The sequence below is a fragment of the Balaenoptera physalus genome (assembly GCF_965194825.1).
Source record: "Balaenoptera physalus genome assembly, chromosome: 9".
Lineage (NCBI taxonomy): Eukaryota > Metazoa > Chordata > Mammalia > Artiodactyla > Balaenopteridae > Balaenoptera > Balaenoptera physalus.
Window position 1 is genome coordinate 107792814 of NC_138888.1, and position 121325 is coordinate 107914138.

Below are 121325 nucleotides of genomic sequence, written 5' to 3' on the forward strand. Positions count from 1 at the left end.
GGTAATCTGTGCATTAAATGTCCTGGATGCCCACTTTATTCATCTTTTGGTGGGGCCTCTTCTATATTCCTTCTCTCTTTGCTTCCCCCATTCCTGGAATCCTGAACAAGTTTACAGCCTATAAGGAAACGTTCTTGTCTCTCTGTTAACAGTACATCTGCCCAATAAATATTCCCAGTACTCCTGCTCCTGCCAAACAGGTTTTCTCACATTTCAAACCTGAAGCTGAGGCCCTCCTTACTAAAATTAATCCAAATATTTGTATCATTATTGATTTGTTTTATGGGTTTGATTTTATTAACCTCTATTTAGCACCTTCTATATGCTAGGCACTCTGCAAGATGCTGGGTATTAAGAAATGAGACAGGGAGCTCGGGAAGATGGCGGAAGAGTAAGACGCGGAGATCACCTTCCTTCCCACAGATACAGTAGAAATACATCTACACGTGGAACTGCTCCTACAGAACACCCACTGAACGCTGCCAGAAAACGTCCGACCTCCAAAAAGGCAAGAAACTCCCCCCGTACTTGGGTAGGGCAAAAGAAAAAAGAAATAACAGAGACAAAAGAATAGGGACAGCACCTGCACTAGTGGGAGGGAGCCGTGAAGGAGGAAAGATTTCCACGCACTAGGAAGCCCCTTCGCGGGCGGAGACTGCGGGTGGCAGAGGGGGGAAGCTTCGGAGCCACGGAGGAGAGCGCAGCCACAGGGGTGCGGAGGGCAAAGCGGAGAGGTTCCCGCACGGAGGCTCGGCGCCGAGCAGCACTCTCCAGCCCGAGAGGCTTGTCTGCTCACCTGCCGGGGCGGGCGGGGCTGGGAGCTGAGGCTCGGGCTTCGGTCGGATCGCAGGGAGAGGACTGGGGTTGGCGGCGTGAACACAGCCTGAAGGCGTTAGTGCACCACAGCTAGCCAAGAGGGAGTCCGGGAAAAAGTCTGCAGCTGCCGAAGAGGCAAGAGACTTTTTCTTCCCTCTTTGTTTCCTGGGGCGCGAGGAGAGGGGATTCAGAGCGCTGCCTAAACGAACTTCAGAGACGGGCGCGTGCCGCAGCTACCAGCGCGGATCCCACAGAAACAGGGGCGCAGAGGGAAAAACGGAGAGATTCCCGCACAGAGGATCGGCGCCGAGCAGCACTCTCCAGCCCGAGAGGCTTGTCTGCTCCCCCGTCGGGGCGGGCGGGGCTGGGAGCTGAGGCTCGGCTTCGGTCGGATCACAGGGAGAGGAGTGAGGCTGGCGGCGTGAACACAGCCTGAAGGGATTAGCGCACAACAGCTGGCTGGGAGGGAGACCGGGAAAAAGTCTGCAGCTGCCGAAGAGGCAAGGGACTTTTTCTTGCCTCTTTGTTTCGCGGCGCGCAAGGAGAGGGGATTCAGAGCGCCGCCTAAACGAACTCCAGAGAAGGGCGCAAGCCGCGGCGATCACCGCAGACCCCACAGCAACAGGGGCGCAGAGGAAAAAAACGGAGAGACTCCCGCACAGAGGCTCGGCGCGGAGCAGCACTCACCAGCCCGAGAGGCTTGTCTGCTCGGCGGGCGGGGCTGGGAGCTGAGGCTCGGGTTTCGGTTTCGGTTGGATCGCAGGGAGAGGACTGGGGCTGGCGGCGTGAACACAGCCTGAAGGGGTTAGCGCACCACAGCTGGCTGGTAGGGAGTCCGGGAAAAAATCTGCAGCTGCCGAAGAGGCAAGAGACTTTTTCTTGCCTCTTTGTTTCGCGGCGCGCAAGGAGAGGGGATTCAGAGTGCCGCCTAAACGAACTCCAGAGAAAGGCGTGAGCCGCGGCGATCAGCACGGACCCCAGAGACGGGCGTGAGACGCTGGGGCTGCTGCTGCCGCCTCCAAAAAGCCTGTGTGTGAGCACAAGTCACTCTCCACATCGCCCCTCCCGGGAGCCTGTGCAGCCCGCCACTGCCAGGGTCCCGTGATCCGGGGACAAGTTCCCCGGGAGAACGCACTGCCCGCCTCAGGCTGGTGCAACATCACGCCGGCCTCGGCCGCCGCAGGCTCACCCCGCCTCCTCTGTACACCTCCCTCCCCGCGGCCTGAGGGAGCCAGAGCCCCCGAAGCAGCTGCTCCTTTAACCCCGTCCTGTCTGTGCGGGGAATAGACGCCCTCAGGCGACCTACACGCAGAGGCGGGTCCAAATCCAAAGCTGAACCCCAGGAACTGTGCGAACAGGGAAGATAAGGGGAAATCTCTCCCAGCAACCTTAGAAGCAGCGGATTAAAACTCCACAAACAACTTGATGTGCCTGCATCTGGTGAATACCTGAATAGACAACGAATCATCCCAAATTCAGGAGGTGGACTTTGGGAGCAGGATATATTAATTTTTCCCCTTTTCCTTTATTTGTGAGTGTATATGTATATGCTTCTGGGTGCGATTTTGTCTGTATAGCTTTGCTTTACAATAGCTTTATTTTACTTCACTATATTATAGCCTCTTTCTTTCTTTCTTTCTTTCTATTTTTTCTCCCTTTTACTCTGAGCCGTGTGGACGAAAGGCTCTTGGTGCTCCAGCCAGGCATCAGGGCCGTGCCTCTGAGGTGGGAGAGCCAACTTCAGGACACTGGTCCACAAGAGACCTCCCAGCTTCACGTAATACCAAACGGCAAAAATCTCTCAGAGATCTCCATCTCAACATCAAGACCCAGCTTCACTCAACGACCAACAAGCTACAGTGCTGGACACCATATGCCAAACAACTAGCAAGACAGGAACACAGCCCCATCCATTAGCAGAGAGGCTGCCTAAAATCATAATAAGGCCACAGACACCCCAAAATACACCACCAGACGTGGACGTGCCCACCAGAAAGACAAGAGCCAACCTCATCCACCAGAGCTCAGGCACTAGTTCCCTCCACCAGGAAGCCTACACAACCCACTGAACCAACCTTAGCCACTGGGGACAGATACCAAAAACAACAGGAACTACGAACCTGCAGCCTGTGAAAAGGAGACCCCAAACACAGTAAGATAAGCAAAATGAGACGACAGAAAAACACACAGCAGATGAAGGAGCAGGGTCAGAACATACCAGACTTAACAAATGAAGAGGAAATAGGTAGTCTACCTGAAAAAGAATTCAGAATAATGATAGTAAGGATGATCCAAAATCTTGGAAATAGAATAGACAAAATGCAAGAAACATTTAACAAGGACGTAGAAGAACTAAAGAGGAACCAAGCAATGATGAAAACCACAATAAATGAAATTAAAAATACTCTAGATGGGATCAATAGCAGAATAACTGAGGCAGAAGAAAGGATAAGTGACCTGGAAGATAAAATGGTGGAAATAACTACTGCAGAGCAGGATAAAGAAAAAAGAATGAAAAGAACTGAGGACAGTCTCAGAGACCTCTGGGACAACATTAAACGCGCCAACATTCGAATTATAGGGGTCCCAGAAGAAGAAGAGAAAAAGAAAGGGACTGAGAAGATATTTGAAGAGATTATAGTTGAAAACTTCCCTAATATGGGAAAGGAAATAGTTAATCAAGTCCTGGAAGCACAGAGAGTCCCATACAGGATAAACCCAAGGAGAAACACACCAAGACACATATTAATCAAACTGTCAAAAATTAAATATAAGGAAAACATATTAAAGGCAGCAAGGGAAAAAAAACAAATAACACACAAGGGAATCCCCATAAGGTTAACATCTGATCTTTCAGCAGAAACTCTGCAAGCCAGAAGGGAGTGGCAGGATATACTTAAAGTGATGAAGGAGAAAAACCTGCAACCAAGATTACACTACCCAGCAAGGATCTCATTCAGATTCGATGGAGAAATTAAAACCTTTACAGACAAGCAAAAGCTGAGAGAGTTCAGCACCAACAAACCAGCTTTACAACAAATGCTAAAGGAACTTCTCTAGGCAAGAAACACAAGAGAAGGAAAACACCTACAATAACAAACCCAAAACATTTAAGAAAATGGGAATAGGAACATACATATCGATAATTACCTTGAATGTAAATGGATTAAATGCTCCCACCAAAAGACACAGGCTGGCTGAATGGATACAAAAACAAGACCCATATATATGCTGTCTACAAGAGACCCACTTCAGACCTAGAGACACATATAGACTGAAAGTGAGGGGATGGAAAAAGATATTCCATGCAAAAGGAAATCAAAAGAAAGCTGGAGTAGCAATTCTCATATCAGACAAAATAGACTTTAAAATAAAGACTATTACAAGAGACAAAGAAGGACACTATATAATGATCAAGGGATCGATCCAAGAGGAAGGTATAACAATTGTAAATATTTATGCACCCAACATAGGAGCACCTCAATACATAAGGCAAATACTAACAGCCATAAAAGGGGAAATCGACAGCAACACAATCATAGTAGGGGACTTTAACACCCCACTCTCACCAATGGACAGATCATCCAAAATGAAAATAAATAAGGAAACACAAGCTTTAAATGATACATTAAACAAGATAGACTTAATTGATATTTATAGGACATTCCATCCAAAAACAACAGAATACACATTTTTCTCAAGTGCTCATGGAACATTCTCCAGGATAGATCATATCTTGGGTCACAAATCAAGCCTTGGTAAATTTAAGAAAATTGAAATCGTATCAAGTATCTTTTCCGACCACAACGCTATGAGACTAGATATCAATTACAGGAAAAGACCTGTAAAAAATACAAACACATGGAGGCTACACAATACATTACTTAATAACGAAGTGATCACTGAAGAAATCAAAGGGGAAATCAAAAAATACCTAGAAACAAATGACAATGGAGATACGACGACCCAAAACCTATGGGACGCAGCAAAAGCAGTGCTAAGAGGGAAGTTTATAGCAATACAAGCCTACCTCAAGAAACAGGAAACATCTCGAATAAACAACCTAACCTTGCACCTAAAGCAATTAGAGAAAGAAGAACAAAAAAACCCCAAAGCCAGCAGAAGGAAAGAAATTATAAAGATCAGGTCAGAAATAAATGAAAAAGAAATGAAGGAAACAATAGCAAAAATCAATGAAACTAAAAGCTGGTTCTTTGAGAAGATAAACAAAATTGATAAACCATTAGCCAGACTCATCAAGAGAAAAAGGGAGAAGACTCAGATCAATAGAATTAGAAATGAAAAAGGAGAAGTAACCACTGACACTGCAGAAATACAAAAGATCATGAGAGATTACTACAAGCAACTCTATGCCAATAAAATGGACAACCTGGAAGAAATGGACAGATTCTTAGAAAGGCACAAACTGCCGAGACTGAACCAGGAAGAAATAGAAAATATGAACAGACCAATCACAAGCACTGAAATTGAAACTGTGATTAAAAACCTTCCAACAAACAAAAGCCCAGGACCAGATGGCTTCACAGGTGAATTCTATCAAACATTTAGAGAAGAGCTAACACCTATCCTTCTCAAACTCTTCCAAAATATTGCAGAGGGAGGAACACTCCCAAACTCATTCTACGAGGCCACCATCACCCTGATACCAAAACCAGACAAAGATGTCACAAAGAAAGAAAACTACAGGCCAATATCACTGATGAACATAGATGCAAAAATCCTCAACAAAATACTAGCAAACAGAATCCAAGAGCACATTAAAAGGATCATACACCATGATCAAGTGGGGTTTATCCCAGGAATGCAAGGATTCTTCAATATACGCAAATCAATCAATGTGATACATCATATTAACAAACTGAAGGAAAAAAACCATATGATCATCTCAATAGATGCAGAGAAAGCTTTCGACAAAATTCAACACCCATTTATGATAAAAGCCCTGCAGAAAGTAGGCATAGAGGGAACTTTCCTCAACATAATAAAGGCCATATATGACAAACCCACAGCCAACATTGTCCTCAATGGTGAAAAACTGAAACCATTTCCACTAAGATCAGGAACAAGACAAGGTTGCCCACTCTCACCACTATTATTCAACATAGTTTTGGAAGTGTTAGCCACAGCAATCAGAGAAGACAAAGAAATAAAAGGAATCCAAATCGGAAAAGAAGAAGTAAAGCTGTCACTATTTGCAGATGACATGATACTATACATAGAGAATCCTAAAGATGCTACCAGAAAACTCCTAGAGCTAATCAATGAATTTGGTAAAGTAGCAGGATACAAAATTAATGCACAGAAATCTCTTGCATTTCTATACACTAATGACGAAAAATCTGAAAGTGAAATTAAGAAAACACTCCCATTTACCATTGCAACAAAAAGAATAAAATATCTAGGAATAAACCTACCTAAGGAGACAAAAGACCTGTATGCAGAAAATTATAAGACACTGATGAAAGAAATTAAAGATGATACAAATAGATGGAGAGATATACCATGTTCCTGGATTGGAAGAATCAACATTGTGAAAATGACTCTACTACCCAAAGCAATCTACAGATTCAATGCAATCCCTATCAAACTACCACTGGCATTTTTCACAGAACTAGAACAAAAAATTTCACAATTTGTATGGAAACACAAAAGACCCCGAATAGCCAAAGCAATCTTGAGAACGAAAAATGGAGCTGGGGGAATCAGGCTCCCTGACTTCAGACTATATTACAAAGCTTCAGTAATCAAGACAGTTTGGTACTGGCACAAAAACAGAAATATAGATCAATGGAACAGGATAGAAAGCCCAGAGATAAACCCACACACATATGGGCACCTTATTTTTGATAAAGGAGGCAAGCATATACAGTGGAGAAAAGACAGCCTCTTCAATAAGTGGTGCTGGGAAAATTGGACAGGTACATGTAAAAGTATGAAAATAGAACACTCCCTGACACCATGCACAAAAATAAACTCAAAATGGATTAAAGACCTAAGTGTAAGGGCATACACTATCAAACTCTTAGAGGAAAACATAGGCAGAACACTCTATGACATACATCACAGCAAGATGCTTTTTGACCCAGCTCCCAGAGAAATGGAAATAAGAACACAAATAAACAAATGGGACCTAATGAAACTTAAAAGCTTTTGCACAGCAAAGGAAACCATAAACAAGACCAAAAGACAACCATCAGAATGGGAGAAAATATTTGCAAATGAAGCAACTGACAAAGGATTAATCTCCAAGATTTACAAGCAGCTCATGCAGCTCAATAACAAAAAAACGAACAACCCAATCCAAAAATGGGCCGAAGACCTAAATAGACATTTCTCCAAAGAAGATATACAGATGGCCTACAGACACATGAAAGAATGCTCAACATCATTAATCATTAGAGAAATGCAAATCAAAACTACAATGAGATATCATCTCACACCGGTCAGAATGGCCATCATCAAAAAAATCTAGAAACAATAAATGCTGGAGAGGGTGTGGAGGAAAGGGAACACTCTTGCACTGTTGGTGGGAATGTAAATTGATACAGCCACTATGGAGAACAGTATGGAGGTTCCTTAAAAAACTACAAATAGAACTACCATACGACCCAGCAATCCCACTACTGGGCATATACCCTGAGAAAACCATAGGTCAAAAAGAGTCATGTACCAAAATGTTCATTGCAGCTCTATTTACAATAGCCAGGACATGGAAGCAATCTAAATGTCCATCGACAGATGAATGGATAAAGAAGATGTGGCACATATATACAATGGAATATTACTCAGCCATAAAAAGAAATGAAATGGAGGTATTTGTAATGAGGTGGATGGAGTTAGAGTCTGTCATACAGAATGAAGTAAGTCAGAAAGAGAAAAACAAATACAGTATGCTAACACATATATACGGAATCTAAGGGGAAAAAAAAAAAAAAAAAAAGGCCATGAAGAACCTAGTGGCAAGACGGGAATAAAGACACAGACCTACTAGAGAATGGACTTGAGGATATGGGGAGGGGGTGGGGTGAGATGTGACAGGGTAAGAGAGTGTCATGGACATATATACACTACCAAATGTAAAATAGATAACTAGTGGGAAGCAGCCGCATAGCACAGGGAGATCAGCTCGGTGCTTTGTGACCATCTAGAGGGATGGGATGGGGAGGGTGGGAGGGAGGGAGATGCAAGAGGGAAGAGAAATGGGAACATATTGTATATGTATAACTGATTCACTTTGTTATAAAGCAGAAGCTAACACACCATTGTAAGGCAATTATACTTCAATAAAGATGTTAAAAAAAAAAAAAAAAAAGAAATGAGACAAAAGTTATTTTTGGAGTAAATATGAAATCCACATCAAAATTATAGAGAATTAAGTCTATGTGGCAAATAAGAAAATCCTAAAAATAATTAGGTAATCTAATCATAACTTTTGTGTTGTAGGAAGAAACCAGCATTGTTGTTTCAGAAATTTTTAAATGTCAATATTGATTTTTTAAAAGAAGGCATACACGGAAGAGGAGACCAGGCTTCCCTGGATGTCCATCATGCCCAGGGTCATCTTCTGAGAAAAAATCACATGTACATAGTCTCATTAAAAAAAAAAAAAAAAAAATAGCTGGAAGTGTTTCTATGCTCATCAGACCATGATGCTTTTTATCACGTGACTCCTGCTCTTACGGGTCAGTTGACTTAGTTGAAGTCACGTGACTCCTTGAACCAAGATAGAGAGCTAAAGCCCTGGCTATTAGCCCATGCAGTAGCCTGCTACTGAACTCTGCCCAGTAAGGGTGGTCAATATTGGGTGATGACTAGCTTGCCAAGTAGATCTCTCTTTGCAATTTACGGAAGAAAATTTTAAAAAGAGAGCAGAAGCCAAGAGACCCATTGAGGCTTCAGAGAAACCTTATGACAGACATCCTGAGGTGGAGAGAGGACAAGTGAAGAGACTAGTGTTGGGGGACATAGAAGTGATAGAAGAAGAGATTAAGATCAGCAAGTCACAGTCGGGATGGAGTCCTCTTCATAGAAAGCAACAGAAATTTACTACTGCACAGATTTCTGCAGGTATTGTTGTTGGGCATACCAGCTGCTGTTAAGTCCTCCAAAGATATTATGTTTCTTGAATGAGCTATAGTTCCAGCTGCCTGGCTGAGTAGTTGCTAAGATACAATCTCTTGGTCCTTACTTCCTTTGTATATCTTTAAACCTACACCAACTAAGGTCCTTTGAAAATGTTATGGTTTTTTAAAACCCAAATAAGATTGATCACTAAAGGCATCTATGTATTGCAAATAAATTATATAATAGCAAATACGTTTCTTAGCATGTTTTTTAAAAATGAGATTTAAGATTACTCTAAATGAACCTTATCTGTGTAAAATATTTGCTTTTAGCAATATTTGAGATCTGACAATATTTAGCAATGTTACTTGTAAATAGCAATGCTATTTACTGAGGCTATCAAGTAACTTCAGATTACCTCTAATCCAAAGAGAAAGTAAAAGTAGAGCATGTCCTCCACCTGTCATTGTTAACAATTCAAACAATTGAAAGTGAATGGAGTGAACAAAGAAGTTTAAAGAATATTATCTGAACACATTCAATTCTGATTTTCAATAAAACAAATTAAATTTGTCTGTAATAATATAGTGAATTTGGCAGCAAACCATGTACCTTAAGAAGATAAGAGTTAGTCCACATTTATGGAATCTTTTTCTTCCTCTTTTCAACTATTCTAAATCTAGTTTTTCATTTTAGATTTTTCTGCTTCTTTTTTTAAAAGAACCCACCTGCAGCAAACACACTTAGGAACTCAATACATAAGCAGAGTGTCAGAGGCTTATTCACAAAGAAGAGGACCAAATCCCTCAGCTGTAGAATTATTCTTTATCTTTATGTAGTTTCTGAGAGACTTAGGGTCTTTTCCCTTCCTTTTCCCACTGTCTTCATTCTTAACATTCAAAGAAAGTATCTTTCCTTCAGGCTAGATTAATTACAAGCTAGAAAAATTTATTTCCCTCTTTTCTGGGGGGATGGAGCAGTTAGAAAAAGGAGTTAAACTTTGAAGCCTGCGCTTATCATTAATGTAATGCACTTTATTTCCAGAGAACACTGACCAGATTATTTTTTTTATGCCAAAAATAATTTTAAAATAATTGTTTTTATGATCTTTGACAATGTAGTTTTGTATGTACCAGCTTTGGGTATTCTTGTACTGGAAAAACAGTACTGACATGATATTTTCTATTAGTAAAGGTAGATTCACAAAGTATTGTTGTTTGTTCATGGGCTCACATACTTACTATTGAAGTGCAACCATGTAGCAGCTCCACAACACATAGTAGCAACCAAGAGTTCTGTATACAAACAAGATTTGGGGGAACCACAAAGAATCAAGGTTCAAAACATAAGCCATGCTTTCATTAAATTTAAATCACACAGTTCATTCAAATTTTCCTATTCCTTTCTCTTCCCTCATTATATCAGCTTGTGTTGATTTTGCAATGTGGTCAAGGGTAAAAAGCAGAAGAAGATAATGGGTTGTTTTGTCAGAATAAGGCTGGTATGTTCTAAACTGAGTGTATGTTACATTTGCTTGTTTAAAAATGACTACAGAGAATCTCAAGAAAATAAGAAATGAATCAGAGTCCATATCCTTCCTCTCTGTCTGATGGTTAAGGTAAGGTAATGTAATGATAATGTAAGGTAAGGTAAGATTCTTTTCTTTTCATTTTTTAAACATTGAAGAGTAGAGAGGAACCAAGATGGCAGAGTAGAAGGTAGTGCTCTCACTCCCTCTTGCGAGAACACCAGAATCACAACTAGCTGCTGGACAATCATCGACAGGAAGACACTGGAACTCACCAAAAAAGATACCCCACATCCAAAGACAAAGGAGAAGCCACAATGAGATGGTAGGAGGGGGGCAATCAGAGTAAAAGTAAATCCCATAACTGGTGGGTGGGTGACTCACAGACTGGTGAACACTTATACCACAGAAGTCCACCCACTGGAGTGAAGGTTCTGAGCCCCATGTCAGGCGTCCCAACCTGGGGGTCCGGCAACAGGAGGAGGAATTCATAGAGAATCAGACTTTGAAGCCTAGTGGGAATTGATTGCAAGACTTTGACAGGACTGGGGGAAACAGAGACCTCACTCTTGGAGGGCGCACACAAAATAGTGTGCACATCGGGACCCAGGGGAAGGAGCAGTGACCCTGGGGGAGACCGAACCAGACCTACCTGCTAGTGTTGGAAGGTCTCCTGCAGAGGCGGGTGTTGGCTCTGTTTCACCATGGGTACAAGGACACTGGCAGCAGAAGTTCTGGGAAGTACTCCTTGGTTTGAGCCTTCCCAGAGTCTGTCATTAGTCCCACCAAAGAGCCCAGGTAGGCTCCAGTGTTGGGTTGCCTCAGGCAAAACAACCAACAGGGAGGGAACCCAGCCCCACCCATCAACAGTCAAGTGCATTAAAGTTGAACTGAGCTCTGACCACCACAGCAACAGTCAGTTCTACCCACCACCAGAGCCTCCCATCGAGCCTCTTAGATAGCCTCAACCACCAGAGGGAAGACAGCAGAAGCAAGAAAAACTACAATCCTGCAGCCTGTGGAACAAAAACCACATTCACAGAAAGATAGACAAGATGAAAAGGCAGAGGGCTATATACCAGATGAAGGAACAAAATAAAACCCCAGAGAAACAACTAAATGAAGTGGAGATAGGCAACCTTCCAGTAAAAGAATTCAGAGTAATGATAGTGAAGATGATCCAGGACCTTGGAATAAGAATGGAGGCAAAGATCGAAAAGATGTAAGAAATGTTTAACAAAGACCTAGAAGAATTAAAGAACAAACAAACAGAGATGACCAATACAATAACTGAAATGAAAACTACACTAGAAGGAATCAATAGCAGAATAACTGAGGCAGAAGAACGGATAAGTGACCTGGAAGACAGAATGGTGGAATTCACTGCTGCGGAACAGACTAAAGAAAAAAAGAATGAAAAGAAATGAAGACAGCCTAAGAGACCTCTGGGACAACATTAAACACAACAACATTCGCATTATAGGGGTCCCAGAAGAAGAGAGAGAGAAAGAACCAGAGAAAATATTTGAAGAGATTATAGTCGAAAACTTCCCTAACATGGGAAAGGAAATAGCCACTCAAGTCCAGGAAGCGCAGAAAGTCCCATACAGGATAAACCCAAGGAGAAACATGCTGAGACACATAGTAATCAAATTGGCAAAGATTAAAGACAAAGAAAAATTATTGAAAGCAGCAAGGGAAAAATGACAAATAACATACAAGGGAACTCCCATAAGGGTAACAGCTGATTTCTCAGCAGAAACTCTGCAAGCCAGAAGGGAGAGGAATGATATACTTAAAGTGAGGAAAGGGAAGAACCTACAACCAAGATTACTCTACCCAGCAAGGATCTCATTTAGATTTGATGGAGAAATCAAAAGCTTTACAGACAAGCAAAAGCTAAGAGAATTCAGCACCACCAAACCAGCTCTACAACAAATGCTAAAGGAACTTCTCTAAGTGGGAAACACAAGAGAAGAAAAGGGGCTACAAAAACAAACCCAAAATAATTAAGAAAATGGTCATAGGAACATACATATAGAAAATTACCTTAAAAGTGAATGGATTAAATGCTCCAACCAAAAGACACAGGCTTGCTGAATGGATACAAAAACAAGACCCATATATATGCTGTCTACAAGAGACCCACTTCAGACCTAGGGACACATACAGACTGAGAGTGAGGGGATGGAAAAAGACATTCCATGCAAAAGGAAATCAAAAGAAAGCTGGAGTAGCTATACTCATGTCAGATAAAATAGACTTTAAAATAAAGAATGTTACAAGAGACAAGGAAGGACAGTACATAATGATCAAGGGATGAATTCAAGAAGAAGATATAACAATTATAAATATTTATGCACCCAACATAGGAGCACCTCAATACATAAGGCAACTGCTAACAGCTATAAAAGAGGAAATTGACAGTAACACAATAATAGTGGGGGACTTTAACACCTCATTACACCAAAGGACAGATCATCCAAAATGAAAATAAATAAGGAAACGGAAGCTTTAAATGACACAATAGACCAGATAGATTTAATTGATATTTATAGGACATTCCATCCAAAAACAGCAGATTACACATTCTTCTCAAGTGCGCACAGAACATTCTCCAGGAGAGATCACATCTCGGGTCACAAATCAAGCCTCAATAAATTTAAGAAAATCGAAATCATATCAAGCATCTTTTCTGACCACAACGTTATGAGATTAGAAATGAATTACAGGGGAAAAAACGTGAAAAGCACAAACACATGGAGGCTAAACAATACGTTACTAAATAATGAAGAGATCACTGAAGAAATCAAAGAGGAAATCAAAAAATACCTAGACACAAATGAGAATGAAAACACGATCATCCAAAACCTACGGCATGCAGCAAAAGCAGTTCTAAGAGGGAAGTTTATAGCTATACAAGCCTACCTAAAGAAACAAGAAAAATCTCAAGTAAACAATCTAACCTTACACCTAAAGGAACTAGAGAAAGAAGAACAAACAAAACCCAAAGTTAGCAGAAGGAAAGAAATCATAAAGATCAGAGCAGAAATAAATGAAATAGAAACAAAGAAAACAATGGCAAAGATCAATAAAACTAAAAGCTGGTTCTTTGAGAAGATAAACAAAATTGATAAGCCATTAGCCAGACTCATCAAGAAAAAGAGGGACAGGACTCAAATCAATAAAATTAGAAATGAAAAAGGAGAAGTTACAACAGACACCGCAGAAATACAAAGCATCCTAAGAGACTACTACAAGCAACTCTAGGCCAATAAAATGGACAACCTGGAAGAAATGGACAAATTCTTAGAAAGGTATAACCTTCCAAGACTGAACCAGGAAGAAACAGAAAATATGAACAGACCAATCACAAGTCATGAAATTGAAACTGTGATTAAAAATCTTCCAACAAACAAAAGTCCAGGACCAGATGGCTTCACAGGTGAATTCTATCAAACATTTAGAGAAGAGCTAACACCCATCCTTCTCAAACTCTTCCAAACAATTGCAGACGAAGGCACACTCCCAAACTCATTCTATGAGGCCACCATCACCCTGATACCAAAACCAGACAAATATACTACAAAAAAAGAAAATTACAGACCAATATCCCTGATGAATATAGACGTAAAAATCCTCAACAAAATACTAGGAAACAGAATCCAACAGCACATTAAAAGGATCATACACCACTATCAAGTGGGATTTATCCCAGGGATGCAAGGATTCTTCAATATATGCAAATCAATCAATGTGATACACCATATTAACAAATTGAAGAATAAAAAAAATGATCATCTCAATAGATGCAGAAAAAGCTTTTGACAAAATTCAACACCCATTTATGATAAAAACTCTCCAGAAAGCGGGCATAGAGGGAACTTACTTCAACATAATAAAGGCCATATATGACAAACCCACAGCAAACATCATTCTCAACAGTGAAAAACTGAAAGCATTTCCTCTAAGATCAGGAACGAGACAAGGATGTCCACTCTCACCACTATTATTCAACATAGTTCTGGAAGTCCTAGCCACGGCAATCAGAGAAGAAAAAGAAATAAAAGGAACACAAATTGGAAAAGAAGAAGTAAAACTCTCACTGTTTGCAGATGACATGATGCTATACATAGAGAATCCTAAAGATTCTATCAGAAAACTACTAGAGCTAATCAATGAATTTGGTAAGGTTGCAGGATACAAAATTAATGCACAGAAATCTCTTGCATTCCTATACACTAATGATGAAAAATCTGAAGGAGAAATTATGGAAACACTCCCATTTACCATTGCAACAAAAAGAATAAAATACCTAGGAATAAACCTACCTAGGGAGACAAAACACCTGTATGCAGAAAACTATAAGACACTGATGAAAGAAATTAAAGATGATACCAACAGATGGAGAGATATACCATGTCCTTGGATTGGAAGAATCAACATTGTGAAAATGACTATACTACCCAAAGCAATCTACAGATTCAAAGCAATCCCTATCAAATTACCAATGGCATTTTTTACAGAACTAGAACAAATCATCTCAAAATATGTATGGAGACACAAAAGACCCCGAATAGCCAAAGCAGTCTTGAGCGGTAAAAACGGAGCTGGAGAAATCAGACTCCCTGACTTCAGACTATACTACAAAGCAACAGTAATCAAGACAATATGGTACTGGCACAAAAACAGAAATATAGATCAATTGAACAAGATAGAAAGCCCAGAGATAAACCCACGCACATAAGGTCAACTAATCTATGACAAAGGAGGCAAATATGTACAATGGAGAAAAGACAGTCTTTTCAATAAGTGGTGCTGGGAAAACTGGACAGCTACATGTAAAAGAATGAAATTAGAATACTCCCTAACACCATATACAAAAATAAACTCAAAATGGATTTGAGACCTAAATGTAAGACCGGACACTATAAAACTCTTAGAGGAAAACATAGGAAGAACACTCTTTGACATAAATCACAGCAAGATCTTTTTTGATCCACCTCCTAGAGTGATGTAAGTAAAAACAAAAATAAACAAATGAGACCTAATGAAACTTCGAAGCTTTTGCACAGCAAAGGAAACCATAAACAAGAGAAAAAGACAACCCTCAGAATGGGAGAAAATATTTGCAAACAAATCAATGGACAAAGGATTCATCTCCAAAATTTATAAACAGCTCATTCAGCTCAATATTAAAGAAACAAACAACCCAATCCAAAAATGGGCAGAAGACCTAAATAGACATTTCTCCAAAGAAGACATACAGACGGCCACGAAGCACATGAAAAGATGCTCAACATCACTAATTATTAGAGAAATGCAAATCAAAACTACAATGAGGTATCACCTCACACCAGTTAGAATGGGCATCATCAGAAAATCTACAAACAACAAATGCTGGAGAGGGTGTGGAGAAAAGGGAACCCTCTTGCACTGTTGGTGGGAATTTAGATTGATACAGCCACTATGGAGAACAATATGGAGGTTCCTTAAAAACTAAAAATAGAATGACCATATGACCCAGCAATCCCACTACTGGGCATATACCCAGAGAAAACCGTAATTCAAAAAGACACATGCACCCGAATGTTCATTGCAGCACTATTTACAATAGCCAGGTCATGGAAGCAACCTAAATGCCCATCAACAGACGAATGGATAAATAAGTTGTGGTACATATATACAATGGAATATTACTCAGCCATAAAAAGGAACGAAATTGAGTGATTTGTTGAGATGTGGATGGATCTAGAGACTGTCATACAGAGTGAAGTAAGTCAGAAAGAGGAAAACAAATATCGTATATTAACGCATGTATATGGAACCTAGAAAAATGGTATAGATGAACCGGTTTGCAGGGCAGAAGTTGAGACACAGATGTAGAGAACAAACATATGGACCCCAAGGGGGGAAAACCACGGTGGGGTGGGGATGGTGGTGTGCTGAATTGGGCGATTGGGATTGACATGTATACACTGATGTGTATAAAACTGATGACTGATTATATAAATAAATAAATAAATAAATAAATAAATAAATAAATAAATAAATAAATAAGAGAGACTTCCCTCTAAAACGTAGGTGGGCCACATCCAATCAGTTGAAGGGATGAGGGAAAAAAATGAGGTTTCCCAGAGAAGAAGGAATTCAGCCTCTGGATGTCAGGCTTGCCAGCCTCTACAATTGCATGAGCCAATTCCTTAAATCAATCTCTTAATTTGTATGTTTGCATATATCTTGCTGGTTCTGTTTCTTTGGAGAACTCTGATAGGATACAGGCAATTTTTATTTCCACCTTTTTGTAAAACTCTTTTCTAACTTTTTTGACAGTGCATAGTTATTTTCTAATGTAATAAAGACAAATTTAAAAAACTAAAAAAAAAAATGAAAGACAATGAAAGGCATTATATAATGATAAAGGGATCAATATAAGAAGATGATATTACATTCACTAACATATATGTACCTAATATATTGATAGAAGAACCTAAAATATATAAAACAAATACTAACAGACATTAATGAAGAAATTGACAGTAACACAATAATAGTAGGGGGCTTTAACATCCCACTGACCTCAATGGACAGATCATCCAGACAGAAAATCAATAAGGCAACAGAAGTCCTAAAGACCAGTTGGACTCAATTGATATCTACAGGACACTAACTCAAATAAAAAACCCTTTCTTTTCAACTGCACATAGAATGTTCTCTAGGATAGACCAAATACTAGATCACAAAACAAGCCTCAACAAATTTAAGAGGATAGAAATTATTTCAAACATTTTTTTTGCCCACAAGGATATGAAACTAGAAATCAACTACAGAAAAAGAAAAGGGAAAACAACAAACACATGGAGACTAAAAATCATGCTACTGAAAAACCAATGGGTCAACAATGGACTCAAAGAAGAAATCAGAAAATACCTTGAGACAAACGAAAATTAAAACACAATCTTAAAAAACCTATGGGATGCAGCAAAAACAGTTCTAAGAGGGAAGTTCATAGAGACACAGGCCTTCCTCAAGAAACAAGAAAAATCTCAAAGAAACAACCTAAGCTACCACCTAGAAGAATTAGAAAAAGAAGGACAAACAAAACCCAAAGTCAGCCGAAGGATGGAAATAATAAAGATCAGAGAGGAAATAAATAAAATGAGATTAAAAAAAGCAATAGAAAAGAACAATAAAACCAAGAGCTGGATATTTTTGAAAAGATAAACAAAATTGACCAACCTCTAGCTAGGCTAAAAGACACACAATTAAAGAAGGCTAACTTACTTGCTTTATTATAAGTATTACATGCACTTTAAAGTATAAAAGTGATATTACAGAACCATTAGGAAATAGAAAAAAAACACTTAAGATCATCTATAAACCTGCAACATTGATAAAATCACTGTTACTTTTTCAGGTATTTCCTTACAGTTATTTTATCCATATGTAGTTTATATTTGAATGATTGAACCATATTGTACATATAGCTGTTTAGCCTTATCTTTTCCAGCTAAGGAAATTTGTACCTGTTCAGCTAGTGTGAGTAAAACTTGTTAATTTTTAAAGGAAACATTGGTAATATATAACAGACTTAACATGCTGTACACTTTTGTTTAGCACTACCATGCCTAGAAAAATTTTGAAGGAAATCAAAGATGTTATTATCTTTTTTTAAAACAAAATTCACATTTTATTTAGGTTAAAATAAACTATACAAAATTGATTTTCTTCACCAAAAATAACAACAATATCTTCTATATTATTCCTAGATAAACCACAAAACACTTATTTTGGTAGCTTTTCTAGGTTTTGCTTGTAAGTCAAGAAGAGGCAGTAGATACAGTCATGGAAAAAGACAGAAGAAAACAGACAAATCAGTTGTCAGTATGCATGGCCTCTGATTCTGTCTTGACCATGAAACAGAAGTGTTCAACATATACTTGTCAAAAAGCTTATGAAGATGTAGGCTCGATAAAGGAATGTAAACAGCAACAACCAGATGTGGAACAACAATGTCAGGCTCTTCCATTCAAACTTTAATTATAACTTGTTCCTTCAACTTCATTTGATAAAGACAAAATCTACACTGAAATCCTTGTTTGGCGAGCTCACACATTTCTCTTACAGTCTGATAATTTTCTTAACGGTCCCTTACAGATTTTTAACAGCTTACTTAAAACTCCTACTATTCAAAGGTCAGTCATGAGCTTCATTGTAATGTTTTATAAAATGTATTCCTTCCTCCCATACCTCCTCAAAATTTATTTCTTCAAAGAACTGATAACTCAATACCTGACAATTGGATCCACAGTGATAAATGTTATGTCTAAAATGACTTAACTAATACAATTCCAAAGTGCCATTAGCAGAGATCACACAGAGTGTAACATGGTACTTTCAATGCTATCTTCTGGAAGAATAGTTAGGTCTCCAAAGCATGGGACTTAAACGGGCCATTTAAACATTATCAATGACTAATGTACTCAGTGGGAGGCCTACAGGTCAAGATATTCAGTGATTAAGTGGCCTACGTACACCTTACAACTTTTCTGTAAGATATTTTCAAATTTCTTACAGATTTTTTCAAATATCAAATATAAGAGAAAGTCTATTTTAAAAGTCTCTTAGGTGTTTTCAATGGTTTGTGAATTATCTGTAGGAAGCTCTGACTTACTTGTTGGAGAAAGATGTTATCATCTTCATGAATACTAAGAATATTCATCAGTGTTTTATAATACTGAAAGTTGGGCATAAACATAGTGGTCCAATAATATGAGATTGGTTAAATAAACTGTGGTATAGGTATACAAAGTAACTACATTTAGCTATTAAAATTGTGTCATAGAAGTGAGTATATTGATTAGGAAAAATGTTTATGGTCTATGGTTAAGGGAAGATTCAGGCTAAAAAACAGTATATGCTATACCATTCCATTAAAAAAACTATACATATGCACATATATACTGATATAACTATAAAGAAAGACAATCAAAAGTTTATAGCAATTGCCTCTGGTTTATGGGATCATCACTAAAACAATTTGGGTTCAATTTGGGTAACAAAAGATATCCTAGAAAGGAAGTTAATAAGAGAATTATGTGCTTACAAAATCACCGGAAAGGCTAAAGAACAGGTTCTTGACTGAGCTTCGAGAAATGACTTCCAGACCTGCCAAGTTGGCTGATTCCTCTGTCATGATTTGGAAGCTGCTGCCATAATTGTTGGCTTGAGCATCAGGTAAACTCAGCTGAGAGCCACACCAGTGAAACAGTGCAGCCACTAATTCAGGGAGTAGACGCTGTTATCTCTATTACCACTGTGGAGGAAAAATTAATGCCAGCAGGACTGTGCCTAACAGCAAAAATCAGAAGTACAGAACAAATGAACAAATATAATAAAACAGAAACAGACTCACAGATACAGAAAACAAACTAGTGGTTGTTAGAGCGGAGGATGGGGGGAGGTAGATGAAATAAGTGAAGGGGATTGAGAGGTACAAATTACCAATTAGAAAATAAGTCACAGAGATGTAATGTGCAGCACAGGGAATAGAGTCAATCATATTATATAACTTTGTATGGTGTGTAATCTAAAATACTGAATCACTATTTTGTGCACCTGAAGCTAATTTAATATTGTAAGTCAACTACACTTCAATTTAAAAAAATGCAGACACAACCTCTTTCCATCTTCCAAATCTGTGTGGGTCATCTGTTTGGTGGAGCGAGGACATACGGGGACACTGAGCTCAATGAGCCCCCAGCTCTCCATCCTTCAAAATGCTGAGGACATCCACAAGGGACTGAAATGGAGTTGTGAACCAATAAGCCATAGTGGACCCAGAAGTAATTTAAAGTTCATCCTTTATAATTTGATGTTTCCTAAGTTTTTCAGCATTGAGCATATATTATCTTTGTAATTGGAAAAAAATAATAAAATTTTATAATAGGAAACTTCAATGTTATTACACTTTTAATAGCTACTTGCTTGGTTCTCAATTGAAAAAGAATTCTTCATACTTTCCTTCTGCAAAGTGAGATCCAATTCCAAAATAAGGTTTCTGTGTTGACATAAAGTTACTGAAAATATTTAAACCTGTATAAAATGCAAAACAAAAAAATACATGTAAAAGGCAAATATAACTTTTGACATCTAGAATGAGGATAAAGGACACACATATTTAGGAATAAAAGAAATAACAACTATTTTTCATCTTGATGCAACAACGACACACAATTTTACCCTGTTGGCCAACTTGCAACACGAAAAATAAAAATGCTCCCTCCAAAACTTCTCTGTGAGTGCTGAGAAAAATATGTCTAGAAAGTGAGTCTTCTTGAGTCAATCACATTAAGACTCTACCTGTCAAACATGGTAGGTTTAGCTTGGTGAAGCTGGTAACACTGTCTACAAAAAGAAAGCAGCCTGAACATAAAAACTGTTGTGTGCCCTCAGGAGGAATGCTGTTTCTTTCCCTATGATATTCATCTGCAGACTCATCTCTATACAGAATACTGATTCAATTTGATTTTACCTCTTTCTGTTCTGTATTTTTGAGCTGTCTGCTGAGTGCCTTCCAATGTGCAATGTGGCACAGAAATTCAGCAGTAGGAAGATAAGGTCTCTCTCTGGTTCTTTGAAGACTTTTTTGAGACTGATGAGTTGAGACACCCACATTTAAATAATGAGTAGAACTTCAAATGTCTAAATGACTAGCTCTTTAGATAGAAAATAATTTCATGGCAGATTGCTCCCACATTAAATAGAGCAACATGTTCCAAGCCTGGCAAATTTTTGAAAAAAAAAAAAAAAACCTTCACGGGTCCAACTCTAGGAGTTTGATTCAGCAAATTGAGTACAAGGCTGAGACCCCTGTATTTAAAAAAATCTTTCTGAGGTGCTTCCAATAATCTTCTAGATATTGACCACTGGACAAGAGGAGGCAAAGACCTGCTGTCATCTGTTTCAACTCACCCACATCATACAAATATTTCTTAATATCAGTCACTGGGAAAAACTAGAAAAGCAATTTTTATTGGCTATGTAAAGAAAAATGACATTAAATGTCCATCTACTCGCCTTACTCTTTATCCCACACGCAAGAATCCACCCCTGAGGGGGCTGTGACTGACTCTGGATGCTATGCTAAAAGGCCTTCTTTAACTGTGACCTGATGGTGCTGAATGTCGACTGAAGCTGATGTCTAGAGAGAATGAATGACCCTGCTGATAACAGTAGTTTCGCCTCATGTTCAGAGCTCAGGGCTCACGAGGCCCCATTCTTTTAGTTCTGTTTACCAAAGCATGTCTGTGCCCATCCCAGACAAACTCATCTTCCCCAAGGCTGATACATCCTAAGTAGGAACTCAGTTTTTTATTGGGGCATTTACTCTAGGAGGGATTCAAAGAAATACATGTTTTTAACTGAGGGATGGGGAAGTAATCAATCATTTTCCTGTTGATTTTAACCATCTCTCATTCTGTAACTGCATCATTCCAGGACTTCTACTCTGACAGTAGAATCCAATCCAATTAAATCCCTACCCATTAGAAGTGAGGAGAGGACAGAAAACACTGCAGTGCTACAAAAAGAAATAAAAACATGGTCCTTTAATTATTTTGCTTAAAATTCTTCATTGGCTCCTCATTGCCCTCAGAATAAAGCACAAGCTACTTAAACATGGCTTACAAATGCCATCTATATCATGTCTACACTAAGAGCCTGTAGTACATATTAAACATTTCATCTGCTCCCCTACATTTGTGAGGTCCTTGCAGTTGTTGGGGAGGAAGAACATGTAACTAGAGTTAGCTAATAGGTTGTGGGTATAAATGATGTATGTCACTTCTAGAATGAAATATACAAAGGACATCCAGATGTCTCTTTTCCTGCTGTGGTGACTAAGAAAGCCAGATTTCCTGGTGTTGCAGCTACTAGATGGCGTAGATCCATCCTTTTGGATCCCTCAGTGGCTGTGTGCATTCCACTGCTACAAGCTTGCCTCCAATTTACACTGGGTATGTATTGTGTGTGAGAGGTAACAGTTATTATATCAAATCACAAATATTTGGGGCATTTTCCTTTTACTTGAGTATAACCTAGATGATCTTGACTGGGTAGAACTCATCTGCCCGAATCACTTCATCTTTTGCTTTCATTTTTCTTACGTTTGAGGCACAGCCAAACTGAAACTGCAAGTTCCTTGAACATGCCTTTCTAAGATCCTTTGCACATACTGTTCCCTTTCTAGATTGCCTTTCCATTTCTTCTTCATTTGTCTAACTCTTTTTCATTCTCCTTTTCTCTGTCGGGAGATCACTTCCTCCAGGAAACTTGTTTTGATCTGAGTCTGCATTAGATGCCCTTTTTATAGCACCTTGAATTTCCCCTGTACTTATCACACCACTGGGTAATTCCTTGCTCATCATTTATTCTTGTGTTCCTCTGAGCTGTAGACAATTGTGGACAGATACCATATGTATGTTGGCCACCATTATATTCTTAACATGGAAAATAGTACAACCACATGGTAAGTTCTCAATAAATATTTGTTGAATGAATGATTGAATGGACAATTCCAACAAGGCTGAATTTGGAGAGCTAGGCCAAAGGTGGAGGGAGGGAGGCAGCATGGCAGCAATTGCAAGGCTGCTGGAATTTTGCCTTCAAGGCCTGCAGATGATGGTTATCCATTTCCCCTCTACTGCATGCTTGACTGCTGGGGTCTTGCACCTTCATGACATTGCTCTTTCCCTGCTAGCTTACCATAATTTATCAAAGGTATGTTAGTGTCTATTGCCTGAATACTAAGTGGCAAATGTTTACTCTAAGCCAGATGAAGAAAGGCTGTTCCCTTAGCAATATTTTCCTTCTAAGTGAGAGAAAGATTAATCAATTTTGACTGCTATAATGTCAAGGAGAATCAGTGTATATCTGTCTGCTTCTTCTTGAAGTATCTTTTGCACTCCAAGTAATTTTCTTAAATGGCTAAGTCTGTTCCAGATTAGAAAAGCTGAAAGAAGACACCACACATAGTATATTTTCCTTTTGTTCTGTTTTCTTCTGGGTTTGGCAATCCAAGAACATGATTTCCCTCTGCTGAGAAATGTTAGGATAAAAATAGTGGTTATTTGTGAATGTACAACATTGTTAAAATGCACTCTGTATGTTTTAATGAAAGCTATCCACCCAGAAATCTTGTTCCAGCTATCAAACTGATTCAAATGCTGAAAGTAAATGAGTTGATGAAAAAAAAATCTAATTTTCCTCTTTTCCCCTTCATTTTAAGCCTATTCTCTAATTGTTCCTCTTGAATATTTAAAATTCTATTGGCTCAAGTAATAGGCAGTCAGATACTTAGAAAAGAAATTAAAGAGAAATACAATGGATGAATTTTTTTAGAGGCTCAGAAAAGACTGAGTGTATCCATTGTCATTCACTTGTGTCTGTTAGGGAGTTATAGTGCAGACTATTGAGTCCAAGCATCGTGATTTTCCTAGATATCAGCATTAGTAGCCAGAGGGCTTGCTCTTCATTGAGACAATCTTCACCCTTCAAAAGCTTGGCCCTGAATGAATGGAAAGTATTTTTTCTTACAGTTTTATTGAGTTATGATTGACATACACAACATAATGATTTGAGTTACACACATCACAAAATGATGATGACAATAAGTTTAGTGAGCATCCGTCATCTCATAGAGATACAAAATTAAATAGAAAAAAAAATAGTTTTCTTTGTAATGAGGAATCTTAGTATTTACTCTCTTAATGATTTTCATATATAATACATAGTATTGTTAATTCCATTTATCACGTTGTACATTACATCCCTAGTACTTATTTATCTTATAACTGGAAGTCTGTGCCTTTTGACTGCCTTCATCCAATTCCCCCTCCTCCACTCCCCACTTCTGGTAACCACACATCTGATCTCTTTTTCTGTGAATTTGTTTGTTTGTCTTTGAAGTATAATTGATCTACAACACTATGTTAGTTCCTGTGACACAATATAATGGCTTGATATTTCTATACATTTCAAAATGATCACCAGGATAAGTCAAGCTACCATCTGTCACCATACAAAGATATTACATTGTTATTGACTATATTCCTCACACTGTACATTCCATACCCTTGTCTCATTTATTTTGCAACTGGAAGTTTGTACCTCTTTATCTCCCTCACCTGTTTCTCTCCTTCCCACAGCATCCCCTCTCTGGCAGCCACATCTTTGTTCTATCTATGATTCTGTTTCTGTTTTGTTATGTTTATTCACTGGTTTTATTTTTTAGATTCCACGTATAAGTGACATTATACAGTATTGGTCTTTCTGTCTGACTTATTTCACTTGGCATAATACTATCTAAGTCCATCTGCATTGTTGCAAATGACATGGTTTCATTCTTTTTTATGGCTGAACAATATTTCGAGGTATATATATATACATCTTCTTTATCCATTCTTCTATCCATGGACATTTATGTTGCTTCCAAATCTTGCCTATTGTAAATAATGCTGCAATGAACATTAGGGGTGAATATATCTTTTTTAATCAGAGTTTTTGTTTTCTTAAGATGAATATTCAGGGTGGAATTTCTAGATCATATAGTAGTTCTAGTCTTAATTTTTTGAGGAATCTCTATACTGTTTTCCATAGCAGCTACTTCAACTTACTTTCACAACAACAGTGTAGGAAGTTCTCTTTTCTTCAAATTCTTGCTAATATTTATTATCATTTGTCTTTTCAATAATAGCCATTCTAATGGGCGTGAGGTGATTGTGGTTTTGATTACCAGTTCCCTAATGATTAGTGATGTTGGGCATATTTTCATGTGTCTGCTGGCCATCTGTATGTCTTCTTTGGGAAAATGTCTATTCAGATACTCTGCCAACTTTTAAATTGGATTATTTGGGTTTTTTTGATGTTGAGTAGTATGAGTTTTTTGCATATTTTTGATATTAACCACTTATTGAATGTATTGTTTGCAAATATCTTTTCCATTCAGTAGGAGAACTTTTTATTCTGTTGATAATTTCTTTCACTTTGCAAAAGCTTTTTAGTTTGATGTTGTCCCATTAGTTTGCTTTTGTTTCCCTTGCCTGAGGAGAAATATCAAAAAATATTGCTAAGGCTGAGGTCTAAGAGCTAACCTACGTTTTCTTCTAGAAGTTTTATCATTTCAGTCTTACATTTAAATTTTTAATTCACTTTGAATTCATTTTTGTGCATGATGTGAGAGAGTAGTCCAATTTAATTATTTTACATTTAGCTGTCCAGCTTCCCCAACACCATTTATTTTTTATAAATTTATTTATTTATTTTTGGCTGTGTTGGGTTTTCGTTGCTCTGTGAGGGGTTTCTCTTCGTTGTGGTGAGTGGGGGCTAGTCTTCCTTGTGGTGCATGTGCTTCTCATTGTGGTGGCTTCTCTTGTTGAGAAGCACAGGCTCTAGGCATGCGGGCTTCAGTAGTTGTGGCACGAGGGCTCAGTAATTGTGGCTCATGGGTTCTAGAGCGCAGGCTCAGTAGTTGTGGCGTAGGGGCTTAGTTGCTCTGCGGCATGTGGGATCTTCCTGGACTAGGGATCAAACCCGTGTCCCCTGCATTGGCAGGCAGATTCTTAACCACTGTGCCACCAGGGAAGTCCCCCAACACCATTTATTGAAAAGGCTGTCTTTTCCCCATTGTATATTCTTGCCTCTTTTGTCTTAGATTAAATTGCCCATGTAAGTGTGGGTTAATTTATGGATTTCTATTTCATTGATCTATGTGGCTGTTTTTGTGCTATTACCCTACTGTTTTGATTACTGTGTCTTTGTAATATAGTTTGAAACCAGGGAACATGATACCTCCAAGTTTGTTCTTCTGTCTCAAGATTGCTTTTGCTATTCAGAGTCTTTTGCATTTCCATACAAATTTTAGAATTGTTTCTTCTAGTTCTGTGAAAAATGCCGTTGGTATTTTGATAGGGATTGCATTGAATCTGTAGATTGCCTTGGGTAATATAGTCATTCTAACAACATTAGATCTTTCAGTCCATGAACACTGTATAGCTTTCCATCTGTTTGTGCTGTATTCAACTTTGTTCTTCAGTGTCTTACAGTTTTCTGAGAACAGGTCTTTTACCTCCCTGGTAAGATTTACTCCTAGGTATTTAATTCTTTATGTGATTGTAAATGGGATTATTTTCTTAATTTCTCTTCCTGATAGTTCACTGTTAGTGTATGGAAATGCAACAGATTTCTGTGTATTAATTTTGTAACCTGAAACTCTACCAAATGGATTGATGAGTTCTAGTATTTTTTTGGTGGTATATTTAGGATTTTCTGTGAATAGTATCATGTCTTTGGCAAAAAGTGACAGTTTTACTTCTTCTTTTCCAATCTGAATCCCTTTATTTCTTTTTCTTGTCTGCTTGCTGTGGCTAGGGCTTTCAGTACTGTGTAGAATAAAAGTAGCGGGAGTGGGCATACTTATTTTGTTCTTGATATTTTCAGCTTTTCTCCATTGAGTATGATGTTAGTTGTGGGCTTGTCATATATGGCCTTTCTTATGTTGAGGTATGTTGCCTCCATACCCACTTTGTCAATAATTTTTATCAAATGGATGTTAATTTTGCCAAAAGCTTTTCCTGCATTTATTGTGATGATCATATGATGTTTTTCTTCAATTTGTTAATCTGGTGCATCACGTTGATTGATTTGCAGATATTGAACCATCCTTGCATCCCTGGGATAAATTCTAGTTGATTATGGTGTATGATTGCTTCAATATTTTGTTGAATTTGGTTTGCTAATATTTTGTTGAGGAGTTTTGTATCTACGTTCATTAAGGATATTGACCTGTACTTTTCTTTTTGTGGTGTCTTTGGGTTTGGCTTCAGAGTGATGCTGTCCTCATAGAATGAATCTAGAAGTGTTTCTTTCTCTGCAATTTTTGGAATAATTTGCAAAGAATAGGTGTTAACTTTTCTCTAAATGTTTGGTAGAATTCACGTGTGAAGCCATCTGGTCCTGGACTTTTGTTTGTGGGAGTTGTTTTATTACTGGATTTAATTTCATTACTGGTAATTGGTCTGTTTGTATATTCTGTTTCCTTCAGGTCCAGTCTTGGGACATTGTACGTTATTAGGAATTTGTTCATTTCTTCTAGGTTGGCCATTTTATTGGCATATTATTGGTCATGTAATCTCTTATGATCCTTTGTATAGCTTTGGTTTTGGCTATAACTTTTCCTTTTTCATTTCTGACTTTATTGATTTGAGCCCTTGTTCTTTTTCTCTTGATGAGTCTAGCTAAATATTTATCAATTTTGCTTATCTTTTCAAAAAATTAACTCAATTTCATTAATCTTTTCTATTGATTTTTCAGTTCCTGTTTCATTTTTCTCTGCTCTGATTGTGATGATTTTTTTCCTTCTACTAACTTTGGGGTTTTTTTTTTTTTTTGTTGTTGTTCTTTTTCTAGTTCCTTTAGGTGTAAGGCTGTGTTGTTTGAGATTTTTCTTGTTTCCTGAGGTGGGCCTGTATCAATATAAACTTCCCTCTGAGATCTGTTTTTGCTGTGTCCCATAGATTTTGGATTGTTGTGCTTTCTTTTTCACTTGTTTCCAGATATCTTTTAATTTCTATTTTGATTTTTTCAGTGATCCATTGGTTGTTTAGTTGCATATTGTTTAGGCTCTGAGTGTTTGTGTTTTTGCATTTTTTTCTTGTAGTTGATTTCTAGTCTCATAGTGTTGTGGTTAGGAAAGATGGTTGATATGATTTCAATTTTCTTAAATTTAACAAGACTTGTTTTGTGGCCTAACATGTGATCTATCCTGGAGAATGTTCCCTGTACCCATTGAACAAAAATGTGTAGTCTGCTGCTTTGGGATGGAATGTTATGTATATTTCTACTAATCCATCTTTTCTATTGTGTCATTTAAAGGCTTTGATTTCTTACTGATTTTCTGTAGGTTGATCTGTCTATTAATGTAAGTAGGATGTTTAAGTGCCCTAATATTATTGTGTTACTATCAATTTCTCCCTTTATGTCTGTTAATATTTGCTTTATATATTTAGGTCCTCCTATGTTGGGTGCATATGTGTTTACAAATGTTATATCTTCTTGGATTGATCCCTTGATCATTATGTAATGTCCTTCTTTGTCTCTTGCTACAGTTTTGTTTTAAAGTCTATTTTGTCTGATGTAAGTATTGCTACCTTGGCTTTTTTTTCATTTCTATTTGTGTGGAATACATTTCTCCATCCTTGTACTTTTAGTCTGTGGGTGTCTTTACATCTGAAGTGATTCTCTTGTAGCCAGCATATGTATGAGTCTTATTTTTCTACCCATTTAGCCATTCTGTATTTTTTGATTGGAGCATTTATTCCACTTAAAGTGATTACTGATAAGTATGTACTTATAGCCGTTTTGTTAACTGTTTTGGGGCTTTTTTTTTTTTAGTTCCTTCTTGTTCCTTTCTTTTTCTTTGGCTCTTTTCCCTTGTAATTTGATGACTCTCTTTAGTGATTTTTTTTTTTTGCATTCCTTTCTGGGTTTTTTTTGTGTATATATCTATTATAGATTTTTGGTTTGTGGTTGCCATGAGGTTTACAAATAGCAATCTATATATGTGTGTGTGGTTATTCTAAGTTGCTGATTTCTTAATTTCAAAAGCATTTTAGCAACCCTGTATTTTTAATGCCCCCATGTTTACTGTTTTTGACATCATCTATTACATCTTTTTGTTTTGTGCATCCCTTAACCACTTGTGAATATAGATTATTTTACTACTTTTGTCTTTTACCCTTTTACTACCTTTACTGTATATTTGCCTTTACCAATGATCTTTTGCCTTTTGTAATTTTCATGTTTCTAGTTGTAGCCTTTTCTTCTTCATTTAGAGAAGTCCCTTTAACATTTCTTGTAAAGCTGGTTTGGTGGTGCTGAACTCTTTTAGCTTTTGCTGTTGATAAAACTTTTATTTTATCCACAAATCTGAATTAAAGCTTTGCTGGGTAGAGTATTCTTGATTGTAGGTTTTTGACTTCACCATCTTAAATACCTCATGCCTCTCTCTTCTGGCCTGCAGTTTCTGCTGAAGAGTCAGCCATATGGGATTTCCCTTGTATGTAATTTGTTGCTTTCCCTTGCTGTTTTTAAAATTCTCTTTATTTTTAAATTTTTGCCATTTTAATTACAATGTGTCTTGGTGTGATCCTCTTTGGATTGATACTGTATGGGACTCTCTGTGTTTTCTGGACTTAGATGGGTGTTACCTTTCCCAGGTTAGGGAACTTTTCAGCTATTATGTCTTCAATTATATTCTCAGCCCCTTTTCCTCTCTCTTCTTCTGGGACCCCCGTAATGTGAATGTTAGTACACTTAATGGTATCTCTGAGTTCTCTTAAGCTGTCTTCATTTCTGTTTATTCTTTTTTTCCCCCCTGTTCAGCCTCAGCGATTTCCCCTCTCTCTTCTAGCTCACTGATCATTTCTCTGCATTATCTAATCTACTGTTGATTCTTTCTAGTGTATTTTTTATTTCAGTTATTGTATTCTTCATCTCTGTTTGGTTCTTCTTTACATTTTCTAACTCTTTGTTAAAAACTTCTAACTTCTTACTCTGTTCATTCAATTGTCTCCTGAGTTCTTTGAAGATCTTTTTGACCATTACCTTTAATCTGTATCAGGAAGATTGCTTACCTCCACTTCAGGTAGTTCTTCTCCTGGAGTTTGATCTTGTTCTTTTGTTTGAAACATATTCCTCGGTTGTCTCATTTTGCCTAATTTGCTGTTTTTATTTCTATGTATTTGGTAGGTTGTTTATGTTTCCTGACCTTGGATAAGTGGGCTTTTGTAGATGTCCTATGTGTCTCAGTAACACACTCCCATCTGTCATCAGAGCTATATGCTATGGGGGTGCTCCCAATGTGGGTTCTGTTGTTCCATCTGTTGTGATGGGCTGACTACTGTGGGCACTATGGTCCAGTTGGTTGTCAGGCTGTGCTTTCTGCGGAGGCTGCAGGCTCATGAGGTGTCTGGCAACAGGGCCATGTGTGGGCCCTGGGGCTAGTGCTGGCTCACTGGTGGGAAGAGCCAGGTTCTAGCATAGGTAGTTGCAGGGCTGAGGGTCCTGGATCTAGTCTTGGCCTGCTGGTGGGTCAGGCCGTTTCCTGACTTGACTGGCTGCAGGTTTCAGGATGTCTCAAAGCTGGTGTTGGTCCCACGGTGAATGGAGCTGGATCCTGGGGTGGCTGGCTGAGGGTTCCATCGTGGCTCAGAGCTGGTGTGGGCCTGCTGGTGGGTGGGGCTAGGGCCCATTGGGTCCTGAGGCTAGTTCTGGCCCCTGATGGGTGGAACCAGGACATGAGGCCTCTGACTGCAGGGCACTGGGTGTCCCAGAGCTGGTGTTGGCCTGATCATGCGGGGGGCTGAATCCCAGGGTGTCTGACTGAGGGTCACAGTGTGTCCACAAGACTGTGTTTGCCTGCTGGTGAGTATAGCTGGGGCCCAGGTGGTCCTGGGTCTGGTGCCGACCTGCTGGTGGGTGGTCTGGGTTTGACATGGCAGACTGTGGTGCTGTGGTGGTTCTGGAGCTGCTGTCCACGTATTGGTGAGCAGCACCGGGGCTCAGGAAATCCCAGGGCTGGTGCCCACCTGCTGGATTGTGAGGGAGGGTACTGGGGCTAGTGCTGGCCCATTGGTGGGCAAAGCTGTATCTTGTGGTCTCTGGCTGAAGTGCCCAAGTGTCCTGGAGCTGTTGTGCCCTTACTGATAAGCAGGGCTGGGCAGAGGGTGTCCTGGGGTTGGTGACTGCCTACTGGCAGGTGAGGATGGTTTCAGGTCTCAGGCAGGCCCACTCATGGGTGGAGCTGGTTTCCAATGGCTGGCTGTGGGGGCCCAGGGTATCTGTGGGCCAGTGCTGGAGAACTTATGGGTGGGACTGGGTCCTGGACCCTTTGGTGGGTAAGGTCAGGTCCTGGGTAGCTGTGGGCTCAGGGCATCTTAAGGCAGCTGGCTTGCTGGTAGGTGGCACTGTGTTACCCACTTGGCTAGTGCTTGGTCTGAGGTGTCCTAGTACTGGTGCTAACAGGCTGGTGGGTGGGGCCTGGGCTGGGTCTCAAGGCTAGTAATCTAAATGGAAGATTCCAAAGTGGCACTTGCAAGCACCAGTGTCCTCATGGTAGAACAAGCTCCCCAAAATGGCTGCCATCAGTGTCTATGTCCCCAGAGTGAGCTCCAGTCTCCTCCTGTCTCTCCAGGAGCCTCTCCAACATCAGCAGGTGGGTCTGACCCAGGCTCCTTTCAAATTACTGCTTCTGCCCTGGGTCCTGGAGTGTGTGAGATTTTGTGTTCACACTTTAAGAGTGGAGTCTCTCTTTCCCACTGCCTTCTGGCTCTCCTGAAAGGAAGTCCCATAGGCCTTCAAAGCCAAAATTTCTGAGGGCTCAACTTTCTGGTGCAGGGCCCCCAGGCTGGGGAGCTTGTTGTGGGACTCAGACACCTCATTTTGGGGGAGAATCTCTGTATTGTAATTATCCTCCACCTTTTGTATGTAGCCCACTTTGTATACAAGTGGGTACAATATACCTTGTCTCCATCCATCCTACCCATCTCACTGTGTTTCCTTCTTTATATCTTTAGTTGTAGAAGATCTTTTCTGCTAGTCTTCCAGTCTTACTCATCAATAATTGCTCTGTAAATAGCTGTAATTTTGGTTTGCCCATGGGAGGAGGTGAGCTCAGAGTCTTCCTACTCCACCATCTTGGCAACGCTCCCTAAATGGAAAGTATTGATTAAGAGAAGTGAGGTTGGAGAATATTTTTGTTCCTTAGGTTTCAAATAGTACTCTTGGGTGCTTGTTATTTGCATTGCTCTTTACCAAAATCCCTAAGGGGGTCTTTTCAGAGGTGCTCTGTGGTCTTCCCTTAGTAACAAGCCCTTTGATTAAGTAAAAAAGAAAGAGAAAGCTTCTCTTCTGTCTTTGAGGAGTGTATAAATGGTTAGAGAAGAAATACCCCCAAAATTCAAGCACAATTAGAAAGCAGCAAGGAAATATGGCAAGATAATCTGGCAAAGTAGCATCTATGGATTATGGAATCATACATTGTGGAGAGAGCAGAGTACACTGTTTTAGATCATGGGATGTGGACTACTTGGGTTTGAATCTCATGGTTGTTATTTATATTTAATGTGTGACTTTAGGAAAGTTACTTAACTTCTAGGCAAAATCAGATTAAATAGAAAGTGATTATCATGATACCTAGAACACAGTACATGCTCAAAAATGTTAGCTATTGTTATTAATATCATAGGCAATATTGTTGATCAGGGTATTATCTCACTTAGAGGGGGTAATTTTCTACCCACTTTAAATTGCTATCCTTCTCTCTTCTTTTTTCTTATTTTGTTTCCAAACAGCATTTTCTATACCATTTAAAAATTTATCAAAGTTGATTAATGTTAATATTCATCAAAATAATGTATCAGTCAAGTAGAGTGTCTTAAATGTATTACCTATTTAATCTTCCCAACAACTTATAAAGTAGGCACTACATACAGACTAATATATACAACCACACAAATGAGTGTTTGTATCTTTTGTTTCATGTATCAATCTAAAGAACCTGAATAAAAATCTATCCATGATCCAGGTTTTCCTTGTAATTTCAATGGAGAGTAGTAGTAATATTTGGAAATAAAATCATAATGATTACTATATAATAATATAAATATAAATATATAATAATAGCTAATACTTGTATAGCTGTTGCCAAACATTCTTCTAACATGTGTATTCATTTAGCACAATTTCAGAAAGTCTATACTAACACAAGGACCACCAATGATGTATTCTTTTAGCCACTTCACAGTGTTTTGTATTTAGTTTGGGCACATTTAACCCAATTTAAAAACTTTTTTTCTAGAACTCCTTAATTACTAGCATTTGTATCTCTGGGTCGCCTTAATGGTTAAAAAGAAAAACTAAATTATTATTTCTCAGTAACATGTCTTCTTATTGTGCCAGAAAATCCACAATAATATCAATAGCAATGATAGAGCCTTATAACCTTAGCAAAATGGGTGTCAACTCTTTGAAATAAAATGCCAGAGAAAATGCTGGAGGTCCATTAAAACAATTTTATTTTGAAATTATTTCAGACTTTTAGAAAAATAGTATAAAGAATTCCTATATAAGCTTGATCCTGATTCCAAAAAGGTTAACATTTTACCACATTTGTTTTACCATTCTATCTCTAAGTAATTATATATATCTTTCTTTAAGTAATTTGGTATATATGTGTGTGTGTGTGTACACATATCTCAAAGGTCATTCTCTTATATAACTACAATATAGCTATCAAAATAAGTATATTAGCATTGATAAAATACTCTAAAGATATTTACATTTTGTCAATAGTTCCACTGATGTCCTTTATAGCAAAATAAATCATAATTCTGGTTCAGGATACAGACCAAGATCACATACTGTGTTTAAATTTACTCTCTTTTAACCTGAAAAACTCTTCAGTCTTTCCTTGTAGTTCATGACTTGACATTTTTGAAGATTACAGGCCTGTTATTTTGTAGAATATACCTTAATTTGAGTTAGTTCTGATGTTTTTTCATGATTAGATTTAAGCTAATCTTTTCTTTTTCTTTTTTTCTTTTTTTGGCAGAAATATCACAGATATTCCTTTCCAGTGTATCAAGGAGTTACCTGTCTCATTACTGATGCTAACTTTGATCACTTAGTGAAGGTACTGTCACCAGGTTCCTGCATCATGGTAACTATTTCCCCATTTGTAATTAGCACATATCATGTAGCAAGAAATTTTGTGATGATGTAAATATCCTTTCTCGCATCATAATTTCTCAGTAGAGCACTCTTTTAAACCATAGGAACAAAATGGTTGTGGGGAAGAGGTATGGAAAGTGGTGAGTCACATGTTTGCTACACTCTTGAAATGCGAGTCGAAGGTGTGCCAACTCTACATAATCTCAAGGCAATACAGAGCCTTGTGCCAATGCCTTTGGTTCTTTGGTGGGTTATTTCATGAAACGCTGCATCACCAGTGCAGTTGATGGAATGGAGGATGACATTATGTAGAAAAAATATAAAAGCACAGACATTGGTGAATCTGAGCCCAAAAGACTTTGAATGTAGAAAATTTGTAGGAAAAAAATGTAACCAATTTGTTTTGGTGTATGCACAAAAATGATGTGTAATAAAAATCTACATATAATCAAGTCCAAAAGAGCTCTTTTAATAAGAATAAATAAATATAATTAGTGTTTAAAAAACTTTCTGTCATTGTTTAATTGGCAGTTTTTTTTTCATTCTTATTTGTATGTAATGCTGTATTTTTCAATTCATGGTGTCTTAGATTCCATATAGTAGAGGTTTTGAAATTACAGGACAAGGACTTTGCTCATCTATTCCTTCTATTTTCTTCTTTACTGTTATTCCCCTCTAAATTGTATTCTTATATGTCCTAAAAGAAACTCAGATAAAAATAATTTACAATGTACCATCAGCATGATAAGCCCTAGTTAAAACTGATGTATAACCAATTCTTTGCTATTCTCAACCTGAATTTAGAAAATGCCCTTGGTCATATCTAACCACTTCTTTTGTCTCTCTTTTAATTACTCACTTCCCAACATTTAACATAAAGCTGCTCTTAGGAAAAAACGTCTGATCAACTAAATTAAAGTGAATTGAGTTAGGAAAAACAGTGCCCTCTCTCAGCATATTTGTATTTTTATGGGAACAAAACCATTGGTTAGCTTGACAAAAACAAAAAAAAAAGAGAGAAAGAAAAAGAAAGAAAAGAAAAGAAAAGAAAAGAAAAAAGAAACTTGATTGAAGACTTTCTCACATCTTGGCACTTTGTGGGGTATTGTTTTTAAAGAGCTGGAAAGATTTTTCTGATTCTGCCACATAGTCAACTACCTACTCTGTCTGGGACTGAGAGCTGACTTTCTGGGGTCCCCTGGATGTTGTAACCCCAGAGGACTGTTTTATTCACAGTATCTCTATAGTATCTCTTTTGCGTGATAAATATAACAGGGGTAGTAGCATAACTAGAGACATTTAGTCACAAAATTGCCTATTCATCTTCATGAGTTACATATATATAACTTCTGAAGTCAACAACTTTAGGAAGATGCAGGCTGGAGAAGATTCTGCAGACATCAGTTAGCATAAGCATAGATTAAAGGACTTTATCATGAAAAGTGAAAAGATTTGGGAATACTATATTTACTCTGCAAAAGAAAAGATTAAGGGAAAATGTTTTTGGTGCTGTAAAAATATGAACTAGGAATAAGAAGTTCTTTAACAAAACTACTCTTGGGTTTCTATTTTTCTCTCAACACCACCATCACCCTGGACATGAGATATTACATAGCTCAATTCAGGAAATGAACGGGCCAAAAGTCATTAGCATTGGATTATAGCAATACAAATCATTCCATATTTGGCTAGTACATCTTTACACTAATAAAACATCTATTGTTTTGAATACTGGTTCTCATTTACAGGTGAATGTAGGAAAAAAATTTAGTGACTACTTCAGCAGCTGCAGTGAACAGAGGATTATTGTTTTCTTCCCATTTTTGGCTCTTTTGAGTTCTCAGGAGGTAGAGCAGAAAAATCAACACCAGATGGCTCTAAAGGAGATTACATGGAATTTTAATTTATGCCTTATTTCTAAAAAGAATTTGAGGGAGCTCAAAGTCTCAAATAATTTTCAGAGTAGAAACTTCTAATTGTTCTGGATCTCAGTCTCCCTAGGGGGAAGTATTATTTCCATTGGTTTACAAAGCAAATCTCTTGGTTCAGTGGTTTACAGATATTGTTTGGTCTTTGCATGACCAGGCCCTATGACTTTAATTGCTGTGCCAGGGACCCACCTTAGTCCTTCTCCAGACAACCTAGAAAATAGAAATTATTGAAAGAAAAGCATCCATATCTGATCTAGATTATCCTCTAATTTCTTAGATAAGTCTGAATATATCCATTAGTATTTTGACAACTTGCGTTATTGAAAGGTATTCATTGAAAGAGATGAAGAGAATGAACTATTGGCAAATGTGTTAGCCTTTCCATTCCAACAGAACCAATTTATTGTCTCATGTTTTCTTTCTAATGTTTGCACAAAAAATATGTATGATAAAAATCAGTATCTCACAATCAGGGTTAGTCATATAATTTGCAGGATCCAATGAGAAATGAAAATGCAGACTCCTTGTTCCAAAAGGAGGAAAAATACATTTATTTCCTCCAAGATTTCTTTCTCTATATGTCATATCTTCTGTGTTTGCTATTTAGTAACTTGCTCTTTTGCCAAAGAGTTACTTGTAGGGCAAGTGCAGACTCTCACAGGAGCCCACGGCCCTGCCCTCTGACTTGGCAAGCAGGGCATTTGTATCTGACCCCAAACCATGCCCAGGCTCAATGGGGGGGGGGGATTGGGGGTGGAAAGCAACAGTGGTTACTGGTCGGTGAAGAGAACATCCTTGAGAACTCACCCTGGGGATGTGGATAGGCAGGACCCCATGTGGGCTTCCAAGCCTCCAGTGCCTACTCCATTGTTCCATAAGAACTCACATACATAATTCAAAATAAAAGTAATAAGAATTTCAAGACAGTGACCACAAAGCACTAAATTGAAAACATAAAGCCCATTTGAGTGTGGAACCCTGTGCTTCTCTGTGGGTTGCAAGGCCCTGCTCATAAGTCCTTTTGAGGTAGGTTTTATTATTCTTAGATAAGACAGGGACCAAGCCAGCACATCTTGTTGGTTACTCTCTACTGGAATCACTTCAGGGCACCCAGAACAGTTCACTCCACCTTTGCAATGTGACTTCTTACTTGAGGGGAATGTCACACAGTATTAAGGTTCGAATATCTTTATCATAAGCTGAAATAATTGCATTTCCACTATCACAAGTGATACTTTCTATAAATCTTTATATCATAAATACCTGGAAGAGAAATGTGATTTTTGCCTCTTTTTCTAGAGCCATTTTGAGGACTCTTTTCCTATTTAAAAAAAAAATTTTGTTTTTACATCTTTATTGGAGTATAATTGCTTTACAATGTTGTGTTAGCTTCTGCTGTATAAAAAAGTGAATAAGCTATACGTATACATATATTGCCATATCTCCTCCCTCTTGCATCTCCTTCCCACCTTCCTTATCCCACCCCTCTAGGTGGTCACAAAGCACGCAGCTGATCTCCCTGTGCTATGTGGCTTCTTCCCACTAGCTATCTATTTTAGGTTTGGTAGTGTATATATGTCAATGCCACTCTCTCACTTAGTCCCAGCTTCCCCTTCCCCTTCCCTCTGTCCACAAGTCGATTCTCTTCGTCTACGTCATTATTCCTGTCCTGTCCCTAGGTTCTTCAGAACCTTTTTTTTTAGATTCCATATATATGTGTTAGCATACGGTATTTGTTTATCTCTGACATACATCACTCTGTATGACAGACTCTAGGTCCATCCACCTCACTACAAATAACTCAATTCCATTTCTTTTTATGGCTGAGTAATATTCCATTGTACATATGTGCCACATCTTCTTTATCCATTCATCTGTTGATGGACATTTAGGTTGCTTCCATGTCCTGGCTACTGTAAATAGTGCTGCAATGAACATTGTGGTACATGACATTTTTGAATTATGGTTTTCTCAGGGTATATGCCCAGTAGTGGGATTGCTGGGTCATATGGTAGTTCTCTTTCCAGTTTTCTAGGGAACCTCTGTACTGTTCTCCATAGTGGCTGTATCAATTTACATTCGCACCAACAGTGCAGGAGGGTTCCCTTTTCTCCACACCCTCTCCAGCATTTATTGTTTCTAGATTTGTTTATGATGGCCATTCTGACTGGTGTGAGGTTATACCTCATTGTGGTTTTGATTTGCATTTCTCTAATGATTAGTGATGTTGAGCATATTTTCATGTATTTGTTGGCAATCTGTATATCTTTGGAGAAATGTCTATTTAGGTCTTCTGCCCATTTTAGGATTGGGTTATTTGTTTTTAGGATATTGAGCTGCATGAGCTGCTTGTGTATTTTGGAGATTAATCCTACGTCAGTTGCTTCCTTTGCAAATATTTTCTCCCATTCTGAGGGTTGTCTTTTTGTCTTGTTTATGATTTCCTTTGCTGTGCAAAAGCTTTTAAGTTTCATTAGGTTCCATTTGTTTATTTTTCTTTTTATTCCCATTTCTCTAGGAAGGGGGTCAAAAAGGATCTTGCTGTGATTTATGTCAAGGAGTGTTCTGCCTATGTTTTCCTCTAAGAGCTATATAGTCTCTGGCCTTACATTTAGGTCTTTAATCCATTTTGAGGTTATTTTTGTATGATGTTGGGGAGTGTTCTAATTTCATTCTTTTACATATAGCTGTCCAATTTTCCCAGCGCCACTTATTGAAGAGGCTGTCTTTTCTCCAGTTTATATTCCTGACACCTTTAGCAGAGATAAGGTGACCATATGTGCGTGGGTTTATCTTTGAGCTTTCTATCCTGCTCCATTGATCTATATTTCTGTTTTTGTGCCAGTACCATACTGTCTTGATTACTGTAGCTATGTAGTAGAATCTGAAGTCAGGGAGCCTCATTCCTCCAGCTCCGTTTTTCTTTTTCAAGATTGCTCTGGCTATTCGGGTGTTTTGTGTTTCCATACAAATGGTGACATTTTCCTTTCTAGTTCTGTGGAAAATGCTATTGGTAGGTTGATAGGGATTGCATTGAATCTGTAGATTGCTTTGGGTATTAGAGTCATTTTCACAATGTTGATTCTTCCAATCCAAGAACATGGTATATCTCTCCATCTGTTGGTATCATCTTTAATTTCATTCCTCACTGTCTTATAGTTTTCTGCATACAGGTCTGTTGTCTCCTTGGGTAGGTTTATTCCTGGGTATTTTATTCTTTTTGTTGTAATGGTAAATGGGAGTGTTTCCTTAATTTCTCTTTCAGATTTTTCATCATTAGTGTATAGGAATGCAAGAGATTTCTGTGCATTAATTTTGTATCCTGCTACTTTACCAAATTCATTGATTAGCTCTGGTAGTTTTCTGGTAGCATTTTTAGTATTCTCTATGTATAATATCATGACATCTGCAAACAGTGAGAGTTTTACTTCTTCTTTTCTGTTTTATATTCCTTTTATTTCTTTTTCTTCTCTGATTGTTGTGGCTAAAACTTCCAAAGCTATGTTGAATAATAGTGGTAAGAGTGGGCAACTTTGTCTTGTTCCTGATCTTAGTGGAAATGGTTTCATGTTTTCACCATTGAGAATGATGTTGGCTGTGGGTTTGTCATATATGGTCTTTATTATGTTAAGGTAAATTCCCTCTATGCCTTCTTTCTGGAGGGTTTTTAGCATAAATGGGTGTTGAATTTTGTTTTAAGCTTTTTCTGCCTCTACTGAGATTATCATATGGTTTTTATCTTTCAGTTTGTTAATATGGCGTATCACCTTGATTGATTTGCGTATGTTGAAGAATCCTTGCATTCCTGGGATAAACCCCAGTTGATGATGGTGTATGGCCCTTTTAATGTGCTGGTGGATTCTGTTAGCTAGTATTTTGTTAAGGGTTTTTGCATCTGTGTTCATCAGTGATATTAGCCTCTAGTTTTCTTTTTTTGTGACATCTCTCTCGGGTTTGGTATCAGGGTGATGGTGGCCTTGTAGAATTAGTTTGGGAGTGTTCCTTCCTCTACTATATTTTGGAAGAGTTTGAGAAGGATAGGTGTTAGCTCTTCTCTAAATGTTTGATAGAATTTGCCTTTGAAGCCATCTGGTCCTTGGCTTTTGTTTGTTGGAAGAATTTTAATCACAGTTTCAATTTCAGTGCTTGTGATTGGTCTGTTTATATTTTCTATTTCTTCGTGGTTCAGTCTCAGAATGTTGTGTTTTTCTAAGAATTTGTCCATTTCTTCCAGATCGTCCATTTTATTGGCATAGAGTTGCTTCTAGTAATCTCTAATGATCCTTTGTATTTCTGCAGGGTCAGTTGTTACTTCTCCTTTTTCATTTCTAATTCTGTTGATTTGAGTCTTTTCCCTCTTTTCCTTGATGAGTCTGGCTAATGGTTTATAAATTCTGTTTATCTTCTCAAAGAATCAGCTTTTAGTTTTATTGAGCTTTACTATCATTGCCTTCACTTCTTTTCCTTTATTTCTGATCTGATCTTTATGATTTCTTTCCTTCTGCTAACTTTGTGTTTTTGTTGTTGTTGCTCTTCTTCTTTCTCTAATTGCTTTAGGGGTAGGGTGAGGTTGTTTATTTGAGATGTTTCTTGTTTCTAGAGGTAGGATTGTATTGCTATAAACTTCCCTCTTAGAACTGCCTTTGCTGCTTTCCATAGGTTTTGAGCATCGAGTTTTCATTGCCATTTGTTTCCAGGTATTTTTTGATTTCCTCTTTGATTTCTTCAATGGTCTCTTGGTTATTTATTAGTGTATTGTTTAGCCTCCATTTCTTTGTATATTTTACAGTTTTTTTCCTGTAATTGATATTTAGTCTCATAGTTTTGTTGTTGGAAAAGATACTTGATACAATTTCAATTTTCTTAAATTTACCAAGGCTTCATTTGTGACCCAAGGTGTGATCTATCCTGCAGAGTGTTCCATGAGCACTTGAGAAGAAATTGTATTCTTTTCTTTTTGGATGGAATGTCCTATAAATTTCAATTAAGTCCATCTTATTTAATGTATCATTTAAAACTTGTGTTTCCTTATTTATTTTCATTTTGGTTGATCTGTCCATTGGTGAAAGTCGGGTGTTAAAATCCCCTACTATTATTGCGTTACTGTTGATTTCCCCTTTTATGGCTGTTAGCATTTGCCTTATGTATTGAGGTTCTCCTATGTTGCATGCATAAATATTTACACTTGCTATATCTTCTTTGATTCATCCCTTGATCATTATGTAGTGTCCCTCTTTGTTTCTTGTAACAGTCTTTATTTTAAAGTCTATTTTGTCTGATATGAGAATTGCTACTCCAGCTTCCTTTTGATTTCCATTTGCATAGAATGCCTTTTCTATTCCCTCACTTTTTGTCTGTATGTGTCTCTAGGTCTGAAGTCATTCCCTTGTAGACAGCATATATATGCATCTTGTTTGTGTATCCATTCAGCCAGTCTATGTCTTTTGGTTGGAGCATTTAATCCATTTACATTTAAGGTAGTTATCGATATGTATGTTCCTATTACCGTTCTTAATTGCTTTGGGTTTTTTATTGTAGGTTTTTTCTTTCTCTTCTGTTTCCCGCCTATAGAATTTCCTTTAATATTTCTTGTAAAGTTCGTTTGTTGGTGCTGAATTCTCTTAGGTTTTGATTGTCTGTAAAGGTTTTATTTTCTCCGTCAAATCTGAATGAGATCCTTGCTGGGTAGAGTAATCTTGGTTGTAGGTTTTTCCCTTTCATCACTTTAAATATGTCCTGCCGCTCCCTTCTGGCCTGCAGAGTTTCTGCTGAAAGATCAGCTGTTAACCTTATGGGGATTCCCTTGTATGTTATTTGTTGCTTTTCCTTGCTGCTTTTAATTTTTTTTTTTTGTATTTAATTTTTGATGGTTTCATTAACATGTGTCTTGGTGTGTTTCTCCTTGGATTTATCATGTATGGGACTCTCTGCCCTTCCTGGACTTGACCAACTATTTCCTTTCCCATGCTAGGGAAGTTTTCAACTATAATGTCTTCAAATATTTTCTCAGACCCTTTCTTTTTCTCTTCTTCTGGGACCCCTATAATGCGAATGTTGGTGTGTTTAATGTCATCCCAGAGGTCTCTGAAACTGTACTCAATTCTTTTCATTCTTTTTTCTTTATTCTGCTCTGAGGTAGTTATTTCCACTCTTTTATCTTCCAGGTCACTTATCCGTTCTTCTGCCTCAGTTATTCTGCTATTGATTCCTTCTAGAGAATTTTAAATTTTATTTATTGTCTTGTTCATCATTGTTTGTTTGCTCTGTAGTTCTTCTAGGTCCTTGCTAATCGTTTCTTGTATTTTCTCCATTCTATTTCCAAGACTTTGGATCATCTTAATATCATTACTCTGAATTCTTTTTCAGGTAGACTGCCTATTTCCTCTTCATTTGTTTGGTCTGATGGGTTTTTACCTTGCTCTTTCATCTGCTTCATATGTCTGTGTTTTCTCATTTTGTTTAACTTACTGTGTTTGGGGTCTTCTTTTTGCAGGATGCAGGTTCATAGTTCCTGTTGTTTTTCATGTCTGTCTGCAGTGGGTAATGTTGGTTCAATGGGTTGTGTAGGCTTCCTGGTGGAGGGAACTGGTGACTGTGTTCTGGTGGATGAGTCTGGATCTGTCTTTCTTGTGGGCAGAACCACATCCAGTGGTGTGTGTTGGGTGTCTGTGAAGTTATTATGATTTTAGGTGGCCTCTCTGCTAATGGGTGGGGTTGTATTCCTGTCTTGCTCATTGTTTGGCATGAGGTGTCCAGAACTGGAGCTTGCTGGTCGTTGACTGGAGCTGGGTCTTTTAACGTTGAGATGGAGATCTCTGGGAGAGCTCTCATTGATTGATATTATGTGGTGCCAGGAGGTCTCTGGTGGTCCAATGTCCTGAATTCGGCTCTCCCACTTCAGAGGCTCGGACCTGACACCCGGCTGGAGCACCAAGACCCTGTCAGACAGGTACGTGGGGCGTTTCTTGCCTTTTGGGAAGTCTGAGGTCTTCTGCCAGTGTTCAGTAGGTGTTCTGTTGGAGTTGTTCCACATGTAGATGTATTTTCGATATATTTGTGGGGTGGTTGGTAATGTCCACATCTTACTCCTCTGCCATCTTAAAGGTCCTCTTCTTTTCCTATTAATGTTACCAAAGAGTTTCACTTACCTGACATACAGCAAACCTAATATTGAGATGCTGGAGGTTTGCAGCAGAAAAAGAGTTTATTCACAAGGCAACTGAGAGGGGAGATGCGAGAACAAATCTCAAGTCTACCTCTGCAAAAGTGGGAAGTGGGGATATTTATAGGTGAAGAGCATAGGGTGGCCAGAGGTTAAGGGAAGGTGACTGGAGGGAGGGAAATGTGCAGCAATTGTCAGTCTGCACAGGACGGACAAGCTTCCTCATGGGACACATGTGCAAAGTCCAGGAGGGTTGGTATGAAACATGCAGGGGAATTTGGGTCCATGATGTCCAAATGTCACCTACTGGACAAGCAAGTCCATTCTGAGCAGACCCCAATCAGCCATGTTGGTTCCATGCAGTCTCAGCCAGTTTTGTTTTGTTACAAGCAGAGGGGTTTTTAACAAGCTGTTCCCTTATCTGGTCTTTTGTAAGATAATCTCAAGACTTTCTGTTAGTTTCCAGTTTCTGTTAACCTTGTGGGGCATGGTTTCAGGATGGGTTTTTTTTTTTTAACTCTATGGGGTATGGTTTCATTAGGACAGTGCACTTCTGGAATAATTCTGTAAACTCAATACACATGTTCTTTAACTTACGATGAGCTTATGTCCCAGTAAACCCGTTGTAATTTGAAAAGTTAATACACCCCTTGTAAGATGAAATGTAATGCACCTAACCTACTGAACATCATAGCTTAGCCTCGCCTACCTTAAATGTGCTCAGAACACTTACATTAGCCTACAGTTGGCCAAAATCATGTAACACAAGGTCTGGTTTATAGTAAAGTGTTGAATATCTCAGGTAATTTATTGAATACTGTACTGAAAGTGAAAAACAGAATGGTTGTCTGGGTACCGAATGGTTGTAAGTTGTTACCCTCATGATTGTGTGGCTGACTGGGAGATGTGGCTCACTGCCATGGCCCAGCATCATGAGAGAGATGATTGTACAGCATAGCACTAGCCTGGGAAAAGATCAAAATTCAAAATTCCAAGCATGGTTTCTACTGGTGTTGCTTTTGTACTATCATAAAATGGAAAAACCATAAACCAAACCATTGTGAGTCAGGGACCATCTGTGTACACTTTCCTTGGTCATTTCTTAGAGGATATTTAGTTCTTTTACTGCATTAGATCTTCACCTACCTCCATATTAGAATCACCTAGGAAGCTTAAGAAACTATTGGCCCCATCTTTCACTATTTAAAGCAGAATTCTGGAGGGGTGAGGACTAGGCAGCAGTGCTTACAAATCTTCCCAGGTGATTTTAATTTGAGTCTAGAAGCACTGCTCCACTCAGGATTCTGAGTATCCTGACAGGGACTACATTCTTGTACAATAGGAACCTTTTTATTATCAGAGTAAATTTCAAGTCACCTAACATTGTTTCCATCTAATATTTAATATCTGCATATGAATGCAGCCAAGCTAATGCAGAATTATTTCTCCTGTATGTATTTATTAATCATAATGGACTTCTACCTACATTTGAAAAGGTAGCACATATATGGGCAAGTCACATGACTTATTCCATCAAGATCATGCTGAGTGTTTGGTGGAATAACTGTAGGAACTTCCTGGGCCAAGTTCTCCAGGTTTTATCTGTATATGAGTTAGTTCATCATAAAATAGCACACCTGAACAGGTCTCCCCTTCCTTAAGATAAAGATTTAAAGACATTCTCACTATTTATAAAGAGAAATATGAGCAACATCAATTACAAGGAATGTCTCTAAATTTCCTACGACTGTCATTGAAGAGACAGTGTCAATGTTCAGATGTGGCCCACCTGGGAAAAGTTGACGGCTTGCAGTCAACTCTCCTTTAACACAAATAGACGGTCTGCAGATTATGTTTAAACGATCATTCTTTAAACACATACTTATTTTGTGCCAGGCATGCTTCTCACTCCAGGGAACATAGCAGTAAAAAACAAAAGGATAAAAATCTTTGTCTTCATGGAGTTTATGTTTCAATATGAAGAAACAGACAATGAACAAAATCTGTGAGTTAAAAAATTGATGGTTATATATATTTTGGAGAAAAATATGCAGGGAAGGGGAATAAGGACAGTTGAAGTGGCAGAGGGTTAATTTTAAATGGGTAGACCAGAAAAGACTTACAGAGAGAAGGTGACATTTTAGGAAAGACTTGGAAGTGAAGCACCTAGCCAGGAAGGTATTATCTGGAGAGCAGCAAGTGCAGAGCCTGGTGTTTTCTGGGAAAAGCAGCAGGACTGTGTTTTTGGAACAGAGGGAGCAAGGGTGAAAGAAGTTCCTGTGGATGGTGGGTTTGGGGGGATTGTGAACTTCTGTTGCTGATGGTGTTGCCAAACAAGTTAGTGCCATTTGAAGGAGAGTCTATAAAGTGTTTCCCATCCAATGAATACTTGGAACAGTTAAGTTTATGGGTCCTCATGAGATCTCATGATTCTTGATAGCTGCAAAGACACACTTTACTCTTACTGGGCAGGTGTCTTCAATTTCCAAACCAGTGGGGGAGAAACAGTGAAAAGTCAAATTCAGTTCTCCCTTCTTGAAATATAAACTCCATGAAGGCAAAGAGTTTTACATTTTTTATTCCCTTTTTCCCCAGGAGCTAGAAGTGTGCAAAATGAATAGTTGCTACAAAATGAATATTTGTTTAGAGAATCATCATTTAAGCTTACAATCAATCAGTATCCCCTCTATTCTTGCTAAGGATGAGTTAAAGGAAAATGAATCAATTTGTTTAGAGTTAAAAAAGAATGATTTTGGATTGTGATGTTAATACGCCTTTCTTTATAATCATGAAAATATTTTAAAGAGTGAAGACAATTGGTCGTATTACAATTTTCGCACTTAAAAGTCATGTATTTTCAGGAGCAGATATCTCTTCTCTCAGTTATCTGCATGCCCCAATTCCTCAGTTCTCTGTTCAGATTTTACTTTCTCTATTCAAATGTCATTTTCCTTGACTACCTTATCTCAGTGTGCCTTCCCTCCCCTTGCCTGTTACTCTCTATTTCCTTTACTCTGCTTCAGTTTTCCATAATATGGGTTATGAGTTAAATTTTGCCCCCCCCCCCAAAATATATTTTGAAGCTCTAACCTCCAGTACTTCAGACTGTGACCTTATTTGTAAATAGGTTCTTTGCAGACGTAGCTAAGTTAAGATGAGTTTATTGTGGTGGGTCCTAGTCCAGTCTGACTGGTGTTCTTATAAAAAGGAGAAATTTGGACACAAACATAGACATATATAAAGGAGTCTGTGAAGAGACACGGAGAATGCCATGTGAAGATGGAGGATTGGAGTGACACATCTATCAATACAAGCCAAGCATTCCTGGCAAAGCCCCAGAAGCTAAGAAAAGGCAAGGGAGATTTCCCTACAGGTTTCAGAGGGATCATGGCCCTGCAGATACCTCAATTTTGGATTTCTAGCCTCCACAACTATGAGATAATAAATTTCTGTTGTTTTATGTCACGCAGTTTGTGGCACTTTGTTGTGGCAGCTCTAGAAAACAAATACACCACTTGACATGTGATATACCATTTCTTTGTTCAGTTTCTGCCTGCTCCTACCAGACTCTTTAAGTTCCATGAGGAAAAGGATGTAATGTATTTTGTTTACTTTTGTACCCGAGTACTTAGAACAGTGCCTGACACTCAAAAATTTTTGTTGAAAGATGTAGAGCTAAACTATTTTATTTTTCCCATTCTTTTTTTGTTGTTATTGGGGGGGGGTAGCTGTTATTTTTCTTTCTAAAGATTGATCCACATCCAGAATTGGAGAGGTAGGAAAAATTTCAATAACTGTAAAAGCATATAGTGGAAATTTTCACTCTATATTTTATTATGGTTCCCTAAATATATACTCTTTGGTAGGAACTAATTCTCTGTGCAGAGAGTCTTAAACATCTCTGAGCATGTCCAGGAAAGCACTGTGACCAGGATAGAGCCACTGCTTGCCCAGGAGATCCTATTGGGTACTTAGGATTAGGTTATCCTTCATGTGTGTCAGCCTCTTGCCTGCTGATTGTCAAAGAAAGTGGGAGCAGGTTCTGGCTGGATGGCTCCATCCCCTTCCCTTTTGCTCTTAGTGACCTCTGCTGTTGTAAAGCAACACTGCTGCTCGCCAGCAGAGCTGCTCTCTGATTTCTGACCAGGAAAACCGTCAATAATAAATCTCATCATTCTGGAAAATAAAAATACCCCCAGGCATCAAAGTCCACAGTGACTTCTGTGGTTTTCTTAGGTTTGAAAGTGGTTTGTGAGAATGTCTTCAGACTTCAGCGTTACTAACAGAGGCAGGTGGGGGCTGTATGAGCTCAAAAGAGAAAAGGAAACTTGATAGATGCATCTTGCACCTTCCCTTGACCACCAGATGTGCCTCCTGCCGCAGCTTGCTGCAACTCCAATTATTGAGGTCACGTCAGAGATTTATTTATTTGTTACTTTTCATTAAAGAAGGTATCCGTGGTTCCATTAATCCTCATCCTTATCTAATTCAACCACCTCATCCGGCCAACTCATATGAGGAAAAACAATACTGTTCCTTTGTTTAGATGAGCAATCTAATGTGACTCACAAATAAAACATTTTTTAGGTTAATGATCTTAGTGAAGTCCTTCTAATAAGGTAGAAGCATGATATTGTAAAATAGGAAGCATAAAAACAAAATGTGTATGTGCATAAATATCTTTTCTAATACATGAGTTTTGGAAAGTCCCATATTTCATGAATCATTAGCCTGATTTATATTGATGTTATATAATCCTTTCAAAAACAAGACTGTGTAGATGTTGCCATCTACTGTTTGCCTAGATACATACTAGTACATATAATTCACTTTATGTAACAATATTCTTCCCTCTAATTGCATTTCTTTTTCTGCAAAGATCATTTTAACCTCAATGCCTTCTTCTTTTGAAGTGATTTATTTACTTACTTACTTTTAAGTACTCTACCCAAAGGGTCATTACAAGAAATTCTTCCACTGATATTGGAAAAATCCTGAGAAAGTGACCTAATGGTCCTTAAATCTTCTCTAATATGTTGACATCATTTTGAAGTTTGAAAAGAGATACAATATCTATAATTGAAACCCCACTTTAATAATGCTTTAGTGTCTAATCTAATTCAAAGAGGTTAAGATTACTGGATTGCTGTTAGTTTTATTTTCAGATTCAAATTCAAGACATGTATAAAATAAATATCTGGTTGTTTGTTTGTTTTTTTTCCTGTAAATACATTTAGATGTCAGTGATTGTGTCAGATTCTTTTTATTAGGATAAAATATTAGTTTACTTAACAATTGGTTTTTTGAATTGTTTACTTTGTAGTTTTTTGATGTGTATGCAGCACTTTTTAAGTATGCTGTTGATTCAATCTGGAAATAAAGAAAAATTTTAAAAATCTGTGCACTTATAGTTCAGACTAATTTTAGTGCTCTGAGATAATCTATGGTCTTCAAACCTATAACTATGACTAGACCCAGTAACAATCATAAGTAAAATCTGTGAACTGTTTTACAGTTTATAAATTTCTTCAAATATTTTAGTTAATTTGGTACTAGTAATAATACTGTGAAGTAATTAGTACAGTAATTGGTTTTTTATAGGTATATTCAGCTTTATGAAGAAAACATATTGAAATATTAGGGGAAAACAGAATTTTTTTTCTGACTCCATTAAATACTATAAAAACCATTAATCCTTTTACAGAAAAGAATGCTTTTTTTGAAAACAGAAATATTTTTTTCTGACTCCACTAAATACTATAAAATCTGTTGATACTTTTACAGAAACTAATCCTTTTTTTCAGGAGAATATCCAAGGAAAAAAACCGTTATCATTCTTTTCAATGTGATAATGACTGGGAAAGAAAAGCCATGAACATATGTAAGCTAGTATTTAGATGCTGAATTTGCACAAGGACCCCAAGTGGGAATAGAAGCATTGTGTTTAATGCAGACCAATAATCTTTTATATAGAATTGTTCCATGATACTCTTTTTTATTTTAATTTTATTTCTTTTTAGGTTCAGATGTACAGTGTAGTGATTCAATAGTTTTATAAATTATACTCTATTTAAAGTTATATTAAAATAATGGCTATATTTCCCTGTGTTTCTTCTCTATTTTATACATAATAGTTCGTACCTCTTAATCCCATACCCTTATCTCACTCCTCTCACCTTACCTCTCCCCATTGGTAACCACTTCTTTGCTCTCTCTGTCTGTGACTTTGTTTCTGTTTTGTTATATAGAATCTTTTGCTTCAGTTTTTTAGATTCTTCATATAACTTATAACATACAGTATTTGTCTTTCTGTCTGACTTATTTCACTAAGCATAATACTGTCTAGGTCCAATCACATTGCAGCAAATGGCAGAATTTCATTCTTTTTTATGGCTGAGTAATATATATATATATATATATATATATATATATATATATATATATATATATATATATACACCACATCTTCTTTATCCATTTATCTGTTTATGGACACTTGGGTTGCTTCCATATCTTGGTTATGGTAAATAAGCTGCTGTGAAAATTGGGGTGCTTGTCTCTTTTTGAATTAGTGTTTTCAGTTTCTTTGGATGTATACCAGCAGTGGAACTGGTATCATATGGTACTTCTATTTTTAGTTTTGAGGAATTTCCATAATGCTTTCCATAGTAGCTGCAACAATCCCACCTACAGTGTACAAGGGTTCCCTTTTCTTCACGTCCTCACCAACATTTGTTATTTATGGACTTTTTGATGACAGCCATTTTGACAGGTGTGAGGTGATATCTCATTGTGATATTGACTTGCTGTCTCTGATGATTAGCGATGTTGAACACTTTTTCATGTGTCTGTTGGCCATCTGTATATCTTCCTTGGGAAAATGTCTATGCATGTCTTCTGTCCATTTATTAATTGGGTTGTTGGTTTTTGTGATTTTGGATTGTATGAACAGTTTATATATTTGTATAGTAATCCCTTATCAGACATATCATTTGCAAAGCCTTGGTTGTACAGGAGTCTTTCTGCTAGTCTCCAGTTAGTTTTCAGGGAGAATCGTTCCATGTGTAGATGTATCTTTGATGTGTTCTTTGGAAGAAGTGAGTTCTGCGTCTTCCTACTCTGCCATCTTGATCCAAGTTCATTAGTATAGTAATTTTTTCCCATATTACAGTAATACTGAAAGAAATCAAGGTATTTGTTGACTATTACATGGCCAAAAGAACTATAAATCTAGTTCTCTTAACTCCAAAGCTTATTCACGTTTATTGTTCCTTATGAGTTAGTTTAATTTACATATAGGTAATCAACTTTTTTCAACTTTCGCTTATTGAGTGAATAATTTTAAAGTGTTTAAAAATATTCAAGACAGAAATTGGCCAATATGGCAGAGTAGAAAGACCCTGAGCTCACCTTCTTTCACATGCACACCAAAATCACAACTATCTGCAGAACAACCATGAAAAAGACTGAGACCTACAAATAAAGATCTTCTACAACTAAAGGTATAAAAAGGGAACCACAGTGAGATGGGTAGGAGGAGTAGACTCACAATATAGTCAATCCCATACCCCTGGGCGGGCAACCTACAAATTGGGGAATAATTACATTGCAGAGGTTCTTCTAAAGGAGTGAGAGTTCTGAGCCCCATGTTGGGCTCCCCAGCCTGGGGATCCTGCAATGGGAAGATGTGCTCCCAGAGTATTTGACTTTGAAGGAGAGTGGAGCTTACTTTTAGGAAACCCAGAGGGCTGGGGAAAATAGAGATTTTACTCTTAAAGGGTGCACACAAAATATCACACACTCCAGGATTCAGGGCAGAAGCAGTAATTTGAGAGGAGCCTGCGTCAGACCTATCTGCTGAACTTAGACAGGCAGAAAGCAACTGCAGCTCACCCTGGGGACATAGACGCTGGCAGCAGCCATTTTGGGGAGCCCCTTTTACCACGTGGACACTAGAGCTGGCAAGTGCCATTGTGACACCCTCCCTCTAGCTCATCAGACCAAGACCTGGCCCCATCCCACAGCCTGTAGGCACCAGTGCTAAGACGCCTCAGGCCAAGCAACTAACTTGGTGGGGACACATCACCCATCAACAGACAGGCTGCCTTAAGACCCCCTGAGCCCACAGCCTCCTCTGGACATGACCCTGCCCACCAGGGGGCCCAGGATGCAGCTCCACACACCATTGGGAAGACACGAGTTCCAGAATTCCCTGGTCCCTGGCCCTCCTCCAGGGAGCCTCCTCTAGCCTCTGGACAAGCCTCACCCACCAGGGGGCTGACACCAGACTCAAGAAAACCACAGTCCCACAGCCTGCAGATCCAGCCTCCCCATCAGCAGGACAGACCCTTCCCTGGGATCACCTGGGCCCTGGTACTGCCCACTAGAAGGCCAACACAAGTTTAGGGACACCCTGGGCCCATACCCAACTGTGTCAGAAACGACCCCTTCCCCCAACTGATCTGACACCAACTCTGAGAACCCTGGGTCCTACAAGCAGACTCCAGGACCCAGCTCTACCTGTCAGTAGTGCAGCACTTGGCTTCACCTACCAGTGGGTAAGCAATAGTGCTGGAGTCTTCTTGACCCCAACTCAACCCACTAGTGAACTAACATAAGCCCTGGAGACCCCTGGAGTTCTGCAGTCAGCCGTTCATGATGCAGTACCACCAGCAGCAACCTCTACACAAGACAGGCCCTGGAAACAAACCAGACTGGGGGCAACAAAATCCATGAGACCACCCACATAATCAGTCCCCCACAACAGAAGGACCCATGCAGCCCTCATAACAGGAACCCCTAGAGCAAATAGCTTGGGACATGAGAGGGGGGTACACTGCTGGGATGCATAGGACATCTCCTACAAAATGTCACTTCTCCAAGATTGGGAAACATAACCAATCTACCAGATACATAAAAATAAAAACAGCAACTTAGGCAAAATGAAGCAATAGAAGAACATGTTCCAGACAAAGGAACAAGATAAAACCCCAGAAGAAGAACTAAGTGAAGTGTAGATAAGCTATTTACTCAAGAATAAATTCAGGGTAATGATTGTAAAGATGATCAAAGAACTCTGGAGAAGAATGGGTACACCAAAGTAGAAGTTACACGTTTTTAAAAAAGAGTTAAAATTACAAAGATGAACCAAACAGAGACAAATACAGTAACTGAAATGAAAAATACACTAGAAGGAATCAACAGTAGACTAAATAATACATAGGAATGGATCAGAGAGCTAGAAGACAGAGTAGTGGAAATCACTACTGCTGAACGGAAAAAAGAAAAAAAGTGAAAAAAAATGAGGAAAGTTTAAGAGACCTCTGGGACACTATCAAGTTGCACTAATATTCATAATACAATGGATCCTGAAGAAGAGAGAGAGAAAGGTGTTGAGAGCATATTTGAAGATATAATAGCTGAAAACTTTCCTAACCTGGGAAAGGAAACAGACATCCAAGTCCAGGAAGTACAGAGAGTCCCATACAGGACTAACCCAAAGATGAACACATCAAGACACATTGTAATTAAAATGGCAAAAATTTAAAGATAAAGAGAGAATATTAAAAACAACAAGGGAAAAGCAACAGATTATATACAAGAGAACTGTCATAAGTCTATCAGCTGAATCTTCAGCAGAAATTCAGCAGGCAAGAAGGGAGTGGCATGATATATTTAAAGTAATGAAAGGGAAAAACCTACAACCAAGATTACTCTACCCAGCATGGTTCTACTTCAGAATTGATGGAGAGATCAAAAGCTTAGCAGACAAGCAAAACCTGAAAGATTCGGTACCACAAAACTGGCTTTACAAGAAATGTTAAAGGAACTTCTTTAAGCAAAAAACAAAAGGTCACAACTAGAAAGATGAAAATTATAAAATGAAAAAGCTCATTGGTAAAGGCAAACATATAGTAAAGATAGGAAATCATCCACACACAAAGCTACTAGGAAGGTTAAAAGACAAAGTAGTAAAATCATCTATATCCACACAAGCAGTTAAGGGATATATAAAATAATTAGATGTAAAATATGATATCAAAAACAGTGCTTGTGGGCTTCCCTGGTGGCACAGTGGTTAAGAATCTGCTTGCCAATGCAGAGGACACGGGTTTGACCCCTGGCCTGGGAAGATCCCACATGCTGCGGAGCAACTAAGCCCATGCGCCACAACTACTGAGCCTGTGTGCCACAACTACTGAATCCCGTGTGCCTGGAGCCTGTGCTCTGCAACAAGCCACGACAATAAGAAGTCCACGCATTGCAACGAAGAGTAGCCCCTGCTTGCCGCAACTAGAGAACACCCGCACACAGCTACGAAAACCCAACACAGCCAAAATAAATTTATAAAAAAAAAAAACAAAAAAAAAAACAGTACTTGTGACGGGAAGAGAGTACAAATGCAGGGTGGTTAAAATGCATTTGAAACTAATATCAGTAACTTAAAACAATCATGTATACATATAGATTACTATGTAAAAACCTCATGGTACCCACAAAACAAAAGTCTATAATAGATGAACACACAAAAAAGAAAAAGGAATCTGAACATAACACCAAAGATGGTCATCAAATCACAAAAGAAGAAAACAAAAGTAGATGAAAGGAATAACAAATACCTATGAAAACACCCCAAAACAATTAACACAAGATGGCAATAAGAACCTAAATATCAATAAATATATCCATAAATGTAAATGGGGTAAATGCTCCAATCAAAAGACATAGAGTGGCTGAATAGATATAAAACAAGACCCATATATGTGCTTCCTACAAGAGACTCACTTCAGATATAAAAACACACAGACTGGGGATTCCCTGGTGGTGCAGTGGTTAAGAATCCACCTGCCAATGCAGGGACACAGGTATGAGCCCTGGTCTGGGAAGATCCCACATGCTGCGGAGCAACTAAGCCTGTGTGCCACAACTACTGAGCCTGCGCTTTAGAGCCCATGAGCCACAACTACTGGAGCCTGCATGCCTAGAGCCCCTGCTCTGCAACAAGAGAAACCACCACAATGAGAAGCCCACGCACCACAACAAAGAGTAGCTCCCACTTGCCGCAACTAGAGAAAGCCTGTGTGCAGCAACAAAGACCAACGTAGCCAAAAATAAATAAATAAATTCTTAAAAAAATAAAATAAAGCACACAGACTGAAAGGAAGGGATGGAAAAATGGTATTTTATGCAAATGGAAATCAAAAGAAAGCCAGGGTAGCAATACTTAGACAAAATGGACTTTAAAGTCTGTTATAAGAGACAAAGAAGGACATTATGTAATGATCAAGGGATCAATTCAAGAAGATATAACATCCAACGTAGGTGCAACTAAATTCCTAAAGCAAATATTAACAGGCATAATGAGAGATATTAACAGTAACACAATAATAGTAGGGGACTTTAACACTCCACTTACATCAATGGACAGATCATCCAGACAGAAAAATCAATAAGGCCGTAAATGACACTTTAGACCAGATAGACTTAATAGATATATGTATAGAATATTCCATCTGGAAGCAGCAGAATACAAAGTCTTTTCAAGTGCACATGGAACATTCTCCAGGATATATCACATACTAGGCCACAAAATAAGCCTTGGTAAATTTAAGAAAATTGAAATCATATCAAACATCTTTTCCGAAACACAATGCTATGAGACTAGACAGCAAATACGAAACAAGCACTTGGAGGCTAAACAATATGCTACTAAAGAATCAATGGATGACTGAAGAAATCAAAGAGGAAATAGAAAAATACCTGGAGACAAATGAAAACAAAAACACAGAAATCCGAAATCTGTGGGATGCAGCAAAGGCAGTTCTAAGAGGGAAGTTTATAGCAATACAAGCTTACCTCAGGAAACATGAAAAACTCAAATAAACAACCCAAACTTATACCTAAAGGAACTAGAAAAAGAAGAATAAACAAATTCTAAAGTTAATAGAAGGAAAGAAATCATAAAGATCAGAGCAGAAATAGAAACTAAGAAAACAGTAGAAAAGATCAATGAAACTAAGAGCTGGTTCTTTGAAAAGACAAACAAAATTGATAAACCTTTAGCCAGACTCATCAAGAAAAAAAAAAAGAGAGGACCCAAATCAAAAAAAATCAGAAGTGAAAAAGGAGAAGTTATGACTGACACCACAGAAATACAAAAGATCATAAGCGACTACTGCAAACAACTATATGCCAATAAAATGGACAACCTAGAAGAAATGGACAAATTATGTATAATCTCCCAAGACTGAAGCAGGAAGAAATAGAAAATATGAACTGACCAATTACCAGTAATAAAAATTGAATCAGTAATTTAAAAACTGCTCCCCCAAAAACGTTCAGGACCAGATAGCTTCACAGTGAATTCTATTAAACATTTAGAGAAGATTTAACACCTATCCATCTCAAACTGTTCCAAAAAATTGCAGAAGTAAGAATGTCTCTGAACTTATTCTATGAGTCCAGCGTCACCCTGATACGAAAATCAGACTAAGATATCACACACACACACACAAATTATAGGCCAATATCACTGATGAACATAGATGCAAAAATCTTCAACATTATATTAGCAAACTTAAACCAACAATACATTAAAAGGATCATACACCATGATCTAGTGGGATTTATCCCAAGGATGTAAGTATTTTTCAATATCCGCAAGTCAGTCAATCACCACATTAACAAACTGAAGAATAAAAACCCTATGATCATCTCAGTAGATGCAGAAAAAGCTTTTGACAAAATTCAACACCATTTATGATAAAAACTCTCCAGAAAGTGGGCATAGAGGAAACATACTTCAACATAATAAAGGTCCACAGCTAACAATCATACTCATTATACTTATCAACCAGAAAACTTTTTTTCAAAAATCAGGACCAAGACAAGTATAACCATACTCACCACATTTATTCAACATAGTATTGGAAATCCTAGCCACATTAATCAGACAAGAAAAAGGAATAAAAGGAATCCAAATTGGAAAGGAAGAAGTAAAACCATCAGTGTTTGCAGATGATGTGAACTATACATAGAAAATCCTAAAGATACTACCAGAAAACTACTAGAGTTCAGCAATGAATTTGGTAAAGTTTCAGGTTACAAAATTAACATACAGAAATCTGTTGCATTTCTATGCACTAACAATAAACTATCAGAAAAAGAAATTAAGGAGACAATCCCATTTACCACTGCATCAAAAAGAATAAAATACCTATGTATAAACCTACCTAAGGAGGTAAAAATCTGTATTCAGAAAACTGTAAAACACTGATGAATGAAACTGAAGATGACACAAACAGATGGAAAGATATACTGTGTTCATAAATTGGAAGATTTAATGTTGTTAAAATGACCATGGTATCCAAGACAATCTACAGATTAAATCCAATTCCTATCAAAATAACAATGGCATTTTTCACAGGACTATAACAAATAGTTTTAAAATTTGTATGGAAACACAAAAGACCCTGAATAGCCAAAACAATCTTGAGAAAAAAGATCAAAGCTGGAGGTATCATGCTCCCTGATTTCAAACAATATCACAAAGCTACAATAATCAACACAGTATGGTACTGGCACAAAAAATAGACACATAGACCAATGGAACAGAATAGAGAACCCAGAAATTCACCCACACACTTATGGTCAATTAATATATGACAAAGGAGGTAAGAATATATAATGGAGAAAAGACAGTCTCTTCAATAAGTGGTGCTGGGAAAACTGGACAGCCACATGTAAAAGAATGACATCAGAACATTTCTCACACCATATACAAAAATAAATTAAAAATGGATTGATGACCTAAATGTAAGCCCAGAAACAATAAAACTCCTAGAAGAAAACACAGAACACTTTTTCACATAAATGGTAGCAACATTTTTTTAGATCTGCGTCCTAAAGAAAAGGAAATAAAAACAAAAATAAATAGATGTGACCTAACTAGACACAAAAACTTTTGTACAGCACAGAAAACCATGGACAAAATGAAAAGACAAGCTACAGAATGGGAGAAAATATTTGCAAATGATATGACCGAAAAGTGGTTAATACCCAAAATATATAAACAGTTCATACAACTCAACATCAAAAACACAAACAACCCAATTAAAAAATGGGCAGAGGACCTGAATATACATTTTTCCACAGAAGACATACAGTTGGCCAACAGGCACATGAAAAGATGCTAAACATCAGTAATCATTTGAGAAATGTAAATTAAAACCAGAATGAGATTTCACCTCACACCTGTTAGCATGACTATCGTCAAAAAGGCCACAAATAAAAATGTTGGTGAGGATGTGGGGAAATGGGAACCCTCATACACTGTTTCTGAGGATATAAATTGGTGTAGCCACTGTAGAAAACCATATGGCGGTTTCTTAAAAAACTAAAACTAGAACTACCATATGACCCAGCAATTCCAATCCTGGGTATATATTTGAAAAAAAATGGAAACACTAATTTGAAAAGATACATACACCCCAATGTTCACAGCAACATTCTTTATAATTTCCCAGATAAGAAGCAACTTAAGTGTTCATCAACAGGTGAATGGATAAGGAAGATGTGGTATATATATACAATGGAATATTACTTAGCCAAAAAAGAATGAAAGTTTGCCATTTGCGACAACATGGATGGACTTGGAGGGTATTAGCTTAAGTGAAATAAGTCTGTCAAAGACAGAAAAATACTATATGATATCACTTATTTGTGGAAACTAAAAAGTTAAATAAACTAGTGAATATAACAAAACAGAAACAGACTTACAGATACAGACAACAAACTAGTGGTTACCAGTGGGGAGAGGGAAAAGGGGTGGGGCAAGAGAGGGGTAGTGTATAAGAGATACAAACTATTATATATAAAATAAATAAGCTACAAAGATATATTGTACAACACAGGGAACATAGCCAATATTTTATAACACTATAAGTGGAGTATAACCTTTAAAAATTGTGAATTACTATGTTGTACACCTGTAACATATATTTTTTTACATCAACTATACCTCAATAAAAAAAAGAATATATTCCATTTTAAGAATAAAAAGCAACCAGATTACCACTCATAGAAAGATAGTTAAATGAATTTGATTTTTCCATTATGGAGTATTATGTGGCTTATATGATCAAATTTTTATAAAACAGGAGCAATAACAACAAAAACCCAGGTTTATTCTTCAGATTCACACGTGCTTGCTAAGTATCTTTTAAATATTTTCTTTTAAGCATTCTTTCCCTTTCAAGGTATTTTCTTTCTCTCTGAAAAATTGAGAAAAAAATCAAATTGGCAATTTCTGAAAAAGAAGAGACAAAAGTATGTGAAATACATTTTGGTTTCAGATTCTCTATAAATGCCATTCTGAAATTTTTCCTTTCCTTAAACTTTCAACTATCACTCACTTTCTACAAATGGAAAAATTATATTTCTTCCTACGTAGACTTCCAACTGAAGTTTTTAGTATTTAGAAATGCTAAATATATGATATCAAACATCACTTCTAAAAACTATAAAACACCCTGTGCCCTCATAAAATCGATTGACAATTTGATTTTTGCTGTAAGTGGTCAAATAAATTCCCCACTCAGATGGGACAATTTTAGAGACAAAGAATTGATATGAATAGAGCTTCTTTAATCTGAATGGCTCCTGATAGTCTCACTAATGAAAAGAGAAAAGGGTTATTGAAGTTTCCTCACCTTATATTTATGCATCTATTTATGCTTTCTTAGGTGCTGAATTTTTTAAACGTCTGGATTCCTTCCCATCTTGCTTTTGTGGTTGAGAGTGTGGACTCTGGGCACAGGCTATTGGAGTTCATATCCTGGTTGTGCCACTTACTAGCTGTGTGACGCTTCCACAAGACGCTTAAGATTTCGGTGCCTCAGTTACCCTCTCTGTAAAATGGTGGTAGTAATGGTGTTATCTCATTGGTTTTGGTAATTAAATGAGTTACTATCTGTAAAGCACTTAGAAGTTCACTCTAAGAACTATTTAAGTGTATCTTATTTTATTCATTACAATAATGTAGCAGTGCTAAATATTTGTTAAATTCCTAAAGCTTTTGTTGTAATTACAAACATTTACAACTGGAGTGGAGGAAGCAGTGTGGATACTCCAGCTTCATCTAGGTCACAGTTCCAAAGTAAAGAGACTGATATACACTGTGCTGTGTAGGCACATGGGCTTTCATTGAAGAAGCTCGGTTAATGAGCAGAGGAAAAAATTTTGGGGGGAAGTTTTTAAAAATTTTTATTTCTTTTTCTAAAATATGTTTGCTTAATTAAAGACATATTACTTTAAAATTTATGATGCCATCAGAAATTTATTTATTGTGTTGTAACATAAAACACACCAATGGACAGGCGATATATACCATTTAGATTATTATCTATCATCCTTTATAATAGCCAGTATACAATGGAAACTAAAGTTTTCAAATGATCTTGGGCCCTATTATTTGAGAGTCTAACGTCATTATGGTTTTTTAAAAATATTTGTATATAGATTACAATTATATCTGTTTTTCAGACAAAATTATTCTTAAGTCATCTAGACTCAAGTAGAAGGTACAACTTATTTTTAATTCTGTCTACTATCTAGGAGGCAATGTGGTACGAATATCAAATTAATTTTGTGAATCTTAAATGACTCCCCTAGAATGATTCTTAACAAACCCAAAACAGGAGTAGATAATACAGATTACATTCTAAATCAGGAATGTGGTTAGAGAACACTAAAGTGTTTGGTGTGTAAATTGTGTGAAGGGCTCTAACTTTATCTGAAAAAAATTATGAATATAAATAGTTACTTATGGGTGAAGATGTCTGACAGTAGATGTTTTCAGTCCTTTATCTAATAGAAAGAAGGCACTGTGTCTATGGTGATTGACAGGAGCATAGAGGATATCACTGGAAACTAGGTCATCATAAAAATTTGATTTGGTACAGCACAAGAGAGTATTTGTTCTTCGGCAATACATACTTAATTCTCATAATAGAAGTGTAACATTTTTTTCCTAGATAATAAATTCTGGGGGTCTGGGCAAGATGGTGGAAGAGTAAGACGCGGAGATCACCTTCCTTCCCACAGATACATTAGAAATACATCTACACGTGGAACTGCTCCTACAGAACACCCACTGAACGCTGGCAGAAGACGTCAGACCTCCCAAAAGGCAAGAAACTCCCCACGTACTTGGGTAGGGCAAAAGAAAAAAGAAATAACAGAGACAAAAGAATGGGATGGGACCTGCACCAGTGGGAGGGAGCTGTGAAGGAGGAAAGGTTTACACACACTAGGAAGACCCTTCGTGGGTGGAGACTGCGGGTGGCAAAGGGGGGAAGCTTCGGAGCCACGGAGGAGAGCGCAGCCACAGGGGTGTGGAGGGCAAAGCGGAGAGATTCCCGCACGGAGGATTGGCGCTGAGCAGCACTCACCAGATCGTCTGCTCCCCTGCCAGGGCGGGCGGGGGCTGGGAGCTGAGGCTCCGGCTTCGGTCGGATCCCAGGGAGAGGACTGGGGTTGGCGGTGTGAACACAGCCTGAAGGGGCTAGTGCGCCACAGCGAGCCGGGAGGGAGTCCGGGAAAAGGTCTGGAGCTGCCGAAGAGGCAAGAGACTTTTTCTTACCTCTTTGTTTCCTGGTGTGCGAGGAGAGGGGATTCAGAGCACCGCCTAAACGAGCTCCAGAGACGGGCGTGAGCCGTGGCTATCAGCGCGGAGCCCAGAGACGAGCATGAGACGCTAAGGCTGCTGCTGCCGCCACCAAGAAGCCTGTGTGCGAGCACAGGTCACTCTCCACACCGCCCCTCCCGGGAGCCGGTGCAGCCCGCCCCTGCCAGGCTCCTGTGATCCAGGGACAACTTCCCCTGGAGAACGCACAGCACGCCTCAGGCTGCTGCAATGTCACGCCGGCCTCTGCCGCCGCAGGCTCGTCCCACATCCGTACCCCTCCCTCCCCCTGGCCTGAGTGAGCCAGAGCCCCCAAAGCAGCTGCTCCTTTAACCCCGTCCTGTCTGATCGAAAAACAGACGCCCTCAGGTGACCTACACACAGAGGCGGGTCCAAATCCAAAGCTGAACCCCGGGAGCTGTACGAACAAAGAAGAGAAAGCGAAATTTCTCCCAGCAGCCTCAGAAGCAGTGGATTAAAGCTCCACAAACAACTTGATGTACCTGCATCTGTTGAATACCTGAATAGGCAACGAATCATCCCAAATTCAGGAGGTGGACTTTGGGAGCAGGATATATTAATTTTTCCCCTTTTCCTTTTTTTGTGAGTGTATACGTGTATGCTTCTGGGTGAGATTTTGTCTGTATAGCTTTGCTTTCACCATTTGTCCGAGGGTTCGGTCCACCCAATTTTTTTTTTTTTACTTAAAAAATTTTTTCTTAATAATTTTTTCCTTATTTTTTATTATAATAGCTTTATTTTATTTTATCCTCTTTCTTTCTTTCTTTCTTTCTATTTTTTCTCCCTTTTATTCTGAGCCATGTGGATGAAAGGCTCTTGGTGTTCCAACCAGGTATCAGGGCTGTGCCTCTGAGGTGGAAGAGCCAATTTCAGGACACTGGTCCACAAGAGACCTCCCAGCTCCATGTAATACCAAATGGCATAAATCTCTCAGAGCTCTCCATCTCAACATCAAGACCCAACTTCACTCAACGACCACCAAGCTACAGTGCTGGAAACCCTATGCCAAACAACTATCAAGACAGGAACACAGCCCCATCAATTAGCAGAGAGGCTGCCTAAAATCATAATAAGGCCACAGACACCCCAAAACACACCACCAGACGTGGACCTGCCCATCAGAAAGACAAGATCTAGCCTCATCCACCAGAACACGGGCACTAGTCCCCTCCACCAGGAAGCCTACACAAACCACTGAACCAACCTTAGCCACTGGCGGACAGATACCAAAAACAACGGGAACTACGAACCTGTAGCCTGTGAAAAGGAGACCCCAAACACAGTAAGATAAGCAAAATGAGAAGACAGAAAAACACACAGCAAATGAAGGAGCAGGAACAAAACACACCAGACCTAACAAATGAAGAGGAAATATGCAGTCTACCTGAAAAAGAATTCAGAATAATGATAGTAAAGATGATCCAAAATCTTGGAAATAGAATAGAGAAAATACAAGAAATGTATAACAAGGACCTAGAAGAACTAAAGAGCAAACAAACAATGATGAACAACACAATAAATGAAATTAGAAATTCTCTACAAGGGATCAATAGCAGAATAACTGAGGCAGAAGAATGGATAGGTGACCTGGAAGATAAAATAGTGGAAGAAACTACTGCAGAGCAGAATAAAGAAAAAAGAATGAAAAGAAGTGAGGACAGTCTCAGAGACCTCTGGGACAACATTAAATGCACCAACATTTGAATTATAGGAATCCCAGAAGAAAAAGACAAAAAGAAAGGGACTGAGAAAATACTTGAAGAGATTATAGTTGAAAACGTCCCTAATATGGGAAAGGAAATAGTCAATGAAGTCCAAGAAGCACAGAGAGTCCCATACAGGATTAATCCAAGGAGCAACACGTCAAGACACATATTAATCAAACTATCAAAAATTAAATACAAAGAAAAAATACTAAAAGCAGCAAGGGAAAACCCACAAATAACACACAAGGGAATCCCCATAAGGTTAACAGCTGATCTTTCAGCAGAAACTCTGCAAGCCAGAAGGGAGTGGCAGGACATATTTAAAGTGATGAAGGAGAAAAACATACAACCAAGATTACTCTACCCAGCAAGGATCTCATTCAGACTTGATGGAGAAATTAAAACCTTTACTGACAAGCAAGAGCTAAGAAAATTCAGCACCACCAAACCAGCTTTACAACAAATGCTAAAGGAACTTCTCTAGGCAGGAAACACAAGAGAAGGAAAAGACCTAAAATAACAAACCCAAAACATTTAAGAAAATGGGAATAGGAACATACATATCGATAATCACCTAAATGTAAATGGATTAAATGCTCCAACCAAAAGACATAGACTGGCTGAATGGATACAAAAACAAGACCTGTATATATGCTGTCTACAAGAGACCCACTTCAGACCTAGGGACACATACAGACTGAAAGTGAGGGGATGGAAAGAGATATTCCATGCAAATGGAAATCAAAAGAAAGCTGGAGTAGCAATTCTCATATCAGACCAAATAGACTTTAAAATAAAGACTATTACAAGAGACAAAGAAGGACACTATATAATGATCAAGGGATTGATCCAAGAAGAAGGTATAACAATTGTAAATATTTATGCACCCAACATAGGAGCACCTCAATACATAAGGCAAATACTAACAGCCAAAAACGGGAAATCGACAGTATCACAATCATTGTAGGGGACTTTAACACCCAACTTTCACCAATGGACAGATCATCCAAAATGAAAATAAATAAGGAAACACAAGCTTTAAACGTTACATTAAAATAGATGGACTTAATTGATATTTCTAGGACATTCCATCCAAAAACAACAGAATACATATTCTTCTCACATGCTCATTGAACATTCTCCAGAACAGATTTTATCTTGGGTCACAAATCAAGCTTTCGTAAATTTAAGAAAATTGAAATCGTATCAAGTATCCTTTCTGACCACAACGCTATGAAACTAGATATAAATTACAGGAAAAAACCTGTAAAAAATACAAGCATATGGACGCTAAACAATGCACTACTTAATAACCAAGAGATCACTGAAGATATCAAAGAGAAAATCAAAAAATACTTAGAAACAAATGAAAATGAAAACACGAAGACCCAAAAGGTGTGGGATGCAGCAAAAGCAGTTCTAAGAGGGAAGTTTATAGCAATACAATCCTACCTTAAGAAATAAGAAACATCTCAAATAAACAACCTAACCTTACACCTAAAGCAATTAGAGAAAGAAGAACAAAAAAACCCCAAAGTTAGTAGAAGGAAAGAAATCAAAAAGATCAGATCAGAAATAAATGCAAAAGAAATGAGGGAAATGATAGCAAAGATCAATAAAACTAAAACCTGGTTCTTTGCGAAGATAAACAAAATTGATAAACCATTAGCCAGACTCATCAAGAAAAAAAGGGAGAAGAGTCAAATCAATAGAATTAGAAATGAAAAAGGAGAACAATTGACACTGCAGAAATACAAAGGATCATGAGAGATTACTACAAGCAACTCTATGCCAATAAAATGGACAACCTGGAAGAAATGGACAAATTCTTAGAAATGCACAACCTGCCGAGACTGAACCAGGAAGAAATAGAAAATATGAACAGACCAATCACAAGCACTGAAATTGAAACTGTGATTAAAAATCTTCCAACAAACAAAAGCCCAGGACCAGACGGCTTCACAGGCGAATTCTATTAAACATTTAGAGAAGAGCTAACACTTACCCTTCTCAAACTCTTCCAAAATATAGTAGAGGAAGGAACACTCCCAAACTAATTCTACAAGGCCACCATCACCCTGATACCAAAACCAGACAAAGATGTCACAAAGAAAGAAAACTACAGGCCAATATCACTGATGAACATAGATGCAAAAATCCTCAACAAAATACTAGCAAACAGAATCCAACAGCACATTAAAAGGATCATACACCATGATCAAGTGGGATTTATTCCAGGAATGCAAGGATTCTTCAATATACGCAAATCAATCAACGTGATACATCATATTAACAATGTGAAGGAGAAAAACCATATGATCATCTCAATAGATGCAGAGAAAGCTTTTGACAAAATTCAACACCCATTTATGATAAAAGCCCTGCAGAAAGTAGGCATAAAGGGAACTTTCCTCAACATAATAAAGGCCATATATGACAAACCCACAGCCAACATTGTCCTCAATGGTGAAAAACTGAAACCATTTCCACTAAGATCAGGAACAAGACAAGGTTGCCCACTCTCACCACTATTATTCAACATAGTTTTGGAAGTGTTAGCCACAGCAATCAGAGAAGAAAAAGAAATAAAAGGAATCCAAAAGCAAAAGAAGAAGTAAAGCTGTCACTGTTTTCAGATGACATGTTACTATACATAGAGAATCCTAAAGATGTAACCAGAAAACTCCTAGAGCTAATCAATGAATTTGGTAAAGTAGCAGGATACAAAATTAATGCACAGAAATCGCTTGCATTCCTATACACTAATGATGAAAAATCTGGAAGTGAAATTAATAAAACACTCCCCTTTACCATTGTAACAAAAAGAATAAAATATCTAGGAATAAACCTACTTAAGGAGACAAAAGACCTGTATGCAGAAAATTATAAGACACTGATGAAAGAAATTAAAGATGATACAAATAGATGGAGAGATATACCATGTTCTTGGATTGGAAGAATCAACATTGTGAAAATGACTCTACTACCCAAAGCAATCTACAGATTCAATGCAATCCCTATCAAATTACCACTGGCATTTTTCACAGAACTAGAACAAAAAATTTCACAATTTGTATGGAAACACTAAAGACCCCGAATAGCCAAAGCAATCTTGAGAACGAAAAATGGAGCTGGAGGAATCAGGCTCCCTGACTTCAGACTATATTACAAAGCTACAGTAATAAAGACAGTTTGGTACTGGCACAAAACAGACATACATCAATGGAACAGGATAGAAAGCCCAGAGATAATGCCATGCACATATGGTCACCTTATCTTTGATAAAGGAAGCAAGCATACACAGTAGAGAAAAGACAGCCTCTTCAATAACTGGTGCTGGGAAAACTGGACAGGTACATGTAAAAGTATGAAATTAGAACACTCCCTGACACCATGCACAAAAATAAACTCAGAATGGATTAAAGACCTAAATGTAAGGCCAGACACTATCAAACTCTTAGAGGAAAACATAGGCAGAACACTCAGGACATAAATCACAGCAAAATCCTTTTTGACTCACCTCCTAGAGAAATGGTAATAAAAACACAAATAAACAAATGGGACCTAATGAAACTTAAAAGCTTTTGCACAGCAAAGGAAACCATAAACAAGACCAAAAGACAACCATCAGAATGGGAGAAAATATTTGCAAATGAAACAACTGACAAAGGATTAATCTCCAAGATTTACAAGCAGCTCATGCAGCTCAATAACAAAAAAACAAACAACCCAGTCCAAAAATGGGCAGAAGACCTAAATAGACATTTCTCCAAAGAAGATATACAGATTGCCAACAGACACATGAAAGAATGCTCAACATCATTAATCATTAGAGAAATGCAAATCAAAACTACAATGAGATATCATCTCACACCGGTCAGAATGGCCATCATCAAAAAATCTAGAAACAATAAATGCTGGAGAGGGTGTGGAGAAAAGGGAACCCTCTTGCACTGTTGGTGGGAATGTAAATTGATACAGCCACTATGGAGAACAGTATGGAGGTTCCTTAAAAAACTAAAAATAGAACTACCATATGACCCAGCAATCCCACTACTGGGCATATACCCTGAGAAAACCATAATTCAAAAAGAATCATGTACCAAAATGTTCATTGCAGCTCTATTTACAATAGCCAGGACATGGAAGCAACCTAAGTGTCCATCATCGAATGAATGGATAAAGAAGATGTGGCACATATATACAATGGAATATTAATCAGCCATAAAAAGAAATGAAATGGAGGTATTTGTAGTGAGGTGGATGGAGTTAGAGTCTGTCATACAGAGTGAAGTAAGTCAGAAAGAGAAAAACAAATACAGTATGCTAACACATATATATGGAATCTAAAAAAAAAAAAAAAAGTCATGAAGAACCTAGTGGCAAGATGGGAATAAAGACACAGACCTACTAGAGAATGGACTTGAGGATATGGGGAGGGGGAGGGGTAAGATGTGACAGGGTGAGAGAGTGGCATGGACATATATACACTACCAAATGTAAAATAGATAGCTAGTGGGAAGCAGCTGCATAGCACAGGGAGATCAGCTCGGTGCTTTGTGACCACCTAGAGGGGTGGGATGGGGAGGGTGGGAGGGAGAGAGATGCAAGAGAGAAGAGATATGGGAACATATGTATACGTATAACTGATTCACTTTGTTATAAATCAGAAATTAACACACCATTGTAAGGCAATATACTCCAATAAAGATGTTTAAAAATAAAAAAGAATTAAGAAACAAAATACCTAAAAATAGAATTACCATATGATCCTGCAATCCCACTCCTGGGCATATACCCAGAGAAAACTGTAATTCAGGAAGACACATGCACCCCAATGTTCATTGCAGCACTATTTACAATAGCCAGGTCATGGAAGCAACCTAAATGCCCATCGACAGATGAATGGATAGAGAAGTTGTGGTACATATATACAATGGAATATTACTCAGCCATAAAAAGGAACAAAAATGAGTCATTTGTTGAGATGTGGATGGATCTAGAGACTGTCATACAGAGTGAAATAAGTCAGAAAGAGAGAAACAAATATCGTATATTAACGCATGTATGTGGAACCTAGAAAACTGTTACAGGTGAACCGGTTACAGGGCAGAAGTTGAGACACAGATGTAGAGAACAAACGTATGGACACCAAGGGGGGAAAACTGCAGTGGGGTGGGGATGGTGGTGTGCTGAATTGGGCGATTCGGATTGACATGTATACACTGATGTGTATAAAATTGATGACTGATTAATAAAAATAGTCTAAGAAAACTGTCCTTTTAACAGATGAAAGAACTAAATTTTCATGTGAACTTGAAAAATTTGGGGGTTACTTTTTGTATTTCTGAGAGAATCTGTAATTTATGTAAGTGTTTATTTTTCTTTAAGCCAATTAAATAGAGCTCTTTTACAAATTAATTTTGGTAATACCATCTGGTGGTAAAAAAAAAAATCACACATCTGTAACGTGTATGTTGCCATACAGAAACATACAGACAGATACAAACAGAAATCTTATAGTTTTTGTGTAAAAATTTTAGCTATGAGACAGGTTCCATAATATAAAACTCACTGGTTTATAAAAAGAACATTTGAATCCAAATTGTGTTTCTGGTGGTGGTAATAAAAATTAAAATTTCCCACTAAAAAAAAAAAAAAAGAATAATATAAGATTTTTTGGTTTTTTATTTGTTTTTTGGATGCTAGATCTTAAAAACCATTGTAAGACAATCTGAAAGAGAATTCTAAATTTAACAAATTGTCTTAATTTTTTTTAACATTTGTATTACCCAAATGGAATTCAATAATTTGTATTTGACATATAATGCTATGAACTGATTTCTCATAAATTGGATTAGTGCCCTTATGAAAGAGACTTCAGAGAGCTCCCTCACCCTTTCTGCAAAGTTAGGACACAGTGAGAAGACAGCCGTCTATGAATCAGGAAGCTGCCCTCCCCAGACGTTGAATTTGTTCTTGATCTTGAACTCTCCAGACTCCAGAACTGTGAGAAATACATTTCTATTGTTTATAAGTTACCCATTCTATGATATTTTTGTTATAGAAGCCCAAACTAAGACATGTATTATTTTCAAGTCTTTCTAAAACATTTAGGTTAGATTTGAAGAAATGTTAAATATCTTTCTTCATATTAGTTTACTTAATATTTAATTAAATTGCATGTATGCAATAACCAGCACAACTAGGATAAACACTTGTGAAAATCACCACAGTCAATATACAACTAGACTGGTGGGAGAAGAAGCTTGGGTTGGGGGGGAACTGTTAAAACAGTTAATCTTGAGGTTTAGTGCAGGAAGAGTCCAATTATAATGAGGAGGAGCTAAAGATAATTTGATTAGTGGGTTAGATGATGGCGTACAGGAGCAATGAGTACAACAGAGTTGGAAGGATGCTCAGTGAGTAGGTTGTCACTAGAAATGAGAATCTCTGAATTAAGATCTCTCTGACTTAATAATGTGCAGTTTATGCCTCTATTGGGCAGATAAGACAGCTCTTCATGACCTGAAAAATCTTATAAATGAAGAATAACTAAGTTCTAACAACTTAGTAAGATCTAATGGTTTATCTGATTTGTCAGAAATGTACCAACTCCGTGTTTTATGACACAATTTTTCCATTTTATCTCAAATATTAGAATTAGCATTAGTTATTAATTTGGAAGGTTAGGAAAAAGTTGTGGTTGTGGATGCAAACCGTATTTAGATTGTTGTGTTTTATGTAAATAATATTGATTATCTGGCAACTTCAGCTATAAGTTTTTACTTCATCTTGATTCTACAAAATAAATACATGCCTTATTAAATTTTATAAAGAGAATCAGCATTTAGATTTGGATGAAAAACAACCAAGTGAACAGGTAAATAGGTTAATTTTAAGCTTTTTAAGTTTTAAAAGAGAAATGAAAACCCTTTCAAATACTCATTTTTGTAATTAAGAACAGAGATCAAAATTTCTCAGCAATATAGCAACTGTTGTACACAGTATGTTTGAATTTTATATTGCAGTTTGATTAGAAAGAAACAAAGAGGGTAAATGGAGAAGATATTGACATTCATAAGGTAGGAAAGAGAGACAACTGGAAAGATGATCAAAGAAATAAAGGAAAAGGTAGAGTTGATTACAACAAACATAAAATAATGACTATGCAATTGCAGAGATAGAACAAGAGAGTCAAGCCCAGCTGACCAGCTGGAGCTGGGCCTGGACTTTCTTGGGCCTAGACGTCCTGGAAAGGAGTGATCAGCTGTGGAGACTATACATCACACAAGGAGGAGGGTACAGAGGGTTTGACTGGATTCAGAAAAAGCCTCCTACCATCCCCCATCAACTAGACTTGAAGTTGTGGTTGAAGGCAGCAAACTCCCTTTGAGAAAGCATTTCCTGTTTCCTCTGACTGAGTTAGGATTGTTTCTGGGACCATGTAGAGCAACTTGTAGATGATTTCTATGCTCATTGTGGACAGCTGGAATGGCTGGGGTTCTCCAGAGACTGACATTTGGAGAATTGAAAAGGCTAAAGAAAGATGACAGTAGTTATACAGCAAAGGACCAGAATTAATTTAGAGACTAGAAGTGATGCTGGAAAGGAAAATAAAAATAGAAATTACAAATAAGTAGATCTTTGCCATCGGTAAAAATCTGGGTCACTTACAGGTGTATTTTTCCAATTGTGTTTTTGTCTGTGGCCTTCGATAGCATAGTTGTCTAATAAATATTTCATTATCTCAGTCTAACAATAGATTTCATTCCAGAATACAACTGTTATATAACAAAACCAGTACGTTGCAGAAAATGTTGATCAACACAGTTTTAAGCTTTGTATGTCCTTTGTTTGTAGGGACTCAGGCATAAACGAACATTTGTCATTAGACGTTTCTAGTGCATTTCTAGTGTATTGTGCCTTGGGCATGACACATCAGAGTCTGGTGCTTCACTTTTGTTATCTGTCAGACCCCTCTGGAAAGAGCCTCTATGCAATTCATCATCTGCAGTGTTTGTTTTGGGTATACATATAAATACATGTTGAATGCATTTGTTGGGGATACTGTGGTTTCCAAAGCCAACTTAAGTAAAAATGTGTGAGATGAATGATGAAGGGGACCTTCTGAAGGAGGTATGAAGTTAATAATTAAAATGTTATTTATCAAAATACTGACAGCAAAGCTTTTTATTATTCTATGTCAACTGCTTGAGTGCCAGAATGAATAAGGACAACGTGATTATACTTGTTTTATGTCTGCACTGGGGAAGTTTGTGAAGAAACTCTCTACTACACATTGAGTTTATAAATGTAATAAAAACTAAATTCAGAATTTGCATTAGGAAAGCATATTTAGTTTGATGAATCATTTAAAATAACTTCATTGGGCACTGAGTTTGAAGCATAAGTGTGATATAAAAAATGTTATGCCTATTTTGGTTGTTATTGAGAGAACAATCTTTGTTTTCTCAAAGTTTTTGTTTCATTCAAACAAAAATGCTTTGAGGTTAAATGACTAAAGGTAAGAAGCCATTTTCAAATTATATTTGAAATGCATGTCATTTTAAATAGTGATAGCCACTCATCTGTTTTAGAATATATTTAAACCACTCAGTTGTCAATATGTAATATTTCTCATTGCTTCTTAATGTGTATGTACCCAACTTTGACTCCTGTTATTCTCACAGACCATCCTGAAAGTCTAGAATGTAGACTGGGAGGTATGTTGTGGTCAAGTCTGGGAGTATGTAGGTTTTCATTAGTTGAAGTTAAGAAAATACAGTGTAAGAAGCATGCCTACTCTGTGTGAGGCACAGTGGTAGACCAATGCACTGTGTTTGAAATAGTGGCAAATATAGAATAGACTCCTCCATCTAGTGGGGAAGACAGCTAAAAACCTAAGGAAGCGTGACTTCCCTGGTGGCGCAGTGGTTGAGACTCCGCTTGCCGATGCGGGGGACACCGGTTCGAGCTCCTGGTCTGGGAGGATCCCACATGTCGCGGAGCAACGAGGCCTGTATGCCACAACTACTGAGCCTGCGTGCTACAGTTACTGAGAACCTTGTGCCTGGAGCCCATGCTCCACAGCGAGAGAGGCCACCGCAGTGAGAAGCCCGTACACTGCAGCAAAGACCCCACTCACTGCAACTAGAGAAAGCCTGCGTGCAGCAACGAAGACCCAATGCAGCCAAATAAATAAATAAATGAATTTATTTAAAAAAAAACCACAAAAAAAAACCCCAGAGGAAAAATGGAGCAACTGCTGTGTATAAGGAGCATAAGCAGTGTGCTTTGGGATGGAGACAAGTACTTTCCACACGGGAACTGGGTTACACTGTGTGAAGAAGGGACCCACTGTGGAGTGGCTGTGGCTTATCAAGTAGTGTCCTGTCTTTACCAGAGGCGTCAAATGGTAGACATGTGTACGAGAACAAATTAGTCTGAAAGTAAACTTGTAGCTGCAAATGATGGCTTAGAGAAAGAAAGTAATGAGTATACACATAATTGGCTTTTTGAAATTTTGATTTCTAACTATTTAATTTCTTCTTGGATTAGGTTTTACTACTCCTGAGCCTATGGCAGAACTATGTTTTCTCCCCCACCTTCCACAATTTTAAGGATTCCAGGTGACCCAGATTTTCTGAAAATATGTAAGAGTCACACTCTCCCCAAGACCAGTCTAGACCAAATGTTGATAGTTCACTCTTAGGAGAATACAAAAGCCAACAATATGATTTTAAAGTACACAATTTTTACAACAAAAGACATATTCTGCCTTTTAGGAAAAAGTTCCTTGCTAACTGGGGAGGACATTATATTTAATAGATGTAGTAAAGGTGAGTCTTGGTGTCCACTTGACCCAACTCTTCATTGAGTAACCTCCTCTGTGCTTTCCTGCCTAGGGTCATATTTCAGAGAGAGAATGAATGTGGGGGAGCGAGGGAGATGGTGTGTGATATCCTTTTCCTGTTAACTGATGTCTAGAAACGGGCAATGATTGTGTGCTGTACCAGACACTCTAGTAAAGTGAGCAGCAGCAGCACAAGGTTAACAAAGGCCCGATGGATTCGGGAGGGTGGATTAGATGAATGAAGAAAATCCCCAGGGTGATCATGTACCCAATCTGAACAAATACTTTGTCAGAATCTTCAATAAAAATGAACTGTTATTAACCTTAGATATGGTATGTCCCTAAAGAATATTTTACTGACATTCCCTATTCCAATGTCATGAAGTCATGCGTTCAGCCAAATTCTTATCAGCGGTGAAAAGAAAATAGATCAAAAACACTTTCTTGTTCCTCAAAATACACCCTATGTGTGTATGACATTGTGAAATTGAGGAAAATAGCAGCACATCAAGTTATCAAAATTAAAATCTATCTATCAAAAACCTTGAGTGCGGCGCTGAGTTGCGTGATATGCCAAGAGACCTGGGTAAGATCTACTCTCTGCCCTGTAGATGCTTATGGCTCAATACAGAAAACATCCACCCAGGTGGACACAAAAGGCTGCGCCTTCCACATTGAAATGTGGAAGAGAAATGGGTGCCAGCTGGGGTGAGACCAGAGACTTCTCATCCTCTGCAGCCTCTGTATGTGTCAGCAGCAAGCGTGGCACCGGGGGAGGCTGTAACTGACTGAGGTCGCACTCAGGGCTAGAGATTTACCTACCCCAACTTACCTTACTTTTCCTGCTCTATGCTACTCTGTGTGCAAGTTTATAAAGACTTCTTGATTCTATTTTTATATTTTAAATGTGTTTTGTCTTTTAGGATTCAAAGTCTTGTTTTCAGATTTCAAGGTTTTTAGCTCATTTTATACTTATTTTCATTTGCCTCAAATGTACCTTCTTCCAGTTCATTAAGAGCCTCTCTCAATGTTAAAAATTAGGTTTGTGTTTCACACGCAGTGGCTAAGAGTACATTCCCTGAAGCCAAAATGTCTGTGTTTTAATCTCAGCTCTACTACTTACTATTGGTGTCACATGGGGCAAATTATTGGACTTCTCTGTGCTTCATTTGGACATTAATATTACAAAATGGAAGAGGTATTGTGGACGGATTAAATATCTTAATACATGCCCAGTGCTTAGAATAGTGCTTACAACACAGTGAGCACTCATGAAACAGGAGTTAGTTATCATACACACTTTAGTATATTTTAGACTGACTAGTAATATCTTCCCTAAGTTTTCATTTTTACAGCCTTAAAGAGTTTTACACTTTTTCTTTACATGGTAGAACTTCATTTGCTTTTCTATGTCATAGTGAAAAAATTATATGTGGTGTACATTTATATAAACACACATCTATTCACTTTTAGCCCATTAATTCTTTCCTAAGGTATAGTGATGACAACTATATTTAGTATTCTAGTTATAGGCACATCATGTTTTTAAAAAGATAGAATGTCTTCTCCTGTCATATTTAAAATATTTTTGATGAGACCCAGTATTTTTATCTACTGCAGCCTATCAGTTGATATTTTCACCAACACTTCTATAATGTTCTTGGATCTTATTTCAACTGTATTACAAGAATCCATTATCATAAATATTATATATATTGTATTATATGCTAAATATACATTAATAATTTTCTACAAGTCTTTTCTTACTACTGAAGTATATTTGTTGCTTTTCTGCCCATCCACAAAGCCTTCAAAAATTACTTTGATCCTATCTACACAGATAAATATATTTTTAGGTGAAAATCTTAATTTCTCTGGAAAACGTGGAGATTTCTTTTTTGGTTCACTTATAAAAAAGCAAAGTAAGACTGGTATACTAGCACCAAGCCCAGAGAATTGACTGAACGTTTTGCTTCCTTTATTATTTCAGCTTCCTTTGTTATTTAGTTTCATGTGATGAAAATAACATGGTGTTAGACCTTTATAAGATCATTTTTTCCCTTCTCTGAAACTATTGATTAGGCTTTTTTTTCTTGTGTAGAATGTACTGCTGCAGATTTTGCTTTGCTCCCAAAGTTGCGATTTGCTCTGGGCTTGGTGCTGATGTTGCTTATTTGCCATCTTGCTGGGAATGGAAGCAAGATCCAGAACTCTTCACATGAGGAACAGCCATATCATTTACACTGTGACAATTGCTTCACACAGAGGCTTTTTATAATGATAGTTTCTTTCTTGGGCGGATGTGGATATATATTATGTTCCACCTAATCTGCCAAATAGTATATAGATTATTTTATTGCAAAGGTGATGAGCATCTATGGTGGTAGAACTGGAAATGATCTGGTTCATCTCTGACATTTGACTCTCTAACCTCTCCACAAATGAGTTTGAGGACAAGAAACTTGACACTTTTCCAAATAGCCCATCCCATTTTAGCCCATTATATTAAGTAAAATTTGGATTCTCTGTAACTTCCAAAAAATTTGTTTGTATTTTTTGTCGATGCATAGTTTCACTTCAAAAGATGGAGATGGCACTCTTAGGTTGGAATGTGAAGTTTAAAAAAAAGACTCAAATTTCTTATTGCTTTTCATGTATTCAGATGAAGGCTCCTAAAATGCAACACAGTTTAAGGATGAAAATTCTTAAAATACATAGATGAAGGTCTAGTTTTTAGAATAAGTAGATCTGTGGGTAGTGTCTTTGTAAGAATATCTTATTTTCTATAAGTTGAGTCCTTGTGTATAATGATCTCAGGGACTCTCTAATTTAGTGTAAGACTAAAGTGACTTTGCAGAAACAGCTTGGTGGAAGGAATGAATTACTCATTAGGCCATAAAGAAGTGTTGAAGTTTTTCTTTTTCTTTTTCTATTTAATTATTTATTGCCATGTGGGATCTTAGTTCCCCCACAAAGATTGAACCTGTGTCCCCTGCAGTGGAAGCTCGGATTCTTAACCACTGGACAGCCAGGGAAATCCCTGAAGTTTTTAAATAAACTCCAAATGATGTTTATTTATCTGGGGAGCCAGACAACTAAAAAGGAGAATAATTTGACCAACGTTTTACATAAGACATGGAACAGATCAGAGTATACAAACATAGTTAACTGCCAGGACTACAGAGAGTGAATATTTTGGTTCTCTTTAATGTTTCTGAGTTTTCTTTATTTTCTTTCATATAGTTCTTTAATGTTTAGAACATTCTTTTGAAATATTAGCATGTTTCAGCTATGCTATAAGGAAGCATTGGAAATAAGATTCTATGTTTTAAAGGGAGTAATCATAACCCTGGAGATAAGGTGTCGTTTTGAGGATAAATATGGTGAAAAAAACTCTGAAAGAAAGGTGAAGTTAATGGGGAGAGGGGACAGAGTTGTGGAGCAGCTTGTCACCAGCAGAAGCTTCTCTTTCTCTAAGCCCTTGTCGAGAAAACTTTGAAGGATTCCACATAATGTTTTATTTAGAAAAGCTGTTTTGCTTATGTCAACCTATTGTATTACTATCAGGTCCTGTTGGACATTCAAAGAAATCTCATTTGGTATTATTTATGAAGGAGAGATCTGAATCAAATGTCCCTTCTGGCCTTGTATTTCAACATGGTAGACCTTGGCTGCCATTCATTCATTCATTTATTAGAAAATACTTAATCAATTTCCATTTTATTCTAGTCAATATATTAAGCTCAAGGGTATATCTAAAATGGCCCCTTCTAGGACTCTCCAATCCCTTGACTAGGTTCTCTTTGTCAGTCTTTCCTGATTTCACTTCCTATGCCATCTGTCTTGGATTTCATATCTCATTATTTTAGCCTCTTACTTGCCAATATCTTCAACTTATCTTTGTCATTGTCTTCCTGAGTTTGTATCATCACAAAACCTCAACGCTGTGTTTTTCACAACCCCAAAAGAGCTTTGCTGGAGAAAAATAATTTACCTGTGAAGATTGGTGCCACTAAAACTTTAAAGTCTTCAGTTCTTTTAGGCACTAGACATTTTTGTTTCCTGAGTTGGCTTTTTCTAGTTCTCTGCTATGTCTATGTCAAGCCACTTCCATTCTTCTTAAACTTTTAGTTTTCCATATCCTTATTGTCTGAGCACACCCAGAATGGATAAGAAAGATCAAAGTTTAAAATTAGTTTTAAATTCAGATTCTGCCACTCATTAGGTGCAATTAGTCTTACTGAGGTACAGTTATGTCATCTGAAAAGCACTCATTAAACGTTGAGGGTTCCCTTCTTTCTCTCCTACTCCTAATTCTCCTCTTCCTCCAGATTTTTCCTCTTCTCCCCTCCTCTAACCTTCTATCTTCTTTACTTCCTTTTATGGAAGGAGATATATTAAAGTTATTCCTTCATTTCAACTCTAGTTTCCATACTTTTTGCCCTTTCAGGGATCTCGCTTTATCCTTTTTCTCCTTTCTTCAACATCTCCTTCCTTATAGACTCCTTTCATTAAGTATTTAAATACAATACATGTAAGTCTTTTCTTCCTAAAAGCAACATAAACTTTTCTTGGACCCCTATGCACTCTTCCAGTGGCCATCCTCTCTGTCTTCTTCTCTTGTATTTTTGAGTTGTATTTCCTGCCTGTCTTCACTTGGTGGTAGTGGACATCTCTGGTACCCTTACTGTGTGTGGACCCAGGACTAAGCACTTCTCAGTCTTCCTCAGTTTACTGCAGTCTGGCTGCTGCTCACATTCTTCCACTGAAACTGCTCTTACCAAGGCCTCCAGTGACCTGGTTGCAAAAAACAATGGGCAAGTTTTAATACTAACTTTATTTATCATTTCAGCAGCATGGCCTATTGGTGCTCCCTTCTTTTAAATACAGCTTTTATCTTTCGATGTCAATGAAGCCATCCTGTCCCAGTTTTTTCTTTCACCTTCTCATCCTTTGCTCTCTGACTACTGTCTGGGATTCAATTTCTATGTTTAATCACTAAACATTGTTGTTCTCATTTTTATCTTAGTCCTTATGTTTTTCAATCTCTGCTCTTTTTTCCTGAATAATTCCAACCACTGTCAGGCCTTTGCTTTTTTCCTTTTGTTTCATCTTTTGGGTTCTGACCCATATGGCTAATATTTGCTGGGTACCTCCAGATGACACACTTATCTTAGATTCTATATACCCAAAATAGAACCCAGAAACTTGCCTCTCAGGTCTCCTCCTCATTTGAGTTTCCTGGTCAGAAACCTTACTGCTATCTTTAATTCTTTTGTCTACTTTATTTCCTATATCCAGTCAATCAACAACCTGCCAAATCTACCTCCTAAATATATGCGTAGTATGCTCATTTTTTGCCTCATCTCCACAGCCATTATCCTAGTTCAGATCACTGTAATCTCTACCCTAGATTGCCCAAGTGGATATTGGGAGGTCTAAGTAGTTCCTTGGTTTATGGCTGCAGAAGTTCTTAATTCTAGAAGGGGCACCTAAATACATACTTGGCACTTAAGGAATCATGATACTTGGGCTAAACTAATCATTGCCTTAGGGTTTGGAGAAATTGGTAAGGCTGGGTTATGCAGGGCCTCAGAGAATACTAATTTGAATTTTTCCTGAAGGAGATGGGAAACTGTGGAAGTATCCTAAGCAGAGAAATAACAAGACCAAAATTGTGATTTAGAGAAGTGATATGGGCAGAAGTCTGGAGGATGGGTAGGAGAATGGTAACACTGAAGGCAAGGAGAAAGTCGGTAATGACTGCGGTAATCTAAGTGAAAAATGTGGGAAATGGAAGCACGTACTTTTAAATGGGGAATTATTGAAGAGAATTACCACACTGTATTTAATTCTTCTTACTTAATGCTGCTTTCAAATTTTCACTATTATAACAAAGATGGCACTGGACATGCATATAACTTTACATATTTTGAATTATTTTCTTAGACCAAGTTGCCGGAAGTAGGAATAGTGTTTAATAGGTATGGATATTTTTAGATAAGCTGATGTAAGTTTACAATGTGTTCTTTGAAACATCTTTTCTGCAAATATTTTGAACACATTTCTTCCCCTTTTCTTTGAAGAATACATTTTAAGGAAACTGAAATTCTTTTCTCTTAGATATATTCTTTTAAATTTGATAATCACTGATCCTTTTTAACGTTACTTCTAACACAGGTTAAAACTTGATGTGGCTTTTTTTCCCCTGTGCTGTACAGTAGGTCCTTGTTTCTTATCCATTTAAAATATAACAGTGTGTACATGTCAACCCCAAACTCTGATTTTATTAATGAGGGGAGGTACATGAAAAAGCAAGCAAGCAAATACAAAAACAAAAACAAAAATAAAAAAAGAAACAAAAAAACTTGATGTAGGGATGTGGGTTATTTTTTTTTTTTTCTTGCTGGCTGTTTCATGCATCTCCCCTCATCAACAAAATCAGAGTGTATGGTAAATGCATTAATGATTATACCTCAGACTATAGCCAGTATACAGAGGTTAAAACAAATATTTTTAAAGTATTGACATTGAAAATGTGACAGTTAGAGAAAATTAAAAGTAAATGAACAGAATCAGTGATATCTAGAATTTAAATAACACTGGTTATTTTATTGGAAAGAAACTTATTAGGTCAAATTATGCCTAAATTTAATGCTTGGCAGTAACCCTTTAGGTTAAATCTTTTAGTTAACTTGATCAGCTGCTGAGTGGAAATGCAAAATGAGAAGCATATTAAGCCATAAAAACAATTTTCAAAGGAAATGCTGTGATAAGAAAAGCATGAATTATATTGCCACGGAGCAACTGGGCCCGTGAGCCACAATTACTGAGCCTGCGCATCTGGAGCCTGTGCTCCGCAACAAGAGAGGCCGCGATGGTGAGAGGCCCGCGCACCACGATGAAGAGTGGTCCCCACTTGCCGCAACTAGAGAAAGCCCTCGCACAGAAACGAAGACTCAACACAGTCATAAATAAATAAATAAAAGAACGTGAATTTCTTTTAAAAAAATAAAAAAAAAAAGAAAAGCATGAATTATAAAAATATCTTTTTTTAATATGAAATATTCTTTAAAGGCCATTCCTGTGTATGAACTGAAGTTATCTGATAGAATGATAGTAGAAACGTATCTGAAGTGTGAAAAGCTTCTCTGGTGGAAATGTCAAAAGAAATCAGAGTCAACCTGTTGTAGTAGAATTTTGAGACTGTCCAAATTAAACATAAATTAGCTTTGCATGTTCACACATATCCATGTTTATGCTCATGGTTTTTCCAGCTTCGTTTATTGACTTCTTTCTATCTTTAGTTCAAGTGTCCCTTCTTCTCTTTAAGCTTGGCCTAGTTTCCCTGAAGACTCTCTGAAGACCCTATTTATAAAACAGTCTGCCTGTTTAATAGTAGTGCTGTAGATTACAAGCATGAGTATGTTGGCTCCCCACTGAGAACCCTCAGACTACTTGACATATCCTCACCTCTCTGAGAGTTTCCACTAGTTTACTGTGTTCAGAGTCTAGAGATGCTTAGAAAAGGGAAGGATTAGAGCCTGACTGAATAGGAGTCATCTCTCATGAGTTAAGGGCCCATGAGGTAGCCTAGAAAAAGGTATCTTTGAAGCAGAGATCCTCAGTAATGCATGGTGCGTGGGTAAAGATAATTATGACTAACATCTATTTAGTACTTACTACGCATCAAGCACTGCTTGTCCGACTTAACAGTGCAACCAGGAAATTTGTCGGCTGCACCTGTAATGTCAACTACTTGATAAACCTTTCTAAACTGGTTGGTAAACAGCTGCTGATAAGAGTCCCTTGAAGGTACCCCAACCCTCTGAACTTCTCTAGCTCTCCTACTGTTTCCCTGGGACCCTTATATCTCTCCATAATCCATCTACTAAAGAATTAACACCTGGTCATGCAGGGACCCTCTAGAATCCTGCCCTGGCTTCCCAGCACCCCAGCAATGATTCTGGGGCATTCTGACTGACTGTATTCATTAACAATGCGTTAAGCACTTGTGCTCTGGAACCAATTTCCTGGGTTCGAGTCCTAGCTCTACCACTTACAAAATGTGTGGGCTAATTAGTCTTTCTTTGACTCAGTTTTACTCATCTCTAAAATGGAGATGACAATGTATATATCTCAAATGGTTGTTCTGAGACGAAACGCAGAGACTTTAGAAGAGAGCTGACACATAGTAGATAAAATAAAAGTATTTGTTATTTTTATTATCTGTATTAATGGTTAAATATCTTGACCATCTGTACTAGCCACCACTGCTGGGGAAAATATAGGTGGTCTCTGCTGCTATCATTGTGCCCAGGGCCTCTAGCACTGCTGAATATTCTGAACAACATTCCAGTCTTTTTGAGATCTGGCTATATGGGAATTGAGTATCTTTCTTTTCTTCTTTACTACCTACTTTATACTTTAAATTGATTGCCAACATTTAAAAAATCATAAAATTTCAAATGAAAATCCAGATTTCTGGCATTCCTTGGAAATTTGGAAAACTGACATCACTAGGGCCACATTTTGTCATGGCAACTATTGGCTAGAGCCACACGTTGGTTCCTTCCTTGGATGGATGTCAGCTCTGGTGTTCAGCATACAGCCCACTGAGTCTCTGTTATCGGCTCAGCATTGAGTTTGCTGCCTCTGAACTAGGATAGCCTAACTATATCTCTTTCTTTGTAACATGGGAACCTTCAACTTCAATAACAACACTTTATCGCCTATACTAGATTGTAAGAGTCTTTATGAAAGGGACCATGTTTTATTTATTTTTATGTCTTTGACTTTACCTTACCCATAGTCCTCATTGTTTGGACTGATGAAGTTTAAGCTGATAGTGACTTAAGATGGTTTTAACCCTTATTCAGAAAAGAGTTATTAAAACACAATATAATTGTAGAAGAATATGTAACTGAGGGAGATGAGTGAACAAATTTTTACAAGTCATACAGATAATCTTATAAAATAGAAGTGGAATTTCATCTAGTTCAGCTGTCCTCTATGGTGATGTGGGAAGCTCCCCAGATAATTCCCATTCTTCCTTGGCAGTCATATGACCTTGAACAAATCATTTAACCCTGGTAAACCTGTTTCTGCCTTGGCAAAATGTAGGTGATAATAAATGTTCCCTGGAAGTTGTGAGTATTAAATAAGATATAACATATTGTTTGGTTATAAAAATACTTGTAAAATGTTAATATACTTTTGGGAATTGTACTTATAGCAGTGTTTACAGATGAAAATACCAAGGATCCAGAGGACTTGCTACTTAGTGGAAAGTCAGAATTAGGACTCAAATCATATGAATCTTGACTAGTAGATTTTTTTTACTGAAACATCACTCACATTGTAACTAAAGGTAGTTAAGAGATTAAAGAGAATAAAAATACTTATTGGAGGTGAGGTAAATCAGGGATCCACTAAATTTGTTTGAACTATTATAGAAATGATCATTTTCATATATAAAGGAAAATCAAAGGACTGAACTAAATGTATTCTTCATTTGAAAAAAAATTGAGCATCTATTTTGGAGTCAGAGGCACATACTATGACTTAGTTCTAGGATTTTTATTGGTGAAATTCTCAGTTTAGGAACTCGATAAATTGTCCTTGTTTTTCTCTTAAACTTTCTCTTTTGGTCTGGTTTATATGAAGGCAGGTGAAAATTACTAAAATAAACATTCTCTGGGTTTGAGTCTCTGAAATTTAGGAAGCAGAATGGCATTTTGGAAACCAGAGGGCCTGTTTGCATCAATACTCTCTACTTTCCTTTCACTTTTGTGGCCTTGGGCAAGTTATTCAGAGTCTCACTTTTCTCATTTGTAGGATGGAGATTCTACCATCTTGAGGGTTATGCTGAAGAAATGTGCCTGACAGAGGGCTCAATTGTAGCACATTGTTATTTGGTTGCAGTTAGAGTTTGAAGCTGGAAGAAATCTTAAAATTTGTTTCATTTGATTCCATCAATCTGTGTATGAGAGGATCCCTAATGAATCAAACTAACACAAATATTAGTCTGCTCAGTTTCCTTTGAAATTTATGTAACTGGCCTAATACGTTATTTTCTAAAGACGACTTCTTAAAAATAACCAGAGACATGAATATGTAAAAACATTTACCAAAATTACAACTATATAATGTATATTTCTGACAATGCAATCTTAGAAATTGTGAATATATACAATAAGGCTAGTATGTCACTGTCAGAATCCTATCCAAAGTGCATAGGGTAAATTTACACAAATATTTGAATAAAATTATTAACTACTAGAAAAAAATAAATGACTATAACAATAAATATCACCTGATCCAAATATAAGATTATCTGTAGTGAAAGACCACAATTTTCTAAAAAGTGAAACTTAAAATCACACAAGATGTTAAAAAAAAAGTTCGTCCAACTTAAAAATTGCTTCAAAATTTAAAAGGCTAGATCTCACGTTAAGTGTTCTAACCATAATAAAATTTTAAAAATTTAAAGTATAATGTTGGTATTTAGTATACATTAAGTGCTTAATAAATATTAGTTCCTTGAAAAAAATCACACAAAGATTTAACCTATGAAATATATCTTTTTAAAAAACGTGGTAACAATAAGAACAAAGTATCATAACTACATGTAGACACAAAAGAGTTAAATTCATGTTTCTTCTTTTAGTCTTCAGAGATTGAATTGATTTAATTGACAAATGGTACAGCTGTACCCCAGCAACCACTCTGGACATGTATTTATAACTTGCCTCCAGGGATGGAAACTTCAGAAATAGCTCTTCAAAAAGAAACTAGCTCAAAACATTTTAGAATATAGTTTTTGACCCTGACCATCTCACCTCAAACCACAATGAGGAGTTTTTAAAAAAAAACATTAAAAATACCAGTGTCAGCATAATTCCCTCCAGGTTCATCCAAGTTGTTGCAAATGGCAAAACTTCATTTTTTATGACTGAATAATATTCCATTATATATATATGCCATATTATCCTTAGTGAAATAAGTCAGACAGAGAGAGACAAGTACTATATATTTTCACTTATATGTGGAATTTTAAAAAAATGAACAAATACAACAAAACAGAAACAGACTCACAGATACAGAGAACAAACTACCAAAGGGGAGAGGTGTGGGGAGGGATGGGTGAAATAGGGGTAGATGATTAAGAGATACAAACTACTAGGTAGATAATAAATAAGTTACAAAGATGTAATGTGCAGCACAAGAAATATAGTCAATATTTTATAATAAATTTGTATGGAGTATACTCTATAAAAATATTGAATATTGTACACCTGAAACTAATATAATATTGTAAGTCAATTACACTTCATTAAAAAAAAACAGAAAAGTTGACTTGGTAGAAGTAATGACCCCTAAACAAAACTTAAAATAGAATCTGTAGTCAGTATATTATGATGTGCATAGAGTATCAAGCCATTTGAGTAGACAATAATTGATTCTTTTAAAAATTATTTCAGTGAATCAAAAATAAAAGTGGATAATGAAAAAAATCAATGTCAGCTTTTTATTTTAAAAAATTCTTATTTATTTCAGTTGTGACTCAGGACTGCAAGGATGATTCTGTCCACTGATGGGGCAGAGACACCAGAGCTCTCCATCCCCAGCCCCTGCCTCACTGTCCAGCTCCCCGTGGGGAATTGCCCTTGACAGCTCTGTCAAGGGATCCTGTCAAAGATTATAACTAGAGTGTTGAAGTTAGGTTATTTTGTTTTGATATGCTTTTCTTTAGGTTTTCCCAAGCTATAAAACAGTTTGAGCATGACATTGTTTCACATACATAAAATACAGTCACAAAATAGAATTTTATGAAAGCATGTGCTTTTTTGAAGTAAATATTGATGCAATTAGGATGAGGGTAAGAAGAGGAGAATCTAATTCCTTAGGTATAATACTTATGTCTCTGGTCAAAAACATTAGAGATCCTAAAAAAAGAGAGAGAGAAATTATAAAAGAGGGCTTTTTAAAGCTAAAATGGGCTTGGTAAAATTACTTAAGAATAAATAATGCAAAATATCCCAGAGTAAAAAATATAGAAAATCTTGACTAGGGCAAGATTTTAATTTATTTGCTGATATTTTTTGTACCACATATAAAAGGAGATACAGAAAATCCATCCTGTCAGCAGAATGTTGAGCCTCTTAATTTTGAATTATTCAAGTGGATGTGGAAACAACAAAATTTACGTTGTTTTTAAAGTCAACTAGAGTCATTTTTATATCATCATTTTTTCTTGACCTCCAAATTTCATTGTATGCATGATCTGTTATTTGACTTTTTGTTTATTAATTATTACAGGACACCAGAGATGAAGGTAATGAGACTAAAGCCAGCAGGATGAGTAAATTAAGAAAGACAAGAAAGGAAGACACTAAACTACATATTTTTCCAACTGAAATAGGAGAAGTGGATATACCCAACTCAAAAGGTATCTTGCTACTATGATCCCTCAAGAATACGTAGTCAAAGACAATCTCCATTTGGTCTTTTCTTCATAAAACATTTTTCTTCTCTTCTATGGGAGAAGCAAAGAGAGAAAGAAAATTTATTCCTACATAGGCAACATAAACGAAGGAAAATATAGGCTTGCAGTATAAATATATAAAAATAATAAGAATTTAAAGGGAGTAGAACTAGGAAAATAGTAGTGTGAACAAAAGAGTACAGAACAGAAGGAACATATGAGTAAGAAGAGAAGCATATTTCTGCTCTGAGAATGAGTAAAAAGATCATTACTGAGAGAGGCCACAATAAAGATGTGGATCACGTTTTCATAACACATGTTGGAAGTCCAACTAGACTCCAGTGGATTTGAAACAGTGCTGAAACTAGGAGTTGATTTGGACAACAGTCTCAATTCTAGGAAGAGTGGTGTTCCAAGGCAGGGACAGTACAAATGGCCAGTGCATGGCAACAATAAAATGCAGTTAGGCTTTTGTAAACTTTATTATTGTTTTAAAATTATCTACAGAAAATGGAACCCCATATGGCTTAAAACCAGGGTGAACTACTCCCACTGCCCCTTATTTGGTATGTCACTGCCTAGGAATAAATTATTTTCTCAAGTATTCGTCTTTACATCATATTGAAAGACAGTTGAAAACAGTGCCAACATTTTTAAACATTTTTCTTTCTTTTTTTAAATTGACGTATAGTTGATTTATAATATTGTGTTAGTTTCAGGTGTACAGCAAAGTGATTCAGTTATATACATTTTTTCAGATTATTTTCCATTATAGGTTATTACAAGATATTGAATATTGTTCCCTGTGTTATACAGTAAATCCTTGTTGTTTATGAGTTTTATATATAGTGATGTGTATCTGTCAATCTCATACTCCTAATTTTTTCCCTCCCCACTCTCCCTTTCCCCTTTGGTAACCATAAGTTTGTTCCTATGAAAACAGTTAAATCTACTACAGAAACCGTAAGTCCATTTCTGTTTTGTATATAGATTTGTCTTACTTTTTTAGATTCCACATATAAGTGATTATCATATATTTCTCTTTCTCTGTCTGACTTACTTCACCCAGTATGATAATCTCTAGGTCCATCCATGTTGCTGCAAATAGCAATATTTCATTTTTTGGGCTGAGTAATATTCCATTGTATATATATATATATATATATATATATATATATATATATATATATATATACCACACATACCACACCTTCTTAAACCAATCATCAGTTTATGGACACTTGGGTTGTTCCCATGTCTTGGCTATTGTAAATAGTGCTGCTATGAACATTGGGGTACATGTATCTTTTTGAATTAGAGTTTTCATCTTTTCTGGATATATGCCCAGGAGTGGGATTGCTGGAACATATGGTAGCTCTATTTTTAGTTTTTTAAGGAACCTCCATACTGCTTTCCATAGTGGCTACACCCATTTACATTTCCACCAAAGGTGTAGGAGGGTTCCCTTTTTTAATCTAGCAAATATTTGTAGACTTTATGGTGATAGCCATTCTGACTGGTGTGAGGTGATACCTCATTGTACTTTTGATTTGCATTACTCTAATAATTAGTGATATTGAGCATCCTTTCACGTGCCTGCTGGCCATCTGTATGTCTTCTTTGGAGAAATGTCTATTTCATTTTGATAAAATGGCCATACTACCCAAAGCAATCTGCAGATTTAATGTGATCTCTATCAAATTACCTATGACGTTTTTCACAAAACTAGAACAAATAACTCTAATATCTATATGGAACCACGAAAGACCCAGAATTGCCAAAGCAATCCTGAGGAGAAAGAACAAAGCTGGAGGTATAACCGTCCCAGATTTCAGACAATACCACAAAGCTACAATAATCAAAACAGCGTGGTATTGGCACAAAAGCATCATATAGATCAATGGAACAGAATAGAGAGCCCAGAAATAAATCCACACACCTAAGGTCAATTAATATTTGACAAAGAAGGCAAGAATATACAATAGAGAAAAAACAGTCTCTTCAGCAAGCAGTGTTGGGAAAGTTGGACAGCTGCATGTAAATCAATGAAATTAAAACATTCTCTCACACCATATACAAAAATAAACTCAAAATGGCTTAAAGACCTAAATATAAGACATGACACCATGAAACTCCTAGAAGACATGAATTGTAGCAATATTTTCTTACATCAGTCAATATTTTTTTAGGCCAAGGCAAAATAAATAAAAGCAAAAATTAAAAAATGGTACCTAATCAAATTTAAAAGCTTTTGCACAGCAAAGGAAACCATCAACAAAACGAAAAGACAACATATGGAATGGGAGAAAATATTTGCAAACAATGAGACCAACAAGAGGTTAATATAAAAAATACACAAATAGTTCATAAAATTCCATATCAAGAAAACAAACAACCTAATCAAAAATGGGCAGAAGATCTTAACATTTTTCTTTATTTCTACAGAAAGGATTAGAAACCAAATGGTGTGTCACAAATTGGGGGATACCAACAAACCAGTCATGGGACCTGGCTCTGCTGAATCTCATTTGCCAGAAGATGACAAGGACTCCAAAGATCAGACAATAGTGATAAAGCCATTGCCCCTCAAAGCATCAGCTAGCGCTCCTGGTGGTGAATTTCACCCAAACTCCAGCTATACTGGTAAGGACTCTGGGACAAACTGGCATATGGGTCTAGTTGCTAATCCCAAATTTGTATTTGAATTAGTGATATTGTGTTGTTGGTTGAAGATGCTAGCCTGAAAGTCAGAACACTTAAAATAATTTATACACCTATCATTTATAAAATGCTTTACAGTTTTCTTTCCCCACTAGGTTGCTCATCTGGAAAATGGAGGGGTTGCAATGCATGATCTCTCAAGTCTTTTCTAAAAGTAAAATTGTTATTATTATTATTATTTTTTAGATTCTATTCCCATATAGGTCATTACAGAGTGTTGACTATTCACTGTGTTATACGGAAGATTCTTATTAGTTATCTATTTTATATATATAGTATGTATATGTTAATCCTAATTTATCTCTCCCCCCTTTCCCCCTTGGTAAATGTAAGTTTGTTTTCTACATCTGTAACTCAATTTCTGTGTTGTTAATAGGTTCATTTGTACCTTTTTTTTTAAGATTCCACATATAAGATGATATTTGTCTTTCTCTGCCTTTCATACTTCCCTCAGTATGACAATCTCTAGGTCCATCCATGTTGCTGCAAATGGCATTATTTTGTTCCTTTTAATGGCTGAGTAACATTTCATTGCACATAGGTACAACATCTTCTTTAACCATTCCTCTGTTGATGGACATTTAGGTTGCTTCCTTGTCCTGGCTATTGTAAATAGTGCTGCAATGAACATTGGGGTGCATGTATCCTTTTGAATTATGGTCTTCTCTGGATATATGCTCAGGAGTGGGATTTCTGGATCATCTGGTAGCTCTATTTTTATTTTATTTTATTTTTTATATCTTTATTGGAGTATAGTTGCTTTACAATGTTGTGTTAGTTTCTGTTGTACAACAAAGTGAATCAGCTACAAGTATACATATATCCCCATATCCCTTCCATCTTGAGCCTCCTTCCCACCCTCCCTATGCCACCCCTCTAGGTCATCACAAAGCATCGAGCTAATCTCCCTGGGCTATGCAGCAGTTTCCCACTAGCCATCGACTTTACATTTGGTAGTGTATATATGTCAGTGCTACTCTCTCCCTTCATCCCAGCTTCCTGTTTCCCACCCACCATGTTCTCAAGTCCATTCTTTACGTCTGTGTCTTTATTACTGCCCTGCCACTAGGTACACCAGTACCGTTTTTTTATATTCCATATATGTGCATTAGCATATGGTACTTGTTTTTCTGTTTCTGACTTACTTCACTCTGTATGACAGACTAGGTCCATCCACCTCATTAGAAATAACTCAATTTCTTTCCTTTTTATGGCTGAGTAGTATTCCATTGTATATATGTGCCACATATTCTTTATCCATTCATCTGTCAATGGACATTTAGGTTGCTTCCATGTCCTGGCAATTGTAAATAGTGCCGCAATGAACATTCTGGTACATGTCTCTTTTTGAATTATGGTTTTCTCAGGGTATATGCCCAGTAGTGGGATTGCTGGGTCATATGGTGGTTTTATTTTTAGTATTTAAAGGAATCTCCATACTGTTCTCCATAGTGGCTGTATCAATTTACATTCCCACCAACAGCGCAGGAGGGTTCCCTTTTCTCTACACCTTCTCCAGCATTTATTGTTTGTAGGCTTTTTTGACGATAGTCATTTTAACTGGTGTGAGGTGATACCTCATTGTAGTTTTGAGTTGTATTTCTCTAATAATTAGTGATGTTAAGCATCTTTTTATGTGCCTCTTGGACATCTTTATTTCTTCTTTGGAGAAATATCCATTTAGATCGTCCACTCATTTTTGCTCGGATTATTTGGTTTTTTGATATTGAGCTGCATGAGCTGTTTGTATATTTTGGAGATTAATCCCTTGTTGGTCACTTCATTTGCAAATATTTTCTCCCAATCTGTGGTTTGTCTTTTCATTTTGCTTATGGTTTCCTTTGCTATGCAAAAGCTTTTAAGTTTAATTAGGTTCTATTTGTTTATTTCTGTTTTTATTTTCATCACTCTCAGAGGTGGATCAAAAAAGATCTTGCTGCAATTTATGTCAGAGAGTGTTCTGCCTATGTTTTCCTCTAAGAGTTTTTCAACATAGTTTTGGAAGTCTTAGCCATGGCAATCAGAGAAGAAAAAGAAGTAAAAGGAATCCAAATTGGAAATGAAGAAGTAAAATTGTCACTGTTTGCAGTTGACATGATACTATATATAGAAAATCCTAAAGATGCTGCCAGAAAACTACTAACGCTCATCAATGAGTTCAGTAAAGTTGCAGGATACAAAATTAATATGCCCAAATCTCTTTCATTCCTATACACTAACAATGAAAGATCAGGAGAAATTAAGGAAACGATTCCATTTACATCAAAAATAATAAAATACTTAGGAGTAAACTTACCTAAGGAGGCAAAAGATCTGTACTCAGAAAACCATAAGATACTGATGAAAGAAATTGAAGATGACACAAACAGATAGAGAGATATACCGTGTTCTTGGATTGGAAGAACAATATTGTCAAAATGACTATAGTACCCAAAGTAATCTATATATTCAAAGCAATCCCTATCAAATTACCAGTAGCATTTTTTACAGAATTAGACAAAAAATTTTACAATTTTATAGAGACACAAAAGACCCTGAATAGCCAAGGCTATCATGAGAAAGAAAAACAGAGCTGGAAAAATCAGGCTCCCTGACTTCAGACTATACTACAAAGCTACAGTAATCAAGCAGTATGATACTGGCACAAAAACAGAAATATAGATCAATGGAAGAGGATAGAAACCCCAGAGATAAAGCCATGCACCTACGGTCACCTAATCTATGACAAAGGAGGCAAGAATATACAATGGAGAAAAGACAGTCTCTTCAATAAGTGTTGCTGGGAAAACTGGGTAGCTACATGGAAAAGAATGAAATTAGCACAATTTCCAACACCATACAAAAAAATAAATTCGAAATGAATTAAAGACCTAAATGTAAGACCAGATACTAAAAATTCTGTTATTCTAAATTTATGGGTTATCAATAGTGATATAGCTATTTTGGCCTATGAGTGTATTGGTCAAAAATCTCTGGGATCCAAGTGATAGAAATTAATTTTAAAATTATTTATTCCACATAGGAATCCATGATGAAAAGATTGAACAAACAAGGTTTGGAAAGGTAGAAATATAGCAGCGTGTAAGGTTAGAGATACAGTGTCTATCAGGCTACTCTCACTTCTGAAACCAATTTCAAGATTGGGAGTTCCCTAAGACTAACCTTAGTTTTGATAATTAACTATAAGAACTCACAGAACTCACCAAAGGCTATTATCCTCAAAGTTATGGTTCATTACAATGAAAAAAAATACAGATTAAATTCAATTAAGGAAAGGATTCATGATGAAGAGTCCAAAGAAGTTCTAAGCATGGGACTCCCACTTGTCCTCTGCCACTGAAGTCATGGACAACACTATTTGCTTGGCACTGGTGTGTGACAATGTAAATGGAGTATTGCGAACCAGAGAAGCTCACCTGAGTCTTGGTGTGCAGGTCTATATTGGAGCTCCACAGTCAACTGGCCACACGGCTGACCTCACTCTCCAGCTCCACTGGGGTCAAGCTGATACCACATGACTCAATAATAAATGACATTGCTGGACTTTCTAGTGTGGCCAGAGACACAAGGAAAACAAAGGCACTCTTGTCAGGCAGGACATTCTAAGGGCTTAGAGATTACCAGTCAGGGCCAAGGGTAAAGGACAGAGCTCTCTTTGGGCAAGGTTAAATTCTTTACTACACACAGGGTCTAAGAAGGACATAGAGCCTGAGAGTGAACACTCTCAGGACTCCATATATATTAATTTTCTGTTGCCACCATAACAAATTTAGCATTTTAAAAGAACACAATTCATTATCTCACAGTTCTGTACATTGGAAGTCTAGGTTTGCACAGCTGATTTCTCTGCTTCAGGTATGTCAAGGCCAAAATCAAGGTGTTGGCCACCTTAGTCCTTAGCCAGAGATTCTAGGAAACAATACACTTCCAAGATCATTCACATTGTTGGGAGAATCCAGTTCCTTGCAGTCATAGGACTGAGGTTCCTGTTTCCTTGCTGGCTGCCAGCTGGAGTGGCCCTTAGCTCCTGGAAGCCTTTGGTTCTATATCTCTGAGCCAGTAGTGCCTCCGATATTTCCATGTTCGGAATTTCTCTGAATTCCTCGTCTTCCACACCTCTTTTCTGCCTACAGCTGGAGAAAGTTCTCTGCTTTTAAGGGCTCACCTGAATAATACAAGACAATGTCCCTGTTTTAAGGTCCATAACCTTAATTACATCTGCAAAGTCCTGTTTGCCCTGCAGTTTAACGTATTCTACATGTTCCAGGGTTTAGGGTGTCAACACCCTCGGGGGCAATTCATACCATCTCTCATGTCTGCATTTCTCCGTGGCTTCATGAATGTCTCTTTCTGTGTTTGGCTTCATGAATTTCTCCATGAAGTGAAGAACATGAGCACCAACAGCCTCCAAGCATCAGGGACTATCAATACAAATGCCACAGGGGCCAGGCAGATAATGCCAGTGAGTGAGGTGTGCTGGTGAGAAAGTAGTGAGTGCTACTCACTCAGAGACCACATGGCTTGCAAAGCTGTGAATATTTACTATCTGGCCATTTACAGAAAACATTTGCCAACCCATGAATTAGAAGATGCATACATACCCCATTTGAAGGCCACCTCAGAGTTCCAGCCAATGGTTGCTGCAGAGAAATGTTCACCCAGTGTTGCCAAATCTTTCTCTTTTTTCAAAAGAAGGTTGAACTCAAGATTTTTATATGAAATTTTCTGATATTTAAGTGTTAACTAATTTAAAAAATTTCCAAACACTGGGAAGGCTAATGAGAAAACATCTGCTGATTACACTGGCTCTTTCACAGTTTGTGACCTTTGTTTTATATAGTTTCAGCCATAAAAGAGAAATGGAATTTACCATTATTTAGTCTCAAGTCAAAATATTTGAGAAAAGAACTGTGTCATGAGCTCTCTTCTCACCAATCAACTATGACTAGGGGTGTGGGTATAATTATTGATTGATTCAACTTGATTAATTCACAGTCTTCTTCTTTGGCCCAGGGCTAGATTTTTTACAGGCCCCAAGTACCAGAAAGTTTACAACTCCAAACAAACCACCAATAAATAATTTCAAAATAAATATAAAAATAAATCTCCAAAATAAGTGTAAGGAATTTCAATGTGGTATTTTCTTCTCTGTAATAACTACTTTGAATTTATTAAAAATGTATTTTTTCAAAGAATAGCTCCCCCCACCCTCACCTTTTATTGTTTTTGCTTTTGTCCCGGCTTTTATACCAGGTTATTCTGCCACCCGCATTTTCCAATACTGCTGGGCTAATGTGATGTGGCCAAAGGTGGGGTCACATCTGCATTAACAGTGTGGCTCTCAGAGCAGCCAGGTCGATGAAGGAAAGGAATATGGCAGACATCCCTAAGATGAATGTATTACAGAGTGTACTCTCAAAGGCACTTTTCCTCTTTTGAAATGAGTTTTCTGAAAGCCCAAACACCTATTTAACTTACCTTTTATAAGTGACCATGGCTTGTTCTCTGTAACTGAAACATGTCCTCATTGTCATGGAACATGGACATTTCTCCAAGGCTTTCTGGCTGTTATAGAGCTTTGAGGTTTGCTTGGTTTTTCATGTTTTCTTATTTTTCACCTTAAAAACTCACAGTCATAAAACTTCCTCTATAAAAGCACATTGATTTAATTTATTAGCTCTCTAAGGAGATGGGAAAGGAGAGCACATCTCAGGAGCCACAGTATAAGAAAAACAAATGAGCCCATGAACTGGCAAATATCTGTCTGCTCTTCTATCATACACGTGTATGCTCTATCATACACATCTGGGAAGGGCTGAACAAAAGGTTTAATTGTAACTAAGAAGTGCAATTTATTTGAAGAAAAGAAAGTCAGAAAATTCAGATTAGTTGATGCTATGAAAATGAAATTTGATTGAATAGGACTCTCATATTTGTGAAAGAATTAAACTTTTAAATGAAAATTTGATACTTAGGATACATATCAAAATATGTGATGCCAATTTTTACTTTTTAATTAGACAAGGTCAAATCACATGATGTATTAATTACTTAACTAAATAATTAAATCATATTAATTATTAAATTATTAAAGGAATAGCCAGTGAGTGCCTATGATATGCCTGTACTGCTTGGAGGTACTGGGGATACAATAGCAAGTAAGTAAATACATAATAAGTAAGCTCTCCTGGAGCTAACATGTAAGTGGTGAAAGACAGTAAACATGTATTACACAACATGGCAGGTGGTGATTAGGACCCTGAAGAAAATGGAAACTGGTCAGTATATTATTATGGGCTGAATTGTGTCTCCCCAGAATTCATATGTTGAAGTTCTAACCCCTAGTACCTCACAATGTGACTGTATTTGAAGACAGAGTTTTAGAAGAGGTAATTAATGTTGAATGAGTTCTGTAGAATGGGCCCTAATCCAATATGACTGGTGTCCCTATAAGAAAAGATTAGGAAACACACACACAGAGGGAAGACCATGTGAAGAAGATGGCCATCTACAAGCCAAGGAGAGAGGTCTTCAGAAGAAAACAACCAATCCTGCTGACACCTTGGTCTTGGACTTCTACTCTCCAGAACTGTACGAAAATAAATTTCTGTTTAAGCCTTCTGGTCTATGGTATTTGTTATGGCAGCCCTAGCAAACTAATATATACACTCACTGTCCAGCCATAGTGCAACTTGGTGATGTTAGAGAGAATCAGTGGTTGGGCCTGTCCACATTGTGATCAAATATCACAGAATTAATACTTCAGATGATTATTTTTTTTCCCAGCACTTTCACCATGATAAGTTATCCCACCTTTGCATTTGGTGGCATGTTTATTGTCTATAGTTTCCTCACTCAATAATATAAAGCTCTCTAAGGGTGCCCAGCCTTTTTCTGGCTGCCCCTATATGTGCAGTATAAATAGTATGTGGTAACAAAAAAAAAAATCTATATTGAGTGGATAAACCTTTTTCTTATTTTAAAATAGCACACATTTATTGTAGTAACTGTAGAAGATACAGATAAGGCAAAGAACTAATGATTACCTGTGATTGTATTATTGGTCAACTAGTAAAATGACTATACCTTTAATAGGAAATGTCTTCTGATTTTTTTATGTTATTAATATATTTATGGTTTACGTATAATTGCTTATTATGTTTAGAATACTGATTATCTAAAATTTTCCATATTTTAAAATGCCTACCAATTTTATTTTCTTTAAGGAGAATTATTCATCTTGGGCAGAACACCCAATACTTCAGAATAAGTTTGGGAACACAGCAACTGCTAATTTGGCATAAAACACTGTAACTGCTACAGCTTAACTGTTTCTGTTAAAGGGAAGGTAGTTATAAAGCCTATGGAGCATCAGAGCAGCCAAATTTATCAGTGACGGGACAGCATCCCTAATATATTTGCATAGGTAGAACCAGTCATTTGATTTCCACATACTTCATGTACTTAAAATCTACTTAATCTGTGTTTTTAAACTGTCAATCTTTATGTTTTAAAAGCCTAATTATATCTAAAAAAATGATAGTCAAGCATCACTTTAAAATTACAGCTGTTCAACATCACTGATGCGACAGATTGATGGGTATTCAGATTCAGACATGATCATGGTACCATTTACCAGGGTGAGAGTAATTGTGCTTACTTGACGCATTTAAGAAACATTGATATGGTGCTTACTGTCTGCCAAGAACTGTTAAATAACTTGTTTAATCATCATAACAAGCCTATGAAATAGGTAATATTGTGTCAGTGAGAAAGCTGAGGCACACAAGAAAGCTGAGATAAGAAAAGTTACCAGGGCAAAGGCAGGATTTGTAGGGAGGCAGATGAGCTTCAGTGTTTGTGCTGAATGACTACAATCTGCTGCATCTCCTAAAAGTCAGACAGTAGCCAACATCTATGATGTGTACTGTGTTCCTGATCCTTCTCTACGCTTTAGATACATTCAGTCATTTTATGGCATTAAGCCACCCACCGAGAATCAAAAGGTCTGGGTTCCAGTTTCAATTTTAGTGATGGACTGAGAGCATGATTCAGGGAACCTGGTTGTACTTCTCTGGGACTTAAGCTACTGAGTTGGTTGAATTAGATGTTATCTCCAGTCTCTTCTAACTCTAGAGTTTTAGAATTTGTAGACTATCTTAAAAGTCTTGAAAAAAACTTTTAAAAAAGTTTTCTAGTTTTTTAAAATAGAGTACTCAGTCTAGATTTTTCATCTCCTATACTCTCATTCTTGAAAAACACTTTTATATGCTCATTTATACAAATTTTAAATTTGACAGAGATGTAGATGTCTTAGATTCAGATGCCATTATAAAGATATAAAGCCCTTTTGGCAAAGAAAATGAAACAAAAAAGCAAACCCACAGAAAATAAAAACAAGCAAATAATTTTACCTTTAATCATACAGGAACTTTTTATTTGGGTAAAACCAGTTAGTTCAAGAAGCTCAAAGTCTTTTCGATGATACTCATCTATATACAGCCTTATATGGTGCCAAAGCAGTGATGTAAATATATTCTAATTTCCATAAGCAAAGACATTTTCAGTAAGTGCTTACATATAATATTGCTATTTACTTAAGCAAATAGAGTTAACCTTCACCTCGTCCCAGGTGATAATCTCTTAGACTGTTTAGAGACAATGTTCTCAGGAATAAGCCAAAGACATGGAAACATATGATGCTTTTGTTAATGATCATAATGACTAATTCACTATTCTCTAGCCTCATTTTACTTCGCAGTTCATCATGATCTAATGATTTAGACCATTTTTTATTTTACAGATAACACCAGGGACATCACTCAAATTCCTACTGCACCTCAACTCTCCTCTAGAATGAAACACATTAAAGAACAGATGACCAAAAATCACCTTCAGTTTGTGCGATTTGAAGCAACAGACCTCCATGGTGTGTCCAGGTCTAAGAGTATCCCTGCACACTTTTTCCAAGTGAGTTTTGCAAGTAGAGTTATGATTGAATATAATTTCATTCAATTCATTTACAAGCAAATGGTCCTTATTGCTCTTTCTTATTTTATTGTAATCTATATAGCAATTCTAGTTGAAAACCAATCATTCATTTTGTTTCTTCCCTTGCCACTCCCCAGACACATTATTGTTCCCCTAAGAGCTGAATGTGTACTTTCAGCTCCCAAACAGCAATTCATTTACCCAATATAAATATAAAACTAATTAAAACTGGTAATTTTCATCCTTCTGCCTTGAATAATTTCACTCCTTTTTTCTCTTATTGCAATTATGAAGATTATAATTTGTTTGATATGAGAAAATTACAACAGAAGACCCAGGAGTAAATACAAAGAGAAAAAAAAAGATTAAATAGAATTTGCTAGATAAAAAGCATATCCCTTTTAGCTTCTAATTCTGATAAGAATATATCCTATTTTTGTTGGATGACAATAAATATTATTAAGTTCTCAAAAATAGTGATATCAAGAAATACAATATTTTTAGATATGTTTTGAGATTTTCTGAGTATTTTTCAGTTTATGTCATGTATTGACTTTAATAACTGACTTACTGTGTTACTGAAACATCATTTCTTAGGAAGGGACATCAGTATTATATACAAAAGTATGAAAATTAAGCATCCTCTAAGATTATTGTTTAAATATATCTTACTTATTACTTCAACATCAAATTGTAATTTTTCTCATTTGCTTTATATTGGGAAAAACTGGGCATCTTCAAAACACTTTTTAAAGAATTCCAAAAGATTCAAATCTGTTTCTTCAAAAATTCTTTAGATCTGCCTGCACACACACACACACACACACACACACACACACACGATGTTTATGTATATAGGTCCTTGAGTAGGTTGAAAATTAAGCAGGCGCTGAATAAACAGTGCTTGACTTACTCAACTTTACTACTGGCAAAAGCAGATTTGTATCATCCAGGTCAAATGGCACTTGGAAATGTGCAGAGATGGTGGAGAACAAAGGAGGAAGTGGCTCACCGGCACCTGCAGCAGAGTCGCTTCTGCAAGCATCAGCCCCTCCTCGTTAGCCACGCTGTTTGAGATTTGAAAGTAATATAACAACCAATTTGGCTTGCAGAATGTGAGTAGGTTTTGTTAACCTCACGGTGTTCACTGACATCATAGGAACCAAACTTTACAGTCAGCTTTTTCTCCACCCATTAATGGAAACGTCAACACATGAAACCTTATTGATATTCCTACTACACAATTTCTACATTTTTGTGTGTCTGTTCAACTTTATAACTTCATTATTTCCATGTTATATGGCACATAGAAAAGTTAAATAAAGCTAAATCCATTGAACCCAAGAGGTATTTGACTAGAAAATGCCTTAGCAATCATCTATTCTAACACTTCTGTTTCACAGATATGGAGGTTGAGGCACATAACATAGTTCTGTGACCTGCTTAACTTCACACAAGGAATTAATGACAGAGTTAGGACTGCTGACTTGAAGGCTGCAACATTTTGGAAACTATAACATAGGTCCACATTCACGGGCAAGGTTTCTGGAACTCTGAGCCTGTGAGGTACTTTGTTCGTTAGTGGGTTGTAAAGGTGAGTGAAGAGAGAAGTGCAGCGGTCAGCAGTCCTGGCTCCTCTGTCCTGTGTGTCCCGGGTGTGACAACAGTCAACTCTCTGAGAAAGAGTGAGAATTCTTTACTGTAGACTTTGGAGAGTCAGTTACCTGTGGGGATTACAATAGAATAAGCCAAAATAAAGGTTTATCTGAAGTGTTAGCCACTATGCCACACAATAAAAAGTGCTTTAAAAATACTTTTGGTTATGAGCAGTTCAAATAATTCTGTTAGGTTTTACCTTTGTCATTTGCTATAGATATTTTCTTTATCATTATAGCTTTTCTTTATGAGTGCTGTTTTCATGAACATGAGCATATAGAGTCTCCAAGGCTAAAGCTATTAAGATTTGTTTATAAATTACCTTGGGGAGTTTTATTTTAAACTATCTAAAATTTATCTGATATTAAGCTAGCTTTAACAAACAGATGTTAAACATTTTTTCTCATTCTCCCACTCCCACCCCCCACCTTTTTGTTTGTTTTCAAGTTTCAAAACTTGATTGCTCTATCCTTTAACTTCTTTAGGAAAAAGTGATCCATGGCGTTTGCATGCCCCGAGGTTATCTTGAATTGATACCAAATCCTAAGGACAAGGAAGTGGATCACATAAGAGCAACATGTTTTAATAGTGACATAGTCCTGATGCCAGAGCTATCGACCTTCAGAGTTTTGCCGTGGGCCGAGAGGACCGCAAGGGTGATCTGTGACACGTTCACTGTGACTGGCGAGCCTCTGCTGACTTCCCCAAGGCACATCGCAAAGAGGCAGCTGAGCCGGCTGCAGGACTCTGGTTTCTCCCTGTTCTCTGCCTTCATCTATGATTTTTGCATTTTTGGTGTACCTGAAATCATCAATTCAAAGACCATATCTCTTCCTGCTTCAGCATTGCTAAATGATCACGACCAGCCCTTCATCCAGGAACTCGTGGATGGTTTGTATCACACTGGGGCCAATGTTGAGAGCTTTTCCTCCTCTACCAGGCCTGGCCAGATGGAAATCTGCTTTCTGCCCGAATTTGGCATCAGTTCAGCTGATAATGCATTTACCTTTAGAACAGCTGTCAAAGAAGTGGCAAGGAAATATAATTACATCACTAGCTTTTTCATCGAGACTGGATTCTGCAATTCAGGAATTTTGTCTCATAGCCTCTGGGATGTCGATGGAAAGAAAAACATGTTCTGTAGCAGTTCTGGAATTGAGCAGCTCACGATCACTGGGAAAAAATGGTTGGCAGGTCTCTTGAAGCACTCTGCTGCTCTCAGCTGCTTGATGGCTCCTGCTGCTAGCTGCCGGAGGCGCTATTTCAAGGAGAGTAAAGACCTGAAGGGGAGTGTGCCGACAACGTGGGCATACAACGATAACAGCTGTGCTTTTAATATCAAGTGCCATGGCGAGAAAGGCGCCAGAATAGAAAATAAACTGGGCTCAGCCACGGCAAACCCTTACCTGGTGCTGGCCGCCACTGTGGCTGCAGGCTTGGATGGACTTCAGAGAAACGATGGTGTTTTGGCTGCTCCACAGGACAGCACAGACCTTCATCCATCCAAACTTTCTGAGATCCCTTTGAAACTAGAAGATGCCCTCATGGCACTGGAGGAAGATCAATGTCTGAGACAGGCTCTAGGGGAAACTTTTATTCGATATTTTGTTGCCATGAAGAAATATGAGTTGGAAACTGAAGAAACAGATGCTGAGAGAAATAAATTCTTAGAGTATTTTATTTAGTGTGAAACCCTTAACTATTCCTTTAGCGATGTGAGTTTTACTTAAGTAGTTGATCTGCCAGGAAGAAAAGATTGGATTTTTGCAACAACAACAAGACTACAAATGCTTTCTCTCTTTTTTGTCCCCATGGAGTATTTGACAGATGAAGTGGGGTTGCTGAGAGGATTCTGATTCAGAAACAAACAATAAAGTTGTGGTGCAGCTGTGACATGAAAACCCACCAAACCTTGTCACTCGGTGGTCATTGCCTCTGCGTATGTTGACCTAGATACGAATATTCAGTTTTGTGGGAGCAACAAATATATTCACACAATTAAAAAGACTTAAGAATTAGAATGCAAAATTTAAATGACTAAAAAAAACGAAATAATTTCAATTATACACATAGGTTGTGACTGCCAGGAAAATAAAGATATTCGCTAATATAATCTCACTCATCAAGGCATTCTGAGGGCCTATTTTGCAAGCATCATTGTAATGCCTCTAAAGGATTTAATTAAGTTTTACAAAAATGTGTCATGATGACAAGTTAGCAGAAGTTTTCACATATGTCCCTTCTCTTTCTACCCTTTGTCACCAGATCCTAAAAGGCCAAGGAATTTCAAGGCTGTAATGTCCACAAGAAACAAATGCACAAGAAATAGATTTTGAGCTGGGAACAATGAGGTCAAATATTTAAAAGTAGTGAAAATGTTTCTTTCAACAGTATCTCATATAGAAGCAGAATTCATAAAATACAGATGGAATGGGGATGGGTCGCGGTGGCTGGGCTCTTCCTGGTTTGTACCAGTCTTTGAAACTGGAGATTTCAAAGATACCTCTAGTGCTTTGTGGAGCGTGAGAACAACTGCCTTGATAACCAGGGCAATGCTTTCAGCTAAAATTGTCTTTAAATTACTGAGTCTCCTGCCCACAGAAGTTGGTATCTCCCCAGAGAATCTTAAATGTTCTAGACGTTTGTGTGAATGAGATACTGTTGTAACTATCACCAAAGTTTAGCTTCCTTTGGGAGGAAATTCAAAATCCACTTACTAGCAAATAAAAACCCTATTCCACTGCTTAGAATCAAATAGGAGATTTTATGTTCAATTAAAACCAACTGTGGTCTCAGTTGAGAGAGCAAACACACAGGCACAGGATTAGAATATGGCTCAGATCCTCCTAATTCAAATCCATGGTACTCAGTAGCTTTAATACTGAAAGTCAGCCCATCTTCTTCTAATTGCTCACCCTCTTTCCTTTGAGCAGGAGAAGTATGTTTGGATACATAAGAATAAGATTTTTTGGGTGGATTAAGGGGTAGAGAGAATGGTAGTGTAGGGTGTGTGGAGAAGGAAAGGAAAATGCAAGAACACTCCAGAGAATGAAACCCCACGCATTGTATGGGGGAGGAGCTTACTGATTGTCTCCCTGTCTTTATTCTCCCCTCCATTCTCAATAGTGACATATAAACGTGTCTGGGGTTTCATTGTGGCCGAGTGTGGTGGTGTTATTAGGTTCAGGCCAAAGAAATGCAAGTTGAAATGTTGTATGGAAGCTCTAGGAAACTTCCTTCAAGGACAGATTCTCCATTCCCCGTCCTTTCCCCATCCTTCTGCCCTCACCTTCCTGCCGACTAACCTGCAGGTGATATGGCTAGAGTGACGCACTGAGGAATGGAGCTACACAGGGTAGTAATGGGGTGGATGTTTTGTCCTGTGGGCAGAGCACGCTTTGCCCACATTCAGATTTTTACTTCTATCTCCTTTAAGGCACTGTGAGTTTGGGTCTTTGTTACTTGGACAAAAGTCACCTTTCTTGCTTGTGTGTGAGTGTGATTGTATGTGTGTGTGTGCATGTGTGTGTGTGTGCGTGTGTGTGTGTGTTTGTGTGTGTGTCTAAGTGTGTGGGGGGAAAATTTGAGGGATTTGGGGCTGAAAGAATAAAGGTAAAAGAACCAGTGAAAGATCACCTCCTCAACCTTTCTATTATAGGGGAATCTGAATTAGAGGGATTCACACATGCAAAAAAGTTACATTGTCACCCACCCTAACAGAGCTGTATAGACCTGTACAACAAAGAGTGTTGCCCACCCTTCAGTTCTACAAAGATTGAGTCTTTAGCCACTGCAGTCACTGACCAACAGTGTACCCCAGAAGGAATTCAGGATGAAAAACAGGATGAAACGTGCTTTGGAAAAACAGGCCTTTAGACAGTTAGATGCATATCTGAGGAAGAATTTTAATGAACCCAGATTCTTGTATCTTCCCATGCATAGAAAAGCACTAAAATCATTAACTGAACTACCTGTTCATTGTGACTAGAGGTAATCTTTTACTGAGATGTATGCTTGGTTGACTGCACTTATTCCTTACCCCAAAGTCATGTATATCCTGGCTCCTTCCCTACCTCTTTGGAACACTTCCTCAGAGCTGTCTGAGAGACTGTCTCCCAGGCTATAGTCCACAGTAAGACCCTGAATAAAACTTAAACTCACAGATGTTACATTGTGCCTTTTTCTTTCAGACCCCTTATGCAGCTCATGGGCCTTCATGAAACATGTCTAATACTTTGGCTTAGTTTTACCACAATGTGTAAAAGATAGCATAAAAACTCTGTTAATCAAGGTGTTTGTAGCCTTTTTGTCTCCTAGAATATGATATTAGCACAATAACTTAAAAAAAACACAATATTCAGGATGGCAGCGTGAGGGAATTATGTAACTGGGAACATTATCATCGGTGTTCAGTATACAGTAGTGAGTTGACAGAAAATATTCAGCCATGTGTTACCAATCGGTTTATAATATAAATCGGTGTGGCAGTCTTCACAGAGATTTCCTTTAGGGTGTGCTGATGTATATATTCTTGTTTTTTAAGGCAAACCAAAAATAAACATTGGCTAAGAAACTTCAGAGCTAAAGAAAAATTGGAGTAGACATACAAATTCTGTTGTATGTTTCTTTCCTATTTATCTGTTCACAGGCTTTTTATTTTTGAAGGGACTTTCTCTGATGCTTCTACTGTCTTAGTCTAGGTTAAGAGGGCCAGGCAGTCATTCAACAGCATTTATTGGACATCTGTTGTGTGCTAAGCCTTCTGCTGGAACTCACAGTTCCAGGGGAGACCAAGACAAATATGAGCAGACAATGAAAGGGTTTTGGATCTGTGTATGTTAAACAGAACAGCAAGAATTTTTTGTAGCCCTAATACTGAAAAAACTACTTAGAAGGCTGCGCTTTGGCTTGAAAAGGATGTTTTATGAATCTCTTCACGAAATTACTCCTTTGTTTTCAATTACTATAATTGTTCTAATCAAAGATTAGAGGAAAATGTGATTACTGAATTTAAGGCTGGTTATTAAGTGAGTACACATAAGAAGTATAAATTAAAGACTATAATAAGGCAAGAAAATAAATATCAGTATCATAGTAGGAAGCTTCTGTTTTCAAGGACATTTTATGATCTAAAATTTCATTTTACAGTGATTGTCTGAATAAAAACGAAGCTTGAAATAATTACTTGAGGGCAATGAGAGATTTAAAGACTTTAATATGAATAAAAATTGAAAGCACACAGTAAAGTCTGAACTTATCAGGGACACATAACAGTCTACTGACATATCTTCAGTCAACTGTTTGACAAAATAGGTTACCAATATATTTGTAATATGGGTATTATGGGGCAATACCTTTAATCTTGGGTTTCCTATTACAGGTGTTAAAACTTGTATCTCTAAATGTTACATATGTGCACTATGTCTTGTATCTTCCCTGTTAAAGCTCTTCTCATGTTGCCTATAATTAGTAGTTTACATGACAGATTTTCTAATTAGAATGTGAGTTCCAAAAAGGAAGGGCACAGATCTTATTCATATTTATATTTTTTATTCCTTGCAGATATTCTGAAATTCAATAACTGTTTAACCAATCGATTGATCAAGCAGCTTATATGCTATAGGCATAATACAGTTCTATAGTATAGTATAATACTCTCACACACATGCACATGCCCAGAGAGAGTGAGAAATAAAGATGGGGACCACTGAAAGAATCAGTGATTTGTGGTTTGTTATTGGCCCTAAAATTTCTGCAATTAGATGAACTTCTTTAGCTTCCTCTGTTGTCAGAAACTCATGTGTAAACACTATTTGATCAGCTTGATGGGTATCATAAAAAACAGAGATCAGGGTGGAATAGTCATGCTTATTTGCCGAGCAGAACCCTTCAATGGCTTCCTTATGTTTGTGGAATTTCCCTCCTTTTGTCTCCTGTCTTGCAAGGTAGAAGTCAGAACCTCACCTTTCCAGTTTCTCTCACAGCTATGGTGCAAAGACTGTCAATCAGATGCAATCATTCAACCTTTGTGGACTCCATTCTGGGTAAGCCTGAGGGAGGCCACAGTGGCAAGAGTCCCAGGGGCAGCATCTTTGGACTCTTGTCACTCTGGCCTCCCTCAGGCTTACCCAGGGGTAATGTTTCCATAATGTTACAGAAACATTAACTGCATTATGTGATGCGTGAAATTAATCCAGGTTTTTTTTTTTTAACATCTTTATTGGAATATAATTGCTTTACAATGGTGTGTTAGTTTCTGCTTTATAACAAAGTGAATCAGCTATACATATACATATATCCGCATATCTCCTCCCTCTTGCGTCTCCATCTCCCTCCCACCCTCCCTATCCCACCCCTCTAGGTGGTCACAAAGCACCGAGCTGGATTACTCTGCCCGTGGTGGTCGCTTAGGGCCTCTCGGAGAAGTCAGACTTACCCTCCAAACCTGATTTTCTGACCTTCCCAGATTCTGTGAATTATCTAATATCTTTTAATACATTCCTTTTCAGCTTAAGCTAGCTAGAATTTGCAAAAAGAATCCTGACTGAAAACAGTTTATAAAAGGACACAGAAAGAGCAAGACACTTTGATATGGGGGAAGGGGGAAAGCAGGGAGTGCTCTTTGATCAGAAAAGTAGGAACAAGTTAATGTTTATATTAGATGTAGATTTGTACCAGTTTATTAAGCTATATCACACTGGTGCTTTCTCATTCGCTGCCTTATTTGATGCTCCCTACAATTTCATGAGAATAGTATGCTCACTATTTTAATAGGAAGAGATGTAAGACTCAAAGAATTTAAGTGTGGAGACAATTGGCAGGTGAATCCAGGCCCCAGCCTTTGAGTCTCACGGTCTCCGTGCTACACACCAAAACACCATTCACTGTAGAGTTCCAGCAGAGTCACTAAAAAGAATGTTATGTTTCAATTTCAATTTTAAGGCTCCTGGGCACCAACAGGTAGGTGCTTTTGCTAGATAACTAAATAATTGGACCTTTTCTTTTTTGTTAATATGTACTTCAATTTAAAGTAGTTTCACCAAGTTTTATTCAATGTGTTTGACTACAAACAAATCTCAGCAAACCAGATGTGGGATTGTTCAAGTAATAGCTATCTGCCAGCTACTCCACACAGGCCAGAAAATCTCATCAAAAAGGAAGATCATGCTATAACAGCATTTATATTACATTCAGAACTTTTCTCAGAGAAGAATAGTAATTTAAGCCATAAAATTTTTTATCATTTTTTGGAATATAAAAATACCTGGTTGAAATCCCTAAGTCCCTGGGATTTAAACTGAAATTATTTTGTTCCATCTTCAGAAATCTTCTTTGACAAGAAGTCTGCATTCACTGAGAGCATAACAAATTTGATACTTCTCTATGTCTGCTTAAGGAATAACACATAAGAACGTACATTGATTTTTTTTTTTTTTTTAATTTTATTTATTTATTTTATTTTTGGCTGTGTTGGGTCTTTGTTTCTGTGCGAGGGCTTTCTCTAGTTGTGGCAAGTGGGGGCCACTCTTCATCGCGGTGCGCGGGCCTCTCACTATTGCAGCCTCTCTTGTTGCGGAGCACAGGCTCCAGATGCGCAGGCTCAGTAGTTGTGGCTCACGGGCCTAGTTGCTCCACGGCATGTGGGATCTTCCCAGACCAGGGCTCGAACCCGTGTCCCCTGCATTAGCAGGCAGATTCTCAACCACTGCGCCACCAGGGAAGTCCCACATTGATGTTTTTTAAAAAACAGGCAGCTTACCTGAAAGGAAAAGGTATAAATTAAAGTGAAAAGAGAATTGACTAGAACCTAGCACACATGAGAGTTTTTTTCTTTTCTTTCCTTTTTAGAGTTTTTCCTTTTAAGGTCAATATGATCAGTTGATTCATCACCAATCATCAGGAGAATGCATAGCAAAATCACAATGAGATATCACTTCACACCTGTCAGAATGACCATTATCAAAAAGGCAACAAATAACAAATGTTGGCAAGGATACAGAGAAAAGGAAATCCTCATGCATTGTTGGCGGGAATGTAAATCGGTGCAGCTATTGTGGAAAACAATATGGAGATTCCTCAATAAATTAAGAATAGAACTACCTTATGATCCAGCAATTCCACTCTTGGGTATTTTTCCAAAGAAAATGAAAACATGAATTTGGAAAGATATATGCACCCCTATGTTCATTACAGCATTATTTGTAAATAGCTTGGCTACTTGTAAATAGCCAAGATATGGAAGCAACCTAAGTGCCCATGAATAGATGAATAGATATAGAAGATGTGGTATATATATACAATGGGATGTTACTCAGCCATAATAAAGAATGAAATCTTACCATTTGTGACAACATGGATGGACCTAGAAGGTATAATTCTAAGTGAAAAAAATCAGACAAAGACAAATCCTGTATGATTTAACTTATATGTGAAATTTAAAAACAAAAAACAAATGAACAAACATAACTAAACAGAATCAGAGTTATAGATACAGAGAACAAACAGATGGTGGCCAAAAGGGAGAAGAAGTGGGGGCTTGAGAGAAATAGGTGAGGGAGATTAAGAGGTACAAACTTCCAGTTGCAAAATAAATAATTCATGAGTATGAAGTGTACAGTGTAGGAGATATAATCAATAACTATTTAATATCTTAGTATGGTGACATATCATAACTAGAGTTATCATGATGATCATTTTGAAATGTACAGAAATATTGAATCACTATGTTGTGTACCTGGAACTAATGTCATGCTGTAGGTCAATTATACTTGAAAAATAAACAATGTATTAAAATACTAATAACATATGCATTTACAATCACATGGCTTACATGTGAATATATTTAAGTCAACAGATATTAAGTACAGGCTCAATATCAGTGGGGAGAGGAGAGAGGAGCATTGAAAATATATAATATTACTGACATCTATGGGTATATTCAAGAGCCATTAGAAATATGAAACTATGGAAACATTACATGCATTATGGGATGCCTGAAATTAATCCAGGTTTTAAAAATTCTGGATTAGTCTACAATGCATTTGGAATAAATAGTCTGAAAAGGACTACAAAAGAAATATTTACTATTTAACAAACCATGAAAGGATAAAAAAAAAAATCTACTATAATTTGTTACTTATTTGGAGGTTTATGTAAATGAATCAGATTATAAAAACCTCTAAAACATCTAAAAATTAAATAAATTCTACAAAGAGCTAAATTTATTTCTTTATTTTTTTAACATCTTTATTGGAGTATAATTGCTTTACAATGGTGTGTTAGTTTTTGCTTTATAACAAAATGAATCAGTTATACATATACATATGTCCCCATATCTCTTTCCTCTTGCGTCTCCTTCCCTCCCACCCTCCCTATCCCGCCCCTCTAGGTGGTCACAAAGCGCTGAGCTGATCTCCCTGTGCTATGCGTCTGCTTCCTACTAGATATCTATTTTACATTTGGTAGTGTATATATGTCCATACCACTCCCTCACTTTGTCCCAGTTTACCCTTCCCCTTCCCCCTGTATCCTCAAGTCCATTCTCTAGTAGGTCTGTGTCTTTATTCTCATCTTGCCCCTAGGTTCTTCATGACATTTTTTTTTTAGATTCCATATATATGTGTTAGCATACGGTATTTGTTTTTCTCTTTCTGACTTACTTCACTCTGTATGACAGACTCTAACTCCATCCACCTCACTACAAATACCTCCATTTCGTTTCTTTTTATGGCTGAGTAATATTCCATTGTATATATGTACCACATCTTCTTTATCCATTCATCTGTCAATGGACACTTAGGTTGCTTCCATGTCCTGGCTATTGTAAAAAAGCTGCAATGAACATTGTGGTACATGACTCTTTTTGAATTATGGTTTTCTCAGGGTATATGCCCAGTAGTGGGATTGCTGGGTCGTATGGTAGTTCTATTTGTAGTTTTTTAAGGAACCTCCATACTGTTCTCCATAGTGGCCGTATCAATTTACATTCCCACCAAGAGTGCAAAAGGGTTCCCTTTTCTCCACACCCTCTCCAGCTTTTATTGTTTGTAGATTTTTTGATGATGGCCATTCTGACTGGTGTGAGATGATATCTCATTGTAGTTTTGATTTGCATTTCTCTAATGATTAATGATGTTGAGCATCTTTCATGTGTTTGTTGACAATCTGTATATCTTCTTAAGAGAAATGTCTATTTAGGTCTTCTGCCCATTTTTGGATTGGGTTGTTTCTTTTTTTGATGTTGAGCTGAATGGGCCGCTTGTAAATTTTGGAGATTAATCCTTTGTCAGTTGCTTCATTTGCAACTATTTTCTCCCATTCTGAGGGTTGTTTTTTGTTCTTGTTTATGGTTTCCTTTGCTGTGCAAAAACTTTTAAGTTTCACTAGGTCCCATTTGTTTATTTTTGTTTTTATTTCCATTTCTCTAGGAGGTGAGTCAAAAAGGATCTTGCTGTGATTTATTTCTGAGATCACTAGGAAACATATACACCAAATCAGTTTTTATGAAGTAATCAGAAATTATTATTCTTTAGTGTCCACAGTGAAAAAGGATAGTTAGATTTTTTAAAGTTTACAGGTGCTTTTTATTTTTATTTACTTTTATTTTTTAAACGAACCTTTTATTTTAGAACAGTTTTATATTTACAGAAAAATTGCAGAGATACTGCACAGAGTACCATAAATCTCACACCCAATATCACTTATTCTTAATATCTTAGTATGTCTATTTGTTATAATTAATGAACCACTATAGATACATTATTATTAAGCAAAGTCCATACTTTATACAAATTTGCTTCGTTTTTCCATAATATCCTTTTTTTAAAATGGAAATAAAATTGACCTACAACACTATGTTCATTCCAGGTGCACAAAACAGTGCTTTGATATATCTATACATCACAAAATGATCACCATATGAGTCTAGTAACCATTTGTCATCATAAAAAGTTATTATAGTATTATTGACTCTATTCCTCATGCTGTATATTTCATTCCTGTGACTCATTTTGAAACTGGACCTCTTAATCTTTCTCACCTATTTTACTCATCCCCAACCCTCCCACTCCAACAACCACCTGTTTATTCTCTTTATCTATGATTCTGAAATTTTTCTTTCTCTGTTTGACATTTCAGTTAACATAATACCCTCTAAGTCCATCTATATTGTTGCAAATGGCAAGATTTCATCCTTTTTAAATGGCTGAGTAATAGCTCATTGTGCACGTATATGCCACATCTTCTTTATCCCTTCATTTATTGATATATGCTTAGGTGGCTTCCATATCTTGGCTATTGTAAATAATGCTGCAATGAGCAATGGGGTGTATATGTCTTTTCAAATTATTGTTTTTGTTTTCTTTAGAAAAATACCCAGAGGTGGAATTGCTGGATCACATGGTAATCCTATTTTTAATTTTTTGAGGAAACTCCATAATGTTTTTCACAGTGGCTGCACCAATTTACATTCCCACCAACAGTGTATGAGGGCTCCCTTTTCTCCACCTTCTCACCAACATTTGTTATTTGTTGTCTTTTTGATAACAGCCATTCTGACAGGTATGAGGTGATTTTTTTTGTGTGTTTTAAAAAAAATTTATTTATTTTATTTATTTATTTTTGGCTGTGTTGGGTCATTGCTGCACAGGGGCTTTCTCTAGTGGTGGTGAGCAGGAGCTAATCTTCATTGCAGTGCGTGGGCTTCTCATTGCAGTGGCTTCTCTTGTTGCGGAGCACGGGCTCTAGGCACCCGGGTTTCAGTGGTTGTGGGTCACGGGCTCTAGAGCGTAGGCTCAGCAGTTGTGCCACAAGGGCTTAGTTGCTCCGTGGCATGCAGGATCTTTCTGGACCAGGGCTTGAACCCATGTCCCCTGCATTGGCAGGCAGATTCTCAACCACTGAGCCACCAGGGAAGCCCCTTGTTGTGTTTTGATATGCATTTCCCTGATGATTAGTGATATTGAGTATATTTTCATGTATCTGCTGGTCATCTGTATGTCTTCTTTGGAAAAATGTGTATGCAGGTCCTCGGTTCATTTTTTAATAGGGTTATTTGGTGTTTATTTGATGTTGAGTTGTATGAGTTCTTTGTATATATTGAATTTTAACCCTATATCATTAACCACTATTATCATTTGCAAGTATCTTTCCCCATTTATCAGTAGGCTGCCTTTTCATTTTATTGATATGTACAAAAGTTTTTTAGTTTGATGTAGTACCACTTGTTTATTTTTGCTTTTGTTGCCCTTGCCTAAGGGGACATATCCAAAAACATATTGCTAAGACTTATGTCAAAGAGCATACTACCTGTGTTTTCTTCTAGGAGATTTATGGTGTCAGGTATTACATTTAAGTTTTTAATCTATTTTGAGTTTACTTTCGTATATGATGTGAGAAAGTAGTCCAGTTTAATTCTTTTGCATGTAGCTGTCCAGTTTTTCCAACCCATTGTATAATCTTGCCTCCTTTGCCATAAATTAGTTTAACATATAAGTATGGGTTTATTTCTGGGTTCTCTGTTCTGCTCCATTGATCTATGTGCCTGGTTTTTTGCCAGTACCATATTGTTTTGGTTATTGTAGCTTTGTAGTATAGTTTGAAATCAGGGAGCATGATACCTGCAGCTTTGATCTTTTTCTTATCAAGATTGCTTTGGTTATTTGGGGTCTTTGTGTTTCCATTCAAATTTTAGAATTATTTGTTCTAGTTCTGTGAATACCATTGGTATTTTGATAGGGATTGCAGTGAATCTGTAGATTGCCTTGGGGAGTTTGTTCATTCTAATAATGTTAATTCTTCCAATCCATGGGACAACATATCTTTCCATTTGGTCATGTCATCTTCAATTTCTTTCATCAATGCCTTATAGTTTTCCAAGTATAAGTCTTTTAACTCCTTGGTTAGATTTATTCTTAGGTATTTTATTCTTTTTGATGTGACTGTAAATGGGATTGTTTTCTTAATTTCTTTTTCTGATAGTTCGTTATTTGTATATAGAAATGTGACAGATTTATGTATATTAATTTTGTTTGCTTCAACTTTACTGAATTCCTTTGTTAGTTCTAATGTTTTTTTTGGTGACATCTTTAGTATTTTCTATGTTTAGTATCATGTCATCTGCAAATAGTGACAGTTTTACTACTTCCTTTCCAATTTGAATTTTTAAATTTCTTTTTCTTGTCTGATTGCTAGGGCTTCCAATACTACGTAATAAAAGTGGCGAGAGCGGTCATGCTTGTCTTGTTCCTGATCTTAGAGAAAAGTATTTTCTGCTTGATGAGTATGATGGTCATATATGGCCTTTATTATGTTGAGGTATGTTCCCTCTCTGCTCATTTTGTTGAGAGCTTTTAGCATAAATGGATATTTAATTTTGTCAAAAGTTGTTTCTACATCTATTGAGATGATCATATGATTTTTATTATCCAATTTGTTAATGAGGTGTACCACATTGATTGATCTGTGAGCACTGAAACATACTTCATCCTTTGGAAATAATCCTGCTTGATCATGGTGTATTATCCTTTTAATGAATTGTTGAATTTGGTCTGCTAATATTTTCTTGAGAATTTTAAAATCTATGTTCAAAATTGGCCTGTTGTGTGTGTGTGTGTGTGTGTGTGTGTGTGTGTGTGTGTGTGTATGTGTGTGATATTTTTGTCCTGTTTTGGCATCAGGGTGATGCTGGTCTTGAGGACTGAGTTTGGAAGCATTCCTTCCTCTTTAATTTTTTGGAGTAGTTTGAAAGGATAGGTGTTAACTCTTCTTTAAATGTTTTGTAGAATCCTCCTTTGAAGCCATCTGTTCTTTTGTTTGTTGGGAGGTTTTTGATTACTGATTCAAGTTCATTACTAGTAATTGGTCTATTCCTATTTTCTACTTCTTCCTGATTCAGTCTTGGGAAATTGTTTGTTTCTGGGAATTTATCCATTTATTCTAGGTTGCCCTTTTCTTTGGGCATATGATTGTAGTAGTCTATTATAATCCTTTGTATTCCTATAGTGCTATTTGTAACTTCTGTTTCATCTCTGATTTTATATTTGGGCCCTCTTTCTCTTTTGCTTGGGGAGTCTGGATAAAGTGTTACCAATATTGCTTATCTTTTCAAAGAAACACTTCTTAGTTTCATTGATCTTTTCTATCGCTTTTTTAAGTTTCTATTTCATTTATTTCTGCTCTGATCCTTATTATTTGTTTCCTTCTGCTATGTTTGGGTGTTGTTTGCTCTTCTTTTTCTAGTTCCTTTAGGTGTAAGGATAGGTTGTTTATTTGTCATTTTCTTGTTCCCTGAGGTAGGATTGTATCACTACAAGCTTCTCTCTTAGAACTGCTTTTGCTGCATCTCATAGAGTTTGGGTCATTGTGTTTCCGTTTTCATTTGTCCCCAAGAATTTTAAATTTTCTTTTCAATATCTTCAGTGACCCATTGGTTGTTTAGTGGCATATTATTTAACCTCTATGTATTTGTGTTTTTTTGCAGTTTTTTTCTTGTAATTTACTTCTAGTCTCATAGTGTTGTGGTTGGAATAGATGCTTGATATGATTTCAATTTTCTTAAATTTACTAAGATTTTTTTGTGGCCCAGCATGTGATCTATCCTGGAGAATGCTCCAGGTCCATTTGAAAGGAATGTATATTCTGCTGCTTTTGGGTGGAATGTGCTACACATACATATTATATTCGTCTGATCTAACGTGTCATTTAAGGGCAGTGTTTCTATATTGATTTTCTGTCTGGATTACCAATACACTGATGTAGGTAGGGTGTTAAAGCCCCTACTATCATTGTGTTAGTGTGAATTTCTCCCTTAATGTCTGTTAATATTTGCTTTATTTACTTAGGTGTTCCTATGTTGGGTGCATATATATTTAGAATAGAATATCTTGTAAAATTGATCCCTTTATCATTATATAATACTTTTCTTTGTCCTTCTTACAGTCTTTGTTTTGAAGTCTATTTTGTCTAAGTATTTCTGCCTCAGCTTTCTTTTCCTTTCCATTTCTTTGAATACCATTTTCAATCTCATCACTTTCAGTCTGTGTGTGTCTTTAGTACTGAAGTGAGTCTTTTATAGGCAGCATATATATGGGTCTTGTTTTTGCATCAATTTAGCCACTCTATGTGTTATGATCAGAGCACCTAGTTCATTAATAAAGTAATTATTGATATGTACTTGTTGCCAATTTTTTAATGTTTTGGGCGATTTTGTAGTTTTTGTTTGTTTGTTTCATTCATCCTCTTTTGTTCTCTTCCTTTTTAACTTGATGACTATATTTAGTATATATTTTCCTTCAGTGATGAGATTTTTCTGTTTTGGAATTTTCACATTTCTAGTTGTGGTAATTTATTTTCTGTTCAGAGAAATCCCTTTAATATTTCTTGTAAAGCCAGTTTAGTCGTGCTGAACTCTAACTTTTTGCTTGTCTGTAAAATTTTGATCTCTTCTTCAAATCTGATTGGTCATTTTTCCAGGTAGAATACTCTTGGTTATAGGTTTTTCCCTTTCATAATTTTAAATATATCATGCCACTCCCTATTCTCTGCAAAGTTTCTGCTGAAAAGTCATCTCATGGCCTAATGGGAGCTCCCTTGTACATAACTTGTTGCTTTTCCCTTGCTAATTTTAATACTCTCTCTTTATCTTTGCTGTAGATAGTTGCTCTGTAAATAGTTTAAATTTTGGTGTACCCATGGGAGAAGGTGAATTCAGGGTCTTCTTACTCCACTAATTTAGCTGGTTAGATTTTCAATTGCTATTGATGTTAGATATCAAATAGCATTTCTATTCAATTTATTAAATATTTAGTTTTGAGAGCCATTTGTTACTGAAGAGGAAGGTACAAAGCTTTGTTGAGGATTAGTTGACCATAGATGTGTGGGTTTATTTCTGAGCTCCCTATTCTGTTCCATTGATCTATATGCCTGTTTTTGTGCCAATACCATGTTGCTTTGATTGCTGTAGATTTATAATATTGTCTGAAGTCTGGGAGGGTTCTGCCTCTAGCTTTGTTCTTTTTTTTCAGGATTGCTTTGGCAATTTTGGGCCTTTTGTAGTTCCATATAAAGTTTAGGATTATTTGCTCTAGTTCTTTGGAAAATGTCATGGGTAATTTGATAAGGATTGCATTAAATCTGCAGATTGCTTTGGCCATTTTAACAATATTAATTTTCCAATCCAAGAGCACAGGATACCTTTCCATTCTTTGAATCATCTTCAGTTTCCTTTATCTACATTTTACATTTCTCAGTGTATGTCTTTCACCTCCTTGGTTCAGTTTATTCCTTAGTTTTTGTTTTGTTTTGTTTTTTTTGATGTGATTTTTAAAGGGATTTATTTTTTTTACTTTCTCTTTCTGATATTTCATTGTTTGTGTAAAGAAATGCTACAGTTTTCTGTATATTGATTGTATATCCTGTCACCTTGCTGAATTCATTTATCAGTTCTAGTATTTTTTGTATGGAGTCTTCAAGGTTTTCTATATGTAGTATCATGTCATCTGCATATAATGACAGCTTTACCTCTTCCTTTCCAATTTGAATACGTTTTATTTCTTTTTCTTGTCTGATTGCTGTGACTAGGACTTCCACTACAATGTTGAATAGAAGTGGTGAGAGTGGGCATCCTTGCCTTGTTCCAGATTTTAGCAGGAAGACTTACAGCCTTTTCACTGTTGAGTATTATGTTGGCTGTGGATTTGTCATAAATGGCTTTTACTCTGTTGAGATATGTTCCCTCTATACCCACTTTGGTAAGAAATTTTATCATGAATGGAACTTGAATTGTATCAATATTTAAATTCTTTTGCTATTCAATTCCCTTTCAGAAAGTTTGCACAAATTTGCAGTCTCAAAAGTAGTATGTCAGTGCTTGTTTTCAACATAGTTAAGAAAACACCCATTTATATTATCATGAAACATTTTCAGAGACCTCGGATTGTCTTTAGATTTAGTCTTCTTGGTGTTACTCTAATTATTCATTTTTATTTTTCATTTTTATGTACTCAGTTGACCCTCGAATAATGTAGGAGATAATCTCGCTGTACTTTATAGTCGGCCCCATATCTGTGGTGCCTGTGCATCTACAGATTCAATCAGCCACAGACCGTGGAGCATGGCAGTATTTATAACCCCGTGTAAGTGGACCCTCTCAATTTAAACCCACATTGTTCAAGGGTCAGTGTCCTCTTCCAGGGTTGTAATTTCTTATTTAATTATGAACCAGGGGTGTTTTGGGCAGTCACATTCATGTGTTCTGTCAAGAGCTGATTAAATGGCTACAGTATAATATTAACTGTGTCATGATTATGACAAAAATATAAATTATCTGTGTGAAAATGATGCAATAGTTTAAAAAAGTCTACAGTTTGTTATTATGAAATCATGTGCAGTATGATTACAGCTGTATAATATATTAAAGGAAGGATTAGAAAATATTATACCCAGTGGATGCTGTTGTGTATAGTATTGATTAGTTATTGTTTTTTATCTTTCCTATTTCAAAGCAACTCTATATAGTTGTGCTGCTGTTTTTTAATGATTAAATGATCAATGCAAACCAAAATATCGTGAGCCCAATTCAGTCTACTCTCAGTACATCTACCGTTTATCCTTCCAGTCATAAAAAGTTCAAGGGAGTGAAAGTAGATAAATAGATTTTCCATTATTTCTGTAATATTAATAATGTGTTCATCACCACCTAATTCCAAATAGTACTTACAATGATTAGTAAGAAAAGTAAAATACTGTAAAATAATAAAATTCAGCCATGAGTGCACCAAAAAAAAAAATAAAAAAGACAAAACTAAACTGCAGGGGGAACATAAATGGAGGTAGGAATGAGGCTAATCAGAAGCATACATTTTGGAACCGGAAAACACCTGGTATGCGGGCCATATACCTATTTCAGATTTTCCAATAGCCAGAACAAAAAGCACATCACATCCGTGGGATTAACAGAGCACAAATAAACTCAATACCATCCAGGTATTTAATTCTTCAAATGAAGATGTAAAGTTCCAAGATGAGACCTTTGATCCTCAGAACCCTTCTCCGGAGAGTGCTGTGGAAGGGGATGGACACACCCTCCATGTACTCTCTGAGGGCCTGGCTGTCTTGTTCTTAGTGGTCACACCCTGGCTCAGCTCGGCTAGAGCAGTTCTTGAGGTCAGTGTGACCAGGTGTGGGGTGACAGCCGTCTGCTGGCCTGACACAGATTTTTCTCTGTACTCCAGGGATGGATAGCGTGCATGTAAAGAAAAGGTTGCATGCCGTACTTTGTGGCAATTTTTTACTTTTGTTACCCTCAGTCAAACAGTCGATGTTTGTTAGGAGAATGCACTTCCTGGGATGTCTGGAATACACAGACTATATTTACCACTTAAATAGAGACCCTTTGGCCTTGAAAGACAGACACTGGAGCTGGGGCAGTGATGAGAGCTGAGGAGGTGAGGAGCCCAGATTAGGATTGTTCCCACAGGCAGGGCAGCCCATGTCCACGTGCTGACAAGTCCTAGGAGTGTCGATGGGAAGGGCAGCCATGCCTCTCAGGGAGTAATTTAGATCCTCCCTCAGGCACAGACTGAAGGGGAGGAAATCTCCTGTATACTGCATCATCAACAGAAACGTTACCAAGCATTGTCTTAAGGTGACAACCAAACCCTCATCTTGACTACAGCAGTTTCAACAAAGCACTCTTAGAATGCCTCACTTCAGTTGTTACAATTTTCTAGTGGGCACTCTAAAATAAACTATTTGTGAATTACAGCTCTGAGTTATTAGGGTGGTTATTATTTATAGTCCAGTTAAAAGATGGGGAAGTATCTGCTAAAAGAAACTGTTTTCTTTTTTGTGATTTCTAGCTTGTGGCCTATTTATGCCACTTTCAGATTGTGATTTTAAATCTTCTGATCTGCCTAAGGTTGAAAGCTTGTATCTGTTTTCTTTAATAGGAAAAAATGATCCATTTCAACAAAAATCAAAACAGACTTTAAGAATTTAAGGCAGTGGAGTAGTGCCAGGGAGAAGTGTTCCTGTTTTAACTCATATAAAACTATGGTGTAATTTGTTAAAAGACAACTTTTTTTTTTTGACAACTTTTATTGGTATTGACCTTTGTAGTTCCTTAATACTCATTGTGTGTCTGTTACATATACAGAATAAAACTGGGGGAAAACAAGGGGTATAGGATGTGGTTGGTGACTGGTGGCAGGAAGCTTGCACATCTTACTTGGGAAAATAATAAATACATTTCAGAAATGTTAAACAGAAATACAACAGGGAAAAAGACATACATGGGTGGTTGAGGAAATGCGACAGGGCAGTTGTTAATTGAATTCAAAACTTAGTGACAATCAGCACAAATGTCAAGGGAACTATGCCTGCTACAGTTTGCTCACCTAGCTTCTCAAAATAAAGCGAATATTCAGTGCTGGCTCTGTGGAGGTGTTCTGTACATATGATGACAATATTTAATTCCTCTAAAAAGGAGTTTTCAAAATAAAGGAAATGTGTGATTATTCTAATCAAACATAGATTAAATAAATCAAAACAAGTAGTAGTCGTGGTGGTTATACTTGAATCACAGTATGTAGTTTTCATAGCTCTTTCCACATAGTGTTTGCCCCGCCTCACTCCAGTCCTGTGAAAAACACAAGAGAAGCCAGTTTTCCTGAATTACCGGTGAGAACACTGAGGCCTCATAAAGTTATGAGATTTGTATGTGGTAGAGCACTGATTATATCCTAGGAGTTTTGCCTGCTCCATATTTTTCTTTATATGGTATAGTTGTGAATAGGTTTAGATATAATGGATCATTTGATACATTTGTTTTCCATTTGAGGCACAAAAAGTACCCCTCTGGTACCTTGTTAATAAGCAAATGAAGAACACATTAATAGTAGGGGATGTTAACACCCTAATTTCAACAACGGACAGATCATTCAAAATAAAAATAAATAAGAAAACACAAACTTTAAATGATACATTAAACAAGATAGAATTAATTGATATCTATAGGAAATTCCACCTAAAACAACAGAATACACTTTCTTCTCAAGTGCTCATGGAACATTGTCCAGGATATATCATATCCTGGGTCACAAATCAAGCCTTGATAAATTTAAGAAAATTGAAATCATATCAAGTATCTTTTCTGACCACAATGCTATGAGACTAGAAATCAATTACAGGAAAAAATCAGTAAAAACACAAATACATGGAGGCTAAACAATACACTATTTAAATAAAGGAAATGCGTGATCACTGAAGAAATCAAAGAGGAAATAAAAAAATATCTAGAAACAAATGACAATGAAAACATGATGACCCGAAACCTATGGGATGCAGCAAAAGCAGTTCTAAGAGGGAAGTTTACAGCAATACTTTACCTCAAGAAACAAGAAACATCTCAAATAAATAACCTAACCTTACACCTAAAGTAATTAGAGAAAGAAGAAAAAAACAAACAAGCCCAAAGTTAGCCAAAGGAAAGATCATAAAGACCAGATCAGAAATAAATGAAAAAGAAATGAGGGAAATGATAGCAAAGATCAATACAACTAAAAGCTGGTTCTTTGACAAGATAAACAAAATTGATAAACCATTAGCCAAACTCAGCAAGAAAAAAAGGGAGAAGTCTCAAATCAATAGAATTAGAAATGAAAAGGAGAAGTAACATCTGATATTGCAGAAATACAAAGGATCATGAGGGATTACTACAAGCAACTATATACCAATAAAATGGACAACCTGGAAGAAATGGACAAATTCTTAGAAAGGAAAAATGTTCTGAGACTGAACCAGAAAGAAATAGAAAATATAAACAGACCAATCACAAGCACTGAAGTTGAAACTGTGATTAAAAATCTTCCAACAAAAAGCCCAGGACCAGAGGGCTTCACAGGTGAATTCTATCAAACATTTAGAAAAGACCTAACACTTATCCTTCTCAAACTCTTCCAAAATATTGCAGAGGGAGGAACACTCCCCAACTCATTCTATGAGGCCACCATCATTCTGATACCAAAACCAGACAAAGATGTCACAAAGAAAGAAAACAACAGGCCAATATCACTGGTGGACATAGATGGAAAAATCCTCAACAAAATACTAGCAAACAGAATCCAACAGCATGTTAAAAGGATCATACACCATGTTCAAGTGGGGTTTATCCCAGGAAAGCAAGGATTCTTCAATACACACAAATCAATCAATGTGATACACCATATTAACAAATTGAAGAATAAAAATCATATGATCATCTCAATAGATGCAGGAAAAGCTTTTGACAAAATTCAACACCCATTTATGATAAAACCCTCCAGAAAATAGACATAGAAGGAACTTATCTCAACATAATAAAGTCCATATATGACAAACCCACAGCCAATATTGTTCTCAATGGTGAAAAACTGAAACCATTTCCACTAAGATCAGGAACAAGACAAGGTTGCCCACTCTCACCACTATTATTCAACATAGTTTTGGAAGTTTTAGCCACAGCAATCAGAGAAGAAAAAGAAATAAAAGGAAACCAAATTGGAAAAGAAGAAGTAAAGCTGTCACTCTTTGCAGATGACATAATATTATACATAGAGAATTCTAAAGATGCTACCAGAAAACTACTAGAGCTAATCAATTTATTTGGTAAAGCAGCAGGATACAAAATTAATGCACAGAAATCTCTTGCATTCCTATACACAAATGATGAAAATTCTGAAAGAGAAATTATGGAAAGACTCCCATTGACCACTGCAACAAAAAGAATAAAATACCTAGGAATAAACCTACCTAGGGAGACAAAAGACCTGTATGCAGAAAACTATAAGACACTGATGAAAGAAAGATGATACAAACAGTTGGAGAGATATACCATGTTCTTGGATTGGAAGACTCAACATTGTGAAAATGACTATACTACCCAAAGTAATCTACAGATTCAATTCAATCCCTATTGAACTACCAATGGCATTTTTCAGAGAAGTAGAACAAAAAATTTCACCATTTGTATGGAAACACAAAAGACCCTGAATAGCCAAAGCAATCTTGAGAAAGAAAAACGGAGCTGGAGGAATCAGGCTCCCTGACTTCAGACTATACTACAAAGCTACAGTAATCAAGACAGTATGGTCCTGGCACAAAAACAGAAATATAGATCAATGGAACAGGATAGAAAGCCCAGAGGTAAACCCACGCACATATGGTCACCTTATTTTTGATAAAAGAAGCAAGAATATACAGTGGAGAAAAGACAGACTCTTCAATAAGTGGTGCTGGGAAAACTGGACAGCTACACATGAAAGAATGAAATTAGAACACTCCCTAACACCAGGCACAAAAATACACTCAAAATGAATTAAACACCTAAATATAAGGCCAGACAGGATAAAACTCTAGAGCAAAACACAGGCAGAACACTCTATTACATAAATCACAGCAAGATCCTTTTTGACCCACCTCCTAGAGAAATGGAAATAAAAACAAAAATAACAAATGAGACCTAATGAAGTTTAAAAGCTTTTGCAGAGCAAAGAAACCGTATACAAGACAAAAAGACAACCTTTGGAATGGGAAAAAATATTTGCAAATGAAGCAACTGACCAACGTTTAATCTCCAAAATTTACAAGCAGCACATCAGCTCAATATCAAAAAACAAGCAATCCAATCCAAAAACGGGCAGAAGACCTAAATAGACATTTGTCCAAAGAAGATATACAGATTGCCAACAAACACATGAAAGGATGCTCAACATCAGTAATCATTAGAGAAATGCTAATCAGAACTACAATGGGGTATCACCTCACACCAGTCAGAATGGCCATCATCAAAAAGTCTACAAGCAATAAATGCTGGAGAGGATGTGGAGGAAAGGGAACACTCTTGCACTGTTGGTGGGAAT

The 121325-nt window shown here is 37.1% G+C and overlaps 1 protein-coding gene across 1 annotated transcript; it reads left to right on the top strand.

Moving 5' to 3' along the window:
- Positions 1–37490: 37490 nt before the first annotated feature.
- Positions 37491–105854, top strand: LGSN (lengsin, lens protein with glutamine synthetase domain). Its single transcript, XM_082474308.1, has 5 exons — positions 37491–47716; positions 84897–85026; positions 87508–87705; positions 96587–96753; positions 98916–105854. The coding sequence occupies exons 1-5, from the start codon at positions 47645–47647 to the stop codon at positions 100113–100115; spliced, it is 1767 nt and encodes a 588-aa protein (XP_082330434.1). The 5' UTR covers positions 37491–47644; the 3' UTR covers positions 100116–105854.
- The last annotated feature ends 15471 nt before the right edge of the window (positions 105855–121325 follow it).

What these genes read in the sequence shown, in the direction of transcription:
- LGSN (XM_082474308.1), top strand. Translation starts at nt 47,645, where the DNA reads ATGCATCTTGCACCTTCCCTTGACCACCAGATGTGCCTCCTGCCGCAG. An exon ending in CTGCAACTCCAATTATTGAG is followed by an intron (nt 47,717 to 84,896) that starts GTCACGTCAGAG and finishes TAATTATTACAG; the next exon opens with GACACCAGAGATGAAGGTAA. An exon ending in GGATATACCCAACTCAAAAG is followed by an intron (nt 85,027 to 87,507) that starts GTATCTTGCTAC and finishes TTATTTCTACAG; the next exon opens with AAAGGATTAGAAACCAAATG.